This window comes from Ixodes scapularis, unplaced genomic scaffold (genome assembly GCF_016920785.2).
Source record: "Ixodes scapularis isolate PalLabHiFi unplaced genomic scaffold, ASM1692078v2 PGA_scaffold6__148_contigs__length_123643588, whole genome shotgun sequence".
Lineage (NCBI taxonomy): Eukaryota > Metazoa > Arthropoda > Arachnida > Ixodida > Ixodidae > Ixodes > Ixodes scapularis.
Window position 1 is genome coordinate 104,435,131 of NW_024609881.1, and position 123,660 is coordinate 104,558,790.

Genomic DNA, 123,660 nt, shown 5'->3' on the forward strand with positions numbered 1-123,660 from the left:
TAAATGCAAAAACAATGTCATTTTGTAAGAAAATCAGAACACGAAAGAAAAAAGAAAAATGAAGCTTTTTTACAGCTGCGTTTTGGAGACTTTTGTTTGTTCTTTGTCCTCCTTGTTCCTCCTCTCCATGAATTACCATTGTTTTAATTAAGCTGCATTTGCTCCAGTATGGCGCCATTTACATAATTAAAAGCTCTTGTTAGGCATTACTTTAAACTCACAGTAATTTTTTCTTCCGCATTGTTTTCAGTGATTGGACGGATTGAGCAACCAAACTGACATTTTAAAAATGCCGACATTTCATAATAAAGAACTATATCTCTAGCTACATTAATTTAGATAAAAAAGGTCTGACTGATCCGATTTTAAAAGGAATTTATTATGTTTTGGTTACCCTGATTTTTATGCAGTTTTTACTTGTCGCATTTAAACTCTAGCCGACTTTTGTGGCTCCGCAGAATATGTTATAAATCTAATTAAGTAACCTGATTATAAATCTCTTGCGTATTTCAAAAAGGATGTATCTTTTTTAAAGTAAAATTAACTCCCCACTTTAGCAAACATCGAAGCATTGAACCAGCCTCTGATTGCCGTTATGGTTGTTATAACCCGCGAAGATAGGAGACGTCGCGCAATCGGTAATTTTCTTAATGAAGAATATAAAATCAAATTTCTCTAAAGCAAGAAAGGTTTTTCACAGAACCTTCCCATTCCAAAATTTTGTTCTTCCGTCCAACCACCCGGTAATATTCCGCTAAATTATTGAGAACATTTTCAACACATGAACCAACGTCACGTGAGACTCCAGTTTCGTTTCCGTGATAAATTTTTTAGTGAAACTGATGTCTCGTGACCTAGACAACAATTCGGTTTGTCAGCTAAATTTAGCAGAATTAACACTGCTAAATGATCTAGCGTCACTAGATCATACATCGGTTCTGTTTCTCACCTAAACTTGACTTGGAAATTTGCATGATCTGACGTCAGCCCACGTGACCTATAGACCAATTCAATTTCTTCGCAGATGTTGGCGGGAAAATTGATGTCACGTGACCGCACGTCACATCAGTACACCAGTAAATATTTGCTGTTAAATGTTGGGAATAATTAATTTCACGTGACCTGTGCAGGAAGTCAGTTTTCGCACGAAATTTAGTGGCAAAACTGGTAACGACATAGGTTCTCCAGTTCTCGAAACGGCTCTGTAGTGTCTTCTCGACAGTCCTACAATCACTCTTTAAATACTGCATTTTCTGCATTATAAGCCTTAGGCGGTAAAGGTCACCGCCAATTTTTAGTAGATGCTGTACGAAACATTGTCAGCATGCTGTAGTCTGATACATTCTTGCAGCTTTTACACTAGCCAGGCAGGGAGTTTCTAAAAAGCATATCTCAGCTTGTGAAGTGATTCAACAGTCTATATCGCCAAGCGCATCGGTGCGCGACTGCATGCGTGTCCGAGTGGTTACCGCGCTTGACTGTCGCGCGGAAAGTCTAGGTTCGATTCCAGTCAGTGAAATGTCCTTTTATTTGTTCTTTCAACATTGCCTTCTCGTGAGTTTGAGAACATTCTTGTCCGATTAAGTCCCGAATGTTTTAGTCGCCGAGCGTTCTAGGCCGATTGTTCCAGAAGCCAACGCGCGTACATAAGGGGCTCCGCGTGGCGATTTGCGGTCAGTCTCGCCCCAGCGTTCAATCCTGCTGTTGCGCCGACTTCGACGCCTGAGAGGCTCTGTTGTAATCATCTGTTTCCTTCTTGTTTAGGGTACAAGTTCGCCCCATTCAAAGTTTCTTTTTCCTCAGTTATTCTGTGTTCGTCACCACGTCATTCGTGACAATATTCAAAAATCTATTCCTAAAAAGTGAATCCTGAAATATGCCATTTTCGGATATTCAGCGCCTTTGAATTGTAACTCGTAACTAAAATTCCGCGCTTTCTTGCTTTCATTTTCTCGCCAATTGGGTGTGCCTCAATGTCTACCATGGGTGTCAAGTAGAAAATCGGCATTTTTAAGGGCTCATGTTGAATAAACCACGACAGCGTTACAGGATGCTATTGCAACCGGGTAGAACGCCTAAAATTGTCGGGCTACCCTGATCGTTTTCTTGAGGAGGTAGCTGAAACACTTGTTTCCAAGATGAAACAGAAGAAAAGAGGAAGCACAGGGTCCCAACAGAAGAGTGAGACCCGCTGTTTCACCCTATATTCTCAAGGTCTCATACAACGTAAAAAAATTGGCGGCACACTTTGATTTGTCGGTTGTGTTTTGGGCCCCGGAAAGGCTGTCCAGCCTGTCTGAAGAAATTAACAACAAAAAAGATGGCGGTGACGTTTGCAGAAAGAAGCACTCTAGGAAATTCGTGGAATGCGCATCTTCGGTCGTAGACGAAATTCCAATGGCATGCGAAAAAGGGTGCGTGAGCCAAACGGGCAGATGCGTTAATGAAAGGGCGAGAGAGCACGCGCTATCAGTAAGAAATTCACCCTCGGCCAATTTAGGTATTCACTGCGACAAATGCCATTGCGCACCGGATTTGAAAAAAAATACTGTGTGTTGTTTCAATAAACATTTAGTTGAAAGTAGTGCTTAGTGTTGTCTCCCTTACTCTGTCCCTGTCCTGCGGCGCATTTCGTCGAAAGAAAACATGTACCGACTGGCCCATCTGTCACTAGTGATGTCATATTGATATCCTTCTATAGAGAGGTCATACACTCCATTCTAACATTTCGCAAGATCGCTGGGATGTTTCTACTATGTATACATGTTGACATTAAGGTACTTCAATCTCGCTCTTTTGTGTTTCCCGATACGTAGACGTCATTTTTAACCCGGACGTTCGGCATAATATATATTAAAAAAAATATTGTTCACCTTTCAGAAACTAGCTCTACGCAAAATATCATGTACTATCATGTAAAGATCAAGATATGCGATCATTGAACTGGAAAGCCTGAAGTTTAAGGCAAGAGTTATTTTTCAATGCTTTTCGAAAAATTAATGTGCTACCACTAGTCCGTGACATTCCAGAAGCCTTTCAATTTCATAGAGTTGAGTTGGCTAAGATCTAGTTACAGACACGTAGCTTTATTTGTCAGCCCATAACTCACGAAAGTTACTCCGAATACATGGATTATAGGATAATGTCATGCTTAAATATGCAAGGTCTCCAAATGGGTGCTAAAACCGCGAATAGAAAAAACCACGCATAAAAAATAATCACCAATACTCTCCCGAGCCTTCCTATACTTTTGTTTCGGTGTCTTTCAAGGTATCAGTGAGCACGTTCCTTGCTGCGTAATGTTGGGCATGTAGATATTCCATTTACATAAAAAAAAGTTCAGTCTCCCGCGTGGGGGATTATATGCAAAGTTTGTAGATCTCTTAGACCCTTTATAGAAACCTAACCTCCTACCATTCGACTCAGATATTTTAGATGCTTTTCGAGCACTCTGATATGATCTGGCTACAATAAAATTTCTACACTTAACGTCATGCATCCCAGCACGCCACACGAGCCCTATTTGGTATATTTAGACTAAAATGTAATACCGTGCTTAGGCATGTCCCCTCTCCAGATTATAGCGCATGAAATCTTTTATATATTTCGGGTAAGGTGCTCGCTTCCTTCTTTTTCTGTCGCATTGGGGGTGATAATTAAGCTGTTGGCACGCTGTATAAATTTCGGTTTTAAACTATTGTATGATTACACGAAATGTCAGCCTCCTACAAGGTCGCACCGTTGACGTCGCGATCTGCCCGTGCGCGTAACAAAAAAAGGTTATTCATTTTCTTTTCAGACAACCCTTGTGATATGTCAGCTTCCGAAAAGTTCAGGTCAAGAAACGGAAATTGAAAGGGCATGTAAAATGTATATAACGGCAGCATTAGCATCTTTCTGGTATTAGGCAGAACTGTGTTTGCTATCAGTAGTCTCAGAAAGCTTAGTCAGGTTTTCAGTCCCGTGAAAATGAATTTGCTGAAAGTTATTTTTCTATGCATAGCGTTGTTTATCTGTGTACATTCCGCGAACACTTTTCCAGATGTTCCGGATGAGTACGTAACTGAGGAATGCAGAGAAAAAGCTACTACATTTCAAATATCAAAAGGAATGAGCCTTCCACTGAGTTACAACAGTGCACAATTTTGCATGTATCAAAATTTACAGGTGAGTGTTTGGAGATTATATTAAAATTCTAATTGTATTCTAGACCACGAATTACAGCTCTATATTAAGTAAGGCGGCGCATATCCTTAATTTGCGCAAATATAAATGTCACAAAAATTGTAAAAAGAGTTTAGTGCCACTACGAAAGAAGTGATCTTCGCACTTATAAAACCCCGACACAAGAGAATGAACAAAAACTAATGAAAAGTATGACAACACAAAGACACCATCCACTGGGTAGCGCTCAATCATTGTACGCGTTGCCGTATATTAAGCGTTTTGTATTCTTGCCCTGAATTGCCATCATTGAGGTCAGGGGCCGTTAGGCTTTTTGCATATCTTAGAGTAGGAATGAAGACACTTCTAAACTCCAGGATATGTTAAACATTGAAAATTACATATATAATAAATTGTGATTTTTTAGCATGTGGTCAGTAAAAACATGGGAAATTAGGCTGTCCCGTGATTACCCTCTTAAACACCATAAAACTTCTCTTAGAAACAAAAACTCAGTATTTTGAAAAAAATATACTTTCACTTTCTAACGTTTAATTCCAACACCTACCTGTTTCTAGTTATTTAATGATCGTTCTCGCATGCTTTCGTGTATCACTACTACGTGATGAGGTTAAAGACCTTCAGTATTGTTGTTCTACCCATGTACATGTGGAGGGACAATTGAAAACTCCTCACGCTGTACGGATCGTGCCATTAAAATTTTGCATTCGTAAAACGAAAGACCACCTTTTCGCAAAAGTCGATACGTTGACCTTATTATGTGCTTATGTAGCGTTATTTGTATTCCTGCCATATTAAATTTCTTTGGTCTGTATGCTCCCAAAAAGTAAGGTGAAAACCCGCAGTTTTAAGGGGATAAGAAAAATAAATTCAACCAGAAGCATTTATACTATTCCATCCTTTAGCAGAAATTGGGGGCATTGTGAGTTTGTGCTTTACGAATGCCCTAAAGAAATCTTGCTTCCATCAAGCACAGGCGAGCTTTGACGCTCAGGTTTCCCGCCATTGGTCTGCGGCATATCCGGAACACCTATTCGCGGAACACCTACTTACTACAGCCTTCAATGGCTTTAGTTCGTGAATATCTGACACTTCTAGCAGATCATGGCACTGAACCAGCAATCCTTCCCCCTCAAAAGAGGAACTTTTAGGAAAAAACTTGTACTCGCGTCTATTGACCACATCAATCTGAGATCGGCATCCTTGAAGACAAAAGCAGCAGACTTTACTCACAAGTAATCAGACCACTATTTGGTTGCATGACACCTAGAAATCCCCAAAGATACGCCGACAGCAGTGAGTAAAAAGATTCATCGGGTTGGAATTCTTAATCGAGAAATATTTGTAAACTTTGTCTCTAATTACAACTGGAATGCGCGCGACAATAGAGCTCCGACGTTAGAGCGCACGACACGAGGGCGCTGCGACAGTAGCGCGCTTGACACTAGAGAGCATGTCACGAGAGCGCATGGCCAGTTGAGCGCGCGACACGGGAGCGCACGACCAGTTGAGCGCACGACACGAGAGCGCAACCCAGTTGAGCGAACACCGCAATATGTGTGATGTACCCGCGGCTCCAGAGAGAGAACAAAATTGTGTGACGCATCGGATCGGAGCATTGGTGATTGAATATGCCTTTAACAAACAAATAAAAATAAAACGGGTTTGACTCTTTCTAACGAATTGTTTACTGGCATCGGTGAGAAAAGGTGGCAGGGGAGTGGGGTGGGGCATATAGGCACATAGGATATCTGCAGTTGGGTGGAGTAGCGTGTCCAAGATTTCTTCACAGTGCTGCGGTGCGCCTCTCGGATCTACTATGAATACTTTACTTTTTGCTATATTTGGTCTATTCTTGGCAGGCATTTTGTCTCCGATCTATATGGTGTCTATTTAGACGTCCCTCGCGCAATTTTAAATACTATTCTGACCAGGCGAGTAGCCAGAATTTTGATTCGGGGGCAGGGGGGGGGGGGGGGGGGGGGAGAGGAGGCTTTAGCAAAATAGATTTTGTTTTTTTTTGGGGGGGGGAGGGTCGGGCCCCACGGGTTCACCCCCCCGGCTACGTGCCTGATTTTGATGTCCATGACTGTAATGAGGAAAGCTCACCGCTAAAAAAACTATCAGCAAAAAACTTTTCGAAAGAAAGCTCAGCGTAATTTTGTCAGATGCACAGCTTTCCAGCATTTTGACAGATACAGGAAAAAGCTCCCCTGAAATTTTTTCAATTAGAATTTGATAATTTTTTTTTCCGAAAACTGAATTTGTTCACGCGTCGGGTACAGTGACGACGCCACCTTTTGTTGTTGAAAAAAAACAACACAACATTAAGGCAATGCCTTTTTGCATGTCTCAGAGATAAGCCTACCAAAAAAAAAAGGCTTGTCTATCGCTTTGTCTGCTGTTTTCATTCAGCAGAACTCTATAGCTTCTCCACCTTTGTTCTTCGAAAGTAGTTTAATCTTCTAGGGCCGAAGAAGAGTGCCTTGAATCAGAAATATTCCAATGGCAACGATTTCAGAAATATATGAATATCGAAGGAAAAACCGAAGCACAAACAGAAATAAAAGTTAGAACAAAAAAGCTTTAGACATGTATAGACACCGAACATCTACACAAGGATAGTGCCGCAGGTAGTAAATTTAAAGGATTGATTAAAGGATTCCTAGGTCAGCTTTATTTTGCTGAATGCCGCGGCGTAAATCCCCGCCAATTTCACATAAAACACCCGATGTCAGAAGAAGTGGTCGGTCGGGTTGGGCCACTCGCGCTGGACTGGTTGTGCGCTCTCCTGACGGGCGCTCTGATAACACGCGAGCTACTGTCGCTCCGCTCTCAAGTTGCCCCCGTTAACGTCGCTGCGCTTTGAGTCGCGCGCTCAAACGTCGCTGCACTCTCGTATCGCGCGCGCTAACGTCGTGGCGCTCTACTGTCGGCGCTCTAATGACGGCGCTCTTGTGTCGTGCGCTCTAGTGTTGAACAGCCCTTTTCAGCAATATGTTACAGCTTCCGATATTTACCCCCATTTGGTAAAGCTATATAAGGAGCCTTCGAAGTCCTCAAAGAAAGTTGTTTCTTGCAAGCAACGAAATTTTAATCTACTTTGGTTAAATAAGAATATATTATCTGCCAGACAACTTAAAGGAGTAGCATGGATACGAATCCGGCGCTCACCTCATAACTTCAGCCTTTGAGCTGAATTCAAAATTCTTCGTAACAAAGTAAGCGCACTTATTCGCTCGGCTAAGATCATTATTTTCAATAACAGTTGTTCGCTTCAAAAGTCAAACATTGCTAGATCTTGGTCGTTGATTAATGAAATACTCGGTGTCGCATCGCCTGGTTCACAAGCTGACACCTTTAGCGAGTTTTTTGGATCCGATTTCCTCGCTTCGGCGAACACCTTCAACAACTTCGTACTATTTAAAGGCAAAGCTAGATGAAGCCCAACATCGCCCAGCCTTTTACACCACTCCAATTTAACCTCTGCATTTCTTCCACTCGTGATAATGATTGAGCTGGAGTCTATTATTTCAAATCGCAAACCTAAAAAATTAGCAGTGTGTATTGAAATTAACTTTTGCGACATGCAAGGGAATTTTAGACCCATGTAAGACGCACTTCTACTCATGTTCAACGTAATAATACAGTCGGGTATCATTCCTTCAAGATAAAAAAAAAAACCTCCAGTGTTAAACCTCTTTTTAAGGGAGGCAAAGGTGACCGGGTTAAGAACTACCGACCAATATCTATTCTTCATTGTCTTGCTTCAATCTCGGAGACGTATATTCATATGATATAATTATGTCTTGTTATATCATAAAATACAACATAATATTGCAATTTCAATATAGTTTTGTGCCGGGACATGGGACACAACCTGTTCTTGAAGAACTGTCAGATGATTTAAATTTCGGTTTTTATCACAACTTATTTATCTGCGCTTGTTTTCTAGATGTCAGTAAGGCATTTGACATGGAGTGTCTTTCTATTTTGCTTAAAAAGTTTCCTCTATCGGTTTCCGATGGTCATTTTTATCTCTGTTAATCAATTTTCTCCAAGGTCTATTGCAGCTTGTTTATATCAATGGCATGCAGAGCACGAACGTTTCCTTACACGCGGGGGTTATACAGGGTTCAGTTCTTTCATGATTGCTTTTCGATATTTATGTCAATGACATGCGTTTATCTGCTTCAAACTGTGACATTTATCAATAAGCGGACGGTACTATTTTGCTGACGAGCCATATCTCATATTGAAGAGCATTGGGTTTGCTCCAAGACTGTGCTTCAGAGCTAATAATCATCATCATCATTTATTTTCCTTGAGGACCCGTGGGGCATATTATACAAGGGGGTGGCAATAGAACAAAAACAAATATAACAGTAAACACAATTATAACACTGTAAGCTAGTTAGGTAGGTTAGATAAAGAGAGGGTAACGCTTGAACAAATTTAGTAGTATCATTAAGAAACGATGTTATGAGGTAGTGAATTCCAATCCTCGATGGCCAATGGTAGTGTGGAAGTCTGGTGAGAAACAGTTGATGATCGAATTGAACGTAATTTACATAGGTGATCTAGACGCGGGAAAATACGATGGGGAGGTGATAGCAGTGATTCATTGAGGTGGCTATTGTTATAAAAAATTCGATGGAGGTGAGAAAGGCGTGATACTCGGCGGCGAAGGAAAAGTGAATGAAGATTAGCTAGTTCACGTAATCCTGATATGCTGGTATATGGTAAGTAGTTGTTATAAATAAAACGAAGGGCTCTGTTTTGGACGGATTGTAGATTATTTGCACGGTAGGACTGCCATGGGGACCATATAGATGAGGCGTATTCTAATTTCGATCTTATAAGAGTAGTATACGCTAGTCGTTTTACGGAGGGTGTAGCAAGTTTAATGTTACGGCGCAAGTATCCGAGAGAACAGTTAGTATCAGAAATAACAGAAGTTATGTGAGTAGTCCATGATAGGTTAGAGGTGAGATGAACAGCCAGGTACTTATAAGATGAGCATGCAATTACTTGAGTGTTAGAGAGGTAATACGAAAATGGTGTGGCTCGCGAACTGCGGGAAATTGATAGGGATCTACATTTATTGAAGTTTAATGTCATCTGCCATTTTTCACACCAATGGATTACAGACTCTAGGTCTTCCTGGAGAGTATGATGATCATGGAAACTAATGAACTAGTTTGAAAATGATATAAGTAATATAAATATTTTAAAAACTAAGCTCGTCTGTTTTCACAACGCTCTTAAGCTGTTGACCTAAATATTTCTTTCTTACTGCATGCATCCCACCGTGTCCCTATCTTTTGTTCCTACACTGTGCAGTACCTAGAAATCACGTTGGATTCAGATTTTTTTCTGGAACTTACAACTATCAAAACTTCGTTTCAAATTAAGGAGTGTTTCGTGCTTATTATATCATATCTAGATGTTTCTACCTTTTATTTTAGGAAGCTTATAGCTGACGCATTGCCTTATGGTACATTCCGATACGGCCTAGCAGTCTTTGGCAAATGCACTGCATTGAGGCAGGGCAAGCTAAAAAAAATTCCAAAAGGAATCTTACGGAATGTTCAGTATAAACCTGCATCCTATCTCTTAAAGGCTTTGTCGATGCGAAATCTACAATATTTTTTTCTTGAATCAGTTGTGCCTTGGCACTGCTGGAAGGATGATTTTAAAACTCTTCGTCCGAATATGTTCCCGTTCACTATGCACGCTATGGTAAGAACATGCGGTCGGTCTATGTGCTTCAAATTTTCAATTCCCTACCTCCCAGCCTATGTGACTTTACCTCAAGAAACAAAATGAAAGCCGTTTACAGCTCCCTGTAACGCCGAATTAGAGCGCAGCTCTTGAGGAGGAGGAGGGAAGGGTACTGAGGGGGATATACCCTTCCTCCCTCCTCCTCACCTCCTCACCCTCCCTGCTACTCCTCCCTCTGAGCGGCGTCGCCTTCGCCTCACGAGGGTCACGTGACCTCACGGAGGTCACGTGACCCCTGTGAGGTCACGTGACCCCTGTGAGGTCACGTGACGATGACGATGACGTCATTACGATAACGTCATTGTCATCGTCATCACCAGTGACGTGACTGGTGACGTCATAATCACTCATGACGTCATCAGTGACGTCACTGGTGACGTCATCATAGCTGACGACGTCATCCTCACCGTCATCATCATCGTCACTGATGACGACACCAGTGACGTCAGTGATGAGGTTATCATCACTGATGACGTCAACGGCAACGGCATCTGCATCGTTACTGATGACGTCATCAGTGACGTCACGCGTCCCATAATGCACCGCGCGATTACGCCGACGGCGACGCCACTCAAGCCGGAAACGGGCGCTAAGAGCTGCGCTCTAAAAAGCTCGGAAAAGCGCCTCGGCATTTTGACATGACCGACGAACCCTTGTGAATTTTTCAAAATGAGTTTTTATTGCTAGTCTTTTTCCACATCGAAGCTGGATACCCCTACCAGCCAAGGAAAGTTTCGTGTCGGCGTTGCAAGCAAAAACTCCCGGCAAAGAATTAAAGGCAAAACAGCATATCTCCTTTGAAAACAGGCATACAGCATACAACTCATAATCCGTATGAATAAAGAAAATCCAAAAGAAAACCACAAAACAAGCATCAAAACCACATGATGGATTATAAGGCGCGTGTGAACAATAGGAACACCCTCCCACGCGTTCCGGTAAAGATTAGGTTTGCGACGTGTGGAGTGACGTCACAAGCCTTTTATATATAAGAGAACCCGCCTATACCCCGTTTCACTTTACCTTCGACGCAGCGGATGCTACGAGCTATCTTAGCCAATATCGTTCTGTGAACGTGGCCCGTGATACGCTTTCCGCGCGTCGCTGTGCCCCCTCTCTAATGTCACGTGACACTCATACGGCCTCCGATTGGATCTGATGGCTCGTAACATCCGCTGCGCTTAAACGTAAGTGGAAACAAAGTATAGCAACTGATTTCAGTATTGCTGCATCACCGTGATGAATAGAGCACGCATAGTTAGGAGTCTAGGGCTCCCGAGGAGCAGCGTGAATACTATAGAGCGGTAAAGGGAACAGAAACGGCAATAGGACCAGCGGTGGCGTGCTGCGACCGGCGGCGGTATTCCGTATAGTGCAGTGGGCAGTCGTTGCAGGTGATGCCACTGCCTCGCTGACCGACCACCTTCACAGCGTGGATGGGAGCCCCAATTTTTTTTTTAAGCACGGGCATTTTCTTTATTTTTTAAGTGATTTTTTTAAATATTATTTTGTGGCAAGAAAGGGAAGTCATCTACATACTCCGTGTCGCAAGAACTGGGCATGATTTTGTTACATTCGATGGTGAAAATCGACGCTAGTGCCTTGTGTCTGTTTTTTATAATAATTGTCGGACTTAAAGATATATTTTTAATATTGTTATATATGGTGTGTGTGTTTTTTTAGGATTTTCTGCCTTAAATTTTATAGCGTGTGTGTGTTTTGTTTTATGACTTTCTGACTGAAAGGATTTGTTTTTTTTTTATATTGGGAGCGTCAGTCTCCAGTTGGAACTGCTTTAAAAACTTGGTGATAATTCAGTTTGTTCTTTAATCTATAACTGTCTATGTTATTTTTCTGCAATTTTTAGCTGGGTGATTTCAGATAACGACAAAAGGGTGGCTGGTTTGACATTTTTCAATCAACTGATAATTTTTATATTCCATTGACTAGTCTCTGGTATAAGCGAATCCACACTTAGTTTTGACGAGAAAAAAAATTGGGGACAGAAAATTGTAAGGCACGAAGATGTGGACAGTTGCATTACCGGCACTGATGGAGGGGTCACAGTTTGAAAGTTAATAACTTAACCGATAAAATCAATAAAATCGTAATACCTTTTACAAACAAACTGTGGGTAAAGCTTGCTTGTAGTATATAGTAATCCTATTTATTTAAACTATATTTCAATTTCTAAGAATTGCCGAACATGCCTGCTCGAACGACCAATGGCAACACTTGGAGGCCTGTATCCCATGAAATAATATTTTCATTATGATATACTTTTAAGATAGTATTTTACTTATACATGGCTAATATTTAAAATATTTATTAGGTATTTGAGTGACATGATAGCCGTGATATATTTAGGCAAACATGGGGAAAAATAAAACAACAAAATACTCCGATGCGAGTAATTAAAAAAACACCACCTTCAATTTTTTTTTTTAAAATTTGGATACTCTGTCATGCTCTGTTTAGGCATTCATTTCTATTAAAACATGCTGTATTATTGTATTAGAAAGAAGATGGAACTCCCCAAAGTAGGGCCTTTTTCGAAGCCTACACTTAGGAGGACCCTATACGAGAAGTGACTCTGAGTGCCAGTTTCAGGAAACTAACATATATCTTTCATATATTTTTTTTAACATGAGGTCGTTGACAACTAAAGCAAACGGTCACACCGCAAAAATGAGGAGAAAATATACAGCAAATTACATAGAGCGTACAAAGAGCTATCATATTAGAGCCGTGATTCGAGAAAAGATAATGCAGTGTGAAGTTTTACTTACCGGTATATTTCATTTCGAATAAAAGAAATAACTTTGGTTCCACACACAAGAATAAAGATAGAATACCGAAATAATTTAGGTTAGCTATGGATTTCCGGGGGCACACCATTTCAGGTGAGGGGTGCCACCGCGACGTACTGTAACACCTTCGATACTCACGGTGGATGGATCGTGGCAAGCCGAGATATTTTATCCTGCTCGACGATAACGTTTCGGGATTCTCATATGGTGATCAGGTAAAGATTATAAGCTATCACCGAGTAAAACAGTAGGTTAAATTACCCGCGAAGAAAACTGTGATAAAGGAGATATCTCTGCAATCAAAATGAGCAGTCCTTGGGGAATTAAATTCGGCACTTTACGCTAAGGCTTCCCTCGACGTACCCATTTATTAAAGTTTCTTCTAACCATATCCGACTGTCCGTGCTACGCATGTCACAAGTTCTTTCTGTTCATGACTTGCGCAGCCGACACCCGTGCCAATACTGAAATGCCAGGAAAGACGCACACCGTCAGTCACTCTTCCTTTTTTTTTTTCTGTTAACGATACCGAAAGATCTTATTTTTGTCCAGATACGCAAAATGCACCCAGTTTCTCAGATAAAACGCTCACCGTTGTACTGACCGTCTGAATTGAGTCTATTGAATGTTCTCTCAGGTTGTTCAGCGTGGCCCGGTGATTCACGAGTCCGCCAACTCCGTCGCATACATTTTCCCATGTCCACACGCATAAAATAACCCCTGGGCTTGTGGGCAATTGTTCTGTGCAAACTGGTGAAGCTGGTAGCGATTCTTAAAATGACTGGCGGCTCCGTCACTTACGTACGTCACGTACAAGTATACCGCAACGTTGTCTTCAACCCACTCTCACTTTTTCTAGAGCAAAGCACGTGTGAGCGGCGTCGTTACACAGGTTCTCACTGATGATAGCAAAGCTGTTTTTAGATTTACTTGTCGTCACTGCACATGTATATATCGTAACTTTTTCTTCCAGGGGTATGTTTGAGCTCTGTCTGGAAGCACGTTAGTCCCGTTTTCAGCAAAGTCGAAATGAAAGACAATGCTCCCGCGTTGCATGCACTGCTCTTCATCGTAAATCGCTTTATCTTTCGTTTGTCGGATACGATTGTGAAATGCTGTAAACGACTTATTTTTCGCGGACTCAATATTTCGCGATTTAGGTCAAAGCTGGAGCTTGGGAATAATTCGCGGGTCATAATTTTTGAGACATGTTGGGATCTCAATATAGATTCCACTGTGTTTACATTTTACCGGAATCGTTCGCGGAACTTATTTTTCGCAAATTGTAGGCGATTCGCGAAATACGCGAAAATTAGGTCCACGCGAAAATTAAGTCCTCAACAGTATCCAACTTTCAACCACCACTTGAACGACTTTTAGGAAAATCTCAAAATCTAATGTTTTTTTTTTTTTTACAAGGTCGCAGATTTTTATGTTGTAAGCACAATCTCTTCATCCTCTGGGACGTGAAGTTCCTCGATTCTGAAAGACTGGCCTTTTGCTCAGTGATCACAGTCTCTTTAACGATACAGACTTGTTAGTGGGTCGCACAGGAATGCTGAGTTCATTTCACCACTGTTGAATGTTGAGCCTGTAACGTTCTTTACAGTGGCAATACAAAGGTAATAATTTGTGCAGCTCACACAAACTCACACTTTCTGGTGTGGAATATGTTTGACCCATCTAGGGTGCAAGGCATAAAATTTCGTTAGCCCAACGCCGGAATCAGGATGCTTGTCTTTGTATACACGAAAGGCCCCTCAGATTGACCGTGTCAGGCAGCGCTTTGGCACAAACGTTTTCTTCCCGTTGAGCATGACAGAGATCACGTCCTTCTGGTTGGTACCTTGTCGCGAACATTGTAGCTCGTCTTTCGTGAAGTACTCTAGGGAAGCCGACACGTTCTCAGAGCTCGCCTTGGACCTCGTCTAAGGATCCGATTCATACCACACGCCATGGTTTTCCTTACTCAGAGCGTAAACACTGTCACATGTTAACTTTTCCTAGGTTAACATGACAACAGCGTTTACGCTCGATGGTATTTAGGAAAGGCTAAAAAATTTGGGGGTTCTGCTGTCTGTCGGTGTGTCTCTTAGAGCCTGATATTATCGCCCATGACGCCAGCGAGTGGGACGGCGACAGGCACGACTGCTCAGTAAAGAGGCATCAGCGGCCATGTTTTGCTGATTGAAGCGACTCCCCTCATTCTTGGCAGCGAGCGGGGAAATGCGAAAAAAGGTTGTTTCGGCCGTTTTGCCAGAACTAGCCACGAGTGTCGTCTGCTACTTCCGTCAACTATTGCGCCATAATCGTGATCTTCGCGAGATGATTGTTGCTAGCCACAGAACACTATCACGCAGAAAGGGAATGCTTGAATAGGTTTTTATACTAGATAGGAGTTAGGGATATGTATATAAGAGAGAGAGAGAAATGGAGATAGAGGGGAAGATAGAGGAGCATACAGTGTCGTAGGAAAATAAAGTAAGCAAAGTCACCAGTGGCCGATGGCTGCAAGATATTTTCTCGGATCACTAGTTTGTAATATGATAACTCTTTGTACACAGTAGTTTCTCCTCACTGTTACTCCGTGAGACTGCAATAGTGGCCTCATTTAAATAAAATATAGATAAAGATTGTGTGTTAGTTTTATGAAACTGGAAATCAGAGTCACTTCTCGTATAGGGCACTGCTAAGTGTAGGCTTTAAAAAAAGACCCTACTTTGGGGAGTTGTGTCTTCTTTCTTGATCAAATAATAAAACATATCTTTAATAGCAATGAATGTCGAGATAGATTATCACAGGGTACTCATATTTAACAAAAAGCGAAGGTGGTGGTTGTTTTTTTATTCCCATCGGAAGTTTTCGTTGTTTTGATTTTTCTCCACGTTTGCCTAAATATATCCCAACTATCGTATCACTCAGATACCTTATATATATTTTTTAAATAATAGCCATATATAAGTAAAACACTATCTGAAAAGTATATGATAATGATTAAATTATTTCGCGGGATAGAGGCCTCAAAATTTTGCCATTTGTCGTTCGAGCAGGAATGTTCGTCAATTTTTAGAACACATAATATAACAGAAATAAATATTATTACAATATATTACTAGCAAGCTCAACCCATAGTTTGTGTCTAAAGTTTTCAAAAAGCATTAGGATTCTTCTAACTTTCGCGTTTTAGTTATTCACTTTCAAACGCGGTCCCCTCCATCAGTGCGCGTTAAGGCAACAGTCCACCTCTTCATGCCTTACGATTTCTCCTGCCCCCTAATATTTTTGTTCTGGTCAAAACTAAGTATAGATTCGTTTATACCAGAAACAAGACAATATCATATAAAACATCAGTACATTTAAAAATGCCGACTAGCCACCCTTTGGTCGATCTTATCTTGAATCACCCAGCTGGTTTTGCCGCAGAAGCCCATGATGGCTTTGGCGAACCTGCACTCTGCCTTGATTATGCTCCTCCTTAACAAATAAATTTATTGTTTTTAATATTAGTATTATAATTATTATCGTTATCATTTCCTTTATTATGTTTTGATTATTAATATTAGTAATAGATCAATTCAAAAAGAAAAAAAAAACATTGCTCTTCGTTCGCTTCATTTCCAAGAGACTTTCGAGATACCTTTCGCCCGAACAAGATATGGACCATATACACACAAATTTCACGTGCCTGAACTATTTAATAATCTGACTTCTGAAATTCTACAAGCGAATTCACTGCGTCAAATGAAAAGAATACTGAGACTTTATCTACTCGAATGGGATGTCGCCTAGCGTGTGCCTATTTGTTAGTATGTGTATAGTATGTGCATAATTAGTCATCCAGTTTTGTACATTCCAAACTTTTTTCAGTTTGTTCTACTGATGTGTGTGTGACAAACTTCACAGTGCTTTGTTCGTGGACGTGTCAATTTTTTTTTCTGTACTTTTTGGGTGGCGTCACACAAGCCATTTGTTGGCTTCGATTGCCCCCGCACTCTTGTATGCTTTAATGAATGTGTCTTGAATACAAGTTTCTTCTTCTTCTTCTTATTATTATTAATATTAACTCTCTCAGCATTCTTTCTGAAGTGAACCTTTGAGTTCCACGCGTCCCCACAATGCTTTAATAATCTTTCTCTATAGCTCGACATTTTGGTAACTTAAACCCGATCCCAAGATCGGCTGAGTGTTATAACCGTTAGTCTGATACACTGCATATTTTTTAACTCACACGGGAGAGAATAGTGAAACGCTGTTCAAAACTTCCACTCGCACGAAAAGGGCTGATCAGTTGAAGGGTTGATATTTGTCAGTACGGTATCCAAATATTTGCTTTTTGCTCTCGCACTTGGTGATATCTCTGTTATGAACTTTTGACTTCCCTTGTTGATTTGAGTGCTTTTCGCACATGTTAATATTTTTAGTCTCACACTGGTGGACTACGTTCTCCTTCTGAACTCGTGTGTTTGTCTGTTTCTATATGTGTGTTTTTTTTCTTGTTTTTTTAAGTGTGCCAGCCTTATGATCGATTAACTATTCCTGGACACTATAATAAACACTGATTGATTGATTGGTTATTATTAATATTTTATTATTATTATTATTCACTTCAGTATTACTTCTCTGGTTAGGTCTTGGAAAAAATGAAATCGTTACATTTAGCTTTGACAACACCCCACTTTGGAAGGTCCATTTGCCGGATTGAAGTCCAGCGGTTCGATAAAAAAGCTAAGAAGGTTGACATGAAAATATATGATACCGATCTCCGCGGTAACTGTACGTAAGTAGAAAAGCAAATATATGCGTTCGCACATAATTGTTTACACTTACTTGAAATTGTTGTCATGAGGTGTCAACTTAAATTCAAAAGACATCCAACAGCCGCGGCGATGCATGCTTTTCGCACAGTTCAACAGAGACTTGTAGAAATGGTTAAAGAGAGATGTGACAATGTAAGCTTGAGATGGGTATGCATGTTCAAAGTAAGTTGCGGGTGCGTAAATTCGGTTATGTACACGAGTGGCAGAAAATCACCATTTCAAGATTTAAACTTGCGTATTAAGAACACCTAGTAATGCAAGTTTCTTCAAATAAAAAGTCACGCTTTCATTCACCGCTAATATATTTGATAAAATCTGGCGGAAAACAAGGTATTTCAGAATATTTCCGAACCTGCGTTACCAGCACAGGTAACATTTTGTCCCCTGTTAGGTTTTAAAATAACACGTTTGAGAATGACGCGGCTAGAAATATAATTAATAAAAGCAAACAGAAAACCAACAAGAAATTTATGTGAATATGCCCTAGCTTTTAATAACAGCTGATATAACTTTTTGAATGACAAACTATTTGAACTTTTTTTCACTTGACTACTGAAATATGGGTAAATTAATTGAAGTTATAGTGAAGCAGCTTAACGGTGTCAGATATCAGCAATGTCTCATGGGACCACGCTCTTGCAAGGATTTGCTGCATGTGGTCTGCTCTGTTGTACGGCATCAACCTTTCATGAGCATTTATCGAAACTCCATGAAGATACACGTTTTGCGTTTAAGCATATAAATTATTTTGCAAAGGTTTTTGCCACCCTGTCGAGATATTGCAGACTTTTAATTGGATTCCGTGAGCTTCGTACATGATTTTTTTTCGAAGAGGCCTTGAATTTAATTTGACAGCCCATCCAACTTTTCTATGGGAAGTCAGTATAATGTCTCCGGGCCTTCAGGGTACAAATGAATAAATTAGTAAAATTAGCAAACATTTTTGGAGAATTGGGTGTCGCTTTGCTTTCACTTTTAAGGGAATAACGTATTTTAGAAATTGACACTCTATACAGCTTGTTAGAACTCAGGTTATGGCGTACCCTACCAATGAATTTTAACGTCACTTAGATTGATTTTTTTAACATTTTTATTACAGTCCGAGGGCTTCCATGGTTACTGTAAATGCTATTGAAGATGCGAGAACCAAGGAAATTTCAACATTAGATATTCCACGATTAATAGGTAATACACGCAATACGAATTGTTGAATCACCTATTATTTTTGATAAAGGTGCAGAAATTGAAGCAGCTGGCAAAGATATTTTTCTAGTTTTCTTCGGTAGTTTCAAGGCTGAAATAAAAAACAAAAATTCAATAGTGCTCGTGTATGCGAAAAGAAAGTTAGTAAAATTGTGCGCTCAAAAAACCTGTATTACTAACATGGACGAAAAATACCTTATCGTGCTCGCTGTTTGTCGCGCAGTTTGACAGGTGGAACTTGTCATGCTGAGTTTAACTCGATCTGGGCATCCTGTTGAAAGATAAACAATGCACGTGCGTATTCTAGTTCCGATTTACAGAAAACACATTACTGAACTGAAGCACATATCACACGACAGTCGCAAACTGCCTGAGACAATCACGCATATGGATGTACTAGGTAATATTATGAGTCACGTTACCTCAGATTAATCTCCAAGGTAAGGTTGAACTAAATTATTCTCCAAGTGAATACTTATGTGTTTCATAGGGTGCCTACAATATTGTAATGTAACTTTCTTAAGGTAGCAAAGAAATCTCGCTTACATTTTTACGGGAGCTTCTGCTGAATATAACGGAGTATGAAATAAGTCAATAAATAACTATATTTTTTAGGACCGGAGAAACCATATGTACTAAAGGAAGATGCCCGACTTCTTTTTACGGATTACGAGGAATGTTTAATTTTAATTTCTCCGTTCAATGCCGGAAAATGTAAGTAATTAATAAAGTTTTTACTTATTTAATTTACGCATCATGTGAATATGACTTGAACTGGTTTCTGTTATAAGACTGCGAGTGTCTCTAGCTGGTTCTAAGTCGTAATAAAAACATAGGCAAAAAAAAAAAAAAAAAACGAGGACAGGAAGATGGGTGACATGCTAGCCAGGATATGCGTGCACACCAGACAGGAATGGCCTGTCCTGTGTGACACCCGTCTTCTTGCACTCGTTTTTTGGACCATTTACCCAATATGGTTTTAGTGTTTCTCTTCAGTGACTTACGAAACGGAAGTATAACAATTACAATAATAAAATATTCGCGTATCACCCTTACCCATGTAATGTTTATGCACTTATAGACCATGTTAATTTGGTGATGCAAATTTAATGACCAGATTCAGAGGCGTTTTTTTCTACTATAGTCACTTATAGTTCAAAAACAAAAAAGTGGCTGATAATAGTTCACGCTTGCTGCCTTGTGATACGTTCCTCGACGTTCTTGTTGGCCAATTGCTCGGTCTCCTTGGCTAACCACTAATAATGAGAATCACGGCACTAAAGAAGGCCTACGTTTCTTATTAGGTCAGTGGCTGTAGAGGTCTGCGAATATTCTAGATTAGAATTGGAATGAAATAGTGGATTTTCCCGAATAATTTGATTTTTGAATTCTTTGTATTTGAGTTCTGGAATAATTCGACACATCAAATATTGCGTGATCTACATTCAAGTTTATTCAAGAGCGCTCTCTGTGCGGTGAGGAATTCCTCGCCGGTGCCGACTAAATATAATTCAAGCCTAAATTGAGAAATGAGTATTGACTGACTAAACGTATCCATAAAAAGCAGATTTTTGTATTCCTGGAAGGAGCAGCCACGGTCAAGGACGTGCACTGCGCTCGAAGAAAACCCACAAACCACGCATGTCGCCATTTTGGTATAAAGTACCATGAATCACCTTTATTTACCTGTTTTAGCTACAAACGAGTCGTTGCATTCATAATTAGGCAATTAATTACCAAAACACGAATAGCAACAATAGCCGAACACGCTTTTTTTTGCTAACCCGTCGCTTCCCGCAGTTTCGAGTCAGGTGATGTGGCTAGGTGACGGAGGAAGTCGCCCAATTTCAAAGAGTTCAATGTTATCTGTCTATCAATCTAGCATGCTGTCCACGTCATTTGAATGGGGGAAAGGATTCTTCAAATGCGCTTAATGCTTGTCGTTAACAAGCGCTAATTATTGCCGTTTCTTTTTTGTCGGGATACCACTCTTCCTTCTCAGCGCTTGCGGTAGATAAAGTATGCATGCTTTTACACAGTCAAAGCTGTTTTTTTTTGTTGTTTTGTTTTGTATTTTGTATTCCAAATGAAAGAGTTTGTATTGGATATTTGACTTTACATTATAATTTTTGGCAAATATTTGGCACTTTTTTAGGTTTCTATTTGATTCGAGCTGAACATTCTCTATTCGCCAAACCACTGTTGTTACGCGTTCGTTGCCGGACCATCCTAATTTATTCCATGCAAACAAACGTTTCTTTCACCAGAAACAAAGTAAAACCTAGCTTTGTTTTGCAAATAAATATAACATTTTAACGCAAAGCATAAAAAAAAAACCGGGTTGAATTAGCTCTTTAGTCATCATCTTACTGATTCGTAGGCGATACTGATGAAACTTACAGACAAAGCCATAGTCAAATCTCGGTTGACATACGGTCGAGTTCAAAGAAGAGTAATGGCGTTTCTGTAGCTAGATTTTCAGTCTATATAGTTCAATTGATACGCCTGGCTCTTTCTGTCCGCAGGACAGTTATTCACACGTTAAGAAAAACCGACATTTTCACTCTGCATTTGCACGATCAGCAATGGCAGTGGTGTTAGAGTGGACATACGCAACCGCGCCTTAATATACTGTTAGAGAGAACAAGATGAAGCTGACGCCGAATGGCGAAGCGTTGCGCGCTCTCAGCCTGGTGGACAACAATCTCCACTCACTCGAACACCGAGGAAATAAATCATCAACCCTTTAAATCATCGCTTTCAACACCCTAGCAAGTTGTAGAGGTCAGCAGTGTTAGTAACCTTTCAACCAATATTTCTATTTTAGAGTGTCGCAGCGGGCGCCCCTCTAACACCATGTCAAAAGACGCGAGCTCTCTCAACGGCCTACCACCTCCCAGTTCGTCTACATCGCCACCGGCCGTCAACAACCGGCAACAGGACCTAACTATTTTCGTTGGCTCACCTGTAACGGCGGTCACGATTGGTTTCAAAAGCTACAACCTTGCGAGTCACCACAACGAGTGGGACGATAACTTCAAGCTGGCAAATGTCGCGTTCTTGTTGAACGACACTACATCAAAATGTTTGACAACCACTAAGACGAAATTAACTCCTGGAACGCCTTCACTGCAGCAGTTTTAGGTACCTTCGAAGAACATTAACGACGCTAACAGCAAGCGAAAAATGAGCTTGCGAGCCAATTTCAAGCCGCCTCTTCTACTGGCGACATTCAGGAGAGATAGAGAGAAATAGCATTTTATTGAGCTCAAAAATAAATCAGGCTGCCACAGTCCAGGCTAACCAACATGTATTCAGGACGTCATTCGGCCTCTGCAGTCGAGTAGATGACCAAATGACAGAAAAAAGACCGTTACCGGCAGTTTTCAAGGGGTAATTCCAACCACTGTTGGTTATTGTCACCCCGAACTAAGCCACGACTGTTCAAGACCTTATCGGTGAGTGCAAGAAGTACGGAGAGCTGAAAAGTGCATGCATCTCAAAGGCACCGTTCGAGCGCCTTTCACAAGTATCGCTTGCATATGTTGCCAGTGTCGACTTGCCAGCATTGATTCGCAACGTCATTCGTGAAGAGCTGCGTTTATCTTTTGATCAGTGCTTTGTAACTTCTGACATGGTCCAACCCCATCCTCAGGCCGAGAGTGTGCACAAAGTTGTCCCGGACGTAATTCGTGCTGCGCTTTGATCCCTTACACCCTCAAATCCAACATATGCTCCTGCATCGTCCCCCCGTGGCTCCTATGCAACATACCTCATGACCCCCAGCACTACTACCCCAGCCCTCGTCTGAATCAAGCCGCTTCAGCATTACGATCCTACGCACGACCTCGGTGAAGTGAAGAAGTGACATTGGGAGAACTGATGACCAGCGACCTATCTCCATTCGCTGTTGCTTACCCGGTCATAAGAAAAACAAAAACAACATGAAGGCGAGGACAAAGTAAAAGATAACCGACAGGACACAACGCTTTGATAGTTGGTATACAGGCATAATATAAACACAAACAACGCGAACACGAGGAAAAAGCAAACGATAACCGACAGGACAATACGTTGCTATTACTCCATGAAATCGCTCGCTACTTCCGCGGTCGCCTGAATGTCAATGAATATCTCCGCTTTCCTCAATCTCACCCATGTTAGTCTGCCAATGACTGACGACAGGAATTCCTTTGGCTACCAGCCTTCAGCCCCCTTTTCGCAGCGTAACAATCACAGGAACCGATCACCGTCCCCTTACGCTCGACGCCAAGGCTCCGTGTCGCTCCTCAAAGCTGCTGCCGCGTCCGATTTGACGTCAAACTCAAACCCGCAGCCTGCGTAGTCACAGGAGGTCAGACTGCACTACCATTCTGCGATATAAATTCTTGTAAAATAACCCAACTTCTGTAAAATTGATGCCCTAAAACTGGAAATCCCTCGTAGGCGCTGGTGCCGCCAGGTCATGCATTTCTGAAATTTTCAGAAGCCGCTTACGTAAAGTATTGATAAATTATATTTAGATAACCCAACTTTTGTTGCTGTTGAAAGCTTTTGACAACTCGAAGCGTGAACAGACTCTGGAGCTGCCTGATCAGGAATTTCTGATAGTTTCTTACGTCGCTTACGTAAACTATTGGCGCCAGCACCTGGACGGTATTTACATAGAGTAGATAGAAAGATGATTCGTCTCCTGGACTACTGAACTCCCTCATTGAACTATGGCTTCAATCGCTGGGTTGTCATTTTCACAGTTTCCTGTACCTGTGTGGGTGACGTAATACTGGGGATGGGACTTCCTGTCATCAGCTGATGCCGTCATTGACTGTAGAGAATGTCAGCTGCATCTCAACCATTCTGATATGAACGAATCAAATAAGTTTGATATTGTTGTCCTTCGCACAACAGCCGATATAGTCATCATTTCATTGAATGCTTTCGCATTATCCCTCGAGCTTGATTTCCACTTCCAACGAGCTTACGAACTTTACTTATGCCGTACTCTACTGTCGCTGTAACGGATGGCCAAGTTTATTTATAAATTACCAACGACATTGCAGAGTCACTTTTACAACCTCGAGGGGCTCGTGTCGTAACCACCCGGATGTACAGTCATGAAAGCCAAGCCATTCCGTGTCACGACACCTCTAACATACACTTACGTCCACTTCCCCAGATCCGATTCTCCGGCATTCCTACAAACCAGATGATTGACAGCAATTTAAGAACGGACCAAAAAAGCAAGCTCTTTGCAGCATTTCATTAGATTAGTAATTTATTTGACTTTGATCGACAAACACTACCGCACACATGAATAGTGCACCACCAGATTGATAACGGAAACACTCATCCTTTAATGAACCGGCCATATCGTATTTCACTGGTGGAGCGGAAAGTGATCCGAAGCAATGTCGGCTGATATGCTGATGAACAATGTTATTGAGCCGTTATCTAGCCATTAATTTTCCCCAGGGATTTTTGTAAACTAAAAATACGGCTTGCGTCGTTCCTGCGTACATTAGCGGCCTTAACAAGGAAACAAAAATGTCGTCTACCTGCTCCCTCGCATCGATGACATGGTGGACGAACTTCAAGTGTCCTCCTTTTCTTTATTTCTAGATGTTCATAGGGGATATTGGCAAATCCCAGTGGCCGACGGTGATACACCAAAAGCTATGTTTTCGCCTGAGACAGCCTCTTCGAGTTTAATGTGGTGCCTTATGGCCTCAGCAGTGCTCCCGCGACCATCGAGCGAATGATGTACAGTGCACTGAGTGGTTTGGCCTGGAACAACTGCCTTTTCTGTCTCAACGAGATCATTGTTTTTTCCTCCAACGTTTCAAGGCCGTCTACATTGGCTCCTTCAGATTCTGTATACTGAACTTGCTCCGATAATTTACAGCTAAACTAAAAAACGCACATTTGAAGCGAGGGAAACTAGAGTGATGGGACAACTAGTCAGCCCAGACAAAATTCGACAAGACCCATGCAAAGTTCAGGACGTGATAATAATGGTATTCATGCAAACGTGCAAGCAAGCTGGACGAAAATGACGATAATAATCATTGGAGAAGAAAAACAAGGTGGACAAACGACAAACACAAATCTTCAAAAACAGCTGGGTGACTGGTGCGCGACCGAAAAATCTGCCTGTTCCTGGTATTGAACTAGGGATCTCTTTATTATCAGTGGAGCGCTCTACCCCCTGAGCTAACCAGTAGTTACACGTCGTTAGAATATACGGGTTTTATCAGGTGCCACCAGCCTAACACGAACAAGGATGAACGGCCTGCATTTTAAGATTATTATAATAATACAGTTCATGAGAAGGTGCAAACGAGCTGGACAAGAATGATGATAACAATCTCTGGAGAAGGAGAACAGGGGGACAAGGGCACGAACACAAATCTCCAAACACAACTAGGTGACGGGTGTGCGACTGGAAAAATCCGAACCAGGTACATCTCCATTTCCAGTGAACCGCTCTACCAATTGAGCTAACCAAGAGTTAGACGTTGGTAGACCGTAGTTGGTGCAAGACTGGTGGCAGCTGATAAAACCCGTTTGCTCTACCGGCGTCTAACTCCTCGAGAGCTCAGTTGGTAGAGCGCTCCACTGGAAATGAAGAAATTCCTGCTTTGATACCAGTGCCAGGCGGATTGTTTTGGTCGCGCACCCGTCACCTAGTTGTGTTCGAAGGCTTGGGTTTGTTCTTTGTCCCCCTTGTTCCCCTTTTCCAAAGAAAATGATCGTCATTCTCGTCCAGCTGGCTTGCACCTTTTAAGGAATTGCAAATATTAACATAAGGTTAGATTGGAGGCCGTTCACCCTGTTTGGTGTTAGACTGGCGGTAAATGATCAAACCCGTTTGTTCTACTTACGTCAAACTCCTGGGCGATCAAATTCATTCAATCGCTGTTTTAAACAATATTGACATCATAGCAGCCCAAGCGTCCGATAAAAAATGTGATGTCGTTGAACGATTCTTGAGAAGGATTCCTGGATCTTCCACGCGGCACACGGAACTACGAGCTCGTCTCGTCACCCTTCGTGATAGTGCCTTCTGCAGACGGAACTAGGAGCCACAAGGATGACCCTAGCTGGAGATCCAAGACGACAGTTAGTAGGTCACTAGTACCTGCTTATGCCGTGACTACAAATCAGAGTAAGAATTATAATAGAGAAACAAACAGACCGTATGGTCACACTTTCGGTCTCCAGTTTCTCTTTCAGAGATTTCATGCAAATGCTTTCGTACCTATCCTTCCCCAGGTAGCACACCGCGTCGGCCGGTATCGGGACTACGCCGGCCGGTCCTGGTAACAGGATGGCGGCGCCCGGCCATTGGCGCCGGTGAGCTACCGGCCCCGGCCGGCGTCGGGGTTTCGTCTTGCTCACTGGCCAGTTCAGCCGAAGAAGTTACAGTGACTGGCCGGCATCGGGTTTTTGCTGTCTTTGCTGGCCAGTCTTTCCATGGAGGTTCCAGTAACTGGCCGGCATTGGTATTTTGCTGTCTTTGATGGCCAGTATTTACATGGAAGTTCAGTAACTGGCCGGCATCGGCACTTTGCTGTCTCTGATGGCCAGTATTTACACGGAAGTTCAGCGACTGGCCGGCATCGGCGCTTTGCTGTTTAGGCTGGCGAGCCCCGCCATGGAAGTTCCGTTTACTAACCGACATCGTTTTATCTTTTTTTTTTTGCCGTTTTTACTATGCAGTCAAGTCGTTCAGATTCTGACGAACTGTGGCAATTTATGAATAGCGAGTGGAAATATTCGCATAGATCAATCCTTCGCAAATAACTGCCGACGCTGGTGTATTTGATCCCAGCATGGCAAGGCTGACGTGTTTTATTGCGAAAACGCGAGAAAAAAACAATGCGGCGAGGAACATTTGCAGTTCAGGATTCGAGAATCTGACCACCGACGCCATGAAGAATAAATTACACAACGCCGAACGATACCTTTTCAGGAAGCTAGTTTAATTTGATGCACTATACTTAAGGTCGGTGGTATACGCACGTATTTGGCTCTGATAAGAAAATTAAAATAAAAACGGTATAGCGGAGAATCCGAATGAAGAGCGACAACCACAATTAACAAACACGTGGCATGATTGAGCACGCGCTTTGAGTTACAAAAACTATAATTTGCATTGCATTGCAGAATCTGGACAAGAAAGAGATGTGTGTATTGCTTATGACGCTACGAGAGGTACAGAACTCTCCTGAGATCGTGTTATTGGTGATTTTAATTGAGTGTGAAAATATGCTATTTCAGTCAAGAATCGGCTGTTTTCTGTGGTAGTTACGATCATCTAACAGAAATATTTCAAATTTTGACATAGCCAGACGATCTGTCCCCCGGTAGCTTATGTTATATACGACATACCGCACCAAAAACAAAAAAAAACAAATATAAAAACATTTTTTTTTTTTTTTTTAACACGATAAAGGCGTTGTGGATGTTTACACTGCCGGGTCGTGAATGTGACCCCTTGACGCTGCGAAACATAAATGTTCTAATACCGAACGATGCCGTCTCTGAAAGCTAGTTTAATTATCCGCACTGTTCTTGGATCTCAGGAATAAAAACATGTCTAGGCCTAATAAAAAAGTAAAACTGCGGAGCGCAACCTCGATAAGTACAATCAGGCGGCAGGCGAGGGAAATATCACTGATGTACCAGAAGAAAATTAAGTACTACTTTCCGTAAGTCAGAAAAATAAGAGATGTGCTTAATACGTACCGCGCTGTGAGCTCAGCTAAATAACTGTCTTAAAATAGCGGTATTTCTGTTTTAACAGTGGGTAAAGTTGACCACCTTCAGACAAACTTCGGCTGCATCACTGTGGCAGTTTGACCACTTACTCATTTTCTCATTTTGCTCTCAATATTCCCATTATTATTACCTTCTTTACTTCGTTGAAAGGACTTGCGCTGTTTGCCTACTACACTGACCCAGAAATTAGCACGGAGGGAGCGAATTATCCCGGCAAAACAAGAGGACCACGGCTTGTGCATTGCATCAATTTAAATTTGGGCTCGCACTTCTTATTTCCACATTTTGCGTGATTTTTACCCTAAAGTAAGGGGCCGGCAACTGCAAAAAACATTAAAAAAATTTTAAAAAGAAATAAAAAACGTAGTAAAAAAAAAATAAAAAACTTCGTTCTTCCGGGAGTCGAACCACCGACCATACGATCACCCGCACCGCGCGTTAACCACCAAGACCAAATCGCCAATTTTTTTTTTTTTTTTTTTTTTGAAACATTTATTTACATTTATTTACACAATATCAACAGTGTTCAATTTTGAACAAATTATGTACAATATATACAGGTGACGATTTTTGTCAATGACGCAAAAACTTTAAAGCAAGCGATAGGCAAATTAACTAAGGTGGTAGGGCACCTGCGTGACCTTTGCAAGGGTGACAACTTGCTACGGTAATATGTTCTCCACGAGTAGTTGCCTGTTATATAATATCTGGCGACTGACTGAGGTTTTTAACTATTTCTTTCCATTCATCGTTCTCTTGGCATGCGAGTATGCTGTGGCCAACTTGAATTGCTATGTGTTTAAAATTTACCCAGGAGGGCTTTGCAGCTCCCGCTTCGGTATCTACTTTTCGCGTCTTCCATAAGCTATAAAGGCCTAGTACAACTAAAACATCTTGGATTGTATCCAGGCTTTCGGCAAAATGTAAGTACCGAAAATTTTTTTCAACCACTTCAAAGTCCTTTTTCAGTGTCCTTTTGAAAACGTCCCAAAAAAAGACAGCGTCTACACATAAAACGAAAGCGTGCGTGAACGTTTCAGTTGTTTGGCAAAGACGGCAGTTGGTGGTTCCATATACTCCAATGCCGCGGGAGTCGAGCCACTCTTTTACTGGTATGGTACGTGAATGAAATCTGTAAAAGAAAGTCTTGCACTTGGGAGGAATTTGCATTTTCATGACTCTTTTTAGAACATCCGTTCTGCAATTTTTTGGAGGTTCATAAGGGTGCAGGCGAAACACTGGGTCCGGAAACAACGAAAGCAGAAGTTTCCTTACCAGTAATCTTTTTGAGCACGATGTTAGAAAGCTTAGGTCAAACCTCGCTCTTAGGAACTCCAACGTGTCTGCTACTTCTTTATAATATCCTCGTAACGATATTTTACTTGTGGTTAGTGAATCATCAGCTGGTGGTACTAAGTATTTTGCCAAAAAGAACTTTTTGCACATCTCCAAGAAAGGATGCTGTTCGTGTCTAAAAAAATTCCATCTGGCAATTAGTTGCCTCACAAAGATGTGACCCAGACCAAGCCCCCCGTCTTGAATTTTCCGAAATAAGTTTGTTCTTCTCATTGGCTCATACGGTGACCTCCAGATGAATGTCGCAAATATCCTGTTGAACCCGTTAACTGTTATTCTGGAACAATGCATAACCTGCAGAAGGTATGTTAGTTTTGACAAAAAGAAAATATTGCAAACGGCAACTCTACCAAAGGTTGACAGATATCTGAGGTTCCACATGCGTGCAGCTGATTTGACATTTTTTCCAACGTTGTCCCACATTGCCTTTGGATTGTCCACTGCGTTCAGCGGTACTCCCAACAGTTGTGGTTTCTCGGTGGACCATTTTATGTTCACAAATAGGGGTGGAGTCGTCCCCCACTCCCCACACCACGAGCCGCAACTTTTGTCGTTGTTTACTGTCGCACCAGACACGGCACAAAAATGCGAAACGCGCGACATTGCATTTTCTATGCTTGGCTTGTTGGAGCACACAAGCACAACGTCGTCGGCGTAGGCCAGAAGCTTGACTTCGCAGCCGTGGAGACGAAAGCCTTGAACTTTGTTGTCGTTCAGGATGCTTCTGCAGAGTGGTTCAAGGTAGAGATCAAAAAGAAGGGGTGACAAGGGGCATCCTTGTCTGACCGAACGCTGAACTTCTATTGATCGTGTAAGAGTTCCGTTGACTATTAATTTGGTTGATATGTCAGTATAACAAAGTTTTATCCCACGTTCGACATTTTCTCCTACTTGTATGTGCCTCAGAAGAGAGAACAGAAAGGAGTGTTGGACTTTATCAAAGGCCTTTGCAAGATCGAGTTGTAAAATTGCCGCGGCTTCGTGTGTTTGTTGGCAAATTTCTATTATAGATCGAACTATGTGAAGGTTGGTTTGTATATTCCTTCCCTTGATGGAGCAAGTCTGGTGGTCACCAACAATCAAAGATATTACGCTTTGCAATCGACCTGCTAGCACGCGTGCAAAAATTTTGTAGTCGTTATTGACTAAACTTATAGGTCGATAACCTTCTACCCTCTGAAGCTTGTCTAAGTCCTTGGATTTAGGTATTAACACTGTGTGTGCCTTCCGAAATGATGGAGGTAGACATTCGTTGCAGTACGATTCCTTGAAAACATTTAAGAGTACAGGTGCAAGTCTCTTGCTCCATTTCTTGTAAAAACTGGCTGGTAAACCATCTGGGCCTGGGGCCTTCCCGTTTTTCATCTCTTTTATATTTAATTCAACTTCGCTTACATCGATGGGGCTGTTCAGGTTTTCGGTCGTCTCTTTTGGTAGTGTTGGTAGCCCAGATAATAAGGATTCTTGCATTTGCATGGTTGTGGTAAGTGGTTTGGAAGTAAATATGTTTTCGTAATAGGCTTCAAATGTTTCGCGAATTTCCTTTTCATCAGTCGAAATTTGACCAACTCCTTGTAGTGTGTCAATTCGCTTCTTTTTCACATATTCTCTCTCTGCATTAAGGTACCTCTTCGTCGGTTGCTCTCCCTCTATGACTTGCAAGGTACGTGTTCTTACTGCGGCTCCTCCGTAGTGCAGTTTATCATGTTCTTCAATTTGTTTTCTAAGGTTCTTTATGTCATCTTTGTATTTCCCTGGTTCCTGGCATTCAAGGCGATACAGGTAGAGAATGTCTTCATTAAGTCGCCTTTCTTCCATTTTTTGTCGGTATGCCACAATTGATGACAGTTCGATGCTCATCTTCCTTATTTCTTGTTTAAACATTTCCCATTTCTGTCCCCACCCTTGTTTGGTACACTCGATATTTTTAAGAGCTGATTCTACTCCCTTCTTGAATTCCTCGTTTTCAAGTAGGCTCTCATTCATTTTCCAAAGGGACCAGGCCTGTGAGTTCCTTGTTCTCTGAGATGTTCTCGTGCCTATTGTCACCTGAACCATACAATGATCAGAAAAGAAGGCAGGAATCACGTTGTAGCTGCTCATTGCACTGGAGACTGCTCCGGAGATGTAGATTCTATCCAATCGTGCATGAGACGACCCTTGGAAGTGAGTAAAGCAGATCGCTTGGTTTGATGTTGCTGATGAGTCTAACAAGTCGCAGTCTCGTACCAGTGATTTTAAAACTTCTGCGCTTGGATCTACAATGTTTGTTCGTGGAAGTCTATCCTTTTTGTTTAAAACGCAGTTGAAGTCTCCTAATAGGATGACGTTAAACCTAGTGTCGGCGTAAATTCTAGCCTGACAGAAGAGGCTTTCCCTTTGCGCAACGTCGTTGTACGCGTACACAATAATTATTCGCCAAGGCTGGTTTTGTAGGAGGACGTTTGCTACCATTAGGCGCCCGCTGTCAGTCCCTTCGAGAACGCTACACAATTTGTAATTCATATGCTTCTTGAACAGAATTGCGCACCCTGCTGAGTAGTCGATTGCGGGACAGTGGACCACGTCATAGGTGTTCATCCACAGGTTACATCCCGAAAATAAGGTATTCTGTTCTGACACTTTCGTTTCCTGCAGGGCTACAATGTCGCTGTCATGTTTCTCTAGAAACCGAAACAGTTGGTACTGTTTTTTTCTCGAATTTATCCCTCGCACATTTAAGGTGGAAATAGTGAAGGGACTTATCTGGGCGGGGGTGACGCGGTTCCTATTCATTTTGTGGGTCGGGTTTTAGGGCAGCCGGGAAAGATGGTTTCCGGTCTTTGAATTTTGGCTTTAGCCATTGCTCTTTAGGAGCCAGCTGCTTCTGTGGGTCGTTGGAGGTTGTTGGAAATGTTGCGACCTGAGATTCCTCCTTCGCAGACTCGGTGACGTCAACCTTGGGTTTCTTGCTGTGTCGCCTATCTGTTCTGTCATCATCCGCCAGCTGTTTGGCTTGCGTCAGTTGCTTTCGCGGGTCCTTTTCTATGTTTGTAGAAATCTCTGGTTCGGCTAGTGGCGCCTCATGTCCCAAGTCTTGTTCTACACTGTTATTTTGCTCCGCTAGCACGTCTTTGGTAGCGCTGTTAGAGTTGTCTTCTGTGATAGCGTGGTCGTCCGTCGCTTGTGAAGGTGTTAGCTCCTCGTTGCACATTTCCTCCACATCCATTAGATGCTCGCTGTGGTCAGTCTCCGGTGATGCATTTCCTTGGAGCTTGGAGGCATACGTCACGACGCACTCTTCAGTTGTATGTCCATACCGCCAGCACTCATGGCACAGAGGAGTGCGGCACTGCCGGCGGATGTGTCCAATCGCTTTGCATCTCAGGCAGAGTGGTGGCCTTCCTGGTATTACAACGAGCACATTCGACCCGTATATGTTTAAGATGTGTGGGATCTTGTCTACTGTGAGATCCTGTCTCAGAGTAAGGGTTACATCTAACGTCGTTGATTCTAAGTCCTCGAGACCTGAAAATCTCCACTTTTCTCTCGTCATTTCCTTGACTTTTCCAAAGGGTTCTAGGACCTTTCTCACCTCCGAGTCCGGCATGGGGATAGGCACCCATAGAAGCTTCAGCTTGATTTCCTCTTTGCACGGGTCAATGATGATGCATTTCTTCCCTTTGATTACGAGCTCCTCCTGTGCCTTCAGCTTGTTCTTTGCAGCAGCGTTTCCGAAGGTGATCATCCAGACGTGGCTCATTTGATACTGCCCTAAGCCGACGACGTCCTTCCGGTCGACGATAGAAAATAGGGCTTCCTTGAAATCGCTGGCCTTGTATGGCCTTCCGGTGATGTCAGCATGAATAAATATTGAGTTCAGGACGAGAATGCCTTGTGGTAGCCTTGGTAAAATAACTCTGTAGTCTGAAGATTCGAAAGTCTTCTTGGAAACCCGGCCGTCAGATGCCGTCGAACCGCTCCCTCCGGAGCTCATCTCCCCACTCGTGGCGTGCGCCATCCTCTCGAGGCAAAGATTAGGCAAACAGGGTCACCCGGGGAAGCCCCGGGCCCCCGTTGTTGAATTAAATTGCAGGAAGGTAAATTAATGGCTTCCACTCACGGTCGCTTCTTCTTCCTCCCTCCCCCAGACCAAATCGCCAAATCGAAAACGCGTTGTTTTTAGTAGTTTATATGTCTGCTGAGTTTGTTTGAATACATTGTACGGTTAGTTTCGTATGTAATTTTTTGTTACGTGTTCAGGACGTATTTCTAATATTGTGGCAATTTTTGCATACTCAATGATTTATTATTACTGTGTCTTTTAATAGTTTTTTAATGCGCTTTGCTGATCGTTTTATTGCAAGCGTGTTGAAGATACGCGCACATAGATTCCGTAAAGTCGTTAGACAAACATAATAGCCAACGAACGCGATCCAATCCAATCCGCAGCCTTGTTTTGCCGGACGTGATGGCCGTGTGTGTTTCACGGGTTTCACGTCTCTGTCTTGAGGTCAATTTACCGATTAGTCGTGATGCGTGGAGTTCAACTTAGTTTCAAATGTGTCCGAAAAAGAAGGAAGCGACTGTGAGCCCTGGAACTACGTCGAATCTGCTCAACAGCCAAGATCATGGCACGGTCGTTTCAAAGTAAGTTCCTTTCTTTGCCCGTTAGGGCTAGATTATTCTTTTTTCCTTTCAAAATGCTTGTTATTGTCTAGATCGCTTGCTTTTACCAGTATTACTAATTGTGCGCGAATGGTGCTATGCGAGGCTGTTTTGCTTCGTTCACAAATAGGCTGTGTACTCGGTCCAGGTCCATCAATAGCGGCGGAACTTTTTGGGAGTTGGGGGGGGTGGGGGGGGGGGGGGACGGCGGCGCCGGCGGCGGCGGCGGGCGTGCGGGCGGCCGGCCAGCCGGCGGGTGGAGGCGGAAAGGGGAGGGGGAGGGGGGGAAGTTTGATTGCCTCCCTCCACCGTATTGTTCACTGGTAAACTAGGATGTCTGGAAGAGCGCGGTGCCCCCCCCCCCCCCCCCCCCCCCAAAAAAAAAAAAAATAAATAAATAAATAAAGCACTCAACTTAGCGCGGTGCCCCTCCATCGTCTAAGCTCTAGGTTAGACACTACGGGTGGATTTCGTGTGCGTATTTGCGACCGGAGAGCTGAGCCAGGCAAAAGGCAGAGGAGGATCGAGCAAGTCCGTAGCTTCCGCCGCGCAGTCGTCTGCAAACGGCTTTATTTTCGTGACTCGTTATCAGAAAAGAATTGTCAAAAATTGGTGCCGCGAGAATTCATCCCATGGTGATTTGCATAGCATACCGCTCCTGATCGCAAAACTTTGTGCCCGCGAAATAATTTTTTGATGCCGCTTCTGGGGAAATTTACAAGCATGTCCTGGATTAAGGTAGTGTCTCGCCAGTTTATGAGAGGTATATTTAGTTCAGTGTAAGTATATAGTGTTAGACATGCCTCACCCAATCCCTGTATTTTTTCGTTTGGTACTGCCTTGAGCGAATGGTGTAGGTTGTAATTGTTTTTAGTTGTTGCATGATTGTAGTAAGGTGGTGAGCTTTACTAATTGAACACCTTGAAAAACAGTTCACCACAAAAGGCAAGGAGACAAGCAGAGTTACGTGTAAACCATACGCAAGCGCAGACTCTCGACTCGCATGAACAGAGAAGGAAAAAATAAAGAATGCGGAAGGAGCTCAAGCACAGGCCCAAGTGGAATGCGCCGATTCACCCATTAGCAAGAGCAGATTTTAAAACCATAATTTCCTTGTCTGTTAAGGCAACAGATTGATGGCCAATACATAAAGACAGCTTAATCTCTCTCTAAAGTCTACGATGAATTGTCACCTACTTATGCACTATTTACACTGCTCGTGTGTCATCCTTATAGCCTCGTCCCACTAGAGCGACAGACAGCAACAAACGACAGCGACGCACGACGAGCGACACACAACGCACGCTGTCCCACCTGGCGGACACGACGCAGGACACGGGGACGAGGAAACTTCTTTCCTAGTGGGATTGGAGTTGTCAACAAAACACTTCAAAATACACAGATAAACAGTCTGGCGATGCGGTTTTCATATTTTGCTCTTTGATTAAAGCTTCCGCTTCTCTTCATTTGCCGTTGGCGACTTTCCACAAACAGTCGTGACAATTGACACCAAACTTTTTCTGAACTAGAATACCCGAATCGTTCCTTTTTTTGGGGGGGGGGGGTCGTTCGAGGAATTCTAAGTTAGCACCAAGGAATTTCACCCTGATTTTGAGGATGTTTAAAACTTCATATCCGAATGATCGAGGGCAGGCGTTTTATGGGGGACAATACGGCATCCCGATCATCACAGAACGTGATGACAAGTCTCGTCTGCCGGAATGGCTTGCCTTTTGCAACATGACTGCCCAGCGCCAGCAAGCAAGCCGCGCCCGCGACCACTATGAGCAATCGAGGGACTGGAACTGCGGGAACGGGGAGAGGCCGCCAAGGGCTTCTCTGAAGGTCGAGCGGTGTAGCAAGCCACGGGAGGAAGGGTGGAAGGGTGGAAAGAGAGGCAACAGAGGGCACAAGCGGGCGAGGAGGATTAGAGTTCCTGCATAGCTACCTACGGTAACAGAGTTGCGCATTCAGCCTCGGCGCGTGGCCGTAGCGCCGGCTTCCCCGCACGAGCTGGATGCTTTGCTCCTCACGTGACTAAATTTGGCGAATAGCGGCGCCGCGCGCACCGCCGCGCATGGAAAGCAGGAGAGGAGGAAAAGGAGGCGGAAAGCAGGGAAACATACACCGGGGCAAGAGAAACGTCGGCGGAGCGACCGTAAAGGTGGCTTTCTTGCACGCCATGGGATGCTTTGCTCCTCACGTGATGGATCTCGGCGAATAGCGGCGTGGCGGCGCGGGGAAAACAAATGCGCAACTCTGGCTCCCGTAGGGAGCCTATACAGGAACTCTAAGGAGGATAAGTTTGTATCCGACAGATGTTCCTCGGTGGGACTGCTTGCTGCGCTTCAAGTCTAACAACAGACAAGAACTCGTCCGTCGTCGATGGTTTGTCGGCGATTGTCGCGGGTGTTGGCCGTTGCAGTGGGACAGCATCAGCGACACGGAACTTTGTGGTGTCGTCGGACAAAAATCGGTGTTTGTCACTCTAGTGGGACGAGGCTTTTAGAGAAAACGTGAATAATTAGCAGATACTGTGAAAAACATACAAGGGAATTATTTTAGGCCTTTGTTATTCATAGTATAGGCCACCAATGTGTTCGCACATCCGTCTGTTACCTGAGCTGCCAAGAAAATCGTGTTTACAGTCTTATGCATATGGGTGGGAGTCAGCACTTTCCACTTGGACCTGTTCGAACTTTTGCTAAAGCTCCTTCCGCATTCTTTATTTTTTTTCTTCTCCAATTTGTGAGTTGGGAGTCTACACTCGTATGTAGTGTATGTATTCCTCTCCTTTATTCCTTGTTTTTTGTCTGTTATTTTTCAGGATGTTCAATCAGAATGAACTCACCACCTTATTACATGGAAAGGCTGTTGTTAATTCCAAAGTGTCTGTAAAACAATCTACCTGACATCTTTTGCTCACGCCCCGGTTTCTGAAGCTCACGTTCTCCGAACACAGCCTTTCTGATTTCTCTGATTCTTTTTCTTTTTTCTTTTATGCTCAATAGATCAAGTTGTGAGTGTGCACCAGTCTGCGTCCTCTGTGTTCCTATCCTTTTGTCCTTGTCTTTTTGTGCAGTTTTTTCAAGTTGGTCCATGATATTTTTTATTGTATATTCTAATCTGTGTTTTGATCTTTATACTTGCTGCAGTCCTTACCAAGTAGAAGTTGGCATTCACTTTCACCATCCTGATGTGAGTGTCCTGAGGCGACACAGAATGACAGCTTCCTCTGCTGAAGGCCAGGCTTCATGGAAGACTGCCAAGGCTGTTCATGGTAAGGTGCTCTATATATTGAGCAATATAATAGCAACTTATTGCTGATAGGATTGTTTTTAATGCAGACTGTGTTTATGGACTGGCCTTTAGCAATTCCGATGCCACTCACGTGGAATGAAACACTCTAGGGGAATTGCGCATCCCATTCGTAAGCGGAATGCTGAGTTTACAACAGAAGTGCATCTCAACTTGCTGCCAGTATTGCTGTGTGTGTTGTGTTTGTATTTTTATTTGTTTGTTTAATATTCCCAATAATGGCTGCAGCCTTCCCATTGGAAGTGGCAACACGCAAACACAAATGGACAGCAAGAGAGGTGAACAGCGCCACTCACGCCGTTCGCCACCGCACCCATTGGTTTTCGGAGAGGTTTGCAGTATTGGTCTCTATGGTATTTGGTCATATATCGCACATGAACACAACCAGGGCACTGTGCCTAAATTCAGCACTCGCAAGATTTGCGTGAATACACCCTGCAGCTGGTCGCACTTTCAGAGTAATTTTAATGTTGCAAAAATGAATAATGACATTGGCATATTTCTCGTGCCAAATCCTTCATGCCTGTTCCGAACTCTGATATCCACGAGATCACAGTAGAGTCGTTTCTGTTGTACAGTAAAACCTCGTTAATTCAACCCCCGCTAATTCGGATAATTTGAACTGTCGATCCGGTCCCGTCAAACATATGTATTAGTCAATGGCAGCAAACGCTCATTAATTCGGAGGGAACGCGGCGCACTATGGTTTATTCGGACAAATTCGGCAGGTGGTGCTAGCTACCGTCTGTTCCAAAGGGTATGACCGCTATCCATCCGAAGTGCGCACGTGGTTTTTCCGGTTTTCCAATGGTTCTTCGCTCTTTCGGTTCTCCGTGTTTCGCACCAGTTTTGCTCTGGATCGCCGTGCTTCAGCTCGTTACTCTCCTGGCATGGAAGCAGCAGAAGCATTGCTGCAACGGAAAAAGGGTAGCACAAGTGACCGACGACCGGAACGGCAAAATCGCGACACGCGGGGCTATTGTTCCCGAGCGTGCCAATAGCAAGAGTGACAGTCACGTTTTATGCCTCAACGCGGGGATCCTAAAGCCCGCCATTTTAACAACTACCCTATCCCTCAATTTTTCGCCGGCCACCCCTGCATTGAAAAATGCAACGTGACTGGCACTCTCGCTATCGGCGCTCGGGGAAAATAGCGCCGGCTGTCGCGATTTCGCCGCTCCGATTACTGGTCAGTTTTGCTACTCGTTTTCCGTTGCAGCTGTACTAGGCTAAGAATTTAGCGACGAAAGTGGAAATACTGAGGGCCTTGGAGGGCGGCGTCTCTCGACAAGTGATGGAAGGTTGCGACGTCAAGAGAAGCACTTTGGCTACATACGTAAAAATTGTGGCCGATATCCTACAGGCTTTCGAGAGCGAGATGTTCAACACGAAAAGAAAGCGGCCTTGGAAGGTGGTGCACCCGAAACTAGAAGAGGCCTTGCTGTACTACATTGTCAGCGCACGGGATGCGTAGCTCCGACAGTGCGAGTGCGGTGGAGCACTCGACCGCGCTAAGGAAAGTTGCCGTCTCCGCCCAAGTGTCGTCCAGAAAGCAGGCGGTAATAACAGATTTCTTCTCAAAATAAAGGAAACGTTTTCGCGCAGCTTTCTTTGTTCTTTCGATATTTCGACCTTCGGATAATTCAGACATTTTTGCCGGTCCCATGAGATCCAAATTAACGAGGTTTTACTGTAGTGGCACGGCAGACTCTATACTAGTTTTGCTTCAATCTTTGTAAGGGGGATGCTGTAATCCAATTCTACTCATCCCTGGTGTACTAGATAGCACCATATTTGCAGAGATAGTCTTCAGATTTTGTAGTTCCATCGAAATATATTTCAGCTTATAAAATATTTGTTATTTGGCTTGTAAATTTTCAAGCAGATCTAGATTGAAGGCAGCAAATATCTTACCTGCAGTCATGGTATGTGTCCGAAGTATATTGCATTAACATAATTGACCCAACCTCTGATTTTTGTTTTCAGTGCCTCTAGCGAATTGTGGATGCTAGGATTGCTTTTGTTTGTTTCACATTATCTACAACACTTTTTTCACCTTTATACTCAGTGCAGCCCTTGCCGAACGGAAGCTAGCATCGACTAGGCCAATTCGTTCCTGCATCACCAGCCGACCTGAGGATCAGGTCCATGGCAGTCTGCAAAGGTTGTTGATGGTAAGCTGCCTTATATATACAGCTGTGTAATAGCAGCTTGTCCTGGATGACAATTTGAAATGCGTGTTTATGTTTTAGAAAGTGAAATTCGCATGGGCATACTTGCAACGTGAAAGCTTACCAAGCCTGTTCTGATCTTTCATCCTTTTGAGATTTCAGTACAGCCGTTTCTGCTGCACACATACTGCCTACTTCGGCCAGGTAGAGACTTGATACATATGAAGGTAAGCAGGCGATTATCAACTGCTCAGTGCTGTCCCTGGTGACATTCTCTCCTTATCAGATGACTTACCATGCTTGGTTCGCAAGGCATTTTAAAAGGAGAGCAAGTTCGCTGGTGCATGATGCTCCCAGTACTGAGCAGTCGACGATCGCTTGTTCACACTCGTAGAGATCACGACTGTACTTCAAGCTCGGCAAGTGTGACATTTATGTGATTCAGCCTAGCTGTGGTGTGCTGAGCGGTATATGTAGAGCTAGTTTACTTGTGCACACACAGTGGCTGTGCGGTATAAAACGCGCCCAATTGGCAACTTTAATGCAGTCTCGTGTAGTTCCATTGATGTTTTCTTTTGGCGTGCATGATATGTGTTCACACTTTTTTTTTTCCTCGCTTACCGACAGTCCTAGCTGTCTGCAGAGAGTAAGTGTGAAACATGCCAACAAGCCTCTAAAGCAGTATGCAGTGCAATTTTGGTCTATTGTGCAAGCGAGGAAGAAGACTGCTCGTTTGGCTGTTGAGGCTGCGACATAGACATTAGATAGTTTTATCTGAGCATTGTTACGACCCGCTCCACTCAAAAGGAAAGCACCTGCATACTCACAACGCTCAGTCAGCAACGACCAGTCGGAGCGCAGATGCCGACTGAGCGTTACATGCGTGCCTGGTTACTTTCCTGCTCAGTGGCTGAGCGGAGCGGCCCGTAAAAAGCGCTCAGCTAAAACTTTTTCTGATAGGGGGTGGCTGACACATAGATATTTCAGGCAGAAGGATGGCCGACATTGACTCACATCAATTCTCAGTATGAGCAGCTCTCATCGCAATACGGAAATTATGATTCAAACTTCCTCTACCCCTTTCTGAAGGTTTTGAAGGTGCTCCTAGCAGTATTGTTGGGCTAGACATAATCATACCCAGATCCACTCCAATAAATTATAAGAGGATGAAGTCAGTTGCCACATAGCTTGTGCAAAGCTAAATCTGGAACTCACTCCTCCTCCTTGTTTTTCACTGTATTGAGAACCTTGTCTCAGTATGTGATGGGTCTGTGAAGAAAATTGACCAGATAAGCAATATTACTCAGAAAATAGATGTCCCATACATATTAACCTGCACCTACCAGCCGCTGTACACCACCTCACTACTGATTTGTTATCTTTCTATTGATTTGCCTGAACTGTTCGCACCTGTAGATATTAATGATGATCACGAGGGAATGTTTGTTGTCATATGATGTCATATGCTTAAAGTAAGTGAGGCTTGCGGGCGTTTTCAAGGGCTATGGGGCATGCCGATGGTAAACACTCAATGTGAGTTTATGGTAGACGCTAATAATATATACTAGTTTCTGGGTAAGTCGCTATTTTTTATTTGGTGAAGTCTGCAGATGAGTTTTAGTCAGGTTGCCATTATGTGGGAACACAGGGGCCATACTCTGCAATATATTATATGTTTACATGTGTCTACCCAATCTCATTAGTATGTGTACAACAATGAGCTGTATTCGCGACTCCAACGATCTATAGGGGGCGCCACCACCAAACAAACATGGCGGCTGGGAACAGGTCGCGTCGGCTCGGCCGGGCCGCCTGAACGGGTAGCGCATTCAATTTAACAGATTTTCTTTTGTTTAATGCCCTATTTTATAGGTATTTCAACTGCGACGGTTAAGTGTAGCCGGTGCAGATAAACTTGCAGAGCATAGTTTTGTTTTCCCGGTGCTTTTTGTTCTTTTTATGTCAAACTTTTGTTTCGGAGGTTTCGTTCATTACCGAAACTATGGGCTCCGGAGAGACGGTAATAGACTCTAATCAGTTTTGATCAGGTAAGGAAAGCAGCGATGACTACAGAATTGTTCCACCGACAGTAATTTTCAACTAACTCGCATCACTCGACCATACGACTTATCTGTCGGCGAAATCGAGCTTTTGTGCGTATTAAGAAACAGCTCCAGTCGTCTGCTCGATCAGCAACACAGGCTGCAGGAAAATTACGAAAATTAAGCAAGCGCTTCTTGAGCCAAGCTTGAGCTTCTTGAGCCCCACTAAACAGCTGATACTCTTATTTCAACTCAGGTTTTAGTGACAATCGAAGTCATTTTGACGAATGTGCGGGTTATGCATTATATTACGTACCATGTCCCACTAAATGGATATCAGTATATTATTTGGGCTGAAATATGAGCTTACTTGACAAGCTATTAGGTGAACTGCTGAATCAAAGTATATTTGACAGACGGAGAGATACTACCTAAACTCAGCCATATGGTTCTAGCCGGCAGCACGGAGATGATTGCGGACAAATTTGAAGATAGTCTTCATTGGAGATTCATGCAGAACCCCTCTGCATTAAACTTGACTTCAAATCCTGAATGGAGAAAGAGAGTATCTTTTGTGGCCGGACAACCTGAGCAATGTAGACGGATATTGCTGCTGGCTTCAACGAGGGTATATTATAAATATTGGAGGCGCAATAGATCATAATGTTGTGACAGCTTCTAACTTTGCGAGACGCGTCCCCCATTTTTTGAAAGCAAACAATATCCCTCATTAATCGTATGCAGCGAGGAGGTTTTCGAGAATCAAGTAGATGCGAAATCAGCCCAACTTTTTCGGTGTGGTCCAGAGGCTTTTTCGGTGAAAAGCTGCCGAGATGAATAGCCAATGCACCGACCAGCGTGGGTGGCTCAATCTTGACGCTAATCAAACACAGCCCAATTCAAGAAAAGCAGCTATTGAACCTTCCCATTCACTTGACTGCAGCATTGGGGTTCCCTCCAGTGAAACACCTCGTCTGTTTTACATACCACTTATCAGTTACCGAGTAGTCGTCACTTTGAATGTCATTCGAGACAGAGAAGATATCAAAACGTTTTTCCTTGATTCCTCCCCATCCAAGAAATTGAAAGCACGCGATTGTGTGTTGTGGAGTAAACAGGCTTTCAAACACGTGATAGAAAAAAAACAATTTACTGAGGCTTCATCACACTGATGAACACTCAGGCAAACTTGAGAAATATTCAGACCTTCATCAAATTACATTGTTTGCCACCGCGTCGACAACACGTGTCCGCGAAAGCCGCCAGAGACGTGGAGAGGCGCAGAGCGACCTGTTCTGGCTGCTTCCCGGTTTTCCCGCTTGGTACTGTCCGTTTTGCTAGGGTCGCGAATATGTCAAGGATATGATTTGTCATTGTCTCAGTAAGACTAATGAATCGCTATATTTACCTAAAAATGCTGGATCTCTCGCACCTATCGGGACGAACGGCAATGTTAAACTACATGCCAACTACTCCGGCGAGTTTGCCCGTCTCTCGACATGCCCTTTTGAATTAAAGTAGATGACTTCCACGAGCCTTTCTTTGAAGTGGGCCTTCATGCAAATAGCTAACCTTGATTATGAGATAACTGGGCCATTTTTGCCGCTTGGTTATCCAGTGTGTTGTAACAGGTGTCCCTTAGGGCAATCAAAGTATTTTTGTTTTGATATAGTTTCCAGATTGAAAATGAAATGAAGACAATTAACGCATTGGTTACAAAAAGTTTTTCTTTTACATGGGCTTCTTGTCTCATGCCTCTGGTTTTCTGGCCACTTGATTAGCTTGGTTTATCTTTTTAGAGGTGATACTTACTTAGTTTTTGTGCTTTTGTTTTGGGTGTTTTTCAGGCTGATTTTCTTTTTTTTTTTCTCAATAGTGTGTATATATTGCGCCGTTGAGTTCAATGAAAATTTGGTTTCGAGTCAGCGCTCTGTCCGTGTCCTTTACCCTGTCTGTCGTCCTTTGCGCTGTTTTAACCTTTTAAGCGCTTGCCCAGTTTGGAATTTCTGGATTATCATGTGCAGCTGGTATTGATTTACCCTGTCATTTTACTGTGCTGTTGATTCTCTTTGCAGGTGCTCTAATGAAGGACTCCCCTTCCTAGGTGCATGGTCGACTTGCATCACAAGCTGCATGAAAAGTGTGAAGAACATTTCCTAGGCCCGTGACATGCAGCCTCTTTCATCCAGCGCACTCCTCTAGCGACAAGCCCATGATGACCAGCCAAGCTGTAGCTTCACTGGAGCTGACAATAAACAATTACGGTAACAATTTTGTATGTTTTATTTGCTATCATGTGTATGAGCGACAGATGGCTGTGGCAGCCGCTTTACCAATAAGGTGTATACCTATGCCAGAAATTTACTTTCATGTACAGTGCAACATAATTGTTTACACTCATTTGTTGTTAAAATTATTCTTCTTATGAACTACATCATTTCTATTCAGGTGTAAATTGCACACAAAACCACATGTTAGGCTGTATGACAAGACCGGGAACTGTACGATTTTAGCCCGCTAGCCTGGGGTCTTGCTGGTATCTTGCGGTACTGCTGGTAGTGCACCGGGGATTTGTGCTGGCAGCAGCCCGGGAACTCGCTGGGACAAAACAAGCCCGGGAACTGTATGGCTTGAGGCCGCTAGCCTGGGGTCTTGCTGGTATCTTGCCGCGTTTCTGGTACTACGCTGGGGATTTGTGCTGGCAGCAGCCCGGGAACTCACTGGGACAAAACAAGCCCGGGGACTGTATGGCTTGAGGCCGCTAGCCTGGGGTCTTGCTGGTATCTTACCGCGTTACTGGTACTACGCTGGGGATTTGTGCTGGCAGCATCCCGGGAACTCGCTGGGACGCCCAGTGCCGGGCGTCCCAGTCAGTCCCAGTCACTGGCCAGTGACTGGCAATCTCACTGGCCCGTTGTCGCCCCGCGGTGCGTTTCCAGCGTCGCCCCAGTAGGATCTTACCGGCAGACCGGTACCGCCCCAGTCCCAAACCGGCGAGTTGTGCTACTTGGGTCGGTCCCTCTCATTGGCGGTAGCCATTTCTTGGGCACGACGCTTGGGTGTAGATCCGAGTCATCGCCGAACGCTGACACAAAACTTGTTTTTGATCAATATTTTGAATTCCTGCAGCACGCGGGTAACTTTCGTCCGAGCGGGTATCTGCTCACGAAAAAATATACACAAAGTTTTGTAAAAAGTCAAGCGGCCAAGGGGTTTCGTCAATTCGTGTGCTTCTCAGTTTACCACTTTTCGTGAACGTGTATTTAAATTTGTCACGAATTAACCTTTCTAATCACGTACGAAACGTACGATTTCAGATTGCGAACTTTTTGTTGCAAGCAACGATGCTATTAATATGCCTCATACGCAATGTCACTCAATTTACCGGATATACTGCGGGTATGGACGGCCCACACGAGGTACGTAGACGTCGCTTTCAACTAGTAAAATAAACTACTTTGAGATGCAACACGCCTTTTAAACCAGAAACTTTATAGGGCCAAGCAACCTCACAAGCCGCGTAAGCACGGAACGTGCAATGTCTAGTGATCTCAGTTCGTGACCGCTAAACGATATCGAAAAAAAACGCAACCGGTGCCTGGGAACGAATCCTGGTCACCGGTTTAAAAGCCGAGGGCGCTGCTGACTGCACTGGGAAACCAGCGCGCAGGAACGGGAAGTAGGTGATCTGAGAAAACGCGCGCAGCGGAGAGGGTTGAAAAAGGCGGGAAAAAGAAGAGCAGGAACAGGTGGTGTAGAGAGAGTGCGCGAAACGAGGAGTGGAGAGGACAGGAAATCGCGCTTCCCTCCTCTTGGGGAACCCGAAAATTTAGCTTAGAGGCTTTGTATCCGAATAGTGATGAAGGGACGCGGTGTCACAAAGAGACAATGGTGTCACATAAGGCGCCACCTAAACTAAAAGCCCTCCCTTTCGCTCCCTCCAACCGTTGAAAGACCAGCCCTAGGCACCACATACATTATGAAGCTACCGCACTTAAACGCCTTTGGCAAATGACCAAATATGCAGTCAATTTTCACTATGAGTTGTATGCTTGTTTGTTTCTTTTTTCTTTCTTTTTTTTTGCGCGAGCTTTCTACCTTCGACGACGCGTCGGCGTCTTGAGAGACCTGAGTCTGCTTTCGACAATGCACAAAAGAGACAGAACACGATGAAAGGGAGCGATTGCGTGCGACAGACCGAGCGTAAAAAAAAAAAAAAAAAAATAAAAATACCCAGCTTTTCTTACCTTGTCAGTGACCATGGGAAATTTTAGTAGATGATTCCGACACTTATGCTTATATCGCATCGTTTCCGGGTATGGTTATTCGAGTGTTTTGTGGGAACCGTTTCTGCATATCCGATCCGGTCCGAGGGACCCTCCGGTACGCACTGCGCGTGTGCCACCACAGACGAACACTCGCACATGGTCAGGTCGTACCGAAAGGCCCAACTGTATCGGATGTGCAGAAACGGTTCCATAAATTTTTCTGATGGAGATATATCGGATCCGTCTACTAAAAACTCTCTCATAAAAACTAAATTATAGGTTAAAATATTCGCACAAAAAGCTATGTCATAGATTTCTCTGTATGAATGTTAAGCCAAAATTATACTTGAGTTGCCAAACACATGGTAGCGCTTTTTTGGACGAGGACAAAAGAAAGAAAGACAAGACAGACACGAGCGCTGACTGCAACTATTTAATCAACATGGAAATGAGGCATATATACACGCTTCGATCCTAACAATACCATCCAGCCTCATTTCCATGTTGTTTAAATAGTTGCAGTCAGCGCTCGTGTCTGCCTTGTCTTTCTTTCTTTTGTCCTCGTCCAAAAAAGCGCTACCATGCCTTCGGCAACCCAAGACCAATACCAACTAGCCCAGCATACAGCTCAAAAATTATACATCTTGGAGCTGTTCTGCTCATCGCGTGCTAAGATGGTTTCTAGATATTTATAAGTGAACTGGTGAAAAGAATAGGCATTTTTAATCAGAAGGTCAATTATCACTTCAAATAATCAACGAGTAACAAGAACTTTGAGTTTTTATGCGCATTTTATTATGGGTATACAAGTTATAAATAACAGTGGTCCAAAATTAGATCCCTGGATGACACCAGACGGGGTAACAAAAAGTTCTGGGGGGCTGTTTAAAATTCGCAAACTGCTTCTGTGATTAGTTAGATAAGACTTTATTAAGCAGAGAGGACACACCATACAAAGAAAGTTTGTGTAGAAGTAGCTTATAATTAACCTTGTCGAAAGCCTTTTTATGTCAAAGTAAACTGCGTCGATTTGATCGCCAGTGCAAACCAATGAAAATAATTCTTTTTTTTTGTGTCAAGGTCGTTATCTAAAGTGCTTGGTACTAGTTTTGCGAGAACGTGTATACAGCATGTTATTAAAGATATGGCGGAAATTGTTAACCAAGACTACGCCGGTGAGCTCTAAAACGCACAGCTATGATACTGTCTTTAGAGTTTGCTGAAACTGCGATAATGCGCATAACGGCTCTATATAGGCAAAGGGAAAAAGCCGCGCATTTGGCACTTTTATGCACACTAGGAATGTTATGTGTGGTTTTTGTAGATGTAACAAGAATAATATTGTTTGTATTTGTATTTATTTAAGTGATTAGCGGACCTCCACAAAACACTTAAAGTAAACAATAAAATATGCAGAGCCACTCTCAGCACACACTAGTAAAATATTAAATTTAGGATTAGTTAGTGATTAACGAATTGCTTAACATGCGGCAGAACACCGGGCGATACACAGACGTCGAGATCCGGATTTGTGATACTGTTATGCAGCCACTGCATCTGAGGAACGCGCGAAGTTTTACATGATGAGCAAATATAAAAACAAAATATGTAGTGGAAGAGAACTTGACATGGTAATTAACTCTGCCGAGGAATTAATCAAAAGCAATACTAGAAAAGCACATGGAGATAAAATAAAAACTGTTTCCATATGGTGACAAATGATTTGGCTTAGGTGCTCTGGAGATATATAAAAAGTACATCATTCTTATATAATTATGAAAAGAAAAAATAAATGCATTTTTATTGTTTCTTTAACTAGACGTATGGCCGAACCCCGCCGGATCCTCAAGCAGTCGTCGATTCGCCGTGGAAAGTAGCAGACTTGGGTTGCTTGTAAGCACACCTCCTTTAAAAGAGGACACTATCTTCATGAACGAATTTCAAATGATACCGGAGGTAACTATTATTTTTTCTGAAACTGTCTTAAGTGAATCAATTGTTAGAGGGCGATTTTATTTCAAATAGTGGTGAAAAAAAGGGACGTGTCTTAAATACTTTTGAAATATATACTATATATGTATAGCCCCCAGGCAAAAACGACGAGCCTCCTGAGCGCGCTCGTGTATTTTGTCTGGGGGCTTTCACGAACCGCCACTCCATCAAGCTTCATTGTAAAACCCATTCAACATGAAGTAATCATATACGACCCTTGAAGACCCTCACAATATATATATATATATATATATATATATATATATATATATATGATAAGAAAGGTGAAGTAGAGATATAAAGCACCGGCTTTACAGGCTGAGCTCTGGAGCACTTCCCCACGAGCTCTAGCATGAGCCATGAGCTACGCATCGCCCGTACAGGCGATGCGCTGTTGTGAATGGTAATGATAATGTTGATGTTGATGAGGATGAAGTTGCGATGTTACAATATACAACGTGTTTCAGGTAACTCAGGCCAAATCGCTCCTGCGAAAACTAAGCATCGCAAAGACAAATTATTGATGCCGTGCGGGTGCCTCCCTTAGAGCTTATTTAGGAAGAAATAATAACGTTTAGAAACAATAGTTTTTGTTTTGTTTTTTAGAAAGAAACTTTTAATTTGTTTATTTTAAAGCCATAGTTTCAATTAGAAACTTTCTGGGCATCATCAATAACCCCTATATTAACCTTCTTTAGACAAGTATAAAAGCATGCCGAGCGTTTTACAATGTTTTGAAAAACCCTTTAATTTTGACGCGTACTCTGGTTTCGGAGACTTATCCAAGTGCATCTTAGCGGCAACTGTCCTGCCCTCCGACGGCTGAAGCGCGAAACCAAGGCCAGACAAGTCGCTAGTCTCGCCCGCTTGCCTCTCTTCCCTTTCTCGTGAAAAACAAAGAAGTGTAGCGCGCGCGCGCGCGTGGCCAGGTGACAAGAAACGCCTCGCTGTTCGAAAGAGCATGATGGCTTTTTTGAACAAGATTGCAAGATTGAGCTTTGACTTTTGGGCTGGCTTTGGTTGCGCGCTTCAGCCACCGGAGGGCAGGAGAGCTGTCGCCAAGATGCGCTTGGATAAGAATTCGAAACCAGAGTACGCATCAGAATTGAAGTGTTTTTCAAAACATGGTAAAATGCTCGACATGCTTTATACTTGTCTAAAAAGGGGTGATATAGGGGTTATTGATGATGCTCAGCAAGTTTCTAAATGAAACTATGGACTTCAAATGAACAAATAAAAAGTTGCTTTCTAAAAAACTTTAAAAAAGCTAGTTTTTCTGAACGCTATTATTTTTTCTAAATGGGCTCTTGGGCAGACACCAATACGGCATCAACTTTTTTTCTTTGCGACGCTTAGTTTTCGCAAGAGCGATTTGGCTTGCGTTCTCTGAAACACTCTGTATATATATATATGTAGGTAAATTTATCGGTAGGACAAAACACTTTTGCGTTCTATTTTTATATCTTATACCTTTGACTTCTAAGGACCAAGCCGGATTTGAGATTGAGGGAATCGTCACAGCTTTGGGAGGTTCATATACATTCCGCACTACAAATGCACAATTTATATATTTTTATCTAGAGTGTAAAAAATCCATATGCTCCTAGAATGTTTTTTTTGTAAATCATCTAGAACCTGGCCTTTTTGGCGATAGTTAACGTATCTTGGACGATATTTTGTTTTTATAGCTTAAATATCATACGATATGAAATTTTAATCATTACTCTTAAATGTAGCCGAATAAAATTATTTTTCCGAAAAAGTTTTTAAATACTAAAGAACTTTAAAAGAACAAATTTCAACATTATTTTTAAAAACAAAACCCCACCAAAAAACTTTTTTTTGTTGTGTATATGAAGAGTCCTCTGAATGACCTATAACAGGGGTGTCCAAACCCCGGCCGGCGGCTCAGATCGGCCCTCAGAATCTTTCTGGTCGCCCCGCCGCCCGCTGTCCGTGTTTGGTTCTTTAGAAGTTTAACCCAGAGAAATAAGAACATGACGCAAAAACGGATTTTAGTTACGTCTTAATGAAAAATATGCTCATTACATCTGTTTTTTTTTTGTTTTTTTTTTTACAAGCTCCTGAGATATGAACTTTCTTTCCTGCTAACCTGGAAGCAGGATTCACATAATCCTGCTTCCAGGTTAGCTACATATGTGTAGTTTTCCGTGCTTTTAGATAAATCTGAAAAAAATCAGAAAAACTCTTGCCAGTAAGTTTTTCGTCAGTTCGAATTTATCCCCAAAACTCTGAATATCGGGGACACGGCGACAAAATAAACCGTGAAAAAGACGGACTTTTACAACTAAACTTTAGAAGTGCACAAGGTCAGTGGTCCCAGGGAGATTCCACTTCAGTTTGCTTTGAAATCTTTAACGACTGACAACAGGGGTTAGCCTTTAGCACGTCGAGGTTCCTACGGGACAGCGAGTGATGGTACCCGGACCTTATTATTTTTTTTTTCAAATTTAACGCAGTAAAACAAACTCTTAATTTCAAATGATTGGTAATCTAAGAAAAATAAACTCCGATAAACCCTCAATCTCCAGTGAAAAATAAACTTCGAAAAACGCCCTCCGAATCTCACGAGAAACAAACTCCTTAAACACGGAATCCTACGTATATACGCTTTATCTATTATCTTAAATTATCACTCGAGGTCATCTCGCGGATGGAAAAAGGCAGACGAATATAAAACTGAAAATAAACATTTCATAAGGCTAACTTCTTCTTTAGCTGAATCCAAAAGTACAGCGCGCATTCTGACGGAAAGGGACTGGCCCGAAGTGGCGTCCTACCGTTGCTTTTAAACACGCGGTATATTCCGGAACGTTAAAAAAAAAAAAAAATACTCCATGAAAGCCCAGAATTGTCTCACACTTTCCAGAAGAGTACAGAATTTGAAAACAAAGCTTTCGTTCCAGGGGATTTCGAACCTCATTTGTCCGCGTGGCAGCCACCTGCGCTGTCAACGTAGCCACGCATGCGGCCGTATATTGCAATCCAATTAATAGATTCTCATAATATATTACCAAGGTACAACTAACATCCGATTAATTTGTTGATATATTATATAATAAACAAACCTCAAAAAGGTGTCAGGTGTCCTTTCTTTTTTTATTCAAATAGTTTCTCTATTACTTTTCAACATGAAAGGTCCCGAATCAAATCAACACCCCATCAAAATAATTGTGAAGACGTCATTTACGTTTGTTGATGAACGCGTCATTTGGTATTTCAGGTTCTCTACCACATTCCAGAGGCAAACATGTACGCCTCAACCTACGAAAAAACAGAACCAAGACTATGTGGAATACAAACTCAGACGGTATTGCGTAATCAGGCAGATTTGGAGCTCAAAATGATCACTTCTGGCAGGAAGTATGACTACAGTTTGTCTAATATTTAGGAACCACTTAAGGACCTGTGACGAAGCACTAGAGTACGCTATCAAGACACACTTCATTAATTTTTTTCAAATGTGGTAGATATTCTTACAAAAACTCTCAAATTGGAAATCAAAACTAGAGGACCAACTCGGAGGAAGCCACGATAAAGACTCCCAGGGTACCAGGCATAGTTCCACTACTTGCAACCAAGCGTTAAAGTTTTTCTTTAAATCAAAGTATTTTAGGAGCATCAGTGGCAATTAAAAATCAATATGATGGAATATAATATTTATGAATGTCATGCTGCGACTCGGGATAGCTGAACTCTTCTGAAATATTGCACGGGGGAAAGGTAAAGGCAAAAGAACTATTTTGACCCACATTTCTTTTAGATATTCAGTGTGATCGGAAGCATAATGCGAACGCGATAATGCTTGCATGGCATATATCACTCTATTATTAGGTGCCATTTCAATGAAAAATAATTAAATACCTGCGCACCTATTAGGAATAATTACTTGATTATTCGTTGGCCTGTGCTTAAGTAGTCAATCGGTTGAATTAATGATATTGTTAAAAAGCTGCGAAGTTTTTACAATAAATATGTAAATCAATATATTACTTTTTGGTCTTATTCCCGTGTTTCTTCTAGTCCTGTGAATTCAGTATTAAAGTTATCATGAATACATCTATTTGATTGATTTGGCATAGGTTCGTTGATACAAAATTCTAGGATGTTGGAAAAAGTAAATTTTTAGACCTACATATTTATGACACTTATAAAACAGAAATATTTGAATAGAACAGCGAAGACAGTTTACTTATCTCTGGTCCTCCACATAAATATGCAGTTCTAACGTGATCGTGAAAACTCAACGCCATTATGAGAGATTTACTTTAGTAGGAAATTATGCAGTCAGAGTACCATAGGTCGCAGACGAGTTTACTCGTACTTTTTGACTGCATGTTGGCTTTGGGTCGCAGATCATTTGAGAATAAAGTGTTTGATGATGGATTTGACAACGACAGGGCCGATGTCCGTGACAATGGCATTAAAGTAGCACCTTTGACCAATTATTGAGTTCAATGTAAAGACGGCAGTGAATGCAGTAATCGATTAATCGCGGTATCTTAAAGATTAAATTCATCCCCTATAAAAAGGTTTACACGTTAGTATCAAGCGATCCCTTATTTGTGATACCTGTGGCAAGTTATGGCATTGATTTGACAAGCCTCGAGTACGTACTTGTCAAGCTTGTCGCTGTCGGTTGGTTTTGTTTGTCGCTCTAGTGAGACCAAAGCATTAAAGATATGATTACTGCAATAATATTGAATAAATATTATATGTTTACGAAAAAACTCAAGTTTTGACTCAAATGTCTTCAACTTTAGCGCAGTACTGTCACCAACAAGAAAACTGCACTTACGTAGATTCATGCCTCTAATGCTATGAAATGTCATATACAATAATACCTTCAAACATAAAAGTCACTTTTAGTGACTTTTATTCCTACTTCCTTAATTTTCTTCCGCATTACATTTATCATGTCTTTTTTTTTTAATATTTCAGTCAAAGTATAGAAACAGAAAACTATATGCGCTTTCATTCGGACATAAATGCAATTTCTCCAACCCAAATCTCTCTTCAGGATCGATACGGTAACCTTCTTTCTATACGTTTTCGTGTATATATTCTTAAGCGCATCGTGCTGTTTTGTATTGTTGCTTACTGTTCTAGTTACTTTGCAAAGTATGACAGCCTTAGCAATGACGTATTGTAATGCGCCTTGTCTAGACTAATGTTGCATAAGATAGTTCGCAGTGCTGCCTCGAACCCTCAAAACAAATTTGCAAGGGATAGCATTAAACTACAGTAAATTTTCACAGATAATAGTAACTTTTATTTATGCTCTCCAAAGGTTTTATTTGTACATGACAGATAAGAGCCAAAGAAAGCAGAACACAATTTGCGGCTGGAAATTCCTTTTCTTTCCGCCCGAATACCGCCGATCGAGAACCAGCGGGCTCACGTATATTACGAACTTGTAACGTATAATACTTTATAGTGCGTATAATACAAACTTTTTAAGAACAATTCCCCCGTTTCTACTTTACCGCATAGCTTTGTAGCATTCGATCAATGCCCTTTACTTAAAGGTTATTTTTTTTTTAGTGGAGAATCACCAATAACAATTAGAGCTTCAAGACCGACAAATTTCGAAGTCAAAACGCTATCACTGCTTCGTAATTAACTGCTTTAGGCCGCCATGTACTTTCTGTCGCACTTAACAGTAACTTGAGCTGACAGAAAGTTAGAACACCTTTTATTTACGTCGTTAGCGTTACAACCACGCTAAATATTCTTATCATCGCCTCCTTGCTTGCCACAAACCATCATAAGGGGCCCCTATTGCTGCAGGATAATCACCAAGACAATCTCAAAAGGGATCTGTACATCGCTTTTATTTAGGTGAGAGTGCAGCTAACGTTACGAGCCGAATGTTTTGCCGGAGATACGACAACCGTGTCTCGACGTTTGCATGTTTGCAGAAAACTTTACGCAATATTCCTAACGCTCCGCTTACAGTTAGCGGGTAAAGACTTATATGAGGCCCTGAACTAAAAAATAACTTATATGAATGTGTCCAACAAGCCTATGAGAACATGTAATGTCGCATAAATTGAACATACATCCGCCTTAAATGCGTCTTATGTAAAGGAGGTGGGTGGAAGTGGGTGTTATACCACTGTCAGACGGGAACGTTAGAAGCCTACAGAACGAACACCTTCAGAGGGTTGGCGAGCCAGCGCACTCCGATAAGCGCAAGACCGCGAGCTAATTCGCTGATTCTTTAAAGGAGTTCGTTCTGGAGGCCTTCATGTACCCGTGTTGGGGCATCACATGGTGGAGAACATTAACTGAGAGCTCGCCCTGCTGGACCCAGAGATATTGGGTTCAGTCCCCATCCCTGTCCGTTTCGATTTGGACGTACTGGCGTTCGGTCGCGTATCACTATTGCGTGGTGCGCGTTAAAAACCCCAGGCGAGCGGTTGTACCGCACTGGCGAAATTTATCAGTTACTGTAGAAAAACAATTTGCCCGTTGAGGCAGAATAACTTCGGCTGTCTCTCTACACATCATGTCTGATTTTTTTTCGTCTTTTCATTAGGTTTGCGGCGTGTGTTGGTGTCCAATTTCAAGGACTGCTACGTATTCAAGAAAGTTAACAGCACCAAAAACGGGACTCCTTGTACGTGTAATGATTACATAAACCTGATAGATTGGGAAGTGGCGCAAATCACGTGTGTAATGTTGCAGTATCAACGAGCGGATACAGTAAATTTATGCTAAGACTTACTTTCCCCATTCGAAAGATTTTCTGTATTGAAAGCTGACACACATCTGCATTTGTGTGTGATCCAGTGTGGTGTACTTAGGTGTAGCTGCTTACAACGAGGGAACACACTAACTCCATGCTCTCGAGTAGCCTTGGTAACATTTCGAAGCTGTATGCATGCTGCTCGGCATTAATTAGATTTCTTTTTAATTGGGTGATGCTTTTACAGCATGTAAACTTGTTGTAAAAGCTTTCTCATTAATACATGTCTTTCAACATGTAATAATGAGATTCTGCCAATATTAGATGGTGGGATATCGTCCGGTAATTTGGCTAATTAGCTAAAATTCGATAATTTACTTTGTCTTGTTGATTATAATGAGGTCATGGAGAAATTGCAATATTGACGGTTATTGCTAATAGAGCCCTGACCGATTGAAAAAAAATTGGCGAAAGTACAGTCGTGTTTTTTAAATATTGATTATTAATAATTTAACGTTTTTAGCTTGATTTAAAAATTGTGGGAACAAAGGGCTTCGCGAGCCCCGCTCACAAAAATGTTTAGAAGAATGACACGAGCCGGGAGTACATGGATGCTATCGTATAGCATCGACATGAGATATGGCGATTGTGATTGCAGAGACTCCGCTTTTTATTGAATCCGTCTGAATTCGATGCGCTGCCGTAGCACTGATGTAAACGCGGCCATAGTCATTTCAGCCACGTCTTCACTTGAGTCATGGGCGCACCAAGAACACACGGCCGATATTATGACGGCCTCAGTAAAACGATTACGTCACTCTTCAGTGCGAGAAGAAGGGTCGGAAGTGGTGCGCTTGCGACCCTATTGTTCCGCAATTTTTATATCCGAATAACAAGCGTGGAACTTGATTAATTAAAAAAAAACTACAACATTCTCCCAAGATATGTAAATTAATCTTTCCTCTAATACTAATTTCCGGATATTCTTCACTTGCAACATGGCCCACAAAACTAATTAAAAGTTTTTTTAACAAACTTTAGTTAATGAGACAACTTACAAAGGAAATTATCTCCTCACCTAATGTCCCCGAGCCTGATAAGTACACGATCAGTACAGCACTCTTCTTACTCTTAGCCCACTTCAAGAAACGGTTGGAATTAAAAACAAGTAACCTGAATAAATAAATACTCTGAATGTGTTTATGTATTCGCAATATGCACACTATATATCGAAACCCTCGTGTTAAAAAAAAAGGATTTGTGCAACAAACATATAAAAAATTAGATAAATTATATCTGGCTTACATATAGCTTATATAAGGTCTTTAATGACCCTTCAAGTCCCCATATATTTATTGGCCACTTTTATATACCTTTCTTTCACTTAGAACATAGAGGCTTATATCATTGTCAAAATTATTTCAAGTCCACATCGAAATAATGATGCGTAAAAGATATAAACATCTATACCCAGATAAAGAGTGCTGCACGGCTAACTGGCAGGTGGCGCTAGTGGGCCTGCAGTCGATCAAACTTAAGCTCAGATGTGTGAATCAGCCTTAATCATGTACTCCGTATTTAGTTGCATGCAACGATACCAACTATCGTCGCCTATAAATCAACTGCATAATTCATATGATAGGGAGCTGCGATAGAAATAGGTTTGAGCACTTTAAATGAGGTACACTGGTGGAAAGGGCCAACGAAGCCACGGGAGCGCGCGGTCTCGAGCAACACGCCCGTGTCATACTGATGGCGAGAGAAACATGCTCGAGCCCTCTTCCGGCCGGTTGCGAGATTAGCGGCTATCAAAATCTGGCTATCTGGCCTTTGCTATGTTTGATATAAAAAAGGTGAGCGTTATTAAAAATAGTGTAGCTCGGAGACCGCACGCTCCTGTGGCTTCGTTGGCTATTTCCACCAATGTGCGTCACTTTTAGATTGAGCAATCATTTGGACCCCACGTACGATGGTGACAACCTCGGTATCATCTGTATTCATACTTATATAAATATAATCGGGTACCCTTATTACCAAGTGGTTAGTATACAAAATGAGAAGGCTAGGCATTTTGAAAACATCGCTTTAGTTTGAAATGGTCACTTGAGAGTGTACTGCTTGAATTTATTATTTATATTATTTTTTCTGACTTTTCAGCTTGCGAGTTCTTTCTTAAGAACAATACAATCCCAACCACTGACCTGCAGGAATGCTGGTTTGTATTCCTCGCGTACTGTGGATACCCGAAGGCTTTTTACAAGGATACAAGCTGCTACTCTTGAATCAACCCAAAACATCTAAACACTGAAAAACGTCAGTCAACCTAGAGACACCACTCTATAAAACGCACTTGGTAATGGGCTATTGTTCTTAAACAGCACTGATTTTTCTGATTCTGACACAAATCTCGGATGAAAATAGGTTCTCTTATGGTTTTCAGTCTTGTAATGTCAATTCGCAACGCTTTGAAAAACAACGAGCTTTTATGTAAAAAATAAACTCATCTTACTTAACGATGCATAATGTCTCTGTATTCTTTATGTCAGATGAAGTGTGCAAATTAATTAACACATAAACTTAAAAAAAACGTGGCTGGCGGACACATCATTTTGCGGATGTATATAGATCGCATGTTTATACGCGGACCATGCCAAAAATGTGACAACCTTCAACTCCTGCACGCAAAACGTAAAAAGCTTTTTATACAACATGCAACGCGCGTCGCCGAGCCAGCGTGTGAGTTGACGAATGGTTACTGCGCTTGAATGTCGCGGGGAAGGTCAAGGTTCGATTCCAGTCAGCGGAGTGTTTTTTTGTTTTTTTTTAATTCTTTCAACTTGGCGTTCTGGTAGGTTCGAGAAGATTGTCATCTGATCGAGTTCCGAATGTCCTACGCTCCGATATTTCTACGACGAATGTTGAAGAAACCGACGCTGATAAATAAGGGAGATATGGCAAGCGGAGTCAGTCTCGCCCCAGCATTCGATCCTGCTGTTACACCGACTTCAACGCCCACGACGCTCAGTCGTTACCTTTTGTCGAATTTTATTTTTTTTGGAGCACAAGTTCGCCCTATTGGACTTTTCATTTTTCTCAGTTATTTATCGTTTCGTCACCTCTGCATTTGTGACATTTTGGTAGAGGCGTGGGGTAGCGCATGTTCCTGCAGCGTACCCCTCTGAGGGCCCGCAGTGCACGTCCGACACCGATCCCACGCAGGCCCAACGAAGATAGTACCGAGGCCCGATTCAGTCGCGGTACCTGAGGCCTAAACCCTTAACTCGGAATTCTGCCAACCCATACTAAGCTGCCAACGATGCCGTCGATGGACCACCAGTCGTCGCAGACCCCGACTGCCGCCGCAGTCGTCTACCTGCCCGTCGCCCACCGAACCCCGACGACCTTTCATGGCGAGGCCCACGAGGATGTGGAGGACTGGCTTCTGCACTATGAACGTGTAGCCCTCATAGTAGAGGGACCACTGAGCAGTGCCTCCAAAACATCTACTTCTCCTTGGAGGGTACCACGAGGCAGTGGTTCGAGAACCATGAGGCTTCACTTACGTTATGGGACACCTGTATTGCCGGCCTGAAGGAGACATTCACGAACCTGCAACGACGACAGAGAGCGGAAGACCTCCTGCAAATAGGGACGCAAGGTCCACAAACAAACTGTCACAAGCTTCGTTGGAGGTTTCCTCTGTCTGAGCAGCCGCGCCGACCCTCAGTCTACCAAGGAGAAGAAGCTGCGAGCCTTCATGAGAGGCGTGAAGAGTGACACCTTCGGCGGCCTTGTTCCTAACCCACCAGCTACTGTCGATGAATTCGTTGCCGAAGCAACTAACATCGAGCGTGCCCTGTCGATCCGAGACAGCCACTACAACCGACTCGCCGGCACGCCTGTTGCTTCGACGCTGGCATCTTCCCGATCCGACCAGGGCGGCATCAGCGCTGGCAACCGTCTAGGAATTGTCCGCAACATCGTCCGGGAAGAGCTCCGGAAAATTCTTCCCGCAGCTGATGGCCCTGCCTCGATATCCATCGCCGAGGTAGTGCGGGAAAAGCTCCAGAGAGTCACCCAGCGAGAGGCTTTCATTAGCGTGGCAGTCCCCGAGGAACCCACTTTAACCTACGCCGCAATGGCCCGACGGCCAACGCCTCCTCCTCGCGCCTATGTCGCGCCGCCCCGACGTCAGTCTCCTGCGCCACCGTACGACCCAAGCCACGACAAGCAGGCCCAGTACGCCTGCAGGAGCCCCGTGCACCCCGGACGACCGACGTGTGGCGAACGGCTGACCGACGCCCTATATGCTACCAGTGTGGGGAGGCCGGCGAAGTGTACTGCCTGTGCAGCTTCTTCCAGATGGGGCTCAGAGGGCTTGCGTCGAACGTCCCTCGCCCCCTTGGAAGAACGAACAAGAAACTTTGAGGAGTACCTGCGCCGTCCGCCATCTTTAGTGCCGGGTCGTTCTCGGGGATCCCGCTCACCATCCCCACGACGTCCGGCATTGCCCCTTCGTCGGTCCCGCCGACAGAGCTTGTCCCCCCTGCGTCGCCGGGAAAACTGAGTGTGGTAACACCTGGAGGTGGCGGTGCCGAAGACGACCTAAGTAAAGAGCCTCCAAGAACACCGGAGCGCTCCCACTCTCCCGACCCCACGCATCGCAACGACGCCTCTGCAACGGTGCCCAAAAACCTAAACGTTGTTATGGACGGCCACGACGCATCGGCACTCGTGGAGACCGGAGCAGACTACTCAGTCTTGAGTGGGAGGCTCTCTCGCCGCCTGTGAGAAGTGACGACGCCGTGGGATGGGCCAGAGATACGAACCGCTGGGGGACACCTGTGGTGCATGAAGTCTGGGTCGGCACAGCGAGGCCACGTCTGGCCTCCTTCCTGGGTATCGGGTCAGCAGAGCAGCGGGTCACGTTCACGTCGACTTATGACGTACCCTTGAGCCGTGCAGTAACGGGCGAGGACATATTCAGAGATCCGTTTAATTTCACTCCATGAGTTATCCTACTATTTCAAATCAACCACCACCAGGCTCGTGCTGCAACGGACTGTGACTCAGCTTTGCCGGCTGGGTGTACTCTGTAAGGTAAGGCAAGGGAGACGGTTAGCAGCGGGCATTGACTCCCAGCAAACAATGACTCATGAAACCCTTACCTAGGGACATGCGCGGCAGTAGATGCTCCGATTCCACTCCTGGCACGCTACCTGGTTCGAGTCCCCGACTACTTAACACTTCTCAGAAGAGAGAAGAGGGCGCATAGGAAAATAGTTTCGAGAATCAAAAGGATAGTTGGTAAGCATAGTAACAATGCCCCAGCACCTACTTAACCATAAATAAAAAATAAAAAAATAAATAAAAAAAAAACGTTTGGATCTTTTTTTTTTCTTTTTTTTTGAGGGGGGATATTTTTGAAGAAATGTAAGGAAATACATTGTATCCTGATTGCATCGCAACACAAAGAAACATTCCAAATGTATTTCGATACAGGAATACAGATACGAAATATACTTCTGACATACTATCGCGATACATTTGTATTGCGGTACTGCCCAACCCTGTGCCCGAGCTTCCTGACACCGCATCTAAGCTCAAGGGGTCACATTCTCAAATTGCCATGAACGCCATTTGCACCTACGCCACGGTAAGCACGAAAATGGCGGCGCATAATAGCCTGTTAGTTATCTCTAGGCCGAACAAAGAACTCTTCATCAACAACGCTTATACCGAATGCCACGTTGTTTCTGCAGTCACTTGCGCTGCCCACACTAACCCTGATATGAACTACATTGTTACCGAGTCCTGAGTATTTGTTGACTATTTGGGGGTAAAATACGCGTTATTTACAGAAATTAGTATACATTGACACATTGCATAGCGAATGGCTTTGTTAAAAATCATGCAAGGTACTCAAAAAAGGTGTTTTGGAGTGGTTTTACACGAATAACAGTGTGAACGACTTCTGAAACACCCATCGCCACCGAGACAACCGAGACGGCGACCGCCATGTTGATTTCGATTTGGTCGATGGTGTCGATGAGACGCAAGGAGACAGGAGGTCTGGCTTAAGATATATACTCTTTAGGTGAGGACACTGCTCGACGCGGACCGATCTGATAAAAGTCCCCCGAACCACGCAGACGCGCACAGCCCGCGGCCACCAGCGTCGCCGCCGGTATCTTCATGACGCTTGAAGCGACGGTGAAAACGTTCAGTCGGCAGGCCGGGCGGGCCGAGACGAATGAAAGCGTCTAAGACTATCGAAAATTCTGGATATTCATCTATTTTAAGGTATGTACTCGCCTTAAGACTAACCTATCATTTTGAGCTTGCGATATATGCCTTCCAAGTGTGTTTGACACCAGATTCGGAGCTTCAACTAGTGCAGAAGCTGCGCGGGATTAGATCTGGTGGTTTGCAGCCACTATTCTGCCGAGCTGAGCGACATTCAAACTTTTTTCTGCCCAGGGCTCTACCACTCACGCCTTCTCTGCCGAGGGAGCTGACATAGTGCCCGCCCCTCGAGCAACAGGACATCAAAGCAAGGACGCATTGGGCTACCTTCAACAACAATGATTTACACATACACTCACGTGCTCGCGCACGTGTATGAGTGCGTGTGAGTCCGTGCGCACGCAGGCACACTCACACATACACGTGCGCGAGCACGTGAGTGTATGTGCATGTGCGCGTTTCGTGTAAGAGTCTGATTTTGTTTGTAGTAATGCAGCACCACAGGCTTCAGGTATGGCCCAATGTCCTTTCTTTGGTGTCGCAGCCCTTCTGTGCCACACGAAAGGTCAGCGCTAACGCCCTCTCTAAACGATCATGTGTGAGGGCTCCTGTTGACAGTACTTGAGCATGGCCCGCCTTAATTCAACCTTGACCGATACCATCTGCCTGGTAACCATTATTAACAACATGAGGCCACCTCAAGAGATCCAGGAGACCCAGTTGCCTGACATTGCTGTCGGCATACGTGTTCAATGGAAGCGAAGCGGTCGCCTACCATCATGTACCGAGATATTGCACCTTTCTCTAGACGTTTTAAGCTATTGCGCCCAGTGGGACGGGCTGAAATTGCGCAACGAACTTTGTATCGACGCTGCGAATAACCTGCTGGTGATTCTGTCGTGTGGCAGGTAGTGGTACAGCCCGAGTTTCGCGTCCAGATCTTCAGATAGCTTCACAGCAGTCTTGAAGGAGGCTATTTGGCGTCAATTGCACTGTTCGGAAGATACGCGAGCGCTTCTACTGGTTGCAGTGCCACAATGACGCTAAGTTATGGCGCCGTCAATGCGACATGTGCACCTCGCGTAAGGGCCCACAGAAGAAAGCGCACGCGCCATCTGCATCAGTGGAGCTCCACTTGAACTTATTGCCATCGACGTTTTAGCTTTATTACCATCAACAAAAACTGGAGACCGGTATCTACTCGTCATTGCGGATCACTTTTCGAAATGGCCAGAAGTCATCGCCATTCCTGATCAGACTGCTCCTGTTGTGGAGGACGCTCTGGTGACTTACTGGATATCCCGATACGGCGAATCCTTGTTGCTGCATTGGGACCAACGGCGGAACTTTGAGTGCCAAGTATTTCAAGATGTTTGCCAACAATTTAACATAACCAAAACACGATCTACGCCGCTGCATCCTCAGTCCCAAGGACACGTGGAGCGCTTTACTTGCACTATATTGCAAAATTTGGCTGTTTGTTAACAGCTATTAAGTCTGGGATAACTTTGTTCCTTCATTTCTGTACTCTTACCGAACAGTTGTTCATGAACTCACCGGGCAAACGTCTGCTGTGATTCTCCTTGGGCGGGAAATTTGTATGCCATGCGAGCTCGCCCTTGTCAAGACCGCCAAACCGTCCCTCTCAACCGAAGTCGTCCGTTAACGACTTGATTACACGTCTAGAACAAACTCGCGACTTCGTCAGAAGCAGCCTGTCTATCGGTTTCCAGAGCATAAAGGCACGCCATAACGAGCAGAGCCACGCAAGAGGCTTTTCAACCGGGTGACAGACTGTGACTGTAAAACCCACTACAGAAACAAGGACTTTCTCCGAAGCTCCAAAGAAACTGGCAAGGGCGATTCACTGTTGTCGCGCTCCTTAACGACGTGGTGTATTGTGTGAGAAAAGACTCGTTTCTGCATGTTTGTGGTACATTGGAACCGTCTTGCTCGCTACGAGGGCAGCTCTAGATAAAATAAAAATCAGAAGTGGGCATATTTTAGAGGGGGAATACTGTGATTGGTGTAAGAAGAGGAAGCATGCGTTACTTTGGGGACAATCAGGGAACAGATTGGGGCAAGAGACACATTTAAATGAAAGCGTTGCAGCATAATATTATATATGAAAGGCATCAGAGCTTTTGCTCTGAAGCCTTCCATATATCTTATTAAGGCGTCTGCTGAAGAGGTGAGAGCCTCCATCACTTATATAGGGCAGAAGTATGAGATCCTTTCGGAAACGGCGTCTAACCATAAAACGCACATCAACGATTTGGGTAACAAAAAGGAGAGCCTTGAAAGATACGGTTTCCGAACAGGCTGATACTGTTCAAAGTCTCAAATCTGTAATGAATGACTGAGACAAACGTAGTCGCCTCCAAAATTATTAACTTTCACGACCCGTAGGATGCTCACTGGTGCCTATCAAAATGGCTGTCATCTGGATGATCGTCGTAGAACAGCAGTACGAGGCTGGGTCCGCGATGCGTAAGTTATTCTAGTCTTGCTATATACGAGCAGTATTAAAGCCTTACTTTATTTTTTTCCGCCAGGAGCGTGCAGGCAAGCATCTTTATTGTGGATCCTATCATCTAATAGCTAAAGGGCGATTCTCACACCGCAGTACCACCATCGCTGAAACTTGCGAATATGAATATTAATGGATTAAAGCCCATACATGGCGAGGCTCTTGCATCTTTTTTAAGCCAAGGTCATTCTGCTAATACATCATACAAAAGGCAGGCTGCAAACACGACTCACTACGATATCCGTGGTTCGAATGACACGTTCCGAGCTTCTCCTTGAACTCATTGCCATCCGGAGTTTGAAGCACGGATCTCGCGATGACTTGCGTTCGAATCTGTATGCACACTCGCTTTTGTATGATGTATAAGTAGTCTGAATCCGGCGTAGCTGGCGGACAAGCTCGAGGTCCTGGAACATACTCAATTTGATGTCATATCAGTTTACAGAATATCAGGCAAGCGAGCGTATTCATCGGCGACAAAGACCGGTAAATGCAAACGCGTTGCAAACTTACGTCATTGTCTTCTGAGAGCCCACCGGAGAGACTGCATTTCAATGAAACGTAACCGAGAACAACAAGGAACGTTTCTGGCTTGCTCGCTCTCGTGAAAGGGAGAATGATTACAAATTGGCCTGGAAGAAGAAGCTGCGAATCTACGATAGAGAGGAAGATTTTCCTCTAGTACGGATTATACAGCGAAATTACGTGGACTGAACTCGCTGGATCCTGGGAAAGCAACTCCATTGCCTTCCATGTCTGTTGGAGGGACACACAGAAATACTGACACACATATTAACACACAAACGACCAGACCCCATAAAGTGATTGGTTGATTGGTGTCAGTTGTCATAGCCATCGCCATTTGGGCCGATTTAAGTCTTCGAAGATTCCAAAGGGTCGTTCTGAAGCAGTCGCACCAAGATCTCTGTGAAGCATCATCGTACTGAAAACGTTCCTCGCCAATGTAAAAGCCTTTGGCGCTCTGCATGCAATAGTAATCGATCATGCTGATTTCCACATATTTCGCATCCTTGGCAATGTCGATCTTGCGTATTTAAAATTGAGGAATTTATTTTCACAGCCTCCAAGCTTCGGGGACGTCTGTGGTGGCGGTGTGAAGATCTACGCTTGTTTCGCCGGTGTGTGGATAACGAAATACCGTTATTCAAGAAACGTCTCTATAAAACTGCCTGTCACCAGTAAATTTTAATCGGCTGGCGAAAAAAAAAATGAAAAGTTGAAGGAGAAATTGAAGATTCCATAAACCAAAATGGCGACCATACGGGAAGCTTGGTGCTACTTTCCCAGGATCCAGCTGCCTTAACCTGGACTTAATTAAGTATTCATAATGGCTAGTTTTTTTTTACAGTACGCCAATGTTTTCTCGCTGAATTGTTTTCCGCGTCTTCTTTTGACTCGTTCAGTTTTACTCGTAAACATTCGCAATATACAAAAATACTGGAACGAATTCCAGGTAATTGCTAATGAAATACATGACCAAATTGATGCTTTTGTTTTGACAAAAATAAATGCCACCGCAGATCTTTTGTCAGAATTTAAGCTATTAAGATTATTGATATTTTTGTACACGTCTTCAAAATACTTGAGGAGGTGGAATTGGCGTAATTATAAAAATCCCGCGGACAACTACCCAAATCAGTCTAATCTTTAAGCCCCGCGAAATCTTGACGCTTAAGAAAACACTGAACCTAGGAAGATATTTGTTTACCTGTGAAGGACAGGCGTGTCTCAGAATAAATGTTCCTCGAAAAAAGAAACTGCCTAGTATTTGTGTTACAGTCCAAATTTTTCGATGTCCGGCCGAAACCAAAATTGTACCACTTCCTTTTCAACGTCTTATCTCTTACACATTTAGTTTTGTGACAAGTTTTACGTGCCGGCAGCACCCCACCCCTCCCTTGGATCCACTTCGCCTCATCTTAACATGAACTGCGAAGGTTGTTTGAGCTCAAGCAGGTAGCCTTCACTGCCTTGAGGCTGGACCACTCGCTGCACGAGCGCTCGTGCCGCCGCCAAAGTTTCATCCAAAGCAAATATATCGCGTTTTTAGCATGCACGGCCAACAACAGTTCATGCTAGGGTGAGACAAAGTATAGCATGCGCTCTGAGGTCCAGCGAACTCAGAGCGCACTCTAGTTGGCTACAAATTCTGAAAAAAATTCTGAAACACGGAAATAACAAAAAAGTCAAATTGTAACGTAAAGAATGGGCAAACATTTTTTTTTGACAAGCATTGATAGATAGGCCTGTCGTAATCAGATAGAAAAATTGTTTTATATGTTTACCGCCGAATTTAAAAACCGCACACCAATTGAGGCGGCCCTCCACTTCCTCAAGGAAGGCGTGAAGGCCGGCGATGGGAAATCGCGAGGACGAATAAGCAGGTTTATTCGTCCTCGCGATTGGCCGTCGCCGTCAATCCCGCCTTCTTTGAGGAAGTGGAGGGGCGCCTCAATTGGGAGTGAGGCTTTCGAACTCGGCGGTTAGTGTCCTTTTAAGGTTCTAATTTTTGTCAGTTCTTATTATTCTCAAAAAGGAAGGTAGAGGTTTGTGAAGCAAATGCGCGTACCCTATTGACTGGAATCTTATGACAGGTTTCTCTCCAGATCGGTGAAGGATGGTCGCATATCAAACATATTACTAACCCTTCGACCGAGCCAAACGAATAATATTTTAGTGACAATTTTTTTACCTTGTTACCTTCAGTTGCGCAAGATTCACTTATTAACTCGCCCGATCACGGTCAAATTGAGCGCGGCATTGTGAATAACTCGTTACGTGGTGGTGAATGACGTCCTAAGGTCTAATCAATTTATGCCATAGTTGTAAATTCATTCATTCATTCAATCATTCATTCAATCATTCATTTGTTTATTTTCTGTGCTCATGAGCAGCTTGATGCCTTGGTAATAATGCACAACAAAATGTTCACCGGTTAGTTGCAAAAGTCTTAAAAGCTACGAAATTTGGGTTAAAAACATCAATATCTACTCCACTGAGGGTGTTGTAGAAGTTTTGAATACGGGTCATGGGACTGGTTTGGCTTATGTGATTAACATAGAAAGTCGGAGAAACCTGCAAAACTCGACTTGGAAGGCGAATATTAGCAGCAGATATGAGATCTGGGCAATCAATTAATTCATGAATACATTTATACAGGAAAACAAGATCGCGCTCACGCCGCCTGGAACTCAAAGTAGGGCATTCGCGTCGTTCCAACAGTCTCGCATAAAAATAATAAACAGTACGACCAATGTAACGATCATAAACAAATAAAAAAAAGTTTTTTAACGTTTTCAATCATCTCTTGTCTCGTAGACTCTCTTGTCTCGTAGACTAGAGAGGAAAACTCCAGCTTGGTCCGGGTTAACGAGAAATATAACCGTACAATACAGGTTGCTGTGGAGAACTCACGCGTGATTCTACACTCTCAAGAAAAATGGGTTTCGAAAGGTGTATTCTTACACCCTTTGTCCCATATAATACACCCCAGAATTTCAATTCGACGTACAGTGCCCCACAGTCGAACAGAGGGCCCGAAATTTTACGAGAGGCTTGATAGCCTTGTGGTACAACATTTTTAATAAATAAAGTACTTATCAAAGACCACATAAAGAAAACACCGAGTTTTTACAGTAGGGTAAAAAAAAACCCGGATTATTTTTTTCGTGTTCAGTAAAACGTACGTTAGCTATTTTAATAAGTTGTACCACACGGCTATCAAGCCCCTCGTAAAATGTCGGGCCGTCTGTTCGACTGTAGGGTGCTGTATGTCGAATTGAAGTTTGGGGGTGTATTATATGGGACAAACGGTGTAGAATACACCTTTTTACACCCTTTTTTCTTGAGAGTGTAGAAGTTACTCACAGCTTACGCAAAGAGTCATTTATAAGGTTGTTCACTTGTGCAGTAAAATATAACGAAGAGTCTATGTATACACTAGGGATGCCGCGAACTTTTTTCGAATCGAAGTTTCGATGATCGAATCAAGCGGGTCGAAAGGTTCGAAAGATTTCGATTTTTCGAATTGTCTATATCGTAAAATTCGACGGAGGTCGAATTTTCGAAATTGTTAAGCTAAAAAGTTCGACGCTTTTCGAACCGTCGAACTTATTACGCTAAGAAATTCGATCTTTTTCGAACTTTCGAACTTATTGCGCTGCAAGGTTCGATGCTTGTCGAACTTTCGAACTTGACTGACCAAAAAATTCGATGAATTTCGAACTTTCGAACTTATTTATCAAGAAAATTCGAAAAGTTTCGAACTTTCGAATTCTGAAAAGTCAGAACTTCGACGAACTTCGAACTTTTAGGGTAAAAGTTCGACGTTCGTCGAACTTCGAAAGACCGGCGGACGGTTTCATTTGATTTCAAGTAGTGGGGTACATTCGTAATTTTTTTTTTCTCGAACTTTTACACGCGGTGCTGCGTTCCTTACGAAAGACAATGTCGTTTATTTCAATGTTCTGGCATGCTTAGGTTTAAAGAAATAAATCCCCGAAGGGGCGAGGAAGGACGACGGGTTTTTGACGATTATCGTTTGTGCCAGATTTGAAGCACGCTGCAGCCGGAGCTATTTATGGTAGATATGTTATACTTTTTTAAGAATGATCTATGTATAGCCTAGGTAAGTGCCGTCTTAAGATGTTATTATTGTTATTTAACGTGAGTTTCGAAGAAATGTCCAAACATGTATCTGTGTGCAATTATAACCTAAACTTGATATTTATTTTCGTCTAAGTTGTTTGAAGTACCGCATTTAAATTAACACCACAGACAGTACATATCATTGCCATCTGCAGAATACAAAATAATATATTTATTGTTTTTTCACGTTAAGGAATAAATTAACTCATGGGAGAAGATTTCTAGTAGTGTTCAAGTTCAGCACGTCATTAAAAGAAAACTTTTTTTTTTTCGCTTCACGTTCCTGGGACGTGTTTCTCTTAGCCTGTACACATTTTGGTAAAAGAAACTGTTTCGAAGTTCTGAACTTCTGAATATGCAAGAATAGAACACTTCCAACAAATTCTTGATAGTTTTTTTTTTTCTCCTGCTTTTTATTCCCGCATTTATTCTTTTTTTTTTGTTACTATCGGCACAGGTGTTTAGGTCGAAAAGACAGCTTTGAACTTCCGAACCACAAAGCATGTGACGAGCAGTGCCTTCTGACAACGAGTTTCTAACAATGACCATCTACGCAACCTTTTATGCAGTGAAGAGCGACATTAGCTATACATATGCCTAAATAATTTCAGATTAAAATAAGCTCGACCACGCCCTCTTTCCCCGTATTGTTTTCATTAACAGTCCGAAATACCTGCAAGGAAAAGAAGGAGGCTGAAGCCCCCCCCCCCCCCCCCCCCCCCCCCCCCGCTACCCTCTTTCCCCCCGTTTTTCCTCTTCCGACGCCACTTGTATGGTAGAACGCTCCTCGACCTCGAGTTGTGTCGGCTTTTGTGCTTTTTGCGAGGCGATTCCTCCATCCCAGAAAATAAACCTCCGGGACAATTATAAACTTCACCGGATCGGATTACTACCAGTGTGCAAGGGGTGGCGAGGTAGTTTGCCAGGTCGCTTCAAGGTTTTTCTGAGCCTCAACCTCCTGCTCGCCCCTGGCCGTTTCGAACTGGAAGAGTCTCGTAAAACAGTGTGTTCGTGCAATCACTACTGCGTAATGCAGGTTAAACCCCCCCCCCCCCCCCCCCCCCCCCCAGGGCTGGCGGTCACAATTCTGCACTGGCAAATATTCTAGCACATCCGGGACACTCGTCGTCTCATTTCATTGCCTGACCAACTTCGCAGAATCTAGATATCACACCCTAACTTTTCTAAACTTGATTTTGTGAAAACCAGTGAGTCGTGAAAACGTTATTTGAAACGTAAACTGTGGAAAAACTTGAAAATCGGACTCCGAACTTCGAAAACTTGGATTAGAAAGAAATTCAAAATCTTCTAAATTTTTTTTTTTTTTTTTTTTTAATTTAGCGTTAAAAGAGAATCGAAACCTTCGAACTTTTCGAACTTTATGCGAAAAGAAATTCGAAAACTTCGAATTGTTCGAACTTCACGTCTATAAAAATTCGAAGCGTTCGAAGTTTTCGAATTCTTTTTACAAAGAATTTCGAAATCTTCGAATTTATCGAACCTGAAGTAAAAAAATATTCGAAATATTCGAATTCGAAATTTTAGAAACCGTGAAAGCTTCGAAATGTTCGAATTCGAAACTCCGCTGTGGACAAAAGTTGCGAATTTTTCGAAATCGAACCTCGGTCGGTACGAAAATATCGAAATTTTTCGAAATCGAACCTCAGTTCGCTTCGCAAATATCGAAACCTTTCGAAATCGAACCTAGGGTGGTTCGCGACATCCCTAGTATACACCAAGGTCACGCGTGCACTAGATTTTTCGCAGAAGATCATTGCCAATCTGGTAACGAAATTTGATTTCTTCTACCTTCTTGGACAAAGACATAATAGCGGTTTTAGAAGGATTGAGCGTGCGCATGTCCTGACGAAACCAATTGGTACACGCGCCTAACATCCTCCACAAGTCTTTCAGTCTTCCAAGGATATGATCTGCCTAAACAACTTGACATCGTCGGCATATTGCAAGATGACCGAATTACTAATGATTCAACTCAAATCATTAATAAAAACATTGAAAAAGATCGGCCGAATTATGGAGCCTTGCCGCACGCCCGAAGAAGCATAAGGCCGGGAGTGATGTCCAAAACACGAACAAATTGTGTCTATTAGACAAATAACCTAGAAACAGGGAACAAAGGGAGGTACTCCCGCTGTAGGATTCTAGCGTGTGAGCAAGGAGCGAATGGTCTACCAGATCAAAAGTCTTAGAAAGGTCAAAATGTACAACGTCTACCTGTCCACGTTGACACAGTAGGCGAAACAAAATTCAAACTAGACACCAGATTTGTCTCAACAGACCTTCCATGCATAAAACAGTGTTGTGAAGGGCTTATCTTATGCTTAAAAAAAAGTTTGAATTGCGCTCAAATAAAACATGTTCATATATCTTAGCAAAGGGAGATAGCAACGACACAGGTCTGTAATTTTTTACATCATCCGTTCTGCCATTCTTATGTACTGGCACAGTAATAGAGTTCCATGATGAGTTAACGGCTCCGTGAACCTTATGGATTCGTGACGTGGCCCCGTGGTAGTCGGTTGCTATATGAGGAGAAATTTTGCTCAGTCTAAGTATTACAAAGCGAGAAACGCCCCATCTTTATGAATTGTGGGTTTTCCACAATGCGAAACTACTGGCAATGCATTTGCAGTTCACTTGAACCACAAGGCTTCAATAAGAATTGTCGCCCAATATTTTATTGCATACTGGTAAGAAGGTTTTATTTGTTCAAAACTAAATTATGTGTTGCGCGACGGCAGAACACCATTCTTACCTTGATCTACGAAGCCTTAATGTGTTACAGTGATAAGACGCAACAATTTTTGCTCACCTGATTTTTCTTTTAATCGGTTCTGATCAAAAATCAGTATAGATAATTTCAATTAATGTCCTTGTGGAATAAGAATAAATAAGTATTTATATTTCTTGGCGTATGCACAATTAGATTATCAATGTTTTGTGGTTTCCAAGTTATAGCTTCATTACAAGAGTGCGTTCTGTTTTGTTGTTTGTTTCATTGAATTTTATTATTTATGGTATGTCCCCCTCCTTCGCCCTCAGAAGCCTGGCCCTAAGATCGAACAAATGAAATGAAATTACCCCGCAACTGATCCCAATGAGCGAGAGTTCACAAACACACCACATTTCACTAATGAATAAATACTGCTTCCAAGCCCTGCTTTAGTTCAGCATGGAAGAGGAATACACTTGATTGAATTCTAAGCAGACGAAAGCTTGCAGGTTGTCCCCAGGTGGGTGTCATTCTCAGTCCAGGACGCCACGGTCCAGCGCCGCCAGCCGGGACTGGTCCTCAGGGCTGGAGCTGGTCAGCTGGTCCTCCCACTCACTGCTCCGCAGTTATTCGGGAAATGGGGTGTGTGGAGGTGTTGCGCTTGAACTGTCATACAATATGGTATTGTTTTCGACACCTTACAGTTATTACATTTGTAGTCGTAGTAATCTGGATACATCGCTTGCGAGAAAGTGTTTGTCTGTAGCTCTTTAAGTGTGTCTGTGTCTTGTTTGGGTATATTGAAGTAGGGAGGAGAGTAGATTCTCCTTCGTACTTTGTAATGCGCCAGGATGCCCGTCTATCTTTTCAGAACGCCTTCGTGTGTGTCCCCTGGAGTGTGGTCGCCCGGCGAGGTAGCCCAGAGTACCCGCTGGGGATTCGTGTACCGGCGTCCAGACTATATATATATATATTGCGGGGTCTGATTCTTGCTAACGTTTCGAGGGCAGATGTTGATTTTCGGGTTAGTTGGTAATTACTGCAGATGGCTCGTGAGTCTGTTATGACCGTGATGTATTCTTTGCCCGCCGTCGCTGTGAAAACCATTGCCGTGTCCTTTGCCAAACACGGTCCAGGGTCCCCGCGGAGGCCGCCGCGACTTCTCCCTTGTTGTTTAAAACGCTGATCACGTGTACTTCCTTTCCTTTGTACCGCGCTGCGTCTGTGTAGAAGAGCACGCGCTCGTCGTCTCTATCGTGGGTCTTTCTGAGTGCTTTCACCCTTGCCGTTCTTTCTAGTTGTGTTCTGGATGAATATTGCGAGCAATAGACACTATCGTAACTTTTTCACTTCGTTGTACGTGAATCCTTTGTTTACTTCTCAAATCGTCTTCGAACACGTAGCCCAGTTCTTTTAAGGTTTCCCAGCCTGTCCTGGTGAGCTTGAGTCTTTCGAACTGGCTCGACTTGTGTGCTTTAGATAGCTCTTCCAAAGTGTTGTGAAGTAGTTTCTCTGCGGAGGTTGTTGGGAGAACATCTAAGGCCAGTTTGTATGTCTTGCGAATGAGTGTGTTGAGCTTTTCACTCACGCTGTTTTCGCTGCCTAACAGCGAGCTCTTCGCGCTCGCTATTAGGCATACTTCATTTATTAAAGCAAGCACCCGCGTGAGCGTCACGGCGGTGGCGTCATTGGAGCATCTGATAGAGCTTACCGCGTCGACGAGGGTGACCGCAGCGTTCCCACTTCAGCCCACAGAAAATAACACCGAAGAAACGCTCACAACTGCACGAGTTTACGACGTAACGTGAGTCAGGAGCACACCGTGGTCAGGAGAAAACAGCAAGCGAACGAAGAGAAGCCACCGGCGCCGACAAAGCGCGTAGTCTCGATCGTCGCCAGGGCTCTCCTTTCGACTAAGCGGGAACATTGAACACTCCAACGGATATGGCTGTCGACAGCGGCACGGCGACGCCTTCATTGATATTGGTGCTGCTTTGCCGATTATGTTATTAATGTTCAATCGATACATGCGCATGTAGTAGAGGAGAATTGTTAGTGAGTCTCAGTTGTTCGTTCGACACTTGCGATAACACCCGACAACGATACCTTGCATACGCAAAGGCGAGGGAGGTGTTGTGATCGGAGGTATCTGAAATATCCACTAAAACTCCCTATTATCAGGAACAACATTCAAACACCACTTTTTTTATCACAGTCAGTGGTTGATCAAAGGGGAGACGTTTCATTTCCTAACGCCCCCTGCTCTTAGTGCTTTGCAACTACTTGCGGTTGTTGTGTGCGTTATGTTGCTGTGTGCTTTATGCGCCGTGGTGTGTTTTGTTTTGACGCTTATGGTTTTCACCGTGCTATTTTCTTTTATTATTCTTTTATTGCGTGCTCGTCTTGTCCTATCCTGCTCTGTCGCGCTGACTCTGAAGCTGCCATCCATTAGGGATGCATGCTCTTCCATTGACTTCTTAACCTATCGCTGCGGTATTTTCTACACGCCACCTGCACCAAGATAAATTAATCCTAAATGTTCCGGCCATGATCGTGTTCTTGGTTTGATGTTCTTGTTTTAACTGCGTTTTACGCTAACTAAAAATTGGTTTGCTTCTCGTAGTACCTGCGAATGCAATGCCAGTGTTCAGATGTGCGTGTTCTTTTGTTTTATCATGACGTGTCACTAAGCACGAAATTTGTAGATGAAGAGAATAGTAATTAATTTGCGAATATTAAATTAATTGCTTTTTAATGTTTTTATTCGTTGCTTATATGTTGCTACATGTTTTAGATGACCCGCGTTGAAGCATACGATCTATACGCGTCTGCAAAGGTAAATGTATCCGCCTGAAAAGTTTAATAAATTTTTGTGTTAATTAAAATGTACCGTGTATATGGCCTAAAAATGAAAAGAAGGTGACCATTGATAAATAATATATTAGTGGTTCATTTTATTACATAAAGACTTATTGTTTCTCAAAACTTTATGAATTAAAATCACAGTACTGAAAACGACAAAATGGCATATTTTGACGCTAGAATGGTGTTATGAACACTCAAATCTATACAGCTTAAATATCGCAGCTGTATATGTTACAATATTAGCCTATATAGGGTTGTTGACAGAGGTGTATCTTCAGGTTGAAGTTCTTCAGTGTTTAACTGTTACTCGATAATTCCCAGGAGAGTAACAGCTCGTTTCGTTGTAAAAAGCCTTCGGATATCCACAGTATACGAGAAATACAAACCAGCATTCCTTCAACTCATTGATGGGGTTTGTATTGTTCTTAACAAAGAACTCACAAACTGAAAAAGTAAAAAAAAAAAGTCCATATTAGTCGAATGAATTGCAGGTACAAGGACATGTTTAAAAAAGCATGACATCCTTAAGCGAATTTTTGTAATTAGAATTATATCTTCAAAATGCTCAGCCTCCGCGTTTTGTATACTAACATCGTAGTGATGTAGCTATCCCGTTGCCTCAATGCAAATAGTAATATGAATGTTACTAAGGTTGCCACCATCTGCGCAGGGGCTCGTAGATCGCTCCACCTAAAATTGACGTACCTTGTCACTTGTCTAAACATTTTTGTGGGCAGGACTTACGGAGCTCTTTGATCACGCAACTTTTAAATGGAGCTAAAAAACGTGAGCATGTAATAATATATAAAAATATATTAGATGTTTGAAATTTTGTAAATTGGTCAGGCCTTTAATAGCAATTGACGCTAACCCTACAATTGTAAAATATCACACCATAAAACCAATATTTAAAAGAAGTTAAATGCCGTATTTTTAGCTAATTTCCAGCTTACCACGAAGATTATCCTCTCATTTCATCTCCGCGGAGTCTGATGCATACATGGTGACGACGAAACTTGCCTAGCCTTCACTCCCTCTTTTAAGACGAAATCCGTTCGAACTAAAATCGAACAGCATGAATACAAATTCGAAACGTTAACAAGGCAACTCAATAGATAGCGTCAGTTTGCGAGTGTGTTTCATGGTAGTAGCGGTTAAAAGTAAGTATATGCACTCGATCACACTCAAAGTCAGATGTGAGAGTCAGCTTTTAAGATTAGCTTAACTTTGCTGCCTCAGTTCGTGATACTTCAACATTAGACACATGAATCATGTTTTACCGATTCCTCGAGACTTGTCACCCCTAATTGTACCAAATTCATGTAATTAGAATACATACAAGGAGCCCAATTGGTGTCGACTTTTTTTAATACGTAGCAGTCCTTGAAATTCGATATTAACACCCGCCGCAACCCTATTGAAAAGGAAAAAGAAATCATACATGATTTGTGCAGTAAACATATCAGAACTTCTATAACTTACATATAAAATATTATTGTGTTGTATGTTTGGACAGCCGGATGTTTATCTGCCTGAACAGGTGACTTGTCTCTCAGTTGGGTTAGAAATTTATCCATTTTAGTACATATCTGCTGGCCTGAGGTCTTTAACGAGCACCACGCCGTGGTGATACGACCACACGCCGGTACAATACAGATATACATTGAAACGGGCAGAGTTGGGGATTGAACCCAGTGTCCCTGCCTATTGCAGCGCGGGCTTTCGCTCCACATGCTCCGAGCTACCGTGAGATAACACATTCGGAAACCGATCCCTCTTATGTAAGGCGCATATTAGTTTTATATAAGTTTTATATATATGTTACATTATATGTTCTCGTAATTTAGAGTCGTCCGTATTACTTTTTTTACTACGGGGTTTATGGCGAATCTTATCCCCACCTACTATAAACGGAACGTTAGGAATATCGCATGGAGATTACTGCAAGAATGCAAAAGTCAATTGACGGTTGGAATGAACTGTTTATCGGTTTCTTGGAGAAATATTACGGCTCGTAGCGTTGGCTGCGCTCTCACCCACTTGGAAACAAAGTATAAACCCCTTTTTACATTGTCTTCGCGAAGATTCAGCGGCCATAGCTTGCAACAACGGGTTTCTTTGTGCGAAGCAAGGGGTCCATTATGAAATTACTTAGAAATGTTAAAACGCTAACGATACAAATAAAAAGTGTTTCTGTCTCAATTACAGTGGCGATGTGGGAGGGTTAGTGAATGTTTAAGCAATATATGAAATAGCGCGCTAAACAGCGATGACGGGTAAGAAGATTCAGGGCGGCGAGCACTGAACTGATTACTAAATTTTTATTAAAACGAACCTAGAAATATAAACCTGCAAATCAATTTTGTATCAACACGCATCCAAGCATACGTTCTCTCTATTTTGTGCAGATAAACAAAAGTTTATGTTACGCAGTTGCTTCCCCCTGTTTGTTTAGTCATATGCGTCTCTCAATTAAACACGACATTATTTTATTAAAGTGATAATATTATGGTATAAGGGGAATAGCTTGAGATTTAACTCGCAGCTATCCATCTGACAGGTCACAATATGTAAAAATAAAGAAATTTGAATCTGACCAAGAAAAATAAGGTATGGCGTACCTCAAGCATCAATTCTAGGGCCATTAGTGTTCCTTATTTATATTCATAATATAATAAATATACCTAAAACTCCAGAGATTATACTTTACGCAGATGATACTAATGTGTTTTATACAGATAAAGGTATTTGTGTTATCGAGAGTGCATCAAATGTATGGTTGCGCGAGCTTGAATTCTGGCTTAACTCCAACGAACTAGAACTAAATATTAACAAAACAAAATACGTTATTTTTAAACCTGGTCTTAAGAAACTAGGTAGTAATATTAAAATAACATTTAAAACGTGTAACTGGAGCGAGTAACCTTCCTAAAATTCCTTGGCGTTTTCTTCGAAGAAATACTAAGCTGGACCCACCATATAAACCATGCCCATTCTAAGATATCTCTATCCACAGGCATCATATACGAACTATAGAAGGTCTCCCTAGTTGGCTAAAATGCCAGTTCTACTACAGTCTAATACCATCGCACCTACATTACTGCTTGTTAGTATGGGGAACCACCACTAAAACCAATCTAGATAGGTTATTAGGCATCAGAAAATAGCAGTTCGCTGTATTGGAGGCGCTCACTTCACCGATCATTCAGCTCGATACTTCAAAAAAGTATAAATTTTTGGATATAAAATGCTGTATACGCAAAAACTAGCCATGGAAATATATTATTACTACAACAATGAACAAAATAAATTTTCTGAAACTTATCATACTAAAACAACTCAATACGAGCTGCGGAATAAAACTTACATAAAACTCAAAATACGGACAAATTATGGCTCAGAAGCATTAGCCTACAAAATACCAGAAATCTTACATGGACACCTCTGTGTGGTTGAAATATTTAAATCTCCTACTTCATTACAGCTTGTGATTTCCGTAGAAAAACTGGGACAAATAATTCAATAGGTGTTTCTGAAGGTTCCGGCTAACCAGTTTCTGCCAAGCGCCATTCTCAGCAACAATTGTTTTAAATCGTAGGCCCGTTTTCTGAGTTTTCACCTCTAGGCGACCGATCTTGCTCTTCTTGATGTCTTTCTCTAATGCCGCCAGCTCCAGACCTCTCCACAACTTCAATGCAGCACTCTTGACCTTCTTCGGATAAATATACCTAAGCCAATTTTAAGTTCCCATGAATGGTCGTGCTAAAGTTTAACATGTCCTGGGGAAGCACAACAATCCTTTTCTCGACAGAGCGTTCTTCCCATGTCCTTCTCTCCCGTCTTAGTTGTTGCGCGCTGTTTCATATTGTCATGAATGACAATTGAAGCGATGAAAACTGAAACAAACTACACGTTTAATAGGGCGAACTGGTACCCCCCCAAAACAAAGAACAAAAAAAAAAACAAAAAAAAACAAACGGAAGATCACACTAGCGCGTCGCGATTGTCGATGGCGGGGTAGCAGCAGCGTCGAACGCTGGGGCGAGACTGACCGCGGATCGCCACGCAGAGCCCTTTATGTACACGCGTTGGCTTCTGGAACAATCGGCCTGGTAGGTTCGGCGACTAGAACATTCGGACCTCGAACAAGCAACAGAGTTCTCAAATTTACCAGAACATTAACTGAAAGAATAAATGAAAGGCGAAACTGACAAGAATAAAACCCTGGGCCTCTGCACGAAAATCAAGCGCGGTAACCACTCGACCATGCACGCGCTCGCTCGCCGACGCACGTGGCAATATAACGTTCCTTTCTTTGTTTCTCTCAGTTAAATTTACTGTTAAGAGCCAAGAAATTAATTAGCAGGAACGTATAGTGTTCTGGCTCCGAAATTCGATTTTCTCAAAGCTTTAATTGTTTTCGATTATTCGTCATTCGCAGAAGTCTTTCAGTAAATGGCAGTGGTTGGTTGTTGCAAAAGTATGCGGGAAAGTAGAGGCACGAGATTTGATAATAAAAAACTCGTATTATTTTTGATATTTTACTATAGTCTGATAATATTGTCTATAACTTTGTTTCGAGGGGTTGAAATAGGATATCGAACGATCTTTCGGAATATTATTCCTGACAAGTGACATTACACTCCGCCTTCGTTAAGGTTATAATTTTTTTTTACGCGTAACTAGAACAATTATCTACAAGAGAAAACTGTTTAATGTACTTTAGAACATCTACACGAATACTTAGAAAAAGAAGGTTACCATATTTATCCGGAAGAGAGATTTGGGTTGGCGAAATTGCATTCATGTCCGAATGAAACTTGGATACTCCGTATATGGTTCCGCTTGAAGATTTAAAAAAAAACATAAAAAAAAAACACGAAACATAAGATGAGTGTGGCAAAACTGAGGCAGTGGGAATGCTCTCTTAGGAGTTATTTTTATATTTGAAGGTATTAGTGTTCGATATGTCGTTTTATAATAGGAGCGGCATAATCCTACGTAAGCGCAGTTACGTGGCGAAAGCCAGCACGTCACTAACATTGCATGCACCTGAGTAAACTACTAAGTTGTAACGTCAAAATCTTAAAACTTAAAAATATATAAAGACAGTGATTATTTTTGAATTAGCCCAGCATCACTAAAGGCCGGTTCACACATACAGTGGAGCGCTCAGTTAGCGCTTCATCAGCGCTGGAAGCAGCGCTCATGTGGCACCGACTTGCGCGTGACCTAGCGCTCGGTTAGCGCTTCAAAAGCGCTCCAGTAGGCGCTCATTTAGCGTTACAGAAGCGCTTCAGTTAGAGTGCCTTCATACACACGCGCGCTTTTGCTTGAGTGGTGACATCTCCGCCATTTTTCCGCCCAATCGTTTTTTATGTATTTTGAAATGCGCGCAATCTGGTGTCACTCAGCTCGAGCTCGTAGCTTTGGCTAAGGTATAGACGCCATTTCACCGCCCAAGTCACGCACCGAGTGCGCGAGCCCGTCACGCGCTGGCACATTCAGGGCAACAATGGATGTCTTCACCCTGAGACAGACAGACATGTGGGCACCCTAGCTTCAGTAGGAGCTCGGTTAGCACTTCAGGAGCTCAGTGTAAGCGCTCTCACACTCCTTGTGCCGTGCTTGCTGCTGCAAAACAGCGCGCGCACGGCGATTTCGTTGTTGCTTTTCGTTTGGCATTGAAAGAAGGGGAAGTAAAAGAGCCCCTCTGCAAGAAAAATGTCGGGCAGACAATCCAGAGTCATGGACTTTGAGCGACTAATTGATTGGGTACGATCTCTGCGCTTTCCACTTGATATGCGTGACCCTGGTTTCAAAAACACGCAGTTAAAAATAATCACTTTCGAAAGAGCTCTGTGTCTCGGTCCCTCAGCCTGGGAACATGGTTCGTCGCCGGAGACCCGCTGATATCTCGGTGGCGAAAGATTTCGCGCACCCAGAAGGCTCTTCTGGGCGTTAAGTCGTCTGCGCACATATCCACTTATTGCGTATATAAGAGCATTTGTCGCGTTTCTATTTCAGCGTCCCACATGTCCGCCATGGTACTGTTGATGCACATCCAACCGCAAAAACCGGAACCGCAGTGCACGCGCTCATCCGCAGCACCGCGGTACAAGAAGCGCTAAGGCGCCACTGCAGAGCTAACAAGGCGCTGCGCTACTGGAGCGCTAACAAGGCGCTACTAAAGCACGAATCACGCGGTATATTAGATAGAAGTCACGCATTATAGGAAGCGCCACATGAGCGCTCCTTGGAGCGGTCACGTAGCGCTAAAGGCCAGTTCAGACAGTTGCGTTTGAGTGCGTTTGACTGCGTTGCGTCGAGAACCGAAAGCGAGTCACCGGCACATCTGTCCTTCGTATGAAGCATGGAATCCAATTCAAGGAATCCCCTTGGCACGCGATATAAGCAGCAGGGATGTCCTGGTTTTTCGCTGCCGCAACGCAGTCAAACGCAGTGAAACGCAACTGTCTGAACCAGGCTTAACTTAGCGCTCCGCTGTATGTGCGAACAGGCCTTAAAGCGACATACAAAAGCAACCAACATCGACAAGCCTCAAGCACGTGCTACATGGACACAAAAGTATCTTTGGCTGGCCAGTGGCGTTGCGTGCGAGTATCCTTGAGTCCCACTAGTGTCAGTAAGCTCGTGTACACTGACACGCATTCCAATTGAATATCGCTGCATTGCTCCTTTAAGGGTGAATGATGTATAATTTTCAGTTGTTTTTGTTTACCACTCTATTCTCTGGGAGAACATTTTATTTCTTTCTGAAGAGGTGACTACACCTCGAGCTCAGCTGTGATAGGCGCTCAATGGGCGCGAGAGCACGGGTACCCACAGCTTTGGCTTTTTTGCCAAGAAAAGTTGCCCCCAAGTATATACCTTTCCATGAAAGCCTATAAGGTCGCGTTCATAGTTGTGTTTGTGCGTTACCGACGCGCGCTTTCTGGCTGGCCGCAATAGACCGATCTCACCAGCCAGTATGGCTACGCCACCGCCACCACTATTCATGATGGAAAGTGGAACTTCAGTCTCTTTGCTCGTGCGACGACTTCGCTGGAACTCTGCGCATGCAATGCACGAAATGGCATGAACCGTCTCGTGCGCTGCAGACTGCCTCCTATTGGCCACGTGAGCGATCGAAAGCGTCGTTGTGGTCGACCTGCCACAATTGGCCGAATGCTGACCGTGACGTCAGTAAAGGATAGGCTTATGGACAAAACTAAGAGGAATGTAAGAATTTTAACTTTGACGGTGCTGGCAGCGTTGCTCTGAGAGCGCAATAATTCCGAGCTTCCACCGTGCTAGTTACAAACACCACCGAACTTGTTGTTCGCAAGGTAATGACGTCACGAGAGGGAACCATACGAGGGCACCACCAGAGCCGTATATGTAGAGAGTTTGGTCAATGGGAGGCGCGGGCAGAGTCAGGGCGTGCGGCAGAGTCGGAAAGAGGGCTTGGCATGCTCTCTTGACCAACCAGAAACCGAAAAGAATCCCCTAGCGGTGGTAGCGGCAAACAGTTCTGATCAAAAGTCTATGTTCGTATATGGTTTTAATAAGCGCGTAAGAGTGAAGTGTAGTAACTCTTTGCGGTTGAAAATAGGGTCCACGTGTTGTTTTGATCATGACCATGCAGAAGGATGTAAGAACCGAATGCGCCGCGCAAATCTGTTTTGCGCGGACAGAGTGTGACCGTTCGGACGGCAGATTCCCGGCCCTCGGCGCTTGGCGTAAGGATTATGTCGATCGTTCCGCTAGTCGCACTCTTCCACCATCATTTTGGATTAACGTGATTGAAACATCACGTGTACCATATTTTCAGCCATTGAGAGTTACTTCATTGCAGTTATCAGGTTTGTTTCTCGCGACCACCGCCAGGGTATTATTTCCGGCTTCTGGTTGGTCCCATTCAAATTTTTGAAGACGCCCTGGAACACGCCCAGCCCACTTTCGGCCAATGGCGCCTTCTCATTTGTCTCCTATACTTCCCAACGAATGGCCAAACTCTCTACATTTACGGCTCTGGGCACCACCAAAAACATCTCGCCGCTAATAAACTAAAGTTATGGCAGCGTCACACATCCTCCGAACGTTTGGTAAAATCAGTCTATAGGAAGTATTCACTGGCGGCCATAGCTGTGTGCGCGACTGCTGAGCGCGTGCTGATGGCTAGCTTCCAGGGTTCTTTTGCAACGTGCATTCCACACCGTCAAAATGGCTGGTCTTAGCAGCCTATTAATGAGGGCTCGTTCTGAGCATGCGCTCTAGACAGCACCCACAAATATGGCTCCCAGAGGCGCGTGCAGCGCGTGTTAAAGACTGACGTGGCTATTCCGAGCTTCGTCGCTTTCGCATCTTTGAAAAGAAAATCGGCTTCAACCGACGTCGAAACTACCGTTCCGGGACTCCGACGACCCAAAGCGAAGAAAGGAATCACAGGGAGCCCCAGGCCGGGAGAGATCTCGACACCCGGGCCCACCGATTCAAATGACACCCGGGCGAGGCTTAGCTCACCCGAGCTACGCCTAGGCATGATGTCCGCCTCGGCTCCGATCGCACCTGAGGTGAGTACCTCGCCCCCGACGCCGCAGTCACAAATCGATTCAATGGAAACGAATGAAGTGGTACCGCAAACGGCCGGACCAAGTGTATCGGCAACGTGCTCGACTCCCCAAGCTAGGAACACAGCGTCGGCCCAAAAGAAACCTACCGAAATGTACAAGGTGAACATCCGGCCTCGGGAGCAAATGGACTTTTATCAAGTGACGACGCGGGAGATTGAAACAGCAATCTTTGCAGTCATCTCCGCCACTGCCTACCAAGGGCTAAATCGTCACAAGCCATCGAATTCTGCCACGGCATACGTCTCCACGCTAGAGGACGCCTTCCAGCTAACAAAGTTATTGACTGTTCAACAGCAGGGTAATCGAGCCGTGCAGGTGCAAACGTATCTAGCTTCAGGTCCGAACGTCCATCGGTGTGTAGTGAGAGGCGTTGTACCCGACCACCCTGATCAAGATATTGTACCTGATCTCCGTACACCATCTCACAGAATTCTGGCGGCTCGCCGACTAGGCAAGGGAGACACATACCTCCTAACCGTTCAAGGTGAGCAGCAAATACCTGAAATCATCTATCACCTCGGGGCGATCCTGCGCCCACGAGAATACAAGCCATCTGCGGTTATCTGCTACCGTTGCTGCCAACCAGGACACATGAAGGCCTTCTGTCCTGTACAAACTGTGAACCCTGAATTGGTCAACGCTGACGGCAGCGCGCGCTACCAGTGTGGCTTATGCCGCACTAACGATCACTCAATTGCCTCACCAAAGTGTCCAAGAAAGAAGAAGCTGGCGGATGTTAAATCCCGTAAGACTGACAAGCCCGCTCCTCATACCGGCAAAGCATCGATTTTGACGAAAAATCGATTCCAAGCCCTAGCCGAAGAAGGGGAAGAGGAGGAAAGTGATCACACGGTATCATCAAACGACGGCCTTGGGGCACTACAACCCTCGTACGCAGCGATTGTCAAGGCCACTAGGAAACTTCAGCAACCGCCACGAAAGACGGCCACATCTCAACATTCGTCTCAAGATCTACATGGAGCTTCGCAAGAATCCAGCAGCTGTCATCTACCCAGGGGTGCCAAGAACATGCCGTCTCGTACCCCACGGCGTGGTCAGGAGGCCCGGTCACCCTCAGCGGCAGAAAATGTCAACATTGATGATGTAACCGGTCACTTGCTGTCCGTGGCCAAAGCACTGGACACACTTACAAGTCAAATCGCTGCAATGCAATCCTCCCTAGATGCCGTTCTTATGATCCTGCAGCGATGGATGAGTCGACAGTAGAGTGTCGTCCAGCCCCTCCGCTCCACATATTACAGTGGAATTGTCGTAGTAGCCGTCAAACGTTTGGGGAACTACGCACTAGAATATTGTATCGTCTGCTCAATCCATGGCTCATCCTTGTACAAGAACATTTGGAACTCATTCGTATCCCCACGTACTGCGGCTACCATTCACCGTCCATTACTGATGCCCGGCATTTAACGACCTCCGACTCCGAGCCCTCTAGGCCCGGCAAAGCGGCTATCTATATCAAAGATCATCTTCAGCACGCCCCAATAGACCTATCAAAATGGTGCACCTCCCGCCAGGAGGTAGTGGCTGTCCTCGTCCGGACACGCTACAATTGTGTTGTGACAGTCTCTTTTTACGGAAAACCTGGAAACGTCCGTCATAATCTCGGGTGGCTTGAACACATTCTCTCGCTCCATCCCAACATACCTATTATCGTGGGTGGCGACTTCAATGCCCCCAACACGAAGTGGGGGTACAAGCAGGATTCCCCCCGAGGCCGTCAAGTATACGATCGCTTCACCGATCGAGGATTCCATCTTCTCAACTTGCCGGGTCCCACTCGCCTAGGGAACCCGTCCAACGCTCCGGACCTCACCTGGTGGCGTGGGTCTGGCAATCCGGCATGGAGGACTGAAGAGGACACTTGGGGAAGTGACCATTTTCCGATCATTATCAAATGGTTCACAACGGCATATAACCGCCTCCGGAAGCAAGTTCAGGTTACCGATTGGGATAAACTTCGATCATCTCTTAACATCATGGCGCAGAACCCAGAAACAGTTCAGAGAGACATCAAAGAAGCCATGATAGACTGCACCACGACTACCACGGTCCACTGTGATCAACCAACACCTGATCCCCACCTCCTCCGCCTGTGGCAACAGCGACTTGAAGCGGTCACATTGGCAGCCTTACACTCCGACGACCACCAACTTCAGGATGAGGCTTCCCACGTGGCAGCTAAGGCACGCCGCCACGAGAAACGACTTACACGCCAACGCTGGCTTGACTGGTGTGCCTCGTTGAGTAACCCGAAGCACCCTGAGGCTCTTTGGCGGACTTTTCACGCTATAGAACGACCTCGCCAAGCTGAAGGCCGGACTGGCAACATTCAGTTGCGTCTGGGGCTCACCGACGATGAGTTTGCGGCGCGCGCGGCGGATACCTTTTTCCCTCGACATGCCAGCCCGTCGGTCCCGCGCCCTGTCACGGCTATGCCTGACACTACTGGCATCACTACGCCCTTCACTCTGGCTGAGCTCCAAGACGCCATCGAGAGTGCTAGTCGCCGCTCTGCTCCAGGACATGACGGTCTCCCGTACGAAGTGTACAAGAACCTCGAGGGAGAGGCAGTCACAGATTTGCTAGCTATCATCAATAAGATCTGGGAAGCCGGCGAGCTCCCCACATCATGGAAACACTCGATTGTAGTGCCGATTCCCAAACCGGGCAAGGCACCGACCGGGCTTACAGCTCTGCGGCCTATATCACTGACTCCCACCATCTGCAAAATCTATGAGCGTATGATGGCTAAACGTATCTCTTGGTGGCTGGAGGCCCACTGTCTCTATCACCCCAACCAAATTGGATTCCGGCAACATCTCGGAACGGAAGATGGCCTCGACCGCCTTGCAAAGGAAGTCCTACATCTGTCACCCTATAGCCACTTGGTTCGCACACTTGTAGCTACTGACATATCAAAGGCCTATGACAATATCGCTCACGCCCCACTGTTGGAGGCAATGGTGGTCCTCGGCCTCCCACCTCGTGTCATAAATGCTGTCCACGCCTTCATTACCGACAGAACTTTCGCCGTCCGTCTATCATATGGCGAGTCGTCCAATTTCCTCTCGAACTGTGGCGTGCCCCAAGGCTCAGTACTTGCACCACTCCTATTTAACATTGCATTCCTTCCCCTGGCCTGGGCTCTCGCTGATATACAACACCTTCGTTTTTTAATCTACGCTGATGATGTCACAATGTGGTCAGTTCACCCATCCCTAGAGGTGCAACAAAATGCCTTACAGGCCGGGCTGAATAAACTAGACTGCCATACAAAGACTTTTGGCCTGACGGTGTCTCCCGAGAAGTCGCAATTCCTTCATGTGTGCAACAACGCTGCCCGGAAGAAACTGCCATTGACTCCCATGCCCCTCAGAATAGGGTCGACACAGCTTCCGATGGTTACACAAGCCAAGATCTTGGGACTCCTCATCCACCAGTCTGGCTCAGCCAAGCAGTGGCTTCAAGCGGCACGCAAGACAGCGGCGTCTACAACACACCTCATCCGACGCATCTCGAAACGATGTGGCGGAGCGGGGACTGAGGTAGCCCAACGTCTGGTTAAATGCGTCCTTCAACCTCGATTGATCTACCAAGCTCAGTTCCAGCGTCTCACTGCATCTCAGTGGAAGAGTATTGAAATCATCAATAGGGATGCAATTCGCGGCATGACTGGTCTCCCTCGGCATACTCCTACCTGGCACCTGTACGAGTATGCGCAACTGAACACTATTGAACAACTTGTCAATCAACGAAGAGAAGCTCGCAATCTGAAACATACCATCACTCCTTTGCACGAGGAACCTCCCCGCTGCTCTCCGTACGTTGGGGCTCCACCGCCACCATGGTACTACACTACAATTACTACCAACAAGCCTGCTACCGTCCGCACGCATCCGTCCGGCTCCGCGCCACCACGAGTAGAGCAGGTCGCGGCCCCGAGCTCGGATGAGTTCGCGATAGATGTCTACACCGACGGAGCAACGTGCCAACATGGCATCGCTACCGCAGTGCATTGTCCATCTCATCCTTCCATTGATACATCGGCGTTCTACGCCACACAGTTGGACGATCCGCTTATCGCCGAGTTATACGCGATTCGAGACGCCATACAAGCACTAACGCGGATGCCCGATGTCACTCGAGTACGCGTTCACACGGATTGTGCCTCTGCCATCCGACATCTCAAGTCAACGCGATCTTTACTACATATTTGCCATGAGATTCATGCCCTAAATCGTACATCTGCTAAAGAAGTCCGGATTCTCTGGACCCCTGGGCACCAGCACGGTACTCACCAGGACAAAGCCCACCAAATCGCTCGAGCCTTGATTGAACATCCCCCCCCTGATCCCACCCCCATTCCGGATGAGCCGGAGGCCTCACTCGTCGTGGGCAAGGCCCGCATAAGGGTCGCTACGCGTGCACTCATTCCCGCGTGCCCACATCCTCTCCCGGCGGGCCTGCCCCGGCGGGAGGAGGTCCTCCTCGCAATGATCCGGACGGACTCCGCAGTCACCCCAGCAGTCTTGGCCTCCTGGGGCCGAGGCCCCGATGATGCCAGCCCGGCGTGCCCCTACTGCTCTGCCAGGGCGTCCGCAGTTGGACTCCGACACATTCTCTGGAATTGCCCAAATCTTCAGCACCGCCTCCTTCCCCTGACTCAGGCACGAGACCTCAACCTAGCATCCCCTGAGGACTACTACAAATGGACCAGAGTGAACGCGCATGCCGGAGCCCTTTTGGGCTTTATACGGGATGCACACATAGCGCACCTAATCTAAACTCTCAAGCTTTGCTTGTTGCACAAAAAAAAAAAGTATGGCTCCTAGTGAATACTTTTTATTGCGAGAAAGCGCTGGCTGGATTCTGATTTAGCACATGTGGACTGTGATTTTTGTAAACAGTGGAAACGCGCATAGCAGGACATGGATACCTAAGTAGTATTGTTGTCATTTAATCAATATCGTATCTTGCTACAAGTATCACAAATAAATGGTAGTTTGGTACTGATATGGAAGCCTTTGAAAAAGGGGGGGGGGGGTAAATTTAATTCATAAAGCTGCCATAAGTCAACTAATGCATTAACTGCCGTCTAAATTTTAAAGTTATGAATTGGCCAAAGGTGAAATATATAGGGGGTTTCCACGGACATTGCCGTTGTCGTTTGTTGAACCCGACATTAAAAATGTGATCCCAGTACTATCTGTGCCTCACTGCCAACATGCAGTCAAACAGTTCGAGTAAACTCGTTTACAAGCTTTGGTATGCTAGCTGCATAGCTTCCTACTAGGAAAAACGTCTTCCTATGGCTTTTACTTCCCGTTTTCACGTTACAACTGCCTGCCTATGTGGAGAACGAGAGATCAGTAGACTACCTCCACTGCTTTACCTAAAGTTTCCTTTATTATAAGGAAAATAAATAAATAGGTCTACGTAACTTTATTTTTGCCAACATTCCTGAAATGTAAATACACGAATGTATGCCGAATCAATAAAATAAATGTATTCGTTGATAAATATAATTATTGACTCCCCAAGGCAAGTGGTGTCCCATAAATTGTTCCAAAATTCATATAATGATTTTATAGGGGTCATTTCTCAGTATTGGGACAATTTAATTAATTTAGCCGATTGATTACTTAAGCAATGGTCACCGAGTGATTATGCCTAATAGGTGTGCAAGTATGTTTAGACGTTGATTGTGTTTCGACTTACAGGGTACCTGAAAATATAGTTATCTAAGCCCTTCCATTTTAAAATCGCGTTCGTATTGAGCTTCGAATCAAGCTGAATATAAATAAAACTAGAATGTTTGGGGGTAATTTTGTTTTCTTATCCCTCAGCTGCGTTTTGAATTTCTTAAGAACTAAGCTGTCCTAAATCACATATTTTGATATTGAAAAATGAGCAAAAAATCCACATTACGAATTGTTTTATGTTCAGACATGAGCCAAAAATAGTTTGATTTAAATAAAAGCTTCAACGAGTGGTTGCGGCTAACGAAACAAACAATGATACTCCAGGAGTCGATATCGGGACTTCCTCCGAGCTGGTCTTCTAGATTTGATTTCCAATTTGATTCTATTGTGAGACCATTTCCTACATTGCATCGAAATATTCATGAAGTGAGTCTGGATCGATTATTCTCGTGCTTCGTCGCAAAAACAACAACATTGTTTTACAGAGTGTAGGAGGTCTTAAGTGGCAGCTTATTATAAAGCAAACTGTATGGATACTTACTTTCGGCCCTCGCGCATCATTTCCAGCTCCAACTCTGCCATATCAGGCATGATCTTGAAAGTTCTTATTCCACACAGTCTTGGGTCTGTTCTTTCGTATGTTGAGGCGTATGTGTTTGCACCTGGGATGTGGTACAAAACCTGAAATATTGAATAATGCACCCCACCAGACGTTTTAAATGACATCTTAACAAATATCTTGAATCAATATTGATTGGATTTGGCATTTTTCATGTTGAAATACAGGACATTATTTAACGAAAACAAAAAAAAGTCCACCTAATACTTCTTTATGATTTTTTTTAACGTTTTCAATCCGCGGTGGAATCGGACGTTCGCTATACATTGGTAATATATTTTGATGGTTTATTCATTGGATTACATCATACTGTCACGTGCGTGGCGAAGTTCACAACACAAGCAGCTGCCAGGCGGAGAAACGGGGTTCGATATCCCCTCGACCTGTATCCTTCCTTTCTAATTCTGTTCTCTTCTTGAAAGTCTCAGCCTACTCTCGGCTGTCATTGAGTGTTCTTTTTCTGAACATTCCAGAATATAACGCGTGTTTAAAAACCACGTTAAGACGCTACTTCGGGTCAGTCTCCTTCCGCCACCAACGCTGAATGCTCGGTGCGCTTTTGTTTTCTGTTAAATGTACGAGTTCGCCTTATTAAATGTTTATTATCAGTTTTATATTCGTCTGGGTGGTTTCATTTTAGCTTATGCAGAAAAGAAAAGGTAACGCCTCAAAAGCGTATGAAAATATGTAACTGCTGAGAGAATTCGTTATTATTGAGACGTCGGAATCCATTTTTTTGTCATATTTTTGTTTCCCGAGATTACGACGAAATGACCAAAGACGGACCAGCGGGCCGGGGGCCGGTCGGAATGACACTGCAGGACGGATCTCGCCCGCCGGCCGGGGTTTGGAGACCCTTGTTATAGATCATTCAAAGGACTCTTCATACAAAGAAAAAAAGAAAAAGAGAAGTACTCTTTTTACCTTTAAAGTTGCATTTTGTGTTCGAAAAAGTTTTTCGCTAAAATAACCTTTTTTTGCTATGTTGAATAGGAAGGATTAAGCTTTCATTTCATATATAATTTAGGCTATAAAAAACCAAAGTATTCAAGCCAAGTAAATTACCGTCAAAAAAGCCAAGTCCTGGATGATTTATAAAAATAGATAAGAACAAAAGAACCATTTTAGAAAGATGTGGCTATTTACTATAGTAAATAGCCATAAAAAATATTTACACGTTTTTTTAATACATATATGTATTAAAAAAACGTGTAAATATTTTTTGTTTGTGCTGAAGTTGGCTATGAGTTTTGCTAAGTTCCCATCTGCTCGACCTGTGACTATTCCCTTAATCTCAAAATCCGGCTTGTTTCTTAGAAGTCAAGAACTCATAAAATAAAGATATAACACAAAAACGACTTTTTCTTTGTCCTTGCGAAGAATTGGCCCAGCATATATATATATATATATATATATATATATATATATATATATATATATATATACCCCTCCGAAATTTGGACTCGACCGTAGCATTGTATAAATACCACCCGCGTTCATCTGTAAAAGTTCTTCCTGACGAAAGCCGGACTCCGGCCGAAACGTCGAAGATTAAATCGTCCGTTGTTGCTGTTTTCACTAAGGGTTTTTTTCTTCTCAGTTATGTATATATATATATATATATATATATATATATATATATATATATATATATATATATATATATATATATATATATATATATATATTAAGTATTTGAGATTTCACGTTTTATTTTCTAGCACGATTTTAAGTAAACTTGCCCTGTAACAAGTCATCCACCTGAAATAGTTCGACGAAAAAAGATGATTACCTCTGGGATCATTTGAAATTCATTCATGAAGAGCGTGTCCTCTTTTAGAGGATATGTGCGTTCAATCAACAGCCGAAGTGTATGCACTTGCTGTAAAAATGATTCATCACTTGAAGAGCTTGCGGGCTTCGGCCATACATCTAGTTAAGGAAACAATAAAATTCAATTATTTTTTTGTTCCCAACTATATAAGAATAATGGGGTATTTATATATCTGCTGAGCAGCTGAGCCAAGTTCCTTAACATCATTGGAAAAAAAATGTTTTTACGTATGTTTAAGGATTGTAATACTGACCCAGCTTGGTTCCTTTGCAAAGTTAATCGTGCTATCAATTTCTGTTCTGCCCTATATTTTGTGTTTTATATTCGTTGAGAATGTAAAAGTTTGCCCGTTTCTCGTATATGTTCCCTGCATGACAGTATCGCAAGTTCGGATATCGAAGTATGTGTGTCGGCCAATGTTCTGCCGCATGTGAGGCGATTTGCTAATTACTAACTAATCTTAAGCTTAATATTTTTACTATTGTGTGTTGAGGGAAACACTAAAACATTTTATTTTTTCACTTGTGTTTTGTGGAGGAGCAACGATCCCTACAAGTAAATACAAATTTAAGCAATATTTTATTAACGTATTCGCAACAAAATCTCGCACATAACATTCCTGAAGTTGGGTTCTGATGAGGCTGGCTTATATTTTGCATAGCGCCGCCGTATGGGCTTCTTTATTTATGCCCTTATACCATCGTTATGTACATTATCGCACAGTTTCAATAAATTCCAAAGCCAGTACTATAGCTGCGCTTTTTGGAACCCACCGGTGAAGTATTGTTAAACAATTTCTGCCTATATTTAATATCATGCTGAATATACGTACTCGCGGAAATAGTTCAACGCATAGTAGAATGACGACCTTGCCTCAATACAACTTTACATTACATTAACGAAGTGGAAGATTAATCTTCGTACCAAAAATGACTCTATTTTCTTCCTGTTCAACGACACAAATTTATGGAAACCATCTTAGCACGCGATGAAGGGAATATGTTGTGCTGCTCCTAAGATATGTAATGATTTGCCTTTATATGCATTCATGCAGAGAAATTTGTGACATGGTAATTTTCTTTCTGTGAATATTTTAACTTCTAATTTAGTCTGTTATAAGAGAGATTTTAGTAGATGACTCCGATACTTCCAATGACGATACCCAAAAACGATACGGTCCATGCGGACGGACCGGTGTGATCTACTAAAATCTCTCTTATAACAGACTAAATTAGAAGTTAAAATATTCACAGAAAGAAAATTACCATGTCACAAATTGATGCTGTTGACACGGTGAGAAGGAACGGGCGTCTTTTTTAACGCTTGGTCTGCAGCATGGAATCCCTGCCTGTCAACGTGATTGGTCTGTGTAGTGCTTTGTCGGGAACGGACTCGACGATCACGAGACACCGAAGCGTTATCGAAGGTAGGAAGCTAGCGCTAGAGTCCGGCCAAGTGAAGCTCCTCCCTGCCGTTCTCACCCTGCCATTGACTGTAAAAAACGACCTATAGTAAAAATTGGCAACATGTTTTGTCATTTTGCCAAACGCGTTGAAACGCGGTAGCTTTATGGGGTCGGTGGAGGCCAAGTGCAGAATGACCCTCACTCTTTCAGTCTCTGGGGTAGGTGGGGCTCTTATGTTCGGGTGGTGCCTAGGGCAAGGTTTAGTATGAAACCAAATTACATCAGAGCGTTGTCCCTTCGCGACGCCGTGCGCGCGTCCCTTCGGCACTGCCCGGAAGCAAACCTTTGCGCTAAATTTTGCGGGTTACCAAGAGACGGTAAGCGCGCTTCCCTGCCCTTTCCTCTCCTCCTCGTTTCGCGCGCTCTTTGTACACCACCTGCTTCTGCCCCTCCCTTTCGTGCCCTTTATACCCCTCTCTATGCTCCGCGTGCTTTTTCACACCATCTGCTAGCTTCCTGGCACCAGTTGCCTTTTTTTCCGTGTAGCTATAATAGACTAACCGACCTACTCAATTCTCGCTTACGTGGCTCCTGAAATTGGTTGGTCCCATAAAGCTACCGCTTCAAAAGGTGCTTACCATTTAATTGTAGTTTATTTTATTACTTCAATGCGACAATTACGTACCTCGTCTAGGCCGTCCATACCCGCAGTATATCCGGTAAATTGAGTGACACTGCGTATCATGCATATTAATTACATTTTCACTTACAACAAAAAGTTCGCAATCTGAAATCACATTTTTACGTGATTAGTAAGTTTAATTTATGGAGAATTAGAATCCACAAATTCGAAATTGGTAAATTTAGAAGTAAGGAAATGGACGAACACCGGCTGTACTTATTTATTTACAAAAGTTTGTGTGTTTTTTTTTTTTAGCAGAAATACTTTCTCAGACGAAAACGCAGTTTGTCCCTGCTCCCTGTCTAACATAACAGAGATACACGTGCAAGAATTAGAAAATATTAAGAAAAAGCGAGTGCTGTATCAGTGTTCGACGAGGAGTAAGATCCAATCCCATGCTTTTTGTCCAAGAAATGGCTACCGCCAATAAGAGGGAAACAAAGATGGGTACGAAAGCATATTCACGATGTTTCTGGGGGAGAAATCGGAGATTGAAGTTCTGAGCATAAGGCGTTTTTTTTTTGTCTATTATAATGCTAAGTTTAATTTGCAGTCATACCTAAAGGATGTACTAGTGAGCTACTAACAGCCGTCTAAGATCTGCAGCCATGGTTTCACATGTGGCTCACAGTCCCGTCCGTAGAAGGCACCTTTCACAAAGGATGAAGAGACAAGCCGACTGCTCTGTGTGCCGCGTGCTAGATATAGGAATCCTCTCATCATTCATTCAGTGGCATCAAATTTCGATCGGACGCTTGGACTGCTACGATGCCAATTGGGTGTAAGACGGCGATGGAAACAATCTGGTCGCTTGGAGATTGAGAAGGGACACTGTGACAGCACGTCCGCATTGAGAGGGCGCTTTCCGGGCTTGTATGCAACGTTGAAGCCGTAGTCTTGAAATTCCAATGACCGTTGTCCATGACTGCCATATTGATCTTTAAAAGTGGCTCTCCAGCATCGGGCGTGATGGTCTATACCAATTTTTAAATTAGGTAGCATAAAGTCGGAATATTGATATCGCCCATGTAAGCGCTAGATACCCACGCGTTGTGATACTGTGGTTTTGCTCACACTTCGTTAGAGTTCGACTGGCGTATGCGATCACGCGTGGACGAATATATAAATTCTGAGCCAAGAAAGCCCCGATGCCATATCCGCTTGCGTCCGTTGATATTTCGGTGTCAGCATGTACTCTGCAAAGTGACCAATAATTGAGACAGATATAAGGGCACGTTTCAGTGATTCAAATGCTGTGGCTTCTGGAAATCTCCATTAGAATTCGGCGCTATTTCGTAGCAGCTCGTTTATTAGTTAGATGACATCCAAAAAACAAGAAAAAAAACTTTTGGAAGCTGGTGCAAAGTCCAAGGAAGGCCTAGATTATTTTGAGTTTTTAGCAATAGGGAATTCAGAAACGTTCTGAGGTTTGCTTGGGTCTGGGTGAATGCCTTTTGAGATGAATAGGTGTCCCAGCACTCTAAATTCTCTCGTTCCAAAAGTGAACTTTTTGAGTTGAACTGCAAATTATCGGGGCGGATCCAGTCTACAACCAGAGGGAGTTGATTTAGAGGGTCTGGAAATGTTGAGAAAAACATTGATGTCATCGAATAGCAAATGCAGATATTCCTGGTCAGATCACCAATTAAATCGTCCATCATTCACTCGAAGGTCGCGAGAGAATGCAGAGGCCAAAATTCACAACATTACAGTGGAATAAATCGCGATAATCATTCTTTGAAGGGGAAAAAAGGAAAATGAAACAAAATCTCCAATCACAGCTCTCTGATAGTGCTTTGTCCCACTTTCTCCTCTTCTCCAGGGATTATTATCGTCACTCTTGCCGTACTCGGTCGAAACTTTGCATTATTCGTATTATCATCATAGGATCAATCGTCTGTAGTGACAAAAACAGTTTTTGGTTTATCACCGTCGGCCACCAGGATTCGTCAATATCCGCTACGTACATCTATAGAGGAAGAAAAGGAGGGCCCTTGGAGTGCGTCCAGCATGTCATCGATGCAAGGGAGCGGGTAGACAACTTTTTTGTTCCATATTTAAGGCCGCTAATCTAGGCAGCAACGACGCGAACTGTCTTTTTTCTTTACAATAATCACTTTGGAGAACCAAGGGCTAGATGAAGGCCGAATAACATTGTTTATCATGAAATCAGCGACATTGCTTCGGATCACTTTCCGCTCCACCAGTGAAATTCAATATGGCCGATTCATTAAGGTACTTGTGTTTCTGATTTCAATCTGGTGGTGCACTATCGATGTCTGTGGTAGTGTGGGCCGATCAAAGTCAAATAAATCAGTATAAGCTAAAAAAATGCTGGAAAGAGTTTGCTTTTTGGTCTATTATTAAATTGTTATCGATCATGTGCCTTGTAAGACAGCTTTGGGAAGTGGTCGCGGCTGGATGTGTCACGTGTCGTAACACAAAATGGCTAGGTTATCATGATTCTACGTCCAGGCTGTTGCGATACCAGCACCTCGAGGCAGTAATAGTGGCTCTGTGGAGTCGTTTATAATCTATAAAATGAACTGGGCTATCAGTTAATGCGAGAGCAGAGAACGGCACAAGCGAACCCATTTGCATAAAGGTGGTAAAAAATTGCTCAACAAGTTCGTAAATTCATTAAAAGTGCAAGTAAAGGACGAGGGTTACTGCCACTGCAGTCAATGGAGGGATGACTACATCGGCTGTAGTGCGAAGGACAACAATTCGTATCAGAACTGTTCAGATGCAACTGACATTCTTTACAATCAATGAACGCATCAGCTGATGACAGGAAGTCCAACCCCAGTATCATGTCAGCTACAAAAGTTGATATATATTTTAAAAAGAAACTGTAGCGTTTGGAGTCAAAGGTCAAAGGGTTGAGTAGCTGAGGGGACAAATCATCTTACTATTTACCATTCGTAAAAGCCGTTCACATGCTGGCGTCTACACTTTACGTAAGCGGCGTCGGAAACTGTCAGAACTACATTATCTGGCGCCACCCGTGTCTAAGAGGCCTTCGAGTTTTTTTTTATCAATTTCAACAACAGCAGACGTTGGGTAATCTTTAGAATAATTTAAATCGCGAATTGGTTCTGCAGCGTCACCTACTGGGGCAACGCACACTGCGGGTTTTATTTTGACGTCGGATTTGACACGGAGGCGTCGGCTTTGATGGGTGACACAGAGGGTTGACGTCGAAGGTAAGGAGAGGGTGGTCCGTCTCTTTGTTTATTGCGCTGCGAAAAGGGGACTGAAGGGTGGGGGTCAATAGAACGGCTGTCGCCAGTCATCGGCACGGTAACGTGGGTGAGGTTGAGGGAAGCGGCGATACTGTTCGGCATTCAGGCGATCGCTGTGGTGCTGAGTGATGTGATCGGATCGTTGCAGTGCTGTGTCCCGTTGGTTACTTTATACTTTTCATTCGTCTTCTCGCTGTTTTTGTTTATATCATGTATTCATGATAACTAGCCACAGCGTTGTGGCCTGTCGTTTATCTTGATTTGTTATCGTCATCGTGCAGTTTTTTTTCCCCTTTTTATTATGTCCGTGCAGGCAACCGTGGAAACAGATGGGCCGCTACTCAAACGATCTCCTAATGCCAGTGCTTTGAGGTTCTGAGGTAGGGGTGGTTTGATTAATACAAGGGTAGAAGTGCTAAAAGTCATGATGCATGGAGCTAAGAAGCTTCAGTGGACGAAGGAGGAGCATATGTCGGAGTTGACGGTGTGAGCGATCTACGCGCAGCACGAATTGCGTTCAGGACAACTTTCTGGACATTCTGGGTCTTAGGACACGCTTGCGTTATGTCAAGAGGTGCATGGCACTGGTCAAGAAATAACCGCCACTCTTCAAGAATTGTGTTCTGAATCAATGCCATGCAATCGATACTTGTGGATCCAAATGTGTCTCTGAGATGCGTGCACTTTGCAGATTTTCGTACTTCTTGCACTCACCCATAAGGTCATGAACAGTCGTGGGTTACTTTGGGGCAACGATAGGGAAGAGGTCCTGGTATAACCCCTTGAACAGCTGCTGGATACGGTCTTCCTCCGTTCATTTAGGCATCCACTCAACTGCAGATGCAAATAAGTCCTCAATATGTATAGAGAGCCTAGAGTGAGCTACCCTGCTTATACGTTTGAGCTCAATAAAGCTTTCTCTCTCTCCCTTCTTCTCTGCTCAATTTAGCAAGTGCAAACGGCGGCTTGAAATTGTCAGAAAGCTCATCTTCCGCTTGCTGTTGGCCTCGTTCAGGCTTCTGAAGGTGTCTTGAAATGCTGCTGTAAAGCGACCCATGAGTTCATTTAATCATCGTGGTAGTCAAACATTTTAATGCAGTGTCCTTCAATAAGAACACAATATTTTCCAGCTTAAACCTGGCGTCCCATCTGTTGTGGTGACTTGCAGGGTTATAGCTTTTAAAGCCAAGCGTGACCGTCGGTGTCAGATGAACCAACAAAAATAGGTGGGCCATGTTGCCTGTTCTTGACGGCCGCTGGCAATTGAGTAGAACTGAAATGGTGGTAGCCCGTTGGAAGTGCTTGCTTATTGCGACATGGTGTTGGTGGTGTGCTCGGTACGCAACTCCAGGATAGAAATATCAGTAGAAAGGTTGAGAACGTGCTGACCTCCACCACTTCCGAAGGTGTTAAAATGGATGGTTTAATATGGTTTGATGATTGATTATCCTGGTGCTCGAGTAAGAGGACATTGTTACCCACCAGCTGAGAGTGCGCGCTGCTTTGCCCTTCAGGTTAAGCTTCATCGTCGTCTCCCTAACAAAATATTTGAAGGCGGTCGTATAAGTATACTCCAGGGCCACAGCCACTGATGATCGTGCTACAGCAGGATAAAGATGGAGGCTCTTCCTGACGTGTGGAGAAGTACTGAGAAGCAGACGTATCAGTTGAAATGAATAACTGGAAGGCATGTTCCCCAAGCCCCATTCACAATTATGAACTCGGCCTTAAGTCAGCCGATATATAAAAATGATCTCGCTATAAGGTTCGTCAGTAGATCGCCAAAGGTGCAACCTGCTTATCCGTTAGATGACGAATCCAGTAGCTAATTCAGCCTGTCTTTTTATGCACCTCGTTAAAATTTAATATTTCATTCCCAGACATATATCTCGTTTGACTTGTTTCCGGTGCATGTAGCGTTTGTTTGTATGAAATAATTTAGGATGCTCCAAGACCGAACTCGTAGCCACAGGGGTTGTGCGAATAGGGAATGTTCAGTTTGAATTGAATATGAATGGAGAAGTGCCGCATAGCATACAAAAGGCAGAACTTCAAATCAAACATCGAATACCAGATAATTTATTTTTAATGCAAAACACAAAACTAAGAGGAAACTGCTTAAACTGAGTTCAACCAAGTGTACCTGATCTACCTCAAGCACGCTGAACGAGAAGAGGCTATCCTGAACAAAAATGGCGTGAATGATCACTGTTACAGACAAACATGAGGCGCAACATTGTTAACACCAATTCACATAACAGATGAATAGACAGATACTATTGAACTGTTTTAATCGCAGCGACTCCCTCTGTCACCTAGACACGGCACCTCACTCGAAACGGCGGGAAGCGAAAGGTTAGCGGAGGATAAGCTTGTTCGGTTATAGTTGTTATTTGTGTTTTTGTGATTAATTGCCAAATTATCAATTCAACAAATGGTTTTTAGCTAGAATAAGTGTCAGAAGGTGACTCATCGATCTTTATGTAAAGATGGTGACATCCGTCCGTGGTGGTCTAGCGCACACCAGCTCGGAGCACGCGGAGCGAAAGCTCGCGCTGCAGAACCCAGGGATCCTGGGTTCAATCCCCGCCTCTGCCCGTTTCGATCTGGATGAGCATCGTACCGGCGTGCGGTCGTGTATCACTACTGCGTGGTGCACGTTAAAGACCCCAGGTTAGCGGTTGTACCGCACTGGCTAAATGGCTCATTTACACAGCTGAAACACCAGACGGCCACTGAGGCAGACTAACTTCCGGCTCTATAAACATGTACACAACAATTTGCTTTGCGTGGTTTGCGATCGGATTTTGATCGAAATGTTTATTCAGTCAACACTTTTTTCTCTATTCAGTCTTGAATTGTATTAGTCGGAACATGCAAGGACCTGGTCATCATGGAAGAAAACGTTCTTAAAAAATCCTAAATTTTTGTTTAGCATTTTTGAAGTGTCGAAATATGCCTACACTCAAATACTACGAATACAAAAATCAAATCAAATTATCCGAGCAACTACTATTCGAATCAAAATTAAATTTCGAATATTCGCACACCCCTATATTCACCGACATATTCAGAAACGAACGCCGTCTATAATACCGTGGATCTCCTTAACACTTCTTAGTCAATGAGATCGCGTCACTGGCCGATAAGAACGTCCAGAAACAAATCACAAGGCAGGAAGCGTGAACTATTACAAGCCACACCATTCGTATCTTGAACTATTAGTGATTATAGCAGCGAAAAACGCCCCTGAAACTGGACATTAAATTTGGCCTATTCAAATTAATATAGTCAGTGAGTGCGTACACATTTTAAATTGGTAAGGCGATACACTAATATCTTATTATCGTGATTGAGTTGGTTGTATTCCGTAAGCCTTTGAAAAGAAATACTAAAACTATAATGGGAATCTGGGCCAAAGGAACGAGGACAAGAAGATGGGTGCCACGCAGCACATGCCGACCCTGTCTTGTGTGCCACCCACGCTCTATCCTGCATGTCATTCATCTTTTCCTCGTTTTCTTGGCCTATAGGTCCGTTATGAATCAGAACAAGCCAGACCAATTAGCAGCTTTAATACGTAAACAAGTTCCCGTCATATTCGCCTGATGCGTATTATAGATAAGTAAAAAAACATTCCTTAATTACTTACATTTGATCTTTTCAAAATATAACGCAGTAATAAAAATTAAACATGACTTGTAGTCCGTAAAAAGAAGTCTGGCGTTGTACTTTTCAAAGTATATTCGAGACATTCCTAAAAAAATATAATTATTATTGTACTTTTATTCTATAGTATAAAACAAAATTGCTGGTTAACCTTAAGCCAGAAGTGACCTGCTTATTTATAAAAGTCACATGATAATACTCTAGGCACCCTACCAAACACTAAGTTTCGACTTAGATAATGGACTAGGGCAACCTTAACTTATTGGAGATTAGTCCGAGGTAAAGTATACGTGAGGTATAAAATTGATATATTGATATGAGTGATTGTTTTAAGCAATATGCAACTGTCGGATTATATTATGCGCTTGAGTTCAGTACGTTTTCTGTAAATTTTAATTAGAATATGTTCGTGCATTTTTATCTTCGATCAGGAAGCACACATGGATTTACAGGCAGCATACGAGGTTCTACTTGTCGAACTGCGCGACAAAGCGCGAGCGCAATTGAATACCGTATTTCCATAATAATAATGGAGGTTTTTAACGCAAAATATTACTGATACACTTTCTGCATACAAAAACTGTGTTGAATTTTTGGTTTTTATTGCAGGCATTAAGCTACCAAAAAAAACTAGAAAAATGTCTTAAACGTGTGTTTGCGCCAACTGTGTCGACTCTTGCACCTGTATGAGCTGTCAAAGTTATCGGAAACAATATGTGAGTCAACGTTTCTTATCGCGTGCATTACCTATTTTACGTGGAATTCGTAATTCTGAAAGTTGCTTGGTTCTGCCATCTTCAAGAGCCACCACAATGTCTGTAGCGTTCCGGGGACTGGAATAAAAGTGCGGGAAAACTAATGTTCAATATTGTCGCGAATGACAATTGATGAGGCAATGAAAACTGAAGCCAACTAAAAGTCTAAGGGGCGAACTTGTGCCAAAAACAAAACAGACAAAGGCTGGCGTCGCAGGCGTCGATGGCGGCAAAACAGCAGGATCAAACGCTGAGGCGTGACTGACTTCGCTGGCTATGCGGACTCCCGTATGTACCCGCGTGGGTTTCTGGAGCATTCAGCCCAGAGCTTTCGGCGCGTGTAACATTTGGAACTCGATTAGACGGCAATGTTCTCGAACTTACGAGAAAGCCAAGTTGAAAAAATAAATAAAAGAACATTCCGCTACCTGGAATAAAACCTAGACCTTCCGCGCGACAGTCAAGCTTGGCAACCATTCGGCCACCCACGCGCTCGCTCGGCGACGCGCGTGGCATTACTCCCCTCTTTAAAAAGAGCATCGTCCCGATACAACATGACGGGTACTGAATCAGAAAAACAAACCAAAATGATGGCACACTACGGATGCTTGTAGAACACAGTCCTCTCAAGCGCAGTACGAAAAGCGAAGTTCACAGTCCTATCAATCGTAGTGGCGCACGACGTGGACGACTCCCAGTCGTGGAGGGCGGCGCGATGAAGTCCGTGTTCCGTCGGTCATCACCTTATAGATCAGATTCGCGATTTGAGGAAGCACTTTGTAGGGTCCGAAGTAGCGCTTCAGAAGTTTTTTGCTTAAACCGCGTCGTCGTATAGGGGTCCAGACCCACGCACGGTCTCGGGGCTTCAAACGAACGTCGATCCGACGAAGGTTGTACCGGGTAGCGTCGGTACGTTGCTAATACGGAGTCGGGCGACCTGGCGAACTTCTTCAGCTCGTTGAGCAACAACCTGGGCGTCTTGGCTCCCATCGTCAGCTGGTTCGTGGGGCAGCATCGCCTCGAGCATGGTCCTTACTTTTCGACTAGCAGCAGCTGAAGCGCTGCTACTCCTGTGGTCTCTTGCGCCACCATGTTGTAAGCAAACGTCACGCAGGGTAACAACTCGTCCCACATCCTGTGCTCTAACGCGACATACATGGAGATCATGTCGGTGATAGTCTTGTTTAGCCTTTCTGTTAGTCCGTTTGTCGGCGGATGGTACGCAGTGGTTTGACGATGGCTGGCGCTACTGATTCGAAGGATTTCTCGCGTCAGCTGAGCCATGAACGATGATTCACGGTCTGTAATGAGAACTTCGGGAGCGCCGTGAGGAGGACGATGGACTCGATGAAAAACTTGGCGACTTCCACAACAGCCACTGAAGGAAGAACTTTCGTTTCAGCGTACCGCGTGAGATAACCTGTGGCGACGATTATCCAGCGGTTTCCCGACGTCGACGGCCGAAAAAGGACAAGTAGATCCCTTCCGATCTGCTCGAAGGGTGCAGTTGGCGGAGAAATGGGCTCCAGGACACCAGTCGGCCTCGTCCGAGGTTTCTTGCGTCGCAGACACTCGTGGCATGATCGTGTGTATAGGTTGACAGTTTTGGGGAGCTCGGGCCAGTAATACTTTCCACGAATACGAGCCAGTGTCCTGCAGTAACGAAGGTGTCCGGACGTCGGGTCGTCATGGCAGGCTTGAAAGATCTCTCGAAGGTCGGTCGGGATTACCAGCAGCCAACGGCAAGTTGTTGACCCCGAAGTTCTTTTTGTAGAGCACACCTTGTCGAATGGCCAAGGTCGGCCGGGCTCGTGAGAAAATACGTTGCATGATACTCCCGCGCCCTTCAGGGGCTTTATTAGGGCCCGCAGCTCAGGATCGTCTCGGTACCGTCGTAACATGTCGTCAGTGATCACTGCACCTAGGGAGCACCCGTCGTCATCGTCGTCGCTGTTGCCGTAAGGTGTTTGGACGGGCTTTGAACAGGCGGTCGGCGTCGCTGTGCCTGCGACCGCACTTGTAGGCCACAGTCAATGTAGAACTCTTGTAGTCGGAGACACCATTGAGCGAGGCATCCTGAAGTGTCCTTGAGGTTCGCAAGCCGGGAGAGCGAGTGGTGGTTTGTGACTACGCGGAACGGGGTCCCGTACAACTACGGACAAAACTTCGTGAATGCCCAGACGAGAGCATGGAGTAATTTCTCATGGAGTAATTTCTCTCTGCCTTGTTCTAGGTACTCTAGTTCCTAGGAACTTTAGTTCGTCGAACGTGTCCTAGGAACTTTAGTTCGTCGAACATGTCCTAGCAACTTTAGTTCGTCATAGGCGAACCGACACTTTAACGGCTTGAAGTGAGTCCGGCGGTCCATATGGCTGGGAGAACAGCTCGAAGTCACAAGTACCCGTCGAAGTCACGGGAAAACACTACGACGTCGTCAAAGTAGACTAGACAGCTCTGTCGCGCTTCAGTCCTGCCAGTATTATGTCCATGACACGCTGGAAAGGTGCTGGCGTCGTGCATAGTCCGAAGGGCATCACCTTGAACTCGTACAATCCATCGGGCGTGACGAAAGCTGTCTTCTCTCGGTCGCGTTCGTCGACTTCGACTTCGAATCGACGGCGAGCGGCTAATTCTCTCCACGGTTCGTTTTATTTCTTCTGCGGCATTCATCTTATGACTTTCCCATAATAAATATATAACCCCCCCCTCCCTTGAACATCGCGGGTGTAAAAAGAATGGAATGCTTAGAATGCACTGCTTAGAGAGGACTAGTTACGGTAGCAATGAAAAATAAATATGGAGCGAAAATGGCCAGTAGGGTCTCAGTAAGGCACGTTATGACCCGCTGGGATACGACCCTCCCCCATCGCGACTACGTCCGACGCATCTCCGGGTACGTCCGACGTACCTTTAGACCTTTCGTTCCGGATACGCCCGACATACCATTAGATCCCTCGTTCCAGGTACGTCCGACGTACCTTTAGACGTTCCGGGTACGTCCGACGTACCTTCAGACTCTGCATTCCGGATACTTCCGACGTACCTTTAGACGCAGCGTTACTTTATTGGTAGCTTATACTGACTTCCCATCTAAAATTTGGATGAGCGGTAAAATCAAATTCAAAATTTCGTCAAAAAAGAAAAAAAACAGCTACGAAAGTCACAAAAGAATAAAATAAAAAATGTTGCTCTATTTTGCCACTGCGGCAAGAAGGTTAGCAAGAAACTTCTACGCTTAAAAACAAAACATGTATCTGCAGGGATTGTCAATAAATGCTCATGAAAGGTCGATGCAGTACCAGAGTGCGGACCACATACGGTAAATCCTGCCAATGGTTATAGCATGATTTGTCTCGTTAGAAGGTTCTGATACCAACCATCGTTCACCTGCTCCACCATAAATTAATGTAACCTACACATGTTTCAGTAATGAAGTCGAGTAAAGTCGAGCTAGTTTTACCTTGAAAAAAGATATATCAGCAAAAATGAAAACGTAAGGCATCTTCATACACAGTTTTTGTTAGTTTCCCTTCTTTTTTTTTTAGTTATATTTTCGGCTGCACCATTCTCAAACGTTTTGCTTCAGATATTTTAAATCTTAACAGAATAAAAATGAAACTTGTGGTGGTTACCACCACAAGTTTCATTTTTATGGAGGTTTACAAATATCTTACAATAACTTGTCAATTCGCCTTTAGAATATATATTACCATTGAATGAAAGCGTGCTTTTTGATTTAAAGGAACTCTTGCATTACTGGACGTGATTGATATTCAGGTTTATATGTTGAAACGGTAGTTTTCTTTCACATGTGTACATTACCGAACTCATATAGCCGCCAATTACTTCAAACAAGCCATATCCATAAGCAGACCACAGTGCTTGCCAAAGAAAACGATCCTTTTAAAAGGGGGATTAGGATACAATTAAGATCATGAGAGCCGAAAATCGTATGAGCATGACGGCTTTTACTTTGGACAAGAACACTAAAGCGCTTTTGTTTGTTTAATTCCAAGTAGGCTGAGATTTTGGTAATTTCTAAATGTTTTTCTCATCAGAGCAATTGACATTTCAAAACTGCCTTTAGACGTGGGTTCGATACTAAAGGTTTATCGGTGGTTTGTGTGTATCGCCGTTAGGGCATGTATTAATTAAATTACGATAAGAAAGAAAGAGAAAATGACGACAAGGAAGAAGAGTCAGTTTGGTATGTTCGAGGCTGTCTTAATGTAGTGAGTGGCTCTGCTGTTGAATGTGTATAATTCGATGGAGGATGAGAAAGAAGGGGACTGTTATGGAAGTAAATGACAACTGTATTCTGTACTAGTTTTGAGACGGTTGTATACGTGTATCTCCCCTTTTGTTTTCTTGTCTCAAGTTTTTACTTCTTAATTATGATTGTTCACCAGCTCGCCTGCCTTTTGACTTTTATTTTCTTACTATGAGCTTACATTACCTTTCTAGAAAGCTTTAAATTGTCTGAAAAGCAGCGCCTGAGCTGCGGGATATCTTGTCTTTAAAGTGACACCTGAAGACAGCAATTTTAGGTATAGGGTAATAACATCCGCGCGAATGCATATAGATACTTCTCTACTTACGCACAGTTTCCAAGCAAATCGGTGTCAAATATTGTCATATTAACCCGCTTAGCTGTTTTATTGAACCAGTGCACTTGAATCCGGCAAATGGACCTTCCAGTGTGTGGTGTTGTCAAAGCCAAATCGAGTAATGTCATATTTGCCAATACCTAAACAGACAAGTTTTACTGATTGAAATAATATTTACAATAATGATAATAATAATAATAATAATAATTTTATTTGAACACGCATTTAACAAGGCAGATACACCGGCCTGTCAAAGCCAGAAGCGGCTTGTGGGACAACACCCTACATTTCATGCTTGAAAGAGTCCCCACAAACAAGAAGTTCAAAACTCAAACTCAACTACAGATGCAGAACAATGTAGGTGATGATGGTGATTCCAACATATGCACACAGAAATATAGTCACAACTACTCCCTAATACCTTGAAGTGATTATTTCAATTTGTTTAAAGAGTCCACAGCATAGATATCATCTTAAAAGTAAACATTAGACAGACGTCTGTCTGGTTGGGGAAATAATTATTAAATAATGACGACCAACCAATCCCTAAATCAGGGGCCCAACGTTTCGAAACCGGTTCGACTTCTTCAGGGGCGACAATGGAAGAAAGGACCTTTTGACATACGAAAAGAAGAAGAAACCATCATTTGCGACCTCAAGAACAACGGATATACGGGCAGCTTCATACACCGCATTCCCCGTCGTCAAAACCGAAGTCGACAACACCGCCAGTCGCAGGTTGATACGAAACGCCGGCCAACCACGCGCACCAGCGTCCCATACATAAAGGGAACAAGTGAAGCGCTGGCACGGGTGCTAGCAAAGGAGGGCATTCAGATGGCCCAGAAGCCAATTTCGACCCTTGGACGCTTTATGCCACGACCAAGAGATCGGTCCCCTAAAGAGAAAGCACAAGGTGTAATGTACGAGATTCCCTGCGCGGAGTGCCCGTCCTCGTACATCGGGGAAACACAGAACTATCATGAACGGATTCGTCAACACAAGGCTGATGTGCGCAACTTCGATCAAGAGCGCAGCGCGGTTGCTGAACACTGTTAAAAAATGACCACCGCATTGACTTTCTAAACACACGCATCCTGGATATCGAAAATAACCCTCGCCGGAGGATCTTCCTTGAATCTTGGCACATTCAGACCACGCCAACAAACATTAATAGGTATCTTGGCGCACTGCCACCTGTGTATGTGAACGGACTCCACCATGTGCCTTCAAAAAACGATCAAAGAGGAAGAAGATGGGATCGTGCACATTCGCCTCCGTCATAGACGAAAAAGAAGATTGCGGCTCTTTTCCTCCATAGTCGCCCCTGAAGAAGAAGCCGATCCGGTTTCGAAACGTTGGGCCCCCGATTTAGAGATTGGTTGGTTGTCATATTTCAATAATAGATATCATCTTGAAAATTGTTGAAGATAAATGGAACGTAAACATTTCGCACTCTTTTTTCGTAGTTTGTTTCTACGAAAAGCACTTCAAACCGCTCAACACGCCGAAGAAGTCTATATAGGACATGAGGTATCTTAAAAGTATCGCTCCAGAAGTATTTTAGAACGACCATATGTACAAGAAAAGGATAAAAAAAATTAAAACCAAGCATGTTAAGGATTTCTTCTTCAGTTTGTGATACTGCACCTCATATTATGCTTTTAGATATTCCTTTCAGAACTGAGTCAATTTTTTTGCCCCATAGTCCTGGGCCATGACCACAACTAGTTATCCCGTAGCGTAATACACTGTATGCTAAAGCACGAGTCATTGTCTTTTTGGTTAAAATGGGTATTAGAGATTTGGTATTATACAGCAAACAGGATACTTTTCGCACTTTTCTACGAAGTTGTGAAAAATGGGCTTTCTAAGACAAGTCACTCTCAAATTGTATTCCTAGATCGTAGGGTACGTTGTTGGGCTAGTTGGTTCATTTTAGTAAAACATATAAAATAACGCAACAGAAAGACAAGGACAAGAAGTATACAGGACAGCGCCTGTCCTGTATACTTCTTGTCCTTGTCTTTCTGTTGCGCTATTTTATGTTTTACTATTCCTAGATAGTTAACTTGATCCACATAAGACACAGGACAACGGTTGCAGGGTGTACACCGAGATGTATGCATGTAAAGTGGATGATCGGTAGTTATAAGTTTAAGTGGGTTGTGAAAGCAAACAAGCTTAGTTTTATGCATATTGATCGTGATAATAATATAATAATAATAATAATATTACTTTTATTCCACATGTAAGAAATATCACACAACAAATACTGGTCTGTCCAAGCCAAAGGAGGCTTCTTGGACAGTACCCGGCAGCCGAACGGCGAGGCTGGGAAGCCAATAAAGTCACACACACACACAAAAAGACAACTATAGGCGAAAATAAAAACATGGCGACTAAGACAGGCTACAATCTTTAGTTGATCAGCATTGTTCTCAGTTTTCTTCTTGTGGCAATTTCGAAGACACTATCGGGCTGTTTTTTTAAAGATGGAAGGCATATAATGGGAGCGGAGTCTTTTTCCATAACGCGGAACACATCGGGTGGTAACAAAACGGGACACGTCTGACGGAGATTCCTGCTGGGGACGAGAGTGCATTTAAAGTCGTTATTCCAAAAATGGCTTAATACTACCGTTTGCAGAAACAAGGAAAAGAAATTCGGCATCTGCAAAGGCTCGAATATGTCTATGTCAGTTGAAAGGTCAAGGTGATACCCCATGCTTCTTAGCATGCCCCTCGAAATACGGTAAACTTTTGTTTACCATAACTCTGCGCAATTACCGAACAGAGTAATTCCATATCTTAGCAGGCTGAATGTAGCCAAGGGCAAACGCAACAGGCTTTCTTGCAGAAAGCGGCATAAACACTTTGCAACTATAATGTAAGCGGCTAATGCTTCGCAGTTTACTACAAATGTGCAATAAATGCGAATTCTACGCCATATCCCAATAAAAAAAGCACTCCTAAATACTTCGCATTGTCAACATATTCTAGGGGGGAACTAACACAATTTAAGCAGCTCGCTTTGTGCAGTACAATTGGCAAATTGAGGTTTACCTTTTTTAGTCGTTTTTTTTAAAACAGAGTAGTTTCGTTTTTGATGTATTAACTGAAATTAAATTTTCATCGTACCAGCCATTATTTGCATGGCATCATGCTCCAGAAGATGTATAACATGATACTATTTTAGATGACGCGACACAAGCACCCAATATTAATAATAGTGAAAATCATAAAAATTTATTTCCAAATGCCGCCATCTCCAACTGTATTATTGGGTCCAATCAAAGCCAGCTAACGCTTGTTGGGCCAGACCTAGCATTAAAAATAAAACAAGTCGAAATTCGGACGCTCTCACGTGCACAAAAAAAAAATATTTTCTATACGTCAAAAGTCACACAAAAATATTTTTCACGCACAAAAAAATTATACAGGTCGCACTTTGCAGTCTTACGTACACTAGAAAAACCTAGCACTAAAAGTGAAACAAGTCGAAAATCGCAATCTCACATGCGCAAAAAAATATGTATATATTTTCCATAAATAAATTTTTGCGCCAAAAATGCACCCACACACAAAAAAAAAAAAATGTTACAGGTCGAACTTTGCCGTCTGACGTACACAAAACAAAAAAGATGTTTAAACGTCAATTTTCTCCAAAGAACTTGAATAAGGTGAAAATTCCCAGTCTTACGCGATAAAAAAAGGCTTTATATTTGTTGCCATTCGTAGTCTGGCCGTGCACATAAAGTCATACACAATACTTTATGCACGGGAGGCATTACTTTAGATGCAGGGTTATGAAGAAAAAAACAACGCACATCTACGAGTACACAAAATAATAAAAATAAACAAAAGACGCCTTGGTTTTGGAGGTGACGAAAGCAAATTCACCCCTTTCGTTCTTTGAATATTCACTCGTAAAAGTATTTTGGTATTTGGAGGAGAAAAAAAAAAACTGGAAGGAAAACCCGCATATTCGAAATGTAAGAATGCAGAGAAAATAAGAAAATAAATTATGTTCATACAATTAATGCAAAAGTGCAGCGCGCTGGACAAGAATATCGCTAATAATCACTGGCGAAGGAGAAAAAGAGGGACAAAGAACACACACAAATGTCCAAACAGAGTTAAGTGACTGGTGCGCGAATGAAAACATGCGCCTGGTCCTCGTATTGAATCATGGAAATCTCCATTTCCAGTGGGGCGCTCTACCAACTGAGCTAACCAGGAGTTAGACGTCACTAGAGCGTCTAGACCTCCCGTGACGACCCATAACGGTAGCCAGAGAGTCAACCATCAATCGCCGACAGTTTTAAACGAACTTGTTGAAGCAAACATTACATTCCCCGAGGTCTCCAATTCAGACCTGCGTAAGTTTCTCATCCAAGCCCGTAATTCCTAAACATTATTGCGTCACTTCATGCTCTTTTGTTATTGTTGTTTAATGCGTTGTATTTCAACACATGTCAGCTTATTTTTTTCTTAGAACGTATTAAATTCTATTTACCTTATTTTACGTAAAAAATGAGAATGCATGCGTATTTTTTTTTTTGTTTGTACTGCGAAATCTTTTCTAATCTCGTCGCTACCTGCTGCAAAGGAGGTCAGAACTTCGTCAAACGAATTGTTGCTTTTTCTCGCCTCCTCCATCACATTGTAAAGATGGAGAATAAACATTATTATTATTATTAGCTTTTTTATTTGTTTTTTGGCAGTCAACGGCCCGTCCTGTCTTTTACGGACGACTAACTTTGCCGTTTTCGGCAGTGAGGAGAGTTCTTCGGTTCCGACCCTCCTGGTGCCGGGCACGTCGCCACCACTGCCGGCCGCCGACAGAAGATGAGCCAGTGACGCAGCACTTTTCGACCGTAGCAAGGGCCCCGTGGTTGATTGCCATGCCTTCATCCGGGCAACCGGATTGGACGCTATAACAACGGATCCCACGGCACTTGTCGGCGCAGTCGACGGCCCGTCTTCCACAGACGACTAACTTAGCCGTTTTCCGCAGGTGAGATGTTGGGTTATTTATTGTGTTTTGCTAGCTTTTCTTTTTATGTTTTTCTGTCGATTGCAACAAGTGGATCCACTCAATTGTTCTTTGCTTTTGTAAGTGTGCGCACATTTTGTAAACATTTTTAATTATGGCTGAAGGAAACGATCTTGAATGTATTATGTGCTTTAAGTCTGTGCCGAGTGACGGAATATATGGGAAGTGTTCTTCCTGTAATCATCCGTATCATCTTGATGCGTGCTTAATCGTATCGGAAAGAACTTTTAAATTAACGAGAAACGCTAAACGCGACAATGGGAATTGCTGCACGTGCAGGAGTCGAGATGCAAGACGTCGTTGTGTTGTCCTTTTTAATTTTTTATTTTACTTTATTGTTTTAGAGTTTTACAAGTACGAAGTGTATCACTTTTTTAGTTATGGTATAAATCCGTTATACAATTTGATGTGACATTTTTATTTAGCTAAAATACGGAAATATACAGTCTTACTTCGTATTAAACTGTAAACCGTGGTATAGAATACAATTTAATTTTTTATATAATCTCCAAACACTCACCTGAAGATCTTGATACATGCAAACCTGGGCACTGTCGTACGCCAATGGAAGGCTCATTTCTTTCGATATTTTAAATGTTCTAGCTTTTTCTCTGCATTGGTAAGTTACGTACTCAGGCGCATCGGGAAAAGAGTTGGTGGAATGGGGACTGATATAGAAGGCAATACATAGGAAAATAACTTTCAGCAAACTCATTTTCTTAGGACTAAAAACCTGACTAATTTTTCTGAGACTAGCGCTGGCAACTTCAGTTCTGCTAGAGGATGGAAAGATACTGATGCCTCTGTTAAATATATTTTCATGCCCTTTCAATTTCAGATTTTGTTTTACTTTAGATATTTGGAAGCTTACACAACGCAGGAATAGTCTGACAAGAAAATAAATAACCTTCTCCGTTACTGCACGCGGGCAGATCATGACATAAAGGTTGCGACTTTCATAGAAGGGTGACCTTTCGTGTGAGCATGGAACAGTTTAATGTCAACATTTATACAGCGTGCCAAGAGTTCAATTGTCACTACATATGTGCCAGAAAATGAAATATGTCAAGGATTTTATGAGGAGCCATCTGGACAAGTTGAAATATCTAAGCACTGCATGTTTTAAGATCTAAATACACGGATTAGTGCTCGTGTGTTATGCTGAGGTAGAAACCGTGAAGGGTGAAAAATGCATTCCAGCCAGCTACGTTTTCAACTAGTCGAAACGCTTCTAAAATGTCTGATCCGAGCGGTAGCAGATTACATTTGTATAAAGAGCCTTGGAGATATACAAACTATGCGAATTGTGAGACTCGCAGTATACGTGAATAGAATCTCTTTATGTCAAACCTTACGCAGCGAAAAAAATTCTCAGTGGTCGCTTCAAAGATACCCAAAAAGAAGTATAAGAGGGCTCGTGAAAGCATTGGTATAAACATATTGGTTATTTTTTTAATGTGGGAAAGCATTTGGTCATTTTTAGCATTCATTATGAGATCCTGAATATTCAAGCATGATATTTACTTGTAATTTATGTCTTCGGAATAGGGCTCGTATGTTATGGACTGATGAATAAATCTACGCGTGAGAAACTAGACTTTGTCAAACAAGATTTTCTGCGATGGAAATGTTTTTAAAATGTCGCAGTCTACCGTTAGCAGATCAAGTTCGCTTTAAGTATGAAAAAACAAATTTTGCAGTAAACTATCAGTTCTCTAGGGCAATGATCGCATATCTTCACATTTCCTTGGTTTAAACAGATATCCTCTGAAGAGTTAGTTTGTAAAGAAGGCCAAGAACATTTGCCTGATACGCGAAACGGCCAGATTATAAGTGGCGTTTACGATTTGACACTGACCAGGGTGAGAATGAAACACCTTTATGTCAACATTTACTCCTCCCTGGAAAGATCGTAGCGATTTTCGAAACTAAAATAAAGGGTATATGACCTCTTCACCAGAAAACCATCATTATGATAATAGTAAGGTTATGTGCTTTTTTTTTCTTTTTTGTAAATATCGATAAACCCCAAATAACTACCCTCAAGCCGGTTCGATTAAAATCGAACAAGCACCCAAAACTCAGAATCCATGATTTTTTTAGAATTAAAAAGCAAACCAAGCTTTATGTGAAGAAAAATTAATGTTGTCACAAAAAGAAGGGTAGAATTGATGTAAAAGAAAAAGTGAATATTTAATTAGGTTAGCATGTGCCCTTATACTGTGGTATTCTCGCTTAGCTCTTGTCCGGGTGAAGGGGCCAAGCCATGCTGGAGACGCCCTTAATCTTCGAGCCCGGTGTTCGATGGCTTAGGCCGTTTTGGCTGAACTGTCCTGTTCAGCCAAGCGACTCTCGCCCCACGCCTTGGCGTCTTGGCCTCGCGCGCGCTCCTCGCAGGCCCGCCGCATCCTCGCCAAAGTTCTTGGTGTCCAATATCCTCATAACACTAAGGAGATAAGTACGACGTATCTTGCGTCGGCGACAGAAGGGCAACTGTCCCAATGTTGCCAGTCACAACTTCATTTACACACTTCGTAGCCTATTACATTCTTCACAGGACCATCCGATACGTTTCAAGATTCTACTATAAAGTTAGAGAAGAACCGCCAAAAATACTTAAACTGATAGGGTTCAAACCCCGTGCCATTGCGTGGGAGCTGCGCGCGATGCTAACACGGACACACATGTGATAAAACTTAGCCATATTTTTGTTGACTCCTAATGCAGCCAACTATTCGGTTCAGGCGCTTGTTCAGCCGAAGGCTGGGGAATTCTCTAACCGCGTCGAGTTTCATTAACATGAGCACTTATAAATGCCCATTTTCTGCTTGACTGCTACGATAGACACCGAGAAAAATCATATTAGTGAAAAAATAGAACCAGAAAACACGGAATGTTAGTTACGAGCTACCGTCCCGACGTGCAGAATGATTGAAAAGTGCATAATTCGTGATTGGCCTTTCAGGAGTAGATTTCGTTATAATAAAGTGTTAATTAACTTCATAATCCAGAAAGTTCATTTCAGAAAACTGCTTCCTGGGAAGTGTAAAATCTGCAAGATTTATCAGACTGCCTTTGAGAAAATGACCTCGTGCATAGGTCACGTGATGTCCATTCTTTACACTTAACCGTGAAACTTCACTGCTGCACAAACTTGACACACGGTCACGTGAGTCCAATTTTCCCGCCAACTTTATCGGGGAAATTTAAATAATGTATAGGTCACGAGACATGAGGTCAGGATACATTAATTTCCCAGACAAATCTAGATGGGAAACTGAATTGAGGTCAGGTCTCGTGGCGTCAGATCACGAGACAGTGTTATTTCTGCTAAATTTAGCGGGGAAACCGATTTGCTGTTTTGGTCAGGCGACGTTAGCTTCCCTAGAAAATTTAGAGCGGATACTAAATTCGTGTAGTACATGACGTCGGGTTACTTGGCGTAAATTTCCTCGCTAGATTAAGCGGAATATTCGCGGACGAAAGGACAGAAGAACACATGGAACAGAAAAATTCCGTTAAAACTAATTTCTTGCTTTAGAAGATTTGTATTTTACATTGTACATTAAGAAAGCTACGGTTGCACGACATCTCCAACCTTTCCGAGATGCAACAGCTGTAACGGCAATCAGTGGTAAGTTTAAGGTACACTGCTCCGGTCTTTGTTAATCTTTTTTTATGAACAAATAAAGCGAGTACTCCACGTGCGTGGTCTGACCGGTTTTTTTGTAGATTCTGGATTAGATTTTCGTATATATGCTTCGTGCATTGTTAACCAGGAACTACGTAATCTGGGCCTCATTTATCAGATTACGAGAACATTTTGTAAATCCGAATATCTTTTAAGCCTGTACTGTACACTTGCTAGAGTGCGCCTTAAATTCTCGCAGGTGGTATAAACTCTGCCGCAGTGTCACACTGTAATTTAATTGAAGATGTTAAGCGTAGGTTAGTTCAATTATTGTGCGATATTTAAATTTGCATCTGCCACCGTGGCTTTTATGGCTACAATAATCTACTGGTGAACCTCGAACGGTTGTCGCTGCACGATCGAAGGATTCAAAGAGATATGTTTTTTCTGCACCAAGCTGTGCATGGCTCTGTTGACGGCACAGAGTTGTTGAGGACCCTGAACTTTCGTGTACCATCGGGGCGAACTTCCAAGATCCGTGACACCTTTCACTTTGATGTGCGAGCCATTTGCCCCCATGGCATGTCATCAACATACACAGAATACATTGTTCGTTCAAGTGGACGTTTTTCTGTAACTTGCTTGCTTTATTACTCCCCGGGACAGTGTTACCCAGGCCGTACAGCTGTTGGCAGCCACTCAAAAAAGATATCCATCCATCCATCCACCCGCCCGCCCGCCCGCCCGTATCTAATCTAATCTAATCTATTCCATCTAAAGTTGGGAGTCATTTTTGCTTTAAAAAAGGCGCATTTTCGTTGAAATACACAAGAGATTTGTACTCAGGTTACCTAATTAACGTAATATCTCGAGTCATCGTCCATGCCCGAATCATTGCCTGCCCCAGTCTTTGGGAAAATACTGAATTTAAAAAAAAAACACCAAGCGATTGGCCATTTTTACAAATACACAAACGCAGACTCCGCGATTTACGAACATTCATCCTACCCGAATGACGCGGCCGCGGACCTTATACCCCTGTCAGACGGCAGCTAAAATGGCATTTACGCCAAATGACATTCAGTGTAAATGTCATTTAGGCACTGCCACACGGCAACTCAAATGGCATTTAACCTAAATGCCATTTCGGGTAAACAGAGTTCCCCAAACTCATTTACGGCTCGCAAAGCGTACTCTCGATGGCAGCGCTCGACACATATTACGGGATTGTTTTAAAAAAAGAAGGCATATATTGCGAAAACAATTTTTACATCGTTTTAATTACGAAAATGATTTCTTTAACGTGTATTTCGCACGCACTTTACGTTCCTAATTATTTAACCTACTCGCGATTCCAGTTATCCAGTAGGCCTAATGGCTCTGAACTCCTGTACCTGTGGGGTGCTCGCCTCGGTTGGCTCTCGGTTCGTTTGTTCCACCTGCGATGCGCTCCTCATTTACGCGTTTCTACGATGTCGGAAGGAGCGCCTGCCGACAAAAAAAGGCGACCTGTCCCGCGAGACGTCGGTACTCAAACTATCTGAGACGAGCACCTCGAATGTCTTCGGTAGCAGAAGCGGAACGATGGGTTCTGCACCGGCCTACGGGCGATTTTAGAAGCCCTCCGTTTCCTCAAGATATACGTCGCTCTCCATCACAATACCGAAACCTCAAGGAACATTTTTGGGTAAGATATAACATTCACGGTTTGCATAACCAACAGGAGCACGCGAAACAATTAGCGGAGCGGACGGCCGTCTAGTATTCGTTGTGTGTGGGGGGGGTCGTCGCAGCACTGCGTACCTCGAACGAGTACTGCGTACCTCGAACGAGTTCATTGCACGACTGGCTTGGTCGTGGTTTATACTAGCTGACTTCGCCTAGCAGCGCTTTAAATTTCGCGTTTGTTGCTCTGGCAACAGCTCGCGAAGTTAGCTGAACCTTTACTTGGCTGCCGCGAAGTAGAGATTCTGGGAAGAATGCAAGACGACAAAAAGTGGTTACTTTTCTTTAAGTGGTACACATCTTGTAAATGCCCTGTTGTTGTAATAAACGTAGTGTAGGTATTCGCCACCATGACTTCTTACCGGCTTTTACATTCCCATTGACATTCTCCAAAAAGAAATAAAAAGAAATGCTGCGTGAAGTCAGTCTGTCAATGTTTCTGTTTCTAGCTTTCTTTGATGTTGGATAATCCCATACTGTTTCAAAGCGAAATATGCTACGTGTGTTTACATGATACGTGCACAATTTTATTCCAAAACATCCTAAAAATTGTTTAATAAGGTATTGCATCTATACATTGAATACAGTTGCTGCACAGTTGCTACTCAAGATATTTACGTGTTCCAGAAAACATCTGCTGCTGGGGGCCACCATAGAAGTAGGCAAAGTGAGCTGGCTACATTACAGAGGAAACTACAAGTTCCCGGGATCACTGTCTCTAAATAAGTGGCAGTTTCTTGCAGCCATGGCCACTTTTGTGACATTCTCCTCACTTGTTTTCAGACGTGCAGTGTGAAAGCATCGCAGAAAGCAACCTGTGTGAGGTACCTTCTAGAAGAGCAGCAATAAAATAATTGTGTGAGGCTGACGATGACAGTGCAATAGCCAGCATCAAGGCTGCCACTGGTATTGACCCCAAGATACCCGAGACTAGTGGCAATGTCAGTGATGATGCCACGAGTTCCAGAACAGGCCGACGAAGCAGTGGTATAAGGGCCGGCACAAGCAGTAATGTGCAGCTGAGCTGACAAGAGTGAAAAGGAAAAGGCCACATAGCCATAGAACCTGCTTCGGCTCGTTTTTGAAGCAGCCCGACATGCCCCACTAGAGCACTCGGAAGATGCGAGTCGCAGTAGCAGTGCCACGAAATGTTGGAGAAGCAACTGCTCGCATTGCGCAGAAGGTCAAGTGGCTAACTACGTTCAGTAAAGAAGGCGGTCATCGTCTTAAAGACGAAAATCGATTTCGTCGCTGCAAATCTTATGGAGGCGAAGGAATTGTGAGAAGGGAATAGAGTTGATTTGGGATCTAGGATGCATCAAGGAGTAAAGAAGGTAGCTATGGCTGTCAGTGGGTTTATAGTGCACAGAGGTGTGTCACCAGTGACTTTTAAGTCTAGGAAGTTGACAGCGCATTTCGATATCAGTGAGGTAAACTTGAGGGAGGGGTAGGCGTTGCAGAGTGCAGACCACCACGTTTCCAGCCTTATCGGCTGGCTTGGTTACGAGGTTAGTGCGGTTTCGAAGGGATTTTAGAGCGGTAACTTCTTGTGGGGTTGCGTTCAGGTATTTAGAGATTAGTTTGCTAGAGGAGTTGGCAATGACGCTACGACATGCTTTGATTGAACTGTCAGTTTCAGGGTGTTTGGCGGGAAGCGGGGTCCGGATACTAGTCTTTGGGTTAATGGTGTCGAACATGGTGCGATTAAAGTTAGACGGATGCTGGGTGAAGTGGGCATCTAAAAGTAGGCATCGGAAGAATTGTTCGCTGTCCACATGTAAAAACAAAAGAAGGGTAAGGTCGGCTTTGAAGTGCAGGGACGAAGGACAGGCCCTTCGATAAGATAACTTGTTCAGGGGCAGTGTGGGGTAAATCTCGTATGGTGACATCATCACTGCGTTGGACGGCAGCCTCATCATTTAGGGGCAAGAGAGTGTCTAGTTTCCTTGATTTACAGGTGAGACCATAGGCATAGAGATACGAGTTGACTTCCAGAATTTTGTCAAGTTTGCATGAGTGTGAATGGAAAGATGAGTCAAGGGACTTGAGGAGTCGCAGCGACGCTGAGCGTTTGGCGCAACTGGGCACAGTGGTCATTATCATATCTCAGATGTGCCTTCACTAGGTGGGGAGCAGCATTATCTAATATTTGTGACACTTTTGAAGGGCCGGAGGAATTCTCATTGGCAGGTTGGAAGGAGGGCCGGTGTGTTTGCACGCAAGACATGTCGGAGTGCCGCATGGCGTGGTACCAGGGAGCAAAGTCGGGCTTTGTGGACTGGTTGCTGCATACTGGGAGCGATCGTAAGTTGGGCTGTCGATAAGAAGTTAGGGCGGGTGCTTTAGAAATAACTGTAGAGTCTTCGAGGTTGGAAGTGGTTTCCATGATTAGTTTTCCGAGCCTGGGTACGGAGGGATGGAACGTAAAGATGAGGGGGTTTCGGAGTGGTTGCTGCATACTGGAAGGGATCGTAAGTTGGGCTGTCGATAGGAAGTTAGAGTGGGTGCTTTAGAAATAACTGTAGAGTCAATGAGGTGGGAAGTGGTTCCCATGATTAGTTTGCCGAGCCTGGGTATGGAGGGATGGAACGTAAAGATGAGGGGGTTTCGGAATGGTTGCTGCATACTGGAAGGGATCGTAAGTTGGGCTTCGATAGGAAGTTAGGGCGGGTGCTATAGAAATAACTGTAGAGTCTACGAGGTGGAAAGTGGTCTCCATGATTAGTTTGCCGAGCCTGAGTATGGAGGGATGGAACGTAAAGATGAGGAGGTTTCGGAGTGGTTGCTGCATACTGGAAGCGATCATAAGTTGGGCTGTCGATGGGAAGTTAGGGCGGGTGCTTTAGAAATAACTGTAGAGTCTACGAGGTGGAAAGTGGTCTCCATGATTAGTTTGCCGAGCCTGAGTATGGAGGGATGGAACGTAAAGATGAGGGGGTTTCGGAGTGGTTGCTGCATACTGGAAGGGATCGTAAGTTGGGCTGTCGATAGGAAGTTAGGGTGGGTGCTTTAGAAATAACTGTAGAGTCAATGAGGTGGGAAGTGGTTCCCATGATTAGTTTGCCGAGCCTGGGTATGGAGGGATGGAACGTAAAGATGAGGGGGTTTCGGAATGGTTGCTGCATACTGGAAGGGATCGTAAGTTGGGCTTCGATAGGAAGTTAGGGCGGGTGCTTTAGAAATAACTGTGGAGTCTACGAGGTGGAAAGTGGTCTCCATGATTAGTTTGCCGAGCCTGAGTATGGAGGGATGGAACGTAAAGATGAGGGGGTTTCGGAGTGGTTGCTGCATACTGGAAGGGATCGTAAGTAGTGCTTCGATAGGACGTTAGGGCGGGTGCTTTTGAGATAACTGTAGAGTTTACCAGCTGGAAAGTGGTCTCCATGATTAGTCTGCTGAGCATGGGTATGGAGGGATGGAACGTGATGATGAGGGTGTTGCATGGTGGTTTAGATCTTGGTTGGGGAAATAGAGCGTCATGTCGCAAAATGTTAGAGACGCGACTGCTCACATTGCACAGAACGCTGAGTAGGTAGTTACTTTCAATAAAGAAGGCGGTCATCGTCTTAAAGGGGCACTCTGGTGGATTCTGAGATCGTCTATTTTTTGTCATAACTCAATCTATGGACTCTAAGCATCCTAAGAAACCCGAAATTACATGCAAGGGCGGTCAATCTCGCTATTTAAAATTCTATTAAAAATTGTGGCATGACCTCCTTTCTGCGCCGATGCGCACAATGCCAGAGGGTGCCATTCAACGAGGTAGAGGGGCTTAGAGTGATAAACCGGAAGTTCGGAAGTGGCACCCCCCCGGTTGCCGCCATATTTTACGCAAATGTGACCACTCGTCACGTGACCTCCCAAGAGCCGTGACGTCACAGGTAAGATGGCAGCGCCCAGAGCTGGCGGATGCGAGTTTGTTCGGTGCGCGGTAGCCGTGATGTGCAGCTGCTTTCCGACGACTTCGGGCTTCTTCGTGCTCGCTGACGCAGGTATAATGTGAAAATATGAAGGAATGAGACTTTATACCGTTTTTGCGCAAGATCGCTCTGGATCATCTGGATATTAACGCCTGTGAGACAGCATCGCCGTACCGGTGCTCGGATTCCGGGATGTGTCCGAGGACCGATAGAACTTTGAGTGCTTTTAACACGAAATTTTCGCATTCTCTTAGCTTTGTTTGAACGTTGAAATATCTGAGAATCTACGCGAAATGTATACGTCGCGTTAGGGCCTAAGGGAAATTGGTTCAGCCCTCCGTCACCGAACAACCATAGCAACTTTTAGCGAGGAAGCTCCTGCGATTCTTTTGTGCTAATCCACGATTCTACATTCGATCGCTTTTCTTCCTCTTTTTTTGTGTGTGTGAGTGCGAAGTGCACCCTTATTTTCAGCTACGAGGATGGCGTTTTACTGAGTATGGGGAAGAATAAATCGTTGCAGGCACCTGCTTCAAAGCTATTCGACTTGCTATAAGAACAACTGTTTTGGTGCATGCATAGATTAACTGCGCATTTTTTCTGTTTTGTAGGATTTATTGCAGCTATACTCTTTTCCATCAAGAGTGCATTGTATTAGTCGGTCAATTATTTAATTGTTCTAATTACCTGGGTAAGATGATTCATATTTGTGTTCATCCCTTGCCTGGAGAGCAGTCTTGTTGAAAAATGTTGACTACCATTCCTTTCGGTCTCTTCAATAGACTCTTTTTAAAAGTGTGGGCTGTCTATACTTCGCATCACCGTTACTTGGAAAAGGCCAACCGCCACAGCCCCCTCGAGCCAATCAGAGAGACGGAGCGAAGGTGTGTGACAAATCTGTGCAGACAAGCACTCTGGTGATATGCTGTCATGTGCCTCTCTCCAATGTGTGTATTGACTCACCGAGACGGTAGCCTTTGCCGTCTGCCAAATTCTGATGAAACAAATTACAGTAGCTACTATTGTAATTACCCCAAGCTTTCAGACTTTGGGCATTTGTTCGACAAGAATGTTATGTCCACCATCCCTGTGAATTCGGCTCAGCACGTATTGGACTCGAATGCTGCATTAGCGTTCGACGTGAACTGGGGCCCATTCGTGTGCTTTACGCCGAAAAAAATGGTGACAGTTGTGTTGCTTGATAAGGTTCTGCAAAGGGTCTATTGTGTCATACATATAGGAAGTGTCATGCTATATAACAATGCATCAACACATACTATTAAACTATATGCTCAGAGGTGTGTTTGTTTCTCCATTTAACAAGTTACAGCAGTGTGCTTTAATGCTATTATCATGTGTGTAGTTTTAAGTATCTTCTCTGCAATGCCTATGAAGGCCCCTGGAAGGAATAAATTAATAAATAACATTTTCACATCTCTGGAGTTGGTTTTCGGATGCACCACATGTTCAGGAAAGGTTGAACGAGTGCAGCCCCTTGCAAGAAGTCTGCCAGTCTGGTATGACCCCTTAATTAATATTGAAGGGTCAGAGATGCGAGTGTCCTCGTAAGGTCCAGAGCGTGCAGTGGACACAATTCTCGGTGTGTAGACTCTCAAGGCATGAAGGCAAGCGGAAATATGTTTATCTGGTTAGTGTATCAAATATGTTTATTTCCACTTGATTACATAATTATTGATTCTTAGGAAATGGTTCCATAACGAGTTCTTTCTGCGACAGTCTCGTGTCAGGCGTTCAGTCGTAGTACCTGTGGACCTTGTTGTCGGATGACGCTCCTGGCACGTCGGTGTTCAGTTTGGTCGAGTGGCAACTTTGACCGACTGATGCTGTCTTGTAATCATACGTCATGTGCGGCCACCGACGTCTGATGCACTGAAGCTGCAGGGCTGGCTTCTAATCCGAAAATTTTCCTGGTAGTTTTCGGCATCAATGCAGCAAGCTCGGGCATGTATTGCTTACGTGGCTGTGCCTTTTGCTGTACCGTTGACTTGATAGCTGGCAACAATTTTTGTTTGCTATCCAAGTCTGGTGATGCTTGCAGTTCACTTTTGAGAGCAACCAACCATTCTATTCCTTCAAGTCACTCAGGGGCATTCTCCCTCAAAGTTGGAAATTGTGTGCTTCGTGGAGTGGACACAGAAAATTGATGTCAGCAAATTTTTAGGTATTGTCCTTGGACGACAACCAACACCAAATACACTGTCACTGCATCGCCGCTCACCTGCTTTGTCGTGCTTACCTCTTGTTGAGGTGATGGACATGAGGAGCTTCGGGGTAATCAGGGATTCAGAATCTTCGATTCAGCACCTTCGGCATCAGGGACAAAGGTCGCCGAAGGTAATCCTTAATCTCCCGTGGTCGCTCCTCGAGACGTAATCGAGGGTCGTTTGGCACGAACCATCGCAGACCAATTCATTGGTACGGGCTGCTTTGGTAGACATGGTCGGCTTCATGCAGTGGAAGCAAAGCGGTTTTCGGTCGCACATTCGCATCACCTACGTTTTCCTCGGTGTACTTTGTTGAGCACAAACCTACACACGATGTCGGGAATGCTTCGGCATTAGAGTGTCTCATTGAATTGGCATTGAATACTAAGAGGCAGCCGGTGGCGGTCGTCGTGCCATTGTGGCGTAAGTTTCCCTTGGTTTGTCAGATGCCGCTTCGCTCGCAGAAGTCTCGGTTGAAATACCTGTCAAACTTGTTCCGAAACAATCTCGGCAATCAAAATAAAAGCCAGGCAACTGATGGCAGGAAGTAGCTTTCTGATCTCCTCCCAGACAACGTCGTGGATGATGTCGTGGATGCCTGGGAGGCTGGCGTCGAAGTAGTAGCTGGACAACTCGAGTGTCGAGACGCCGGGGAGTTGTTCATAGTGGCAGGCTCGGGCATGCAGTGCACATTCCATGTTGGAAGCCTCGGTGATATGAACACTTTGACTGTTGTTGGGGGTTGCGGACAAGGCTGCCGAAGGTGTTGTCCCTCCCGTGAGGGGCGTGGGATTCTTAGGTTCTTGTCTTCTGTAGCATCAAGGTCGGCGTGGGCGTGGGCGCTCGATCAAGCGCAAAACATCCTCCACGAGTGCGGTGGCGCTCTCGTTGGGGCAGTGTCCTGGACAGAATCAAGAATGCGGCTCTCTTTCGTTGATGTTGGCTGACAAATGCGCGCTTCAGCTCGATCTTGCAAACTTCCCATGACGTTAAGGAGGATCCATGGTTCTCAGACCAGCGCCGGCAGTTTCTTCCACGAGAAGTATAGGTTCTGCAGGAGCTGGTTGTCTGTCCACCCAATGTGGCGGGCGACACTGTCATATTGTTCAATCCAGTCCTTGACGTCTTCATACACCTTGCGTGAAAAAGCGTCGGAGTGTGATTTGCGACGGGCATGCAAACAATGGTGGGAGGGGACACGGTTTGCTGCTACAGGTTTGTCATTGTTGGCTTAGTCAGCTTCGGATTTTCTGACAGGAGACCGAATTCCAGTGGTTTTTCCTGGTAGCAGCAACTGGCTCGGATTTCAGGTGCTTCGTGGTGTATTTCCGAGGTTACTTTTTGTGGTATTCGGTCGTCTTGCGGTTGTTCTGCCAGGATCGGGTCAGGACTTTGCTCACGGCTCGACGGGGGTGTAAGACGCAGGATAGTCCGCCAGCCGTGTCCCATTATCGAGTAACTCGGCTGAAGAGCCGCCGGGTTCACACAGAGTGAAGGGCTATGGGTGCCCAGCACCTCCACCAGAACATACGATTACTGCTGAGCATGACCTGCAGTGTCCCAGAATAGTGAATATTGATAGAAGCTAGGACTGGAACAAGGATCCGTGACAGTATAACAAAACTCGCAGAAGAGAATCTATCCTGACCACTGAAGAAGCTGCATTGCTTTAGTGGCATTCTGTCCGAATAAATCCTCTCCTTCGGGGTTTGGCGACTGCTGTGGACGAACTGAACTGAAATGGATGTGGGACCACTTTTCTGGTAATGAGCCACTGCAGACTGTTGCCACAAAGCGGCGTGAGCTGGGTACGTAACACGCTCGATGCAATGTCCGGACAGCTTGCAATTCGCGTAACGAGTGCGGATGAAACGTTTGTGTTGACGAAACGTGCGACAGACCAGCGGGATCAATACCAACTGCAACACCTGTGCTCTGTGAAAGTGCACGTCTACGCCGGAACAATTTCGGAAGCAGCACAGCATCACCTAAAGCATGGCACAGGAACTACCAGCTTGAAGGCAGCTCTTCGGTGCGCCGCACACCTGTGCTCCGTGAAAGTGCACTTCTACGCCGGAACAATTTGTAAGCAGCACAGCATCATTCAGCACGGCACGGGAACTACCAGCTTCAAGGCAGCCTTCCGGTGCGCCGCACAACCGAAGTAAGCCCTCGGTCATTTTCATTTGATCGAAGCTGCACCACGATTGCACACCGCCAAGCACTACTCACGCAATTTCCGTCGCTAAAATGTGTATCCAAATATATTGCACACGCTTCACTGAAAACCTCGAAGATTCCGATGGTCAACGAGAGCACAGAAACGTCGCCTAAAATTTATCCTAGCGGTATCCGAATCAATCCGAGGTCCGAGCAACGTAGGTCAGATTGTCTCTTCCGTGGCAATATCCCGGTCGGTCACCAGCGGAATGCACACCGTTCCTCCGTATTTTCACGTTATACCTACGTCAAACACCACGTTGAACTCTGAACTCGCTTTCGACCTGCCTCATATGACGGCTTCCGCGTCTGAAATCAACTCGCCGAGACGAACGACAACCAACAAAGTATCCGACAAGCTCCGGCCCAGCTGGGGCCAGCCGCTGCATGGGCGCTGCCATCTTTCCTGTGATGTCACGTATTTGGTTTGGTCATGTGACGTGTGGTCAAATTTGCGTTCAATGGCAGCCTCCTTATGGGGGTCACTTTCGAGTGCAGACCGGAACCCCGGTTTATCGCTCTAAGCCCCTCTACCTCGTTGGTGCCATTGGACGGGAAGGCAACACGGGAGGACACA

At 43.7% G+C, this 123,660-nt stretch overlaps 2 protein-coding genes across 2 annotated transcripts; one reads left to right on the forward strand and one right to left on the reverse strand.

The window, feature by feature from the left end:
- The first annotated feature begins 3,969 nt into the window (after window positions 1-3,969).
- Window positions 3,970-56,368, forward strand: LOC115322651. The gene is made up of 11 exons (XM_040214558.1): window positions 3,970-4,167; window positions 17,408-17,556; window positions 18,696-18,781; window positions 19,415-19,517; window positions 24,419-24,420; window positions 44,432-44,533; window positions 47,202-47,338; window positions 50,619-50,758; window positions 52,337-52,425; window positions 53,937-54,017; window positions 56,244-56,368. The coding sequence occupies exons 1-11, from the start codon at window positions 3,970-3,972 to the stop codon at window positions 56,366-56,368; spliced, it is 1,212 nt and encodes a 403-aa protein (XP_040070492.1).
- Window positions 56,369-73,378: 17,010 nt separating this feature from the next.
- LOC115322847 lies at window positions 73,379-110,077 on the reverse strand. The gene is made up of 11 exons (XM_042294573.1): window positions 109,883-110,077; window positions 104,296-104,444; window positions 99,690-99,775; window positions 98,926-99,030; window positions 92,032-92,133; window positions 89,900-90,039; window positions 88,030-88,169; window positions 77,891-77,973; window positions 77,734-77,736; window positions 74,469-74,543; window positions 73,379-73,573 (listed from the first exon to the last, which is right to left on the reverse strand). Exons 1-11 carry the CDS (start codon window positions 110,075-110,077, stop codon window positions 73,419-73,421), a joined length of 1,233 nt encoding a protein of 410 aa, XP_042150507.1. The 3' UTR covers window positions 73,379-73,418.
- Window positions 110,078-123,660: the final 13,583 nt, after the last annotated feature.

Bases quoted from the DNA above. Each gene is read 5' to 3' on its own strand.
- LOC115322847 (XM_042294573.1), bottom strand. From the start codon at position 110,077: ATGAGTTTGCTGAAAGTTATTTTCCTATGTATTGCCTTCTATATCAGT. The intron at 99,776-104,295 runs GTAAGTAGAGAA...CTTTTATTCCAG, and splicing joins GATTTGCTTGGAAACTGTGC to TCCCCGGAACGCTACAGACA. The intron at 92,134-98,925 runs GTAAGTAATTAA...ATGTGATTTCAG, and splicing joins ATATTTTGAAAAGATCAAAT to ATTGCGAACTTTTTGTTGTA.
- LOC115322651 (XM_040214558.1), top strand. From the start codon at position 3,970: ATGAATTTGCTGAAAGTTATTTTTCTATGCATAGCGTTGTTTATCTGT. The intron at 47,339-50,618 runs GTAACTATTATT...TTGGTATTTCAG, and splicing joins AATTTCAAATGATACCGGAG to GTTCTCTACCACATTCCAGA. The intron at 52,426-53,936 runs GTAACCTTCTTT...TCTTTTCATTAG, and splicing joins CTCTCTTCAGGATCGATACG to GTTTGCGGCGTGTGTTGGTG.